Source organism: Notamacropus eugenii, chromosome 1 (genome assembly GCF_028372415.1).
Source record: "Notamacropus eugenii isolate mMacEug1 chromosome 1, mMacEug1.pri_v2, whole genome shotgun sequence".
Classification (NCBI taxonomy): Eukaryota; Metazoa; Chordata; class Mammalia; order Diprotodontia; family Macropodidae; genus Notamacropus; species Notamacropus eugenii.
The window spans coordinates 246,491,680-246,621,428 of record NC_092872.1 but is presented as its reverse complement, the minus strand read 5'-3'; the positions used below and the strand labels follow the sequence as shown (position 1 = coordinate 246,621,428).

The 129,749-nt window shown below is 39.6% G+C and overlaps 3 protein-coding genes across 9 annotated transcripts; 1 reads left to right on the top strand and 2 right to left on the bottom strand.

The window, feature by feature from the left end:
* Window positions 1–12,696: 12,696 nt before the first annotated feature.
* On the bottom strand, window positions 12,697–19,480 carry ZNF22 (zinc finger protein 22). Of its 2 annotated transcripts, none has more exons than XM_072628437.1 (3): window positions 19,373–19,480; window positions 16,971–17,059; window positions 12,697–14,922 (listed from the first exon to the last, which is right to left on the bottom strand). In XM_072628437.1, exon 3 carries the CDS (start codon window positions 14,817–14,819, stop codon window positions 14,142–14,144), a length of 678 nt encoding a protein of 225 aa, XP_072484538.1. In that variant the 5' UTR covers window positions 14,820–14,922; window positions 16,971–17,059; window positions 19,373–19,480; the 3' UTR covers window positions 12,697–14,141. The 2 variants fall into 2 exon arrangements, with proteins under 2 accessions (XP_072484538.1, XP_072484539.1); XM_072628438.1 differs by having other exon boundaries at window positions 19,227–19,387.
* Window positions 19,481–33,298: 13,818 nt separating this feature from the next.
* RASSF4 (Ras association domain family member 4) lies at window positions 33,299–107,047 on the bottom strand. Of its 6 annotated transcripts, none has more exons than XM_072628431.1 (11): window positions 106,920–107,043; window positions 74,896–74,993; window positions 73,589–73,664; window positions 54,442–54,584; window positions 53,699–53,787; window positions 52,331–52,488; window positions 43,529–43,630; window positions 40,920–40,971; window positions 38,514–38,635; window positions 37,451–37,548; window positions 33,299–35,921 (listed from the first exon to the last, which is right to left on the bottom strand). In XM_072628431.1, exons 2-11 carry the CDS (start codon window positions 74,955–74,957, stop codon window positions 35,852–35,854), a joined length of 972 nt encoding a protein of 323 aa, XP_072484532.1. In that variant the 5' UTR covers window positions 74,958–74,993; window positions 106,920–107,043; the 3' UTR covers window positions 33,299–35,851. The 6 variants fall into 6 exon arrangements, with proteins under 6 accessions (XP_072484532.1, XP_072484536.1, XP_072484531.1 ...); XM_072628435.1 differs by lacking the exon at window positions 106,920–107,043 and adding an exon at window positions 85,442–85,574; XM_072628430.1 differs by having other exon boundaries at window positions 35,733–35,921; window positions 52,331–52,491; window positions 106,920–107,044.
* DEPP1 (DEPP autophagy regulator 1) lies at window positions 60,578–62,826 on the top strand. Its single transcript, XM_072628436.1, has 2 exons — window positions 60,578–61,171; window positions 62,106–62,826. Exon 2 carries the CDS (start codon window positions 62,108–62,110, stop codon window positions 62,795–62,797), a length of 690 nt encoding a protein of 229 aa, XP_072484537.1. The 5' UTR covers window positions 60,578–61,171; window positions 62,106–62,107; the 3' UTR covers window positions 62,798–62,826.
* Window positions 107,048–129,749: the final 22,702 nt, after the last annotated feature.

Here is a 129,749-nt window from a genome sequence, read left to right as displayed (position 1 = left end):
GGAGGGGATATGTAGGCAAAAAGTGACTTATTTTCTTAGCAAAGTAGGAAGTGAGAAGCTAAGGGACTTGGGCATGCAAATGATATAAGAAATCTAAAGAGACAAAAGAAAGTTTGGACTAGTCATTGTAAAGAATGTGAAAAGAGTAAATATTGAAAAAGTTAAATGACTGCTTATAATCCTTTCAGTTCAAATTGGATACAAATTTGAAGTGAATCCAGTTGGCACAGGTACTTGGCTTTCTCCAAGAATGCTCAGCCACACAGAAATGGAAATTGAGGAAATAGATAATGGACTTAACCTAGGGTGGGCATTTGGCAAGATATGACTGGTGAAGGACAAGAGGAAAAAAGAATTCAAGGATAACTATGTTTAAACTGATCGATCAGTTCTGTGAAGGATTGGAAGAAAGAACAGAAAAGATTTATTTACTTTATTCTCTTTATCAATTCTCTTCCCTTTTTATTCTTTGATTCATGATCTAGTTATTTATTCCTTTGTTAAAATGTATTTGTATTTCTCATGAAACTGAAGTTTCTAAGGAGAATACCAAGTTTGAGTGCCCTCTTCTTTGTTATTGCCTTACATATTTCCTCTTTTTTCTGTTGGACTTTACTGTTATTAGGGTAAATTCATAAGGAAAGCAATTAGGATCTAACCATTGGCAATGGTAGAAATTTTCATGCGCCCCAAATCACATGATTCAATTTTATTGCCTGTCCTCCCTATGATAATTTTCTCTCCCATTTGCCACATAATACCCTTAATGAGTGCATTTTCTTCTACCCTTTGGATTTTTTTTTCGTCTCTAGGAGCTTGAATTTCTCTTTTCTTGAAGTAGGATGTTGTCCAGGGAGATATAAGACTCAGGAAGAGGGTTCCCCAGGTACCCAATCCCTGCAGATGAGATCATTTGAAAGATCTCCATCTTCCATTAAGTCTATCTATTCAAATATATGCATACACACACAAATACATATATGCACACATGTGCGTATCCACATAGATACATATGTGTACTTGCATAAGTGTAACTAAGTATAGCTCTGTGCTAGGTCTATTCAAACATATGTAAAAAATAAACATATAAACATGCAATATCATATATATGTGTGTGCATGTATAGAAAGAATTCATTTACCCCTGCAATTTCTGCTGGATGCACAATAATCTTGTGTTATTTAAATTTACTTCATATTTTAATGCTTTCTTCCTGGTTGCTTACAGAATTTGATTTTTGTTATTGGTAGGTTAAATGTAACCACTATATGTCTTGGACTTTGAAGTATACCATTTTTTTGCTTTATATTTTGTTCAAATCAGTGTGTTTTGCTGATATCAAAAGTATGTGTTCTTTTAACACTATTACTTTTTGCTTCTCATCTTACAAATTTTATTTCCAATTGGGTATTCTCCTTTTGCTTCTTTGAAGCAACTCATCACCACAAATTTAACTTTTTTCTATTCTTATACCATTATAAGTACTGAAGGGTCCTATATGTACTTGGAACTAATATCAACTCTAGGCCATATATATTGAGTAGCTAATTACTCTAAGTTAAATTTTATATACACTATCCCATATTGTTCAAGTTCCATTCTGAAAACTCTTGTGCCTTCCAAATGGATTGTGACTCCTCTTGGTTTCTGGTATGATTATGAAGTTCCATTCTTGAATAGCATTACTGTCAAATAATATTTTTTGAGTAACTAAGTATAGCTCTGTACTAGCTGCTATTCAAACATATGTAAAAAACACAAGAAACAATCCATATTCTAATTCATCACTTATGTAATTGTTATTCTTTCTTCCTAGTACTTTCCACACTCCACATTTCCCCATCCATGGATTCGGGGAAGGAAGAGGGTGCAGAGTGAATCTAGGATGGCTTTTGAATTTACTGGTTGTTAATTCTGAAAGTCAAATATGGAAAGTAGGCAGAACCAGAATGCACTTGGGATGCTTTTGGAATCTCCTATGCATTGATTTTTCTCTTGGGTACTAATTATTCTTCAAACCTTTCTGGAAGAAAGGCAAAAAGAAATCTTTAGAGTTTAAAATCAGAGAATTAGAATGTAGGAGGTGCAAAGGATCTTTCTGCCCATTGGAACTCATTAACATGAAGGCTTAATTATCAAGCAGGGACTGCTTCCTATGAGTATTTTATGGTAGTCAGCACTATTATTTCTAATGAAGAATTTAAATTATAGACAACTGAGACTAAGTCTTTGGGGATAACTTTTAGCCATATGTGATTGTGAACTTTTAATGGGAGAGATCAGGTTATAGAGATATAGTTCCCAGAGACTTAGAGGCATTAATTTGCAGAAAAGGATATTAACTCACCCTCATATACACCTAGAGGGGAGGGAACACTAGCTTTAGAGTCAAAAGTAGGGAAGAGAGGTAACGAAGGCACTTCACATGATTTATCTTTTGAATAAACAGATTTTGGTTGATGGTGTCAATCTTTTTAAAATGAAAATTATGTAATGATTTATGAGGAATGTATCCAGTTCATGAAATTACTAGGAAATTTCAACTGGATTTCTCAGAAGTCTCTCTTCAGTAGAATTTCATTAAATAAAGAATAAGAAGAAACAAAAACTCCAAATAATGTTTTGACTAAAGTAATCCATCAAAACCAGTGGAAGAAAGAAATCTAGACCGTTGCTGCCAGTTCTTTCAAGGAAAATCCAACAATTTCAACACCTATAACCATGTGTGTTTAATCATTCCACCTTTAAATTGCTTGCTTGGTATATCTCTGGTTGTATTAATTAAAATATCTAATGTGTTACCAATTGGAACCTGGGTCCTGTGTCCCTCAAGAAAGAGATAGATGCATGTGGTTCCTTAGAAAGGCCTAGTCCTCAGGTTAATTTCTGATGCAGAACCTTCTATCTGCCACATTTTATTAAGTGCCCATTAAATGTTCCACACGAGGTCCTGGGGACACAAGATAAGATGATGATGCTTGATCTCTGTCCTCAAGGAGCTTCCATTCTTCTTGGGGTGGATGCAATAGGTTCAGAAATAAGCATCACTCAAGGTAAGGAGTGGTAGGATCAAAAGAAAAAAGACAAAAAAGTGCTCTAAAATTTTGAAGGAGAGAATACTTTTAGAGGGGTGAGAAAGAAAAATGGAGACAAATCAATTTTGTCTAGATAAGTTAATTCCATTGTAATGGATCTTAGGTTTATTTTTATCAACATTATGCTGATTTGCCTGTTTATTTTCTTAAATATTTCTCAATTACATTTTATTATGGTTCCTGAAGGTCTCAGGCCTTGAGCTTGACACCTCTGCTCTAAATGAACATTATTGGTATGAGGGGATAGTATGGAGAGATACAATTGCAGCCTGTTATCCCCTCTTTGAGAGGAGCAGAGTGGTTGTGCTCATGGCCCCAGTCTCTTGGACCCCTCTTTTCAAGAGTCAACATTTCCATTGGAAAAGAGTAGATAGCAGAGACTTTAAATATATGTCTCCTTTCAAACTACATCTAGACAGACACATATGGACACACATAACTTATATGGGCAACACACACATATCACCAATTGTAATGTGTTGCTACCCATTTATACCCACTGTGCATCTCTCTTCTGCTTTTTGAGTAATGTTCCTTTTAATTTTTCAGAGTCTGGCATTCTCTAATTCGTAGCCATACATAATCAATGAGACTTTTCTTTCTTCTCCCCTTCCTTCCTCCCTTTCTTCCCCTGCCCTCTCTCTCATTTTCTGTCTCTTCCTCTCTCTCTCCCTTACCCTTCCCTGCTTTCTTTCTTTCTCTTTATTTCCTCCCTTCTTTCTTCTCTCCTTCCTTCCTGCTTTCTTCCTTTTTGTCCTTCCTTCTTTTTTTATTTCTTTCTTCTGTTCTTCCTCCCTTCCTTTTTTCTTTCTTTCCTTCTTTCTTTCTGTCTTTTTTTCCTTTCCTTCTGGCCTTCTTTCTTTCTTTCCTTCCTTCCTTCCTTCCTTTTTTTTCTTCTTGAATTAGACTTGTGATATCGCTGATGCACAGAATTGGCATTAAATAAACTTCTGCTACCAAAGAAGATTGTTACCTGCTCCACAACTTAAAATCTAAGAGAGAGTTCCCTTGGGCACTAAGAAATTAAAGGATTTACCAAGGGTCACATAGCCAGTATGCATCAGAGAATTCAGGTCTTCCTCACTTGGAGACCAGCTCTCTATCCGCTATACCATGGTTGACTCCTTTATTAGGAACTTACTGTAATTTGAAAGATAAACATTTGTTTCAGTGAGAAACTTGGGATTATTAAAAACACTGTACTATTTCTCAGTGACAATCCTCTCTGCTTTCTTGATCTGGTCCCATTCTATTACCAGTTAATTGTTCATTTATAGGACAATTGGATGCTGCACTTTAATGGCATCATCTTTTAGGTTTTTAAATAGCTCAACTGAAGTTCCTATCCTTACTGTTAGCAATGTTCTGTAAAGCCCACTTAACCTCATTCCCTAGGATGTCTGGCTATAAATTAGTAACCACACCAACTTGGTTATTGGTGATGTTAAGATCTTTCCTGTATAGTTCCTTTGTGTATTCTTGCAACCTCTTCTTAATCTCTTTTCCTTCTGTTAAATCCCTACCATTTTTGTCTTTTATCATGTCCATTTTTGCATGAAACTTTTCTTTGATATCTCAAATTTTCCTGGAGGTATCTCTTGGATTTTTTCCTATTCTATTGTTTCCTTCTGCTTCTTTACATTTCTTATTTAAGAAAGCCTTTTCTCTCCTTGCTATTCTCTGAAATTCTACACTCACTTGGATATAACTTTCCCTTTTCCCCTTACCTTTCACTTTCCTTCTCTCTTCAGATATTTGTCAAGTCTCATCATGCAGTCATTTCACTTTGGAATATTTTGGAATATTTTGTTGTTGTTGCTGATCCATGTACAATATTGTGAACTTCTGTTCATATTTCTTCAGGCACTCTATCTTCCAAATCCAATCCCTTAAATCTATTTATCACAATAAGGATGGTATTTAGGTCATATGCATATAGTGTGATGGTTTTCCCTACTTTTTTCAGTATAAGTCTGAATTTTGCAAAGAGAAGCTCATGATCTGATCCCCAGTCAAGTCCAGGTCTTGTTTTAATTAACTATAATATGTCATCAAATTTGGAAAATACAACAGTAACCACCGGATTGGAAAAGATGAGTTTAGCTCCCAGTCCTAAAGAAGGGCGAAGCCAATGAATGTTGAAGTTACCTAAAAGTTACATTCATTGAGGGCAGAGCCAAGATAGGGGAGTAGAAAGATGCATATACTCTAGTGCTTCCCCTACATCCCACAAAATACCTGTATAAAATGACTCTCAACAAATTCTAGAGCAGCAAGAGCCACAAAACAACAAAGTAAAAGAGATGTCCAATCCAAGACAGCCTAGAAGGCCAACATGAAAGGTCTATCACACCAGGTTCAGAGTGGAGTGCAGCCCAGTCTTGGCTGCACAGCACAGCATGGACAGGACTGGAGCAGGTTCAGGGCACAGAATCATGCGGAGCTACTGGGGTTCCCAGATTTCTCAACCCACAAATGCCAAAGACAGTTTCAAAGGTCAGTAAGAAAGCCCTTTCACCTGGGTGAGAAGGCAGTCAGTTCTCACCCCAGTCTCAGCCCCAGGATGGTAGCAACCACTGTGGCAGCAGTATCCACTTTTGGAGCCCTTGGCCTAAAGATCCTGGGGGAATCAAGCAGCCAATCTGAGTCTCAGTCCTGAGTGGCAGTCCCGTAGTGAGGAAGATCCTTGGTGTGGTGGAGCTGGTGGTGACTGTGGAGAGGGAATCCTGCTTACAGAGCAGAGCATAGGCCAGGAGAGGAATAAACTCCTGTCCCTTGATTGTGCCACCCTGGAGGAACAGATAACTTACAGATCCCTAAAGTATACCCTCCATTTGACAAGGGACTCAAAAGTCAAGTAACTAGTTGGGAAAAATGCCCAAAATGGGGGAAAAAATAAGGCTATAGGTTACTTTCTTGGTGAACAGGTACTTTCTTCCATCCTTTCAGATGAGGAAAAACAAAGCATAGCATCAGAGGAAAACATAAAAGCCAAGGCATTTACATCAAAAACCACCAAAAAAACATGCAATGGTCTCAGCCCATGGGAGAGCTCAAAAGGGATTTTGAAAATCAAGTAAGAGAGGTGAAGGAAAAATTGGGGAAAGAAATGAGAGCCATGCAAAAAGATCATGAAAAGTGAGTCAACAGCTTGCTAAAGGAGATCCAAAAAATGCTGAAGAAAATAACACCTTTAAAAAGAGACTAACTCAAATGACAAAAGAATGCTTTAAAAAGCAGAATGTGCCAGAAGGAAAAGGAGGTTCAAAAGCTCACTGAAAAAAATAGCTCTTTAAAAATTAGATTGGAGCAGATGGAAGCTAATGACTTTATGAGAAACCAAGAAATTATAAAACAAAACCAAAAGAATGAAAAAATAGAAGACAATGTGAAATATCTCGTTAGAAAAACAACTGACTGGAAAAATAGATAATTGAAAAATTATTGGTCTACCTGAAAACCACAATCAAAAAAAGAGTCTAGACATCATCTTCCAAGAAATTATCAAGGAAAACTGACCTGATATTCTAGAATCAGAGGGTAAAATAGAAATGGAAAGAATTCACCAATCACCTCCTGAAAGAGATCCAAAAAAGAAAACTCCTAGGAATATTGTAGCCAAAATCCAGAGTTTCCAGGTCAAGGAGAAAATGTTACAAGCATCCAGAAAGAAATAATTCAAGTATTGTGACAATACAATCAGGATAACACAGGATTAGTAGCTTCTACACTAAGGGATCGAAGGGCTTGGAATGTGATATTCCAGAGGTCAAAGGAGCTAGGATTAAAACCAAGAATCACCTACTCAGCAAAACTGAGTATAAAATACTTCAGGGAAAAAAATCGAATTTCAATGAAATAGAGGAATTCTAACCATTCTTGTTGAAAAGACCAGAGCTGAATAGAAAATTTGACTTTCAAATAACAGAATCAAGAGAAACATGAAAAGGTAAACAGGAAAGAGAAGCTTTAAGGAATTCATTAAAGTTGAACTGTTTACATTCCTACATAGAAAGATGTTATTTGTAACTCATGAGACCTTTTTCAGTATTAGGATAGTTAGAGGGAATATATATATATATAGGTGGGGACGGATATGTATGTATGTGTATATTATATATGTGTAGGTATGTATATGTACAAGAGTATGTGTATGTTTGTGTGTGTGTATGTGTGTGTGTGTGTGTATACACACACACATAGATGGAGGGCACAGAGTGAGCTGAATATGAAGAGAGAATACCTAAAAAAATAAAATTTACTGTTGAACGGAATGTACTAGGAGTAAGAAAAAGGGAAAGGTATGATCTAGCAAATCATCTCACATAAAAAAGGGAAGAAAGTTTTTACAATGGAGGGGAAGAGGGGGGAGATGAAAGGGAATAATTGAGCCTTACTCTTATGGATTTGGTTTAAGGAGAGAATAACACACACTTTATTGGATATAGATATCTATTTTGCCCTGCAGGAAGGTAAGGGGGAAGGGGATAGGAGAGGGTAGATAATATAAGGGACAGCAAATTGGGGAAAGGGATAATCAGAAGTAAACACTATTGTGGGAGGACAGGTCAAAGGAGAAAATAGAATAAATGAAGGTCAGAATAGGACTGAGGGAAATGTTGTTAGTCTTTTACAACATAACTATTATGAAAGTGCTTTGCATTGTTACACATGTATGACTTATATTGAATTGCTTGTTCTCTCAATAAGGGTGGGTGAGGAAGGAGGGAGACAATAGGAATCAAAGCTTTAAGAATGAATGTTAAAAATTGTTTTAGCATGCAAATGGAAATTAAGATATACAGGCAATGAAATATAGAAATCTATTTTGCCCTACAGGAAAATAGAGGGGAAGGGGGATGGAAGAAGGGAAGACAGACTGGAAGAAGGGGTGAATGGGGTGCATGCTGTCCTGGGGTGAGGAGAGATAGGGAGAAAATTTGGAATTCAAATTCTTGTGGAAGTAAATGTTAAGAACTGAAAATAAATTAGTTATGTATTATTCACAAAAAAGAAAAACGAAAAAAATTGTAGGATATGACTAATGGAACATTATGGCTCCATAAGAAACCATAGACTCTCAGAGAAACATGGATAGTACCTAGTGTATAAGTTGTTGAATTGTATTGAACTCATTCGAGTTGATACAGACCAGATAAAGAACCAGAAGAATAAAATGTCTAATTACAGTCATGAAATGAAACAGTCCTAGGAGCCAGTCAAACTCAGATTAAAGAAAATGAACATTATTGGTTCCAGATGACTTGTTTTTGTATAACTGATTTCCTTGTTATAATGTAGGGTTCCTTGCAGGGGGAGAGGAAGGGTGTGTACTTGAGAAATTGTATGACAAATATAAATGACTTGTTTCTCTGCTTGTTTTAAGATTTGATAGGTCACGATGAGCAAGAAGTACAGAGTGAATATGCAATTTCACACATGGCCACAGTGTTGATTTATTTTGGAAAATTACATTTTTTTTTTTAACAAGAGAGTGTCTCAACTGGGGGCTCTGTGAGTTAGTAAATAGTAATTGAAATTTAAAAATTGAAATTTAAAAACACATAGGAAAAATTGTGTTCCCTTTTCAGAGAAAGGAACACAAATGGAATAACTACTCTACCTTATTAAATTTGTAAAAAGTTTTACTTAAAAGAAGTCTAGTTGACCCTGTGTTTAGTCCCTCTTACTGCAATATTAGATCTGGAGGGAAAACCATAATGCAAGACTGAACATTTGGGTTTTAGTCCCAGCTCTGTTAACTTGCAGGGTGACTCTGAGTAAGTGACTCCTTTACTTTTTCTTCCACTTCTCAATAAAATGAGGTGATTGGATTAAATGATTCGTAAAATTTATTCCAGTACTAATATTGAATTGTTTGTAACATTAAAGCAAAGATGCCCTAAAACAAACTTTCATAATATCCAAATAGTTCTTAGTCACTAGTGATTCCAGTGAACTACAGGTTCCTTTTTTTGGACCTATAGAATTGTCATTTTCACACTCAAGCCTCTAACTGAATACATGGGAGATTTCCTGGGGTTAAAGAATAATGGTAAGCAAATGTCTCCATTTCTATTTGCCTTTTTCGCCATCTACTGGACATTATTATGAAAAACAACCTTAAAATGTATAAAAGATATATGCTCTTTCTGCACGTTTGTTGAACACCTGATAAATTTTCTACATTTAAACTATACTTCATAGGCCTCAAAATGTTTCAAATAAAATCTAGGGACTTAAAACTTTGGTATATACCAGTCACAGAACCGCTTATAATCAAAATTATTGATCCAATGTTTAACTGATAAAGACATCTTTCTTGGATATCATATTTCAATACTTCAAAATTTGTGATTTTAACAGTGTGAGTACTCCCTCTATTCCTGTAGATTTCTGTCCCTATGCTTGATGAGTTGCTGGTGCCAAAAAAAATCAGTATTTGATGATGTTGGGAGTAGAATCCGTTATCAACAATCTTCTGCTAATAAACTTCTCCAAACTTAGTTGTGTTAGTTCTCCAAAAAACAAACAAAAATAACCAGACCTATCTATTCAGTCCTATACTCAAACTCTTGCCCAGTTTGACAGGGCCTATCCAAGCCTATGCTCAACTAGCATAGCCTAAGAGTTCAAGAACTGTAGGATTGAAAAAAGAGAAAAATTTTCTAATTTGTAAGGAGAGAGTGAGAAGATAGAACTGACATACTATAGTCAATGTAATTGACTTCAATTCCTGGCAAAACTCAAAGAAGCTTAAAGAAATTATACAGAACCAGCATCACTTTATCAGAAACAGGTCATGCCAGACTAATCTCATCAGGGAAACATAATAAGCATAGTTAATACCTGGGGTTTTCACAAGGACATTTGATAAGGTCTATTATATTTGTTGACTAAACAATAATAACTCATATTCTCATAGTATGTAAGATTTGCAAACTATTTTCCTAAATAATCCTATAAGCTCAGTTGTGTATTAGAATTGCTATTCTATGTATGCATAAGCTAATGCTCTGAGTCTAGTGATTTGCGCATGACCATACATACTGCCAATGCCTCAGACAAGATTCAAAGTCAGGACTCCTGACTAGCTTCAATAGTCTGTACAAGACATCACACTGTCTTTTTTAGATGTGAATATTCATATTCCTGAATATATCTTCGAGGTATACTTTTCCAAGACACAAGCTGTCACCAGAGGAAACTCTCTATCACCCCCATTTCCCTGGTACAGTGCAACTCAAGGCATAGGGCCATTGAGGCCTAGAATCCACATGTGCTTTTTGTCTTATAAATATTCATTCCTCCAGTTGCTATTGGATACCTACTTACTCCATTCAAGGTTTAACGCTAGGCACTTTGGAAGAATACAAGGATAAAGACTGCTTTCAACGTAGGAGTGGAAAAGGCAAATATGGAATATGATAGCCCAGGTAAAGTCAGACACCCTAATGTTTACCTCCTTGTGCATTCTAGGGCAAGAACTTAGTCTCCTAGGTGCTTCAGAATAAAAATGTACCTGAAATAATTCATTGGAGAAATTTTGTGTGGAATTCCATTTCTGGTTACTTCAAGTGCTACAGCGAGTTTATTGGTGAAATTGTCTGGGGCTTTTATATGTGGCCGAAAACTTTTTACACATGACAGTTTGGTTTCACCACTGAAGGTAAAAGGTTGACTCCTAATTCATCCCAGATTTCTAGCTCCTATTGAGTAGGGTCCCACACACCTTAAAATTCATCTGGCACTAGACTTCCCCTCTGAGAAAACCGTTGTTTCTTCATTTGCTTGTTTGCTGGCTTATTTACAGCTTTAATTTTTCTGGGGAGGGAGATGGCAGTGGATGTACTCTCCAAGCCCACTAGCTATGGAAAAGTTGGACTGACAAAATGCTTTAACTTGGGATTGTCTAACAATTATGCAGGCTTTATGGTTATAAGCTAGCTGGTTAACCAGTAATTGTTTCCAAGACGGATGTTGACCGAGACTCAAAGGAGACCAAGTTTTGCCAGAAGTTGGCAAACAGAAGTTTTGCCTTTTCCTCTCTCTGACCACCATGTTTAGCCTTTTGTACTCCTTCCCTTGGATTCCAGAGGGTAAAAAGTAGGATGAAGAAGGTAGTGGAAAGGGTTGTTCCCTTTATCAACCCCTCCTCCCAATAACTCCCCACTTCCCCCAGTACATGCTAAGTCTGGGAAAAAAGCTTCTAGACTTCGATTGAATCAGCTCCACTTTTTGTTTTCTCTGTGTGCACATGTGTGCAAGCATGTATATGTGCACACAGAAATCTCCTAAAGTGTCTTTGCTTTGGGTGAGTGAAGAATTCTAATGAGATGTATTTGAATGCTTTGTTCACGAGTGCCTGTGAATTCTTTATGTCATGTTGTTGTGTTGCAAGATAAAAAAGTTTGTCCCATACTCAATTCCTATACTGTACCCTCAGTACCTCTGTAGGAGTTAGGGACCCTGGTGTTCACTTTCAGGAAAATTTAAACACAAGGCATACCTAAATCATTTTTTTTCAGATGTCCATGGAGTATTCAGGGTAGGAGATAGAAAATTGACCTTCAATGGAGACCTTCCAGAGCCCTCTTACCTCTTTCTTGTGAACCCAAAGACCTAGGGACTCCATAGCCTGTAAGCTCCTTTAAGATAGGGAGTGGTTTTGGTTTTATTTGTTTTTCTCTTTGCATCTCCCTAGATTGATTTTAAGTTCTATTAACTGACAGAGGGCATTGAACTGGATGGTCTTTGAAGTCCCTTCTAGTTCTAGACCTATTTACAAAAAAAATTTAATTTGGAATATTAATTATAGGAATTTTGTTCCCATGAAGACAGGAAGTCATTTACACTCTTTTTAACACTGATCATGTGTATCCCTTTATGAACAAGTCAGTCATCAAGTTGTTGACAGACTAAGGAGAAAAGGCAAAAAATGTTCATTATTACAAGATTTGCATTTAGAACTCTCATCTAACATAAAAAACAAATTGAATTATAGAATTATGTGGAAGGTGAGCAGAACTTTTCCATCACAGATTATCAACAAGTGTTATATCCTAGGCTTTTGTACTTTTACAGAATGTACAAATGGAAGAGACCTTGGAAATCTATTTTCATATCCCACCCAATGCAAAAATTACCTAACATGACTGATGAAAAGATTCAGTCATCTAGCTTAACACCTCTACATCAGATACTCATTATATTACATGGCAGAACATTTTTTTTTTTTTACCAGTCATTTCCCTTCGAAGAGCAGGACATCATAGAGATATGGGCCACTGAAATAATTACACAAGTAATTTTAATTGTACAAGTAATTGTATAAGGGATTGTAATTATAATGGCTGATATGGTCAGTGTGATATCCCTCAGAATTCTCTGAAGGAACATATATGGCACTTTGATACTGACTAGGCAAAAGGAAACAAACTAGAACATAAAGGCATTTAACCTCATTTTTGGATGGAATCATAAAGACTCAAAAAGCTGAGGGTTGGGTGAGTAGGAGGGACCAAAGACCCCTGGACAGTTAATTAGACAGTAGAAAAGGACAAAACCAGAAACTGAAAAATGAGCATTTAAAAAACAAAGGTTGGCATTGTATAAAATATTGTTTTATTTCACAGAGAACTGTCATTAGCACAGTAGAATCAGAAATGATTACAAAAGATAGAGAAAATTATGAGAATCTCGGCATCCAATAGGAACCAAAACCCTGAGCTTAAGTTTGGCCAGGATGTCTGAAACATGACACTGTTCCCTCAGAAGTTCAGAAACAGGTTTTCCTGGACTTCTAAAATGTTAACTGTGATCTAGAAAGCAATGGACTTATCTCAAAGAAGGAGCTAAATTGTACCCAAACTAGAAGTTAATGGCTTTTGCAACTGTTGAGAAAACTTGCTTTAAAAGATCAAGGTTTCTAAAGTTCTTAAAGTTGAAGTCAGGGAGACTCGTTGCAAATCATGTTTTTAATTAGCAAGCACACAAGCAAATAGTTAACAGATTAGATAAGAGCATCAGATATTTTGTTATGCTATAACTTTCTTTTTACTACAAGGAGCTCATGAGTTCAAATGGTTAGCTGAAAGCACAGTGTTACTGATGCCAAAGTCATGTGTGCCGGTAGATCTTCATTCTGTTCAGCGGATATAGACTACTTCATAACCCTGGTCTTAATAATTCATGCCCATGGACACAAGAGAGGTAATCCAGGGAACTGAGTATGGATGAACAGAATAAATGCAGCACCATTCCCGAAAAAAATTCAAGTGACTGACTTAGTAATTTGTAGGTTAATAGCATTATCTCTGAATAAAAGGGAAAGCATGATTACTGTTAGTACAATCATTTAAATGCCTAAGTCCTATGAACACTAGCTCTCACTTCAGCTATTATGTCTTCTGCTGAGGAGAGTTCAGGAAGCGATGAAAATTAGAGGTTCTATTACAGTCTTGTACTAATAAATGATAAAGCATAATAACGGGAACAGAAAACCTTTAATCCAACATTGATTAAATTGCTCTCCACTGATTAAAAATGAGCTTGAATCTATGTTTGTATGCATCTTCAGTTTTTATAATAAATCTACATGTTAAGCACTTGAAAATATATCAAATACAACAAGGACAAAACCCAGGTGTTCCAAACACCCAAAAGCTAATCCATCAATTCTTTGAATGGAATTAACTTCCCTTCCCTTCTACTTTATACAATGTCTGACCAATCCTAAAACTCAATGACTGACATATTCATGTACCTTCTCATTGCATCAAACTTTAAAAGCACCACAGGAAAATTTGTAGGTGAAAAACCATCAAACCAAAGGATGATGATAGCAAGTCCTTCACCTTAAATATCAACAAACTCACAATAAATCCCAATTAAAGTTAAATCATTTTCTGTTGGGTGAGGGTAGGAAGGGGTAGAGGAACAGAGATTCGGGAAAGGAAGGGGGTGGCAAGGAGGGTAGTGGTGGGGACAAGAGTGGTAGGTTTTTTTTTCATTTTTATTAAAGCAGGCCTGAGTGGTGTCTCTGGTTTAGCACAGCAAAGATACTGACTTCCTTCCTGTATGGATTCTCCAACTTGATACCAAACGATTTTTCATCCTGGTATTTTTGCCACGGATTTTGAGAGGTCTCTCTTCTCTGTGCAGTTTCATATGTTGACTAAGGTGAGAGCTCTGGCTAAAGCACCTACCACATTCAATGCACTGATAGGGCTTCTCTCCCGTGTGGGTTCTCTGATGCTGGATAAGATGGGAACTCTGGCTGAAACATCTGCCACATTCATCACACTGATAGGGCTTTTCTCCAGTGTGAATTCTCTGATGTTGAATGAGATTTGAGCTCTGTTTAAATCCTTCTCCACACTCAGTACATTTATAGGGCTTTTCTCCAGTATGGACTCGTCGGTGCTGAATGAGATTGGAGCTCTGAAAGAAGCTTTTTCCACAATCAGCACATTTATAGGATTTCTCTCCAGTGTGGATTTTTAAGTGCTGAAAAAGAGTTGAACTCTGACTGAAACTTTTCTCACACTGAGTACATTTATATGGTTTCTCCTCTAGGCTGTTTCTAAATCTACTGAAACCTGTATCATAGCAGGAAGACATTCCCCATCTTTTCCGCTGCCGTGCTATCTTACACGGATTCTCAAAGGTTTTTCCTTGGCTTGGGCTTCGGGAAATATTTCCTTTGGATCTTCCTAACTGCATCCTGGAGAGTTTAAAAATAGTCCTGCTGAGTACTTTCTATTGTTTTCCTCTTTGATCCAATGTTGTTTCACTTTCTTTGTAAGAAAATAAAACACATAATTTTCTAAAAGAAAAAAATATGCAGCTATTAGTTAATTTCTCTGCTAGAAAGAAATAAAGAAGAAAACTATCCAGCAGTAATTTTTCTTTGAGAATGCCACAGTGTAAGCCAATCCTACTTCATTGCCCAATGAGAACATCAAAATTTGTCTACAATAACAGAAAAATACATTAGACATCAACAAGTGCAAAGACAAATATGTGAAAAACATCTGTGAATTCTATACTCCCTGCTACTAGACAAAGTCCTAGGAACTGAAATCCTGAAGACGATCACCACATCAAAATCCTAACTGCATTTGTAGTTGTCTTTTTTCTATTCTGACAACATGGGCACTTGCAAATGGAAAAAGGTGGAGAGGAAAGTAAATCTGTAATGGAGCTTTGAACTGCTCTAAATATTCCAGGAAACAATTTGGAACTGTACTCAAAAAGTCATTAAGCTGTACATAATCTTTACATAGAAATACCACTTAACCAGGCCTAGACCACAAAAGAAGTCAAAGCCAGAGCAAAATGAATATAAAAATATTTGTAGCAGCACTTTTTCTTCATTTGAGCAAAGGATTGGAAACGAGTGCCCCCTAATTGGAAACTAGCTAAAGAAACTGTGATATATTAATATAATGGAATATTATTGTGTCTTAAGAAATGCCCAGTATAAAGAATTCATAGACACTTGGGGTGACTTATATAGACTGATATAGAGTGAACAGAACCAGGGCAATTTACATGATGACAAAAATAATATAAAGATAATTTTGAAAAACATCTGAATGCACATCAGTGTAGTGACCAATGATGACATCCAAACACCAATAATAAGACAAGCACTCATTTCTTAATTATAGGTGGTGGCCTAGAGGTACACAATGAGACAGAGGTTTTTTAGCTAGGTGTAGATAGTTTTATTGTGTTTAACTATACCCATCATTTATTTTTAGAGGGGCTGTAGAATGGCTTCTTTCGGGGAAAGAGAAATTACTTAATAGAAAGAGGTATAGATTTTAGATTTTTTAAAAGTATGAGTACAGTTTTAAGAGTACAAAGGGAATTCAGAAGGGGACAAAAGCACATGCTGCAGACCATCAAAAAAATTAAAAAGAAATAATACATAAATATTGTTTCATATACAATCCTCTTTTTTATTCTTCTTTATTTAATGTTTGCATTAATTACCAAGTTCATAATAAAAAAAAACTTTACTAAAGGAAACAAGGAATAAAATCTAAATTAAATTATGCCAAATAAAAGGAATAGTAAAGAGAAACACCTCTAATTTTGTAATGGGGAATAGACTCTAAAATTTACTCTAAAAAGAAAATTAAATTGAAGATACAAACAAAAAAGTGTATTTGAAATTTGCCAGTACTCATACATGTAGTAATAAATAGGTGCCTAATATTTATTTATCCCTGAGTGATTCTGACCTAGAGTTTAGGCTTTTTCTTCACCTAGGGGAATAAATGCAACAATATATTAGATTAAAAGAGATTCATAATGTTTTCTCTTTGTACACCTCAACAATCCCAACCTTAAAGATATAAATTATTAATTACATTAGAGTACTTAACAATACAAATTTTGCTCTATAAGTAAGTGTTCTATATCCTGAAAACATTTGATAATCATCAGAAGTGTTGTTTTTTTTCTGGGTAAGAAAAGATCACAAAGAAAAGAAATACCTCTCAAAAAGAAATATTGTAGTACAATAGCTTTCCAGAGGGAAGTAATTATTCAAAGAATTCTTTGCTCTTCAATGAAGTAGTGAATAGTAAACAGACAATGGGAATAAATAACAAAAAAGACTGACGAGTTTAATAGGAGGGAGGTGGTGGTGATGATGATATATGGTCACATGAAATTTAAAGGTTAAAATCAGATCATGGTTTTAAAATATCCAGAGCCTCAAGACATCAAGTTTTAAAATCTCTCAAAATAAAAAGTTTAAAATTTTTATTTTACATTTTTCAAAAAACTCCCAAATCTGTTCAAAATAGTAACTTTCATAACCATTACCAAGGGTGAGATTACATTAAAGTTATTACTTACTTCATGCGGAATAAAATTATTGGTTCTCTTCCTGTTGTGTAGCATAACCTTCATATAGCGTCTAGACTATGAGTCCAAACAAAAGTACACTGAGAGGAAAAAATGAAATCATACATTACTCACTTCAGTCTCCAGATGCAAAAGTCCAATGACAATTTACTCTACTCATTATCACTATCTTTTAAAACATCTGAGCGGCCTAGGTGTACACTATCTTCCCTCATGAATACTGCCCTTGAGAATCCCTTGACTCCCTTCAAAGCTCTCCTCAGTTACTACTTCTTGCTAGTTTTTCCTAGTCTCCCCAGTTGTGAGTACATCTCTGTTCCCAAATAATCACTAGTAATATGTACTTATTTTTTATTGGAATAGAGTGAAAGCTTCTCAAGGACAGGTTCTTATGCTGTCACTGTTCTTATGCTATCAATGCAATTCATCATGCATTTAAAGCACCTATGTGCTAGGTACTGGGAATATAAAGAAGGAAAATGACAGATACTAACTTAAAAGGCTTACCATCTCCTCAGAGAGAAAGGAACTGATGGAATGTGACAATGGAGAAATGCAGGAAAAAAGAAGGTCGAGGAGGCAAGAGATCTCTTTCCTCTGTGCAATATCAAGGAAGGCTTCATGGAAGAGGTGTCTAGAGTAAATTCTAGGCAATAGGAATAGCCTAGTAGAAGTGAGGAACCTGTGGCCTCAAGGCCACATGTGGCCCTGTAGGGTCTCAAGTCTAGTCTTTTGACTGAATCCAAACTTCATAGAACAAATTCCCTTAATAAAAAGATTTGTTCTATAAAACTTGGACTCAGTCAAAAGGCCACATCCAAAGATCTAGAAGACCACATGTGGCCTTGAGGCCACAGGTTCCTCATCCCTAACCTACAGAAATGCATGAGGGTGGGGATGGGGAGGCAGGACAAAAGAGCTAGACTATCTAGCGTCCAGTGTTGTTGCAAGTGAAGTGTGCAGACTAGTGTGAAATAAACCTGGAAACAACTTGTAGCTCCAAGGGCAGGCTGAAGAATGAGTAGTTATTAAGATGCCATCATTCCTTCTTTTTCACATACTCATCACATTATTTCCTTTGGACCCCTTAGACATGAGTCTTCAATGTACACAGCTCCTACTGATGCTCTATCAAGCAGCCCCTGATCCACAATTTCAAGTCTAAGAACTACCTGGGGCACTGAGAGGTTAACGGACTTCAGGGTCATCCAGTCAGGCTGGGAGAGGCAGGGCTTGAACCAAGGTTTGCCTGACTTTGAGGCCATCTCTCTGTTCATCACATCGTAGTTCTTCACTAACAATGATCAAATAATCTCTACCCTGAAAGGGCAGAGAAAGCCCAGGACTAGGGACTGAAGTCTAAGAAGGCCCAGGTTCAAATGCAGTCTCAAGGCATTTACAGGCTGCATGGCTCCTGGGAAAGTCACTTCACCTCTCTCTGCTTCAGGTCTCTCACCAATAAAAGGGGGACAATAATGTCCACCTTCCAGGACTGTGAGGATCAAATGCAATGACATTTGCAAAGTGCTTGACAAACCGCAAAGTCCTGTATAAACGGTAGCTATCAGTTATTTATTATTATTACTATTGTCACTCTCATCATCACTGTTACTACCGTTGTTACTAATATTAGCACTGTTACTGTAAATGCTGCTATTACTATAATATATATTATATTATACTATAATGATATATTATCATAATTAGATTGTAAATACCGCTATTATGGTTGCTGTTATTACCATTGTTGTACTCCGCCGCTTTTACTTTTTAACTTATTACTGCTATTAGCGTTATTAGCATTTTCCTGTTATTATCGTTATTATTACGGTGAATATTTTCAGCGTTAATACGGTTGTTACTGTTATCTGTTATTAGTCACAATGGTTACTGTATCATTATTATTACTAGTATTAACACTACTGCCACCACTGTTACTGTTGCTGTTATTCTTAATACTTTGCCCTGAATACAAAGGCAGGCCCTTTTTGCTCTTTTTTGGGGGGTGGGGGGTGAGTGGGTATCCCACCACCCCCAGGCACGGACTGGACTGATGGTTATTTCTGACCCATCGTCCCCACCGCGGAGCCCCCCTCCCTCCCCACTCTTGGCAATAACTTGGGGAAAGGGGGGAACGAGCGGTGGAGGGGGAAGAGGCATGGCGGGGGAGGGGCAAGGACTCAGTTTCCCCAGCTTTCCGACAACAACACCCCGCAGGGCCTGGCTCCAGGCCCCCGTGGGAGGTACCTCGGTCCCCGCCCCCGAACCCGCAGGCCCAGGTCCAGCGCGGCCCAAGGCCGGGGGATAGGGGGTGATCCGGCAGCCCGGAGAAGGCAGCCGCGGGAGTGGAGTGTGACCCACGCAGACCCGGCCGCGAGGACCCACTCACTTACCGCCACAGCTCCCAGGGCCTAGCTCCACGGGCTCAACTCCCGCCCCTTTCGCCGGAAGTCATCAGGACAGGCCTCTCCATGACTTCCGCTGCGGACCCTCTAGGATCCAGGGAAGCTCCACTCAATGGTTTTAACCCGCTGAGGCCCGTGGATCTCCGAGTGCTACCGGTTCTAACCCGGACTCTCCCCTACGTGACTTGTGACTCCGACTCCTAAATCTAAAACTGAGCCCAGCCACCAGTCACTGCTTAAGCCACTGGGTGGTGCAGGGGGTAGGGCGCTGCACCTGGGGTCTGGAAGCCGTTCAAATGCAGCCCTGGACACTGGCTCAGTTTCCCCCCTCTCAGATGGGATGCTTGCTAATAGTAACTCCGACCTCCTAGGGCTATAATGAGGATTAAATGAGACGATATTTGTAAAATAGCTTTAGAGAGCTATTAAGGCTAGCTATCATCAAGTCTGAGTGACTGACCAGGAGAGGGGTGGAATCATACAAGACAGGCAGAGGGGCGAGGCGACTGCCAGGAGGTTTCTCAGAGCCGGGTCTAGAACAAAAGATTCCTGGTGTTTTTCACTGGATTGGACCTTCCCTCTCTATGGGCTACTCCCTAGTTGCACCTAAACAGGCTCAATCTTAGCCATCCTCGCCAGGGGAGGGGCAGGAATCTTGACTTTGACATTGTTATCTCTCCAAGCTAAGGCCCATTGTCGCCTCTGTCTTTTTTTCTTTGTAGAACCTCTAGACCAAAGGTTCTTTACCTGTGGTCCATAAACTTTTTTTTTTAATACTTTGATGACAGAGTTTCAATATGATTGGTTTCTTTTTGATAGGGATGAGATCTGGACCCTCAAAAAGGAAAAGCCCCTGGACTTTTCCAGAAGACCCAGGTTGCTGGCCCCATCCCAGTTAACTAACTGCCATTTCATAGTCTACACCTGGCCCAACCCTAGACTCCTCTCCCTTAATTCCACCTAGACCCCTTCTCTGCTTCCACAGTCTTCTGTATAAAAGATCCATCTTGCCTTCATTAAGGTGCTCAGATTCCTTAAGAGTCCAGCCAAACCTCAGATTTCTTAAGAGTCTGGCCAAAACGGTGGATTTTTAGAGTCGCGCCCACCTCTGTGCGTCTTCTAATAAACCTTGCCAAGAAAGCTTGGGTAGAAATTCGTTTGGGCGGGACCCGGCGTTTGCTGTTTCAGGATCCTAGCACCCCTGAGCCTCAACACTTTGTATGTACTTTATTTCATGAATTTAAATGTTATCTGAAGCAGAAGTCAACAGCCCAAAGACTGCAAAATGGGTCCCTGCCATGACACAAAGAAGGTTAAGCACTTTCCTCTGGTTGGAAGTTTCTGCTCTCACTTCATGCTCTTCCTTTCCACTACTCCCTTTTCAACTGATTCCAGTCTGACTTTTGACCACCCCACTGAAACTGAACAGTCACCCATCAGGCAGACAGTCAGTCAACAAACATTTGCTAACTGCCTACTAAGAGTCAAGTAGTGATTTAAGGCATGGGAATACAAAGAGAGGCAAAAAACAGTTACTGCCCTACAGGAGCTCACAGATTAATGGGGTATGGAGTAGAGGAAGACAACATGCAAACAACTCTATATACAAAGATATGTTCAGTCGTGTCTCACTCGTCATGATCCTACTTGGGGTTTCCTTGGCAAAGATACTGGAATGGTTTGCCATTTTTTCTCCAGCTCATTTTGCAGATGAGGGAACTGAGGCAAAAGGGGTTACACAGGTAATAAGTGTCTGATACAAGATAAAGACAGAATAAATAGGAAATAATCAAAAAGAGGTTACCAATAATCTCTTAACTGCTAAATCCAGTGGCCTTTTCTCAGTTCCCATTCTCCACACGCTGGCACTACCTTATCCTGTTTTTTCCTCCTACCTCTCTATTTCCCTTCTGGGTTCTTTATTTTTTCATCATTCATCTACCACTCTCTAAGCTAAGGTTTCCCTCCAGGTTCAGTCTTAGGTCCTCGTTTCTCACACTGTGTCTCGTTTAGCGACTGAATTAGCTCCTCATTTTTCTCAAAGCTAAGCCTAGATACCACTTCCTTTGTGAAGCCTTCCTCCTTTTTCATCCTGCCAAATGTCAGTACTCTCTCTCTCCTCAAATTATCTCATCTTTATCTATGAAGGAGTTCATAGATCATAGATTTATAACTGGAAGGACCTTAGAGGTCAGCTAATACAGCCCCATCATTTTACAAATGAGAGCCCCATCTAGGGAAGATAAATGACTTGCCCAAATCACACAGCTGGTCATTTTCAAAGCCAGAATTTGAGCCTAAGCCCTGATTCGGAATCTAACACTGTCCTACGCTGTTTTTTCTCCCTTTTCCCTTTCCTCATATCTCCATTGCAAATAGTAGGTGCTTAATAAATGTTCATTGAAGAAGGTGCCCTTTAATTCTTCCAGAAAAGGGAGCAATTGAGAGCATTTTGTCTTTAGTACCAGAAATTAGGGAAGTAGGAGGAGAAATTAAAGATTCATTTAGAAGAATTACTAAGCCAACACTTTGTGCCCATTCAGTTGTGGTAGAGGAGACAGGAGAATACCAGTAAAAGTGGGATTACAAGAAACAGAGAACAGTGACATTAATTGGCAGCTCTTTTAACATATGTAAAAATGTAACCTCAAAATTAAAACTACCTAATCACAAGCACATCACTTCTTCTTGGACCTCAGTTTCCTCAAGTGTTAAACAAAGAGGTTGGATTAGATGTTCTCTAAACTCCTAGTTTTAAAACTCTGTGATACTACAAGTAATTCCTGTATGCCATGGAGTTAAAAGGCAAGGGCAGTAAGGTGTAATGGATAGAATATTAGGCCTAAGGACAAGAGTTTGAATCCTAATATGACCATGGGCAAGTTGCTTAATAGTGTTGTCAATTTATCTCTGAAATAGAAAAAAATATGTATAATACCTGTCTTACTGGGCTATTTTAAGGCTTAAACTGAAAAAAGCATGAAAAGTGCTTAGCAGATGTCAAAGTATTGTATAAATGTATCGGTATGAATGAGGGGTTATAAAGTGGACACAGATGCCCTGAGCTCTGGCCCTGGCCCTGCCACATACCAGCTACATTAGCCATGGGTTCTTAATTTTTCTAGGCCTCAGTTTCTATAAAATGGAACTAAAAATTCTGTTTTAATATCTTGTAAAGCTCAAATGAGTATGGAAATAATTTTGAAAAATATAAGGCTTTGAATATATTTGAAAAATAAAGGTGTGCCTATGCAAGCTATGATTATTATAATGCAAACATGTTTCTAAACTAGGGTAAAGATTCCTGGTGTTCCTGTGCCCCTGATCACCTCCAGTAAAACAGCCAAGAAAATATCCCAAAATATTCCACCAAAATCCAGTGGAAATCAATTTTCCCCATGGGTAGGTAAGCGTTCCATTTTGTCAGTGGCCCAGTGGCTAGGACACCTTTTGGTCACCAGCTCCTAAGTATAGAATGTTTCACGTGGGCTTTGGCAATGATTTGGCCTAGGGTGGCATTATTTCTACCAACAAAGCAAGGAATCATCACCTTCTTAATAAAAATTAATATATTGAATATTATTGAAGAATATATTGAATATTAATATATTGAAACTGATCATAACAGTGAATCATTTTCCATTTTAAAGAAGTATATATCACCTTCTCTCTACCACTACATTGAACTAGTATAGTAACATTGTAAGAGGTAGTCCCATCTCCAATGGCTCTTGCCTCTACTCCATTCTTTACACTGCTTTGATATTATCATTCTTCAGGCAAGGATCTGGTCATATCAGTTACCTCCTCAAAAACCTACAGGGTGTCCCTATGGCTTACTGAATCAATGCCTTCATTGGCCCCACACTCAAGGCCTTCCACAAAATGGCACCACTCTACCTTTCTAACATTCTCTTACTCCCCTTTGAATACTCTGACCAGTTTGGCTATACACTATTCCACGTGCCATGCTTCTCTGTTCTACTGTGATTCCTGTCTTGTTAAACAGCAAACCTAGATCATCCCCATCATTTCTGCCCTCTCCACTCCAACTTGAATCTTGGTGAATAGTTATATTCTAATAGAAGAGACAACATACAGACATATTGATATGTACAGTAAAAATATAAAGTGAATAAATACAAAAAATATATACAACGTAATTAAAATCAAAGTATTGAAGAGATAGAGCACTAGCAATTGAGTGATCAGTAAACAGTTCAAGAATATGGTGAATGACCTTCAAAAAAAGGGGACTCCCTCCCTGCCATGAGGAAGAATAAGAAGAGGAGAGGAAAAAGTATATTCCAGAATTGGAGGAGGTGTCAAGATGCTGGGTAGGAGATAGAGTGTCATCTGAACCCTAGATAAATTAAGTGACTTAGTCAAGGTCATATAGGTTATATCAGAGGGAGAATTTACATCATGTCATCTGACTCCAAATTCGTAGTCTTTCCACTATTCAACTATAGGAATTGGCATATTCAGGAGAACTCTGGGTGTTTTGGCTACTTTGGTGCTAACTCTTTGTGGCCAAGGAATTATAAAGCCTTACCATAAGAAAAATAATGTGGTATGTTGGCAGGAGCAAGTCAGGAAATAACAGTACAAATTCTGTATCATTGTCTGCTGATCATGGCCAAATCACTTAACCTCTCTGAATCTCCCTCCCATGAAATGGGAATAATAATGCTTATAGCTCCTAGCTCAGAGGGTAGCTGTGAGAATTAAATGAGTTGATGTATGTATGGGGGCTTTTGAAACCTTATCATGCTATATAAAGCTCAGCTATTACGACCAAAGTGGAGCAGCAAGCACTGGAAATGGAGGCCCAGAGGAAGAGGGCCCTCTTTTCAGGACAATGTAACTTTCTTGTGGTCTATTTATTTCTGTGACTTGGTTTAAAAAAAGAAGAAAAAAAGATAAGAAGCACCTGGAAACGTGAAAAGTCCTGCATAAGCAGCAGGAGCTGGTGTTATTTTGGTCTCGGGGGCTTTGTTTAAGAGGAAATGATTAAGAGATGAAGCTGTGCTTGTGTGACCTCTCACATGTCTCCAGCACAAACCTCTGACCCTTGTGCAATAAGAGGTTTTTTATTGTGTGAATCAAGCCTCCCAGGACACACAATGTGTTCTGTTCACCGAAGGCCCCAGGCCTTACTTTCTGTTTCCTTTGGCTTCTCTGGGAAAGGAAGCCCTTAACATTCCCAGCCCTGGATTTGCTGTGGCCCTGCCTTAAAACTCTGCCCACTAGCAATGTCACTTGTTAATAACAATAGCTCCTACTCACATAGAAATTGTTATGTGACACTGTGCATGGATTATTGTCCCCATGAAGACAATATCATGATTATTGTCCCCATGAAGACAGTATCACTCAATAATAATTTTTAAAAGACATTGGTTAGCCAGCATATCAAGGTTTTAAAAGAACGTGGTAATCATTGGCTCACGTGATGAGTAAATTGAGGTTAGATTTGCTCAAGGTCACAAAATGAGATGATCAAGTATTAGAATCAAAATTCAAACCTGGATGTTATGAGGACATGTCCTTTTCTCTTTCTTTCACATCATACTGAAATGTTATTAGGACTTATTTAGAAAGAGCCTGGATAGAATGCGGAAGGAACGGGGATCATATTAGCATCCTAGAATCACAGATTTAGAGCTGAAGAGACATGATAGGTCCCTGAGTTTAACCTTTTCATTGTACAGATGGTGAAACTGAGGCACAGAGAACTTAAGTGATTTGCCTATGCTCACATTGTTACTCAGTGTCTGAGGAAAGATTTGGACTTTCCCAGTGACCCAAAACAGGTGTTCAAATCTGACTGTTTATATGGTTTTAGTACTTTTCGGACAAGGCAAAACATCCTGTCTAATAAAAGCTGAAAAGCATCAGGAAAGGTGGGGGTTGAACTACTATGCATCTGACAAGGTTGCATAATGCTTCTTGCTGTAGCTGCCTGGACATTTTCACATTGAGTACGTGTGTAATATTTTCACCACGTGAAGTGTGGGGGCTGGGGTGTGGGGCATATGCGTAAGTGTGCTAGAGGACCTAAGGGGGCAGTCCAGGGATAGCTTTCTGGTATTGTTATGGATTGAACACAGGAATGGGAGTCAGGAAACATGGGTTCGAGTCTCAGCTCTGTGCTTTAAGTGATTTGAATCATTTAACTGATTTTTAGCAAATCACTTAACCTCTCAGCCTCAGTTTCCTTAACTGTAAAGAAAGGGTGAAAATATTTGTCCCAGTCAATATTCCATAGTCATTTTAAGGAAACTGTTTTGTAAAAATTAACACATCATATAAAAGTGAATAATAATTATCCCTTTTGAATTCCATTGCATTTGACTTGCCACCATTGAATTTCACAGTGACTTTAGACTGATTGTTCTGTAATCAGTTTGGCTCTCGTTGTAGGGCTGTTTGCCCCTTGGCTGTTAATGACAGTGACACAGTAGTTCCTCTGGTGATAAAGCAAGGATCTGTTGGGGTGTGGGGAAGGGACAAACATTTATTAAGCACCTATTATGTACTCAGCACTATGCTAAGCTAGGTGGCGCAGTGGATTGGACACTGAGCCGGACTCAGGAAGATCTGAGTTCATATCCAGTCAGCCTCAGACAGTACATGTGTCCTTTTGGGCAAGTCACTTAACCTCAGTTTGCCTCAGCTTCCTCATCTGTAAAATGGGGGATGGGGAAAAATAATAGCACCTATCTCACAGAATTGTTGTAAGGATCAAATGAGAAAATAATTGTGAAGTGCTTTACACAATGCCCTGCACAGAGCAGCAGCAGCGGCATCTCAGGCTGTTCAATTAAAAGTTCACTTTTAACATATTTAGTAATTACATACTAAATCATTTCCCTTGAAATTTGAGCAAATCTATGCTTCAAATGGCTGCTTTGCCATTTGGCCAAATGGCTATATATTGAAGACCAGTATCCACTAGCAGATACATTCCCTTTGTTTGTCTGCAGGCAGCCCCTCCTACTTCTATGGAAAGATTTAATAAGCTCTAGCTGGGGCTGCTGCCAAGGCCCCAAAGGGCTGCCACAAAAGAGAAGGGTGTGGAGAGGAGAAAAGAGGGGGATAAAGAGAAAGAAAGAGGGAGTAGAGAGAGGAAGTAAGCACTGTATAGTACCTACTACATGCCAGTAAATGTGCTAAGCACTTTACAAATATAATATTACATTTGGTCTTTACAACATCCCTGTGAAACGATGGGTGTTATGGAAACTGAGGCAAAGAAGTTAATTGACTTGCCTAGCATTATACAGCTAGTTAGTGTCTGAGTCCAGATTTGATTGGAGATCTTCCTAACTCTCGGCTAACTGTTACCTAACTGTCCTATCCATTGCACCAGCTAGCTGCTTGTGATAGACAGGAGAGAGAGAGAAACAGAGAGAGAGAGAGAGAGAGAGAGAGAGAGAGAGAGAGAGAGAGAGAGAGAGAGAGAGAGAGAGAGCATTTATTAAGCATTTACCTGTGCCAGACCTTAGCTTGTACTGGGAATACAAGCACAAGTGAGCAAGGACAATCCTTGTCCTAGAGGAGTTTACATTCTAAGACAAAGCAGAAAGGAAACTGATGAGAGTTACACACTACAGCATGGTGTGGAGGTGGCTGGGCAGTGCTGGTGGACTACTGGGCCCTAGCAAAACATCAAAGCCAAAGGATATGGGGTAGAGTCCAGGTTACCAATCAGGAGAAAGTGGAAATGATGGTCCAAGTAGAAAAGGAGAAAAGGTATGGAGTAGTATGAGGATGCCAGTGTACCAAAACAGAGACAGTGTGCCCTTCAGAGCTGGGAATGAGATGGTAACACATAGTTTCACTCTCCTTCCCTTTTATCCTTCCTGCTCTCTCAAGGGAGATATGAATCTGTTTTTTTCCAATTCTTATTCTTTAAGAATTTGTTTGCTTTCTCACTTGGGATTTATTTTGAAAGAAATTGTTTTTCTTAAGACCAGGGGGTGGGGTGAGGTAGTAAATGTAGCCAAGAAAAAGGCTATAGTCAGTGACATATCCAGGGAGAAAGACTGGTAGATTCTATTACTGCTGAGAGGCATTGTTTGATATAAAATTGATATTTCCAAACAACAAAAGATTATATATATATACATATATATAATATTTATGTATGTAAAAGTGCATATATACATACACATATATATGCATACATACATACACACACACATATCTTTCCTACAGTACAGAGAACACATGAATTTAAACCAGGGGTAGGAATCTGCAGCCTTGAGGCCACATGTGACCTTCTAAGAAAATGCTTGGGTGCAGCCTTTTGACTAAGTCTAAGTTTTACAGAACAAATCCTTTTATTAGGGGATTTGTTCTGTGAAGTTTGGATTCAGTCAAAGGGTTGCCCTTGAGGACCTAAAGGGCCACATGAGGCCACAAGTTCTCCACCCCTGATTTAGACTAATACCTAGATCAAATGAACCTGAAGTGTTTGATGAGGGAAAGATTTGAAAAGGTTACCTGTGCAACTGCTGAGGAAAATTTATATCCAATTCCCCTATTTTTCTTCCCACAGCATGTTTGAAAGATAAACTCTTACCATGAGGGACAAAGCTAAAGACATTGATCAGAAAGTCATGCCTAAAGTGAGGAACTAGGAAAGCATACCCCAACTACTGTTAATGTAGATATTCATACTTTGAAATATTATGTTTGTATTTTGAAGGGAGTGACTGAGAAAGCCTGTCTTGCTCCTAAAAAGGGGTGTGATCCAGGTATATACTGCCTCCTTAAATAATTTTTCAGTTATTGAAAGTTGGTTGGTTGGTTGTTGTCCTTTGTTTTCAAAGAGGACCAAAATGACATCATTATGATAAAATCAAGCTTCAGTGTGTCTGACTGTGGCTGATCAGACCAATATGAACTCGGAATGCTCTATCACAGATTGGGCGTGGGTAGTCCATGTGAACATTTAGGGTGGATATTCTAAATTTGTGCATCCTACGTTTCCTTTCAGCTGTTTCAATTTTGCTTTGCTCATAGAGCTCAGCACCTTCTTTCATGTGGGCATGCCATGCTGAGCAGTCCTGTGCCATTGTCTCCCATGTCACACAATCAATTCCAAAGTTCCCAAGAGAGACCTTGAGAGTGTACTTGTATCACTCGTCTGACCACCATGTGATCACCTGCCACATGCAAGTTCTCTGTTATTGAAAGTATACATCTCCAGACACCATCAGTTACTGAATTAGAGATTCTAATTTCACACACAGAACCAGCAGTCTGGTAAGGGCTCTGCTGTTTATTTTAGAGGTATTACTTAATAGGGCTTTACTGCTTCTACTTGAGGGATTTCTCAAATGACATGTGGAATTTTGGTACATCAAGTTCATGAAAAAGCACTTCTAAACTGAACCAGATCAGGCTTTTATATAATGGGTCAACAAGCTAAAGTCTAAGTTATCCAGTAAGACTGAATCATTCTTAATCTTGTAAATTTAGGGAGCATCTTCTAAGATCAGTGATATCCATAAAATGCACTGGGAGCTAGCTTTTTTTTTTTCATCACTCAAACACAGTAAATAAATGCTCCAAAATATCTGGATCAGTTTATGACTTCTTCAGGCTAAAGAGGATCAATAGTTTAGAGATGAAACTAGGGATGTACTGGAGCCAATTCTAGCTCTTGAGAGTTATTGGTCAATAAATGAATCGATAAACAAACAAACAAATAAATAAAGATTGCTAAATTTTCAGGGTAATCATTTATACCCAGGAAACTGACACATGCTTGATCATCAGTTGTTTTGCTAATTATCTAGATTTAAGACAATGATAAAGAAAACGTCACTAATGCAAGCTATACTTAAGTGTGCCCTGAATACATTTTTTTTCTTTCTGAAGAGCTGGCTGTTAAACATTCGATACCCCTGATTGTATGTTCATGTGTGTTCGTCCTTCATTGCCGAAGAAGACCGTACCGTCGGAGAAATAATGACATGACTTGCACTTGACTTTGTTTTGGGTGAGAGAGGGGTGTGCAGGTCACCAGCCTCACTTCTCCCCCAGAGCCATCTGAATCCAGTAACCAGATATTCATCAGGATGACTGGAGATGACCCAGGATGAGGCATTTGGGGTTAAGTGACTTGCCCAAGGTCACATAGCTAGTGAGTGTCAAGTGTCTGATGTGAGATTTGAACTCAGGCCATCCTGACTCCTGCACTGGTGCTCTATCCACTGCACCACCTAGGTGCCCATCCCTGATTGAAAGAGACCTTAGTTCATCCAGTTCATTGGTTATTTTTTAGTCTTAGGACTCATCTAAACTCTTAAAAATGATCAGGGATCTCTGATGAAGAGTTTTTGTTTATGTGGGTTATATCTGTTGATATTTACTATATTAGAAATTAAAACATCTTAGCACTATTATGAAAATAGTTTTGATCTCACAAGCCCACTTTGAAACCTCCAGTGGTCCCTGGATCACTCTTTGAGGACCACTGATCTAGTTCATCCCTTTGTTTCATAGATGAGCAACCATGGCTTTCCCAAGGTCAAACACTCTCAAACTAAGGGCCAGGATTCAAACCTGGATCCCTTTGATTCTCAGGACTCTTTCCATTTTGCCATTCTGGGTCCAAGGATCCCACTGACAGATGAAATAATGAAGAGTGTTGATTGTGCATGAAGCAGATATGCTTTGAGAAAAGATGCTCTTCAAAATCCACCAAAGTAAAACCCAGGACCATTGAAATCATCTGACACAAACATTGATCTTGACTATTCACATAACAAGAAAGTTCTGAAATTATTGCATGTTCAGCTACTTAAGAGCAGGTAGCCTTAGAATACTGCAGTTCGCCAGAGTTCCCATGGGTGGCTGTGGTTGTAAGGTGGGGGGTAACTCTGGTTGTGGAGTATCAATACCCAATAGGACGCCTTCCACAAAGCCCCTTTATTGAGGCCATCGTTTACCTTTCAGAATTTCAGATTTTTTCGGATCAATTTCTGAACAATTTCAGAATTGTTTCTCTTTCGGAATTATTGTTCAGAATTTCAAAGTCTGGCCTCCTGCTGGGAACCAACTGACTCACACCTTCCTTTAGAGGGCTGCAAGCTCAAAACAAACTAATGTGCTTTTAGTCTGTGTTCATAAAAACATTTTGTCCAGAACAGTGGAGGTGACAGACAACAAGCTTTCGCCAACAGTCAGTAAAATACAGGAAATGTACTGTATTCTATTGTACACTGGACTCTCTGTACTCTGCCCTCATCAGGCCATATCAGGAATATCGTATTCCCCATATTTTAAGAATCTCAGAATTGGAAGTGTCTCAGAGAGCAGCTGGTCTAGCCAATATCTAAACAGGAATCTCTTCTGAAACAAAGCTGTCATATAGTCATTACAGCCTTACTGTATGAAGAAATCTGCTACCTCTTGCATCGGTATATACAACTTTTGGGTAACGTTGATTGTAAGGAAGTTATTTCCTTAACTCAAAGCTAAATCTGCCTCTTTGTAACTTCTGGTCATTTCTTCTACTTGTGGATGCCACATTTAGGAAGCACATGGATAATAACCCCCAATATGGTGAGGTGACCTAAATCTATGCAAGAATCCCAAAAGCAACTAGGGATACTTACCTGGGAGAATTTGCAGTATAGATTTAGAGTTAGACTTTCTAGATCCTTGAGTCCAAAGGCGGGGAATCTGTGGCTTTGAGGCCACATGTGGCTCTTTAGTTCCGCAAGTGCAGCTCTTTGACTAACTCCAAACCTCTCAGAACAAATTCTTCTATTAAGGGTTTGTTAAGCAGGTTTCCCATCCCTGCTCTAGTCCAGTCCTCTCATCTTAAAAATAAGGAAACTGGACCAAAGAAGAAAAAGGATTTGATTGCACCTATTACTGTAATTCCTGATGAGGGCACTGTCCTCTTCCTTACTCCTCCTCTTTTACTTTTTCCTTTTGCCCCAGACTATACTAGAAGTCACTCCAGACAACCCTGCAGCAGGAAGGACCCCTTCCCCCCATCCTGGTTACTCTCCCTCCATTGCTTGAGCTGCTTGACTGGTTGGATAAGATGGGAGTCAGTAATTCCATTCCTTCCTATAAGATGGCAAGATGGCGTCCAAGCAAGCTTGACTTCATCTGCGTTGCTAACATCTTCTAATGACTTCTAGGTCTTTACCACCTGCCCTGCAGTCCCCTAGAATCATTATCTATCCTACTTAGATATAGCCTTTGGATCTCTGGGCCTTGCCAAGTTGAACTGTAGGTCTTCCCAGTCTTTCCATCTAAAATATTGCTCAACTTTATGTGCTTCTGCTACGTAAAGTGTGAGTTTCTTGAGAACAGAGACTGTCTCAATTTTTTCCACCTTATTTGTATTCCTAGCACACAGCATTGTGCTTGGCACATAGGAGACACCTTATTTTCACTCATATTGATAACAGAACAAGTTTATGACTTTATACAATGCTTTTGGTAACTGAATATTGCATTAAATTTATTTTCTTTAAAAATAAAGTCTAATTGTGGCAAAGGCTTACTACTGTACTATTTAGAACATTACTTATCTAGGACATTATTCTATTTTGTGGTTATTTGTACATGTAATATCCCTCTTTCAGACTGGAAATTCCACCAAGGCAAAGACTGTCTTGTCCAAACTTTGTATCTCCCTTAGCACCCAGCATTCAACAGATGTTTAATAAATATGTTAAACTGTGGGTATCATATGTATGTAACTGATTTGCCCTTGTGCTCATTTTGCTAGTACCTTGGTTGTGTAGGGCTAGGGTAAGACGCTTTGGTGGTGTCTGTTACCATGGAATGAGTGCTCTGTAACTATTATAACACTGCATAAATGTGGATGAATAATAACATGTATATTCACACAGAGATGTAATTCTCTTCAAGAAACAAGAAGTGTAACATAAAATGCTAGACTTAAGGTCAGAAAGATCTAGACTGGAATCTCTCCTCCAATTCTTACTGCCTGTGGGATTCTTCATAAATCACTGAAGCTCTCTGGGTCTCTGTATTTCTGAGGACAAAAATAACAACTGTCTTACCTATCCCTTTAATAGCTTCAAGAAGCACTAAGACATTTAGGACACTCTGTAAAGTGTCATGTATTATAATTACCTATTGCAGTCTACTAGACTGGGACTCCCTGAGGGCAGGAACATTCACTTATCTAAACCCTGTATTTTACCCAGGGTTTACCAGTTTTGCACTAGTAGGCTTCAGAATTGTGTCTGACACACTGACACATAGGGAGTTTAACATATGCTCACTGATCAATGTTTGTTCAATGCATATGTATTGTATGGTTTGTGTTTAATTAGCATAGAACCCAGGGCCACCTATACTCCAAGATGAGGCACTGTTATAGAACTGAACAAATAGAATATGAGATTAACTCTGGCAAATAATGAATGAACTCTGTCTTTGTCAATCAACAATGACCTTGGCTTTCTCTTCTATTCCCAGAAGCTCCTATAGGTTTAATTCCTTCATTAAACATCTGCTATGTGAACACTATTGTGCCAGGAAGTGGTGAAGAGGCAAAGACAAGCAGGGTACGGATGGCCTCAGACATGGATTGAGTGGTGTCAATTCCCACAGTACCAGTTCTCGTTAATGGTCTTTTGCTAGGCAACTAGCAAAGTCAGGTTCCCACTGGGATGTCTGACCTGCCAGTAATGGTCACAGGGAAGAAGGATTCTTCCTGGCACAAGCTTGCGGAGGAATAGGCAGGTTAGGTGTGCTGGGAAATCCCCAGGACTGAGTCCTTTCGCTAACCACTGTTAGCAGGCTCCACAATATCACAGCAACAGCAGTGTTATCCAATATACCTCCACCTGTAAGAAAACCCATTAGCTCACTTAAGTCTGACAAGAATGAGAATAAAATCCGTTTTAGAAAAATATGGAAGCTTTATTTGTATGTGTGTAGTAAACGGCTATATTCAAATACTAAAACTTGTAGAGGCAGAAAGAAGCTCTCTATTTGACTTCTCTTGGCTAATTTTTCTAAAACTTTGAACAAATGGATCGTACACAGCAGGAAAAAAAAGAGAAAAAAAAGAAGAGCAATTAGAGGAAGCCCCCAAACCCAAAGGCTGATCTTTGCAATAGGTTTCCAATGCCTGGAATATCACAGGGCACTTACCCTACAAACTATGGTCAATTCTACATATCTTCTGTCCAATATCTCTCAAATAAAGCCTATAGATTCAGTCCAGCTGATGGAAATGTACATGGGAATTCTAAGAGATTATATTTTGTCTTTAATAGGGAGCAGAAATAGACGTAGCTGCCAAACATTGTTCAACACCCATACTGCGGGGGTAAGACTTGAAGGTCCAAGGAACACGGTTACATGCATAAGCAAACAACAATTTAAGAAAGCATGCTCTTAGCTATTATTCCTCCACATTCACTGAGGGAGAGGCTCCTTGAGTCTCTGTTAATAAAAACTCTTCTAGGATAATGCCTAGATCTCATCCACAGCTTGCATAGAGTGAGAGCAGAACAGGTTTCTGGAAAATCTTGAAATAAATATTCTCAACTTTTACTGGTTCAACATAACCAAAAGTACTATATATCAGGCATAGGGACACAAACACAGAATGGAACTGTTACAAGTGTTCACAGAGAGGTGATCAGACATTATAAATGGTGAGCTGGTCCCAGGGTCAAGAAGACCTGAGCTCAAGTTCTGACACTAACTGTATGGTCTATGGGAGCCTAGAGAAGTCATTTAATGTCTCAGTGACCCAGGCAACTAATCCCCTTAGATTATAATCTTTGAGGCAGGTACTTATCTGCCTTAGAAGAGGGAATTTACTAAAGTGAAGAAATCACAGATATGTTTTTTAAAACAAAGCACACAAAGATTTCTCCTAAATCCCTTGAGTACATGGCCAAGATCAGTGAGTTTCAGCTGATCTTGGCTCATGCTCCCATGGAAGCAACTGTTAAGGTCAAAGAATATAATTATGACCATTAAGTGTTTAATAAATTCTTGTTGACTTTGGAGCTCTCAGAAATCCATTTGTCATCCATTTATTAGGGGAAAGGATCAGAAGATGGCTGGGGAGCCAAGTCATGAGATCTGGTCCCAAAAGCAGAATCTAGACTATAGGTTTGGTTCTGTTTTGACCAAGCATTTCCACTAGCGGTTCCTTGCAACTGCATATTTTTGCAAGGGCCATTTCATTCCTGGAATTTTTCCTTAGAAGAAAAATACAAGATTTCTTCAGCACCATGTCTCCTGGGAACTTAAAGTCCTTTTCTCCCAGTGCAAGCATTCATGGCTTAAATGTCACTTTGAAGAAATTAATAAGCATTATACTCACTGTTTCAGAGGTAGAAATAGTAGTTACATGGCTCTGGGCATCACCTTCTTCAGCCTGGGCCACAGAAAGCACTTTGTTTTGTTCCCCTCTGACACCCTTCTCATTTAGTATTTTGTCTTAAGGTTATCTGAGTACACTGTATAAACTAGTCCTTCCCATGGACCTACACCCATGCTAACAGAATGACAACACCCCTTTCAAGTGGCCAAAACAAGCTGGAAGCATTCCCATCATGAGTTACCCGATACACGTTCCACAAATCTCATTGCTTTCCTAAAGAGCCAGGATTGAAATGAACATTTGCATAACTGACTTTTTTGGGGGGGGGGGGTGGGGGGGGAGAAATTTAAGTGACTTTGACTTCCAGATTTGCACTGAAGAGATTCATGACAGCCTGGTACCTGAGGCCACACCAGTACTGAAACAGGCATTGTTATAAATACCTGTATTTCAAAGTTGCCTCTATCCACCAATAATGAGGTTGGTGTTTTCCAGCATGGCAGCACTCCCACACTGTGTGAGTTATAGTGAATTCATACTCCAGAAGCAACAGGAGAGAGCATAAATTATGTGGTGACAAAAGGACCAGTGGGGAGAGGTTATTCAGAGACATTACCCAAGGCAAAGAACAGAAGGGCTGACTTTACTTACACACCCTCTACTCAGGCACCTACCACCATGAGGCAGCTAGAGGTTCAAATAGATCCTATCATTCCTCTTCACATATACCATGTGGCCTACTCCTACTCCCCACTACTAGGCAATCAGGGGGGTTGTGACAAACTCTGAGGAATTCTCTTGCAAAAGCAAGGTGTCAGCTGTAGGTACCTTATCTGAAAGTTCTCTTTCCCCTAAGGTCTGATCTGGTCCCCACAGTGATGAGGGAACAACTCCAGAGATAGCAGAGATGTGGTTAATAGCAAGAGACAAGGTGTTAGTGCCATACAGATAAATAGTGCATCCATTCCCCATTTGTTCTGGGGAGTTGGTTTAAGTGGCAATTAGAGGATGAATATCAAAGACCACAGATGACTGGCTTCAGGTGGTAGCATCCTGTAGACTTTTCCACATCCAGACATTGCAATTCTGGTCATCCTGGAAACCAGATGCTATGCCAGCTCTTCTGGCTCTGTCAGCTGCTGCAGGCGCTGCAACATCATCAAGCGGAGAGTGCGGAACCTTATGGGAGACACGACGCACAGATCTCACCCAGGGTTTGGCTAGACAGCCTATGCAATAGGGAATGTGGGATCTTTGCCCAGGGAAAACTTAGATGCTTTGTTATCATGACAAGCTGTGTGGCCCATGAGCCTGGTTCCCCAAACACTTGTAACCCTTGTCTTGGCTTAGCCAATGCCCTCAGTTCTCTGAACCTTTCTCTGCCCCAACAGCACCCTTATTTTTCTGGAGACTGCTACACAGAGACAGAAAGGAATCTGTGATGGGTTCTGGAGCCTTGAGCTTTTGCTGTACTTTTTTTTAAGTCTGCACTGTTTTTGTCAAATAAACAATAATGAGAAGATGTCGCATTTCCCCCAGATGGTATGAATCTCAAAACACTCACCTCCAGTAACTGGTGAATTCTCAACTCAGTTTTTTAAACCAGGAGGAAAAAGTTATTTTCTCTCTATTACATGATTTGGGGAGAGGTTTAAGATCAACTCAATAGATTATTTTTTTAGAGTCACTACCATGTGCAAGGCCCTGTGCAGGTTTAAAAAGAGTGAGTACAGTTCTTCACCAAAATTAACAAAAATTCAGAATTTTAGAGTGGGAAGGGATGTTAAAGTTTCTTCAGTACAGCTCATTAAAGGTCATTCAGTCCAAACTGTTTATTTTATCCAAGAGGCCTGGGGAAGTGAAGGTGACTTGCTCAAGAACACAAAACTAGTTAAGGACTCTAGGCTTACTCTATCTGCCTGTACAATAAAAAGCAATGAATGAACATTCCCCATGAGTGGCCCCCATCTACCCTTCCTCCTTTGGGCAAGTAGAGCTGAGATCTATTTCAACGCTCTCCTCTCACTAAACTTCAAACAGGTCTTCTTAATCACATCTGTAATTAAATGGAACCAAATAATTGGAAAGTACTATCTTATACCTGAGAGCAAGCAGCTTAGACCTCGTCACTTTTCTCTCCAAAGATCTAAAAACACCATCTGGTGCAATCCAATTTCATTACTTGACTGGCTCCTTTTAAGAAAACCGTGCTGAAAACACGTAACAGGCTTACACTTTCTGTTGTTTAAAAATATCTCTTCACTGGGCCTAGCCTACACCTCACGAGAATTCTTATCCCATTTTTTTTTTCCTATAAAGCTCTTTGGATATTTGAAGACCACCTTCCACTTTATCACACTGTCAGTTTATAATGGGATTACAGAGAGACATAGGACTTCCTGACTTTCTGACCTTGAGGACACATTTTCAGTAATCTCGGTTTCCCTTTGTACCACGTGGATGAGACATTTCAAGGCTACTTTCTAACTAAAAATAAATGGGATGTCACAGCAGCCACACAAAATGCCAAGGAGCATGAGGATGGAACAGCTGGGAGACTGGGTTTACTGAAATTTACCTAAAGACTCTTTGGCCAAAGAGAGTGAAGAGAAAAGCATCCTTGCCATCCTAATGGAGGATGCCCACTCTGCTATCCATGTGGTGACCCTGATGGATAGCTACTATGTGGAGTCTTTGGAGCTGCTTACTTCAGAGTCAGTTTGATTATTTCTCTTTCCTCCTCTTCTTTTAATTTTTCAACAAAACTGTCCAGCACCGGCATTTCAAATTTAATGTACTGAGCGACCTAGAAGATCCAAGAAGATTTAGTATTTTTTAAAAAATGTTCTTTAAAATTGTTTTTTTTTTGCTTTTCAAGTATGGCTTCACTGGCATTCCAATGCAACAAGACATCCCAGTTCCTTGTAATGTTATCCCCTCCCCCCTCCCTGCCTCTGACAAAATCCCTAGGTATTAAGTAATAGAGACTAAATAGTGAGTGCAGAAAAATAAAAAGGTCTCATTATTATTTTCAGAGAAGCTATTATCCTTTAGAGGAAATGTAAACTGAAGATTAGGAAAAGCATTCAATGGTGAAAATACACTCGCACCAGGTCTCTCAGGGGGAGTGGTTCAGAGTCCCATTCTCATGAACAATGAGAATTGAACTTGAAATAGCCCTCAGAATAGTAATGGAGGAGGTAGGGTGCAGGGGAGACATACAACATTTGAACAATTCTGTCTTGGGAAAAGACTGCGGGATCTGATTGCCTAATCTTTTTCCCACTGGTAATTTTGGAGATTTGCTAATCATTTGGCCAGGAACCAGAATGACTGGGCTCTAATGAGAGTTATCTTGACCTCGAGTTTAAAGTCCCTGGTTAAAATAATTTTTCTGGTTTGTCCAAGAGAATACCAAAAAAAAAAAAAAGTTTAATTTCAAAGAAGTGTTTTATCTCCATGAGCAGAAAAAAAGTGAGGTAAGAGCAATTGTCTGGGGGGAGGGAGGAGTGGGAGGGCGAACACAGCTAAGGAAGATAGCTGGTCCATTTCAAGCAATAGAGGTGGAGTGGCCATAAGTCTGAGTCTCTTCTGGCTAATCTGCCTCTGCAAGGGTGTCCAGCTGGGGTACCAGTCAAAATACGAATGAGATGATATGAGGAAATCTTTTATCTGCTTTGTTCAGCTGTCTCTATCGACAGAGAAACTAAATGTTCTTCCTTTAAAAAACACATATTCTCCCTAGTCCCTATGCCCTTGACTCCCACTTACATCATAAGGAACTTCTTCTCCCAAATCTGTTTCCATCAGAAATATTTTGGCGATTTTCTCACATGGCCCATGTAGGATTCTTGAGATCAGTGGATATTCACAGTCTTTTAATTTTGTCCGTTCTGGAGGAAGAAAGGTATGTAAGATCCAGATGTTTTGTTTTGTTTTGAAAGACACTGTCCTCTTTACACGACAAATATGGATGGCGCTGAAGAAAGACTGGTACATTGATGTGCTGTTGGTGAAACTGAATTGGTTCATCCATTCTAGGAAGCAGTTTGTGCCCAGTTCTACAAGTGACTAAACTGTGAGTCCCCTTTAACTTAGAAATATCAGCTCAAGGGCTATATCCCCAAAGATATATATATATATATATACACACACACATATACATGTACATGACATATATGTACATATGTGTGTATGTATGTATGTATGTATAGTAGCAGCTTTTGTGGTGGCAAACACCTAGAAACTAAAGGAAAGAATACCCATCAATTAACGAATGGTTAAACAAAATATGGTATTTGAACATAACGGAGTACTATTTTGTGTTTTAGGAAATGACAAGAGAGAGGATTTCAGAGTAACCCGGGAAAACTGATATGGACTGATTCACAGGGAAGTGAGCTGAATCAAAAGGACACTTTATAAAACAACAGCATTGTGTATAGGAACAAGTTTAGGAAAGAGGAATGACTTAAGATCTCTGACAAACATGATGACCAATCACAATTCCAGAGGACCAGTGATGAAGAATAATTACCCACTGCCTGGAAGCAAGAAATGTGATGCAGAATGAGACATGCATTTTTGGACATGGACAATGTTTTGCTTAACTGTGACGGATAGTTACAAACATTTCCATAATTAGGAAACAGGACAAGTATACGATCATTTGCTTTAAGTCACAAGATGGTAGCTGGGTCAGAAATAAGTCATGTCTCCATCTTATCTAGCTGCAAACTGACAGTGACTTCACCCTTAGGGGTGGTGGATGTGGAAGTGAGGTTTTCTGTAATATTTATTTGTCAGGTCAAAGGGTACCCTTTCTCATTTTGGTCAATAAGGTTCTAGGATCATAGATCTAAGGCTGGAAGGGACCCCAGGGGCCAGCTAGTCCAACTTGCTCATTTTACAGATGAGAAAACTGAGGCCCAGCAAAGTTAAATGATTTTCCTGAGGTCACAGAGGCAGGATATGAATCCAGATCTTCTGAGTACAGATTCAGGATTTTTTCCATTGTGCTGTACTTCCTCCTACTAAGAAGCCAGGTCTGCTCAGGAAAGGGATCAGGGGGAGCCAGCGTCAACCAGTGTGGCCCAGGAAGCCTCTCCTCCTCCAGCATCCTTCAGGACCACCAGAGAAACAGGATGAGGCCAAGCTGAAATAAGATGGAAAGCCTCAGGAAAGTCTGGAGGTAGAAGAAGTTTGTATCATGACTCTACCACTTCTAGCTAAGTGACTAGTTAGCCTTTCTTAGTCTCATCTCATCATCTATAAAATTGGGATAAGACTTACCTCCTTCCCTACCTCACTGGGCTACTGGAAGGAGTACATGGATAATAAGTGAAGACGGTGAATTCCAATTGTGGAAGCTTCCTCCAATGTGGACATGACTTAGTAATTAAGTCCCAAGCCTCAGGCACGCAGAGGTTAAGTGAATTGCCCAGGGTCACACAGTGGGTAAGTGGCAGGTATTCTAAAATTATTATTATTAATAATATAAATAAATAATGAAAATAACCCTGACTCCACCCATCATCATCATCCTCATCGTCCTCATTGCTAGCATTCATATAGTGCTTTAAAGATTTTAAAGTCCTTTACATTTGTTATCTCATTTGATGCTCAGAACAACCTTGTGAAGTAAGTGCTATTATTATCCCCACTTTACAGATGAGGGAAGTGAGAAATAAGTGACTTGTCCAGGGTCACACATATAGTAAGAGTCTAGAGAAGGATTTGAACTTGGGTCTTCTTGTCTCCAACCCCATCATCCACTACGCTGTGTCTTTTTTTTTTTTTGATGAGTAAAGAGCTTTATAAATATGAGCTCTTAATGTTATTATTATTATTATAACTGTAACTGGCCTCCTCTTTGGCTGAGCTCCAATGATCCATGAGCATGATGGCATGTGTCCCTGGGATTCAGGAGCCTGAGTATCTCGGGCATCTTCTTCCAACTCATCACTGTGCTTCCCATGAACAGTAAAGTGCCTGGCACGTAGTAAATGTGTAATAAATGCTTATTTCCATATTTCCATTTGTGTCAAATAGTTCAATTAAGAAGTATATATTAAGCACCTACTATATGCCAAAACCATCATTTTATCAGAGTCCCCTAGTAAAATGCCCAAACCCAATTGTGGGCGTTACCATTCAGAAGGAATCCTTGAAACTTACCCCCTGATTCATGAACTACATAGAGTGCGAACTCGCTGGGGCCATTTTCAACCTGCAACATTCAAAACAAGATATTAGGGCCAAGACTTAGAGATGTCTCATCATCATAGCACTTAGTATGTCTGAACCCTAACTCATCATCATCTTGACCCTTGGCATACCTGCTTCTCCTTCTGACTCAAGTATTTCTATTTAATAGCACCACTATTCTCTTAGTCACCCAAGCATAAAAGGGGAATACTATATGTATATATATGTATATGTGTATGTATGTATATATGTGTGTGTATATGTGTACATATGCATATACATATATGCGTGCATGCATGTAAATGTGGGTGCATTTATGTATGTGTATGTATGCATGTGTCTTTTTTATACCTAATTATTTACATGATTTCTCCCTCATTAAAATGTGTTCTCCTTGAGGGCAAGGACTGTTTTTGCCTTTCTTTGTATCTCCAGTGCTTAGCACAATGCCAGGAACATAGTAGGCACTTAATAAATTTTTGACTGACAAAATCCAAGCTCCTCATTTTACAGAGGCATAAACAGGTTAAGAAATCTGGTCAGGCAATACCTTGCACCGTATACCAAAATAAAGACAAAAGGGGTACACGATTTAGATATAAAGGCTGATATAATAAGCAAACCGGGAGAGCAAGGAATAGATTCCCTGTCAGGTTTATTGAGACCAAACAAGAGACAGAGAACATTAGGAAGTGCAAAATGGATACATTCAATTGAAAAGTTTTTGTACAAATAAAGTCAATGCGACCAAGTTTAGGAGGGAAGCAGAAAACTGGGAATTTTTACAACTAGTATCTCTGATAAAGGCTTCATATCTAAAATATACAAAGAACTGAGTCAAATTTATAAGAATACAAGTAATTCCCCAATTGATAAGTGGTCAAAGGATATGAACAGGCAGTTTTCAGAGGAAGAAATTAAAGATATCTATAGTCATATGAAAAATGCTCTAAATTACTATTGGTTAGAGAAATACAAATCAAAACAGCTCTTAGGTACCATGTCACACCTGTCAGATTGGCTAACTTGACAAAACAGGAAATGCTGGAGAAGATGTGGGAAAATTGGAACACTAATGCATTGTTGATGGCATGGTGAACTGATCCAAGCATTTTGGAGAACAATCTGGAACTATGCCCAAAGGGCTATAAGAATGTACATACCCTTTGACCCAGCAATGCCATTTCTAGGGCTGCATCCCAAAGAGGCCATATAAATAGGTGAAAGACCCACATGTACAAAAATATTTATAGCAGCTCTTTTTGCGGTAGTCAAGAATTAGAAATTGAGGGGATGCCCATCAATTGGGGAACGACTGATGAAGCTGTGGTATATAAATGTAATGGAATGTATTCGTGCTATAAGAAATGAAGAGCAGGTGGATTTCAGAAAAACCTGGAAAGACTTATATGAACTGATGCTCAGTGAGGGGAGTAGAACTAGGAGAACACTGTACACAGTAACAGCCACATTGTGTCATGACTAACTTTGATAGACTTCTCTTTTCTCAGCAATTCAAGGATCTAAGACAAAAGACTTATGATGGAAAAATGCTATCCACATCCAGAGAAAGAATTAGAGTTTGAATGCAGATTGAAGCATACTATTTGTTCTCTCTCTTCTTTGTTTTATTTTGTTTTTGTTTCTTCTTTCTTGTGATTCATTTCATTGATTACAGTTCTTCTTTACAACAGGACTAATGTAAAAATGTGTTTAATATGAATGTATATGTAAAGCCTACATCAGATTGCACTCCATCGTGGAGAAGGGAGAGAGGAAGGAGGAGGAGAAAATTTAAACCTCAAAATCTTGTGGAACTGAATGTTGTAAATTAAAAATAAATAAGTAACTTTTTTAAAAAAGAAATCTGGTCAAGGTCACATAGCTAGTAAGTGTCTGCTGCAGGAGTATGAAACTAGATCTTTCAGTGTCCCCTCTCCAATGCCAGGCCCAAGGAGGTTAAACCCATGGACATACACGTAGTGAGTTGAATTAAACCAAGATGTCTGACACTAGAGCTAAGTCTATTTCCACTGAAAAATGTTATCTCTTCAAGGGCAGAGACCGTTATCTTATTCATTTCTGTTTTTCTTTCTGTCCTTCATAGTATCAATCATAAGACCTTGGAAATATGTACTTGATAAATGTGACCAAATGAATTTATTCAAAGAGAACAACCTAACAATACGTAAGCTATCTTCTTAGCACTCTTCCCCACAACTTGACTTTTTTCCTTCTCCTAAAACAGAGGTGGGCAAATCATGGCTCAAGAGTCCAATCCAGCCCACCCCTTGTATTTGTACAGTGAGCTAAGAATGACTTTTACATTTTTAAGTAAAGTTTTATTACACTTTAAAATACACAAACATTGTTAGCTTATAGGCAGTAGGATCCAACCCCCAATTGTAGTTTGCTGACCCCTTACCTAAAAGGACACCAAATCACCCCCACCCAGATGGCGCCTAGGTGATAAAACCCTAACAAGTGTTTGTCTCCACAGACCCAGAACTGCCAGAGGGGCCCCCTAGGTTTCTCCTCCTCAGCAGATGTGAACCATGCCATCTCCCAGACTGGCTTACCCTAAACTTGTTCAGAAGCAGGGTCAGTACTTGGACAGTTGTCATGGTGCTGTTGACTCTCACATTGGTCACGGAGCCATAGGCAGGGGTAAATACTGAGGTCTGAGAGAGACAAGAATTGCTGATTAGATAGACTAGGAGCCAGATCCATGCTCTTGTCACGGTGCTAGCTTACCTTGGGCACGAGGCTCTGGCATGGGTATCCCTGGCAGATGGAGGGGAAGCTAGAGAAACTCATTCACTGTTCACATGGAACACCTGTGGCCATCTGCTACTAATCCCCTGGAACAGAAATGGCATGCCAGCCCCCCACCCTCTATTCCTCAGCTATACTCATGTTGTAAGGGTTTTAACTCTGGAATCTATAGTAAATCTTTCATCCTATTAGAGAATCAGTAAAAAGGCAATAGTGACTTAACAGAGAAAGTGCTAGCCCTGGATTCAGGAAGATCTGGGTTCAGGTTCTGCTTCTGACATTTCCTGGCTGCAAATCACCTAACCTCTCACTGCCCCAGGCAACTGCCTAGACTGGAAATTGCACTGATAGAGAAACTTCCTTACCTGAAGCTCCATACACTTTGAGAATCATAGTCCCACCCTAAGAGAGTCTCACTACTAAAGACACTAAAGAAATCTCCTACCAAAGCTGAACCTAACCACAAAAGCCATTGGTTGATTCAGTCAATCCCCTCTACATAGGGAAAACCACTGGAGACTGTCCTCAAGTATCCATAGTCCTAATAAGAATCCTTCAGAATGAATGAAAAATTGAATGAAAAAGCATTTATCAAGTCCTCACTACAGGTCAAACACTATACTAAGCAGTGGGGATGCAAACAAAAAGACAGTACCTAGTCATTTCACCAACCTTAAACTGACTTGATGACCTCAAATTTCTATTGAAAAATCCCCAGAACAAGGCTGTGACAGCCTAAGGACTAAAACAAAAGAGCAGAGGGACCATCATCTTCTCGATGTTAAACAGAAGTCCTACACAGCAGGAGTGGGATGCAAACAATAACAGTCATTATTAAAAATGTCTTACAGCATTTTACGTTTTATTTTTTAAGACATACTTTATCTTTTCACATATATTATCAACTTGGTCCAAATGGAAAAGGTAGTTTTTCCTCAAAATATGGTTGGACCAAACCTGAGTGTGACCTCTATAATGGTTTTTTTACGTTTTTTCCTTGTGTGGGCATGTATCTCATTCTGGACTTTCAGGATTATTACGAAAGATGCTAGAATCATATTTTTTAAATGGACTGAGAAGCCTCAGTTTTGATGCAGAGGCCTCCTATGTGTTCTTTATATTTCTAGAGGTATGGGTATATTTATTCACACAGATACCTATATCTACCTGTGTATGTAAAATACAGGCAGCTGGGTGGCACAGTGGAGAGCACACTGGGCCTGTATTCAGGAAGATCTGAGTTCAGATCTAGCCTCAAACACTTACTAGGTGAGTGACCCTGGGCAAGACTCAATTTTCTCAACTGGGGAAGGAAATGGCAAACCTCTCCAGTATCTCTGCGAAGAAAATTTCAAATGGGGTCACAAAGAGCCATAGACAACTAAAATGACTAAACAACATATTTTGAATATATATATATATATATATATATATATATATATATATATATGTGTGTGTGTGTGTGTGTGTGTGTGTGTGTATACACACACACACACACAAACACACGGCCATATTATATACACATATACACATATATATATAGTATATATATCATTAATATATGTATATGTGTACACACACACACATGTAAATATTTATTTAGGAATTCCAGTGAAGATTGATTGATTGATTTGTCTCTGTCTCTGGTAAGCAATATGCTACAATGGAGAGAGAACTGGTCTTAGAATCAAAAACTACATTCAAGCCCTGCCTCTGATATACATTGCTGTGTGGCTTGATCTTTGACAAGCTTTTCAGCCTCTTTATGCTCTAGGTCAGTGAGGTCAAACTCAGAAAGAAATGGGGGAAGCTAATCTCTACATAAGGACCTCTATAAGCCACATATTGACTTAGCTTCAAAATGTGGCATTATCTATGTTCAATTGTATTTTTATATATTTTGTTCAATATTTCCCAGTTATATCATAATCTGGTTCAGGTGGCACATGGAGTGTTGTGGGCTTTATATGGCTCGCGGACCATGTACCTGACACCTCTGCTCTACTCAACTCTCCAAGATCATAAACTGCAGAGATGTTGTCCATCTGCTTCGGTAAAGGAAGTTACCTATACCACTAAAATCACAGGTCTAGTCCCCGAACCTATATACATATATGTATGTACACACACAAACACACATACTACATACATATATGCATGCACAAATATACTTGCATACATGTAAAGAAATGTATGTGTATATGTATGTCAGTATGACCAACAATACTTCCAACCAAGCCCTCACAGTAACATCTGGAAGTGGGGGTCAACCACTGACCACCAACTTCTGATGTGCTGCCATCCACAAGACAGGTAACTAGAATAGCTGAAGCAGCAAGCCTCATCCCCCTACCCTGGGGGAGAAGCAGGGGGCAGCCTGTGCCAGGCTCTTATCTGCACCTTGACCACTACATCCCCACAGACCCTGATGTCAGGACCCTGAACCCAAGAGTCTTGGGAATAGCCAAGCTTCCAGCCCTCTGCTCTCAGTCATCATCCTATATAGATACAGCATGGTCATGCTCCTGCATGGGCTAACGTCATATGTATCAAAAACTCAGAAAAGAAAGTTCTTGTCCCCAAAGTCTTTGGCTCTGACAAATGGCTCAAATCAGAAAGTAATATGATTTTACCAATGTCAATGACATCAAGAAAGATACATCACCCTCTGCTTTGGGGGTGAATCCTCAGAAACATGGCATCGTTTCACCGGACTTGCAGCTGAAATCTACGATAAGGGTTACTCCCCCGTGACAATGGGAGCTCCCTGAGAGCAAGCACCATCTCAATTTTCTATTTGTACACCCAGCATTTGGCACAGTGCTTTGTACATACAGTAAGTGATTAATCAATGTTGCATCATCCACATAACATGCATAAAGAAAGAGGCAGATACAGAGACACAAGAAAAGGATGCTAGAGAGACAAGGGAATGTGGAAGAAGTGGAGAGAGACCTGGACCTAGAGTCAGATGGACCTGAGTTCAAGTCTTATCTTTGATATGTATTGGCTACTAGTTATTCACTCTCTCAGTACCCTAGATAGCTTTCTAAGACTTTAAATTGTGAGGCAGTTGCTTACTTTCACCTGCAGAGTTTTCACACTGTGAGATCCCCACACAAAGGAAATCACAGATCTCGACTGTCTCTGAATCTCTCAGCTTCGCACTGTCTTTGTTTCCCTCTTCATATCTCTATTTCTCTACGTCTCTCTGTCTTTCTGTCTGTCTCTCTCCCTCTCTCTCTGCTTCTGTCTCTGTCTTTAATATGTCCTGTCTGTTTCTGTATGTATATTTTCCTATCTAATATATATCTCTTTAGGGGTGAGGTCTATATTCAGGGCACCCCAATATTATGCCAATTATAACCATGATCATACTGTCTGACACCAGAATGAATGCCAGGGAGACAACAAAATGATGACCATTACGCTAAAGAATATTCCAGGATCCTGATAGAATTAATGAAGTCTCAAAAGGTTCCTAATTTAGTCTCTCATTGAGGCTTAGATTGTGGAGGAATTGGGTTTTAAAATTTAAAATCCCTCTGGAATTTCAAGATTATTATTACAAATATTCATAACATATAAAAGAATGGACTGAATCCCAATTTGGATACAGAGGTTCTATGATCAGTAATATTCTTCTGTCTTCTAGAAGATGCCCATCTCCAACGTTTCACAAAACTTCTTCATCAGGAATATCTAGCAACCTCACCAAGGTTTCCTCAACTACTTCTTTTTTTTTTCTTTTAGTGAGGCAGCAAGGTGGAGCAGTGACCGGAGCATTAAGCCTGGAGTCAGAAAGTCCTCAGTTCAAATCTAGCCTTAGACAATGACTAGCTAGGGGCTCCTGGACACGTCATTTAATCTTTGGTTGCTTCAGTTTCCTCAGTTGCAAAGAGGGGGTAATAGTATTTTCCTCATAGTGTTCTCATGAGGATTAAATCATATAATGTTTTTTAAAAGTACTTAACACTCTGCCTGGCCTATAATAAGTTCTATATAAATGCCTATTCCTTTCCCTTCCTTTTCCCCATTCACTGGGTACCAATGGTACCTTTCTCAGATGGAAGTAAGCTTCAGCAATAGAAATAAATACTGTGGGCCAGATTTTGCATTTTATTAAAAGTCTTAGTTATACAAAGACATTTTTTAGGGGACTGGTCTAATTTCTCTCCAGCATTCAGTGAGGGGACCTGTTTATCCGCATATCAGGAAGAAGCAATTTTCTTGAGCTCAAGAAGTATCAAAGGTTAAACTGCATCTGGACCTTGCTCTTCCGGGTGTGAGGCCAAAACTCTAATCCACTATCGTACGTGAATAGCTCTTGTATGGTGAATAAGATGAGGCCTAAACAGCTTCACTTCCTATTGTTTTTCAGTTCTCTCCATCAGCCCTTAAGAGGAGAAAAGGGAAAAAGATCCAAAGCTGTATATCAGAAGTCCTAGAGTTCAAGCTGTCAACTCTACAAGCATTTATACAGCACCTACTATGTACCAGAAACTGTGCTAAGCATTTCCTTCTCATCTTTGCTCCTGTCCAAGGCTAGAAATCCACTTTTGAGTGTAAGAAATTTATTTTTAGGTCTAGGTTGAAATAGAAAGCTATTGAGGTCATTTTTTTCAAGATCTAGAATTCTAGGATTCTCTGACAAGGTCATTTTGCCTTTGTCAGTTTAGATTCTCATCAAACAGAACTCACTTGTTGAGCAGCTACTCTGTGTGCTGTGATGCTAAGCTCTGGGGGAGATACATTTACACAAATGAGTCAATGGAGAGCATTTGAGAAAGGTAACAGCACTTATAACCAGAGGTATCAGGAAAGGCATCTCACATGAGAAAGGAAGTGTACCAGCGTTGAGATGTGAAAGGGGGTGAGGATTCAAAGAGGGAGTATATTCCAGGTGGGAGAGAGAGCTTCTATAAGGCAGAGAAAGCCAAGATGAAATGCTAGGGTATTGTTAGGTTAGCACTAACTGTGAATGCACAAAGGACAAGAAGTCTGGAGAGGTAGGTTGGAGCTCCAGCTTAAATGCCAAGCATTTAGACGCAGGTTTACTGTGACCATGAGCAATGGCTTACTAGCCCCTTGAATGTGTAGGATAAGTCAGAGGAATTGGAGAAGGCTAAGGAGAATTTTTTTTAAACAAAGTTGCTGTGGGAAAAAATTGAAAATGGAAGGACTGCTCTTCAACAGAGGAATGACTGAATGCATTATGGTAGAAGAATATGATGGAATATTATTATGTGCCAAGAAGCAATGAAAGGAATGGTATCAGAGAAACCTAGGAAGACTTGTGTGAACTGACGTAGAATGAAACAGGCAGAACAAACCAATTTATACAAAAAACTTAGAAAGACTTTAGAACTGTAATCAATGCAATGGCAAACCACCATTCCAAACAATTTGTGATGAAATGGGCTACCCATATCCCGACAGAGAGGTGATAGACTTAGAGAGATATATTTATTTTTTGAACACAGTCAATGAGGGAATGTGTTTTGCTTGACTATACATATTTGCAACAAAGGTTTTGATTGTCTTTCTTAAGAAAAGGGTAGCGGAATAAGAAGCAAAGAAATGAATTTTTATTGATTGAAAAAATGGAATTTAATTAAAAAATAGAAACCAATAAAAATAGAAAAACAAAAGTTACTGTAACACAGAAGAACAAAACACTGAAAATGAGACACCCATTTCCAAGCAGTGAAGTTGTAGGACTGTTCTGCTTTGTAAGAAGAAAGGTCTTTGACATCAAATATGTTGCCAATACTGTTGTTTTCATGTTGATCTTCTCCCATCTAGCTTTAAGACAGACAGTGATATGAGCACTACCAAAACTGATGAGGCAGATTTCCCAGCCCAGGCTATGAAGTGTTTCATTCTAAGAGGTACACAGCTGAATCTAGCAGGCAAGGTCAAGGCAGTAGGCTAGGGCATGAACTACTGCCTGTTCCGGAAATTAAATCACCTTTCCTGTGATAAAAATAGTGTTTGGATATATCTCTGCGTGAGCAAAAGCGCGTCCTAAAACTATTCTGAGAAAAATCACTGAAAAAAGATGACTAAAATGTACTATATCTTCCCAGAATGTTAACTCAAAGGCAGTGTGGTCCCCTAGTGTGGAAACCTGACAAAACCCACAGTATTGTTAAGCCCTAGATGAGAAAGAGGCTTTTGTTAGGTATACACAATTCTCTTTCAGAAACTAGCACTCATTCTATGGAGGTGGCTTAACTCCAAAGCTCTAGTTCAATATCCTGGAAAAGTTTATTTGCCAAAAGGTAACCTGGAAAAAATGATCTCCATCCCATAGGTGAACCTGTAATGCACAGTAATTTATTTTCTGTAAAATTAGGGTCCACTGGAACTATCTTTCCATTCAAATGAATTAGTGATCACATCAATGTGAGAGTTACCCCTCAAATGATATAGACTGTCACCCATCCTGTGCAGTAGTTTTCCATGGCCACAGAGTCACACAATTATCCTTCCCTTCTTGCTTTCATTTGACCAAGATACCAAGGGTTGTCCATCAACTCTCTCTTCCCTTTAACCACATGACCAGCCCTTCCTCTTCTTGGGTCATACATTTCTCTGGTGATAGCCCTAACACAGTGCCTGGCACATAGTAAGTGCTTAATTAATGTCTGCTGCCATTTCTTATTCTGGTTTTACTTTGTGGTTCCTTATTTGTATGTTATACAGCCTGTTCAAGCCATAATGCACCTCTCCATCGCCTGCTGGGTCCTATTTCTTTTCAACTCCTTGGACACTTTGGTGCTCCATGTTTCACAATGAGAGGACATACTTATCTGGCTAGCTCCACAGGATGAACCAATTTGGCAGATGGCAAGCTGAACACTGAATTGCTAAAGAGACGTTTACTTGTCATTATGCTCAAGATTAGATAAATCAGCAACCATTACAACTTGTTCAGTTCATCATGCAGAACTGATGATCGTCATAAGAATATAAGAAATGGATCCATGGTCCATATAGTCCAATAATGTGCCTCTCACAATAGTAGACAAGGGAAATGTTGAGGAAGGACACAGTTGTCCTCTGTCATCAATGTTAGGGGTTAAGAATCTACAACAAAAATAAGGACCAAGGCTAAAGCTGAGACTGAGGCACAGGGATTATTCAGTTGTTCTCAGAGGGAAAAATCGTGACTGATGATAGACTGGTACTATGTGCCAGTTTTTAATAGAGAGACCCAGGGCTTCCCAGAGCCAAACCAGGCTGGATTAATTCATCACAATCCTGAAAGACGATGGTCCTAGAAAGGGTATTTAGTTCTGTTAGGACAGAATTTTGTCTCTCAGTCCAAGAGTCTTGAACCTCATTTTCTATTTGGGGAGACTGTGCTACGTTCTTGGAGCTATGGTCTCAGGAATTCTGCTGGGGCTGAGATAGATGGACACAGGATCCCCAGAGTCCCTGAGGTAAATCAGTATCTAATTTTTCCAAGTCTCAAGCAACTGGACATTGCCTAGGTGCCTAAAAATCATAGTCCTTACCTCTTGACTATTCAAAAGTTAATCTCCTCCCATATTAGGGTGATATAAAAAAGACAGTTTTAAATGAACCCAAAAATGACTGGCTTCCTAAACTATTGCTTTTCCCAGGGCCCAGAATATCCAATAACTACATACTAGTTAAATGAATCTTCTAATAACAGCTGGCATTTATATAGTGGCAACTAGGTGGTGCAGTGGATTAGAGGGCTGGATCTAGAGTCAGAAAGAAAGCTTTCTGAGTTCACATCTGGCCTCAGATACTAGCTGTGTGAACCAGAGTGAGGCACCTAACTTTGCCTCAGTTTCCTCATTTGTAAAATGAGCTAGAGAAAGAAATTGCAAATCACTCTAATATCTTTGCCAAAAAAATCCCCAAAGGGGTCATAACAAATCAGAAATGCCTGAAAAACAACTACAGAACAACAAAATTTATAACAATGCTTTAAGGTATGCAAAATCCTTTACAAATTTCATCTCATTTGATCTTCATAACAACCCTGTGAGGTAGATACTATGATTATCCACATTTTACATTTGAGGAAACTGAGGCAAACAGAGATTAAATGACTTGCCCAGGGTCACACTACTAGGAAGTAGACAGAAATTGATCTCAGGTCCCGGTTCAAGACTCCACTGCACCCCTTAGCTGCCAGATGTAAGCTCCTCAGTTAAACCATTTGGCCCCTTAAAATAGAAGGGAGAGCTGTTTAAGTTGGAAACATCTTCAGTGAGCTCTTTTTGCCACAAAATTTGAAAGAGCCTTCACCTATGCTCCTATCTCCAATTACCTCATTCTTTTTATAGTCACAGTTGCTTCCCTTTTATAGTTCTGTTGACCAAATGATTCAATCTGCTGAGGTCAGTGCAACATGTCTCAAGCTAATCTATTTAATTTACAGAATGGGGAATGATGGATGACTAGAATATGGCATTCAAACAAATAATCACTTTGGTTCCTCCAGCAACCTCATATAAAATAATCACTTCAATTATAAATCAATATAGTGTTCATCACAGATATGGGAGGGAGAGTAATAAAATACTTAGAGCTTGGGACTCAAAGTACCTGAAACTTGAGATTACCTTATGGTTATAGAAATGCCCATTGATTGAGAATCTATGCCGCTTTAATTTCTGAGCTTCTCCCAGGGTGCGGCATTTTGATCTTCGTTGAATCATGCAACTTGCATCACTTTTTGTCCTCATGAGCTGTGGTGTCTCCTCTTCACCATTTATAGCATCTGCTGGTATGAAGGTGAACAAAACCAGGAAGGGATTGGTAGGACAATGGATGACAATAATTGTACTAATGAACACAACAGCATAAAGAACTTGTGTGTACGAAATCATTAAATACTTCCCTGGTTTTTATTAATACAATTAAACTTAATAAAATTTTTGTGCAAGAGATGAGGGCACCAGTTCTGTTACTCCTATGTTCAACTAGGTAGAACAAGACAGAGATTAAGAGAAGTAATTTATACAGTATTGTAGTGATCAGTTCCAGAGCCCCCTTATCCACTAGAGATTGTCAGATTTCTGCTTAGTCAGAAAATTACTGATATTTACTGAGTAATCTTTTGTGGGTGCTGGGCAAGAGGTAACCAATCCATTAGAAAACACTGTTTGGGGTGATCATGCAGGTCAAAGAAGAGAAAATGAGACTCCAGGTGGCTTGATTAGACTAAGACAAGCACCATCTTGCCTGGTGACTTAGTTCAGCCCTATAAGTTCTTCTGTTTGGCATTTAATGCACTTCATAATCTGGCTCCAACCTCCCTTTCCAGATTTATTACCATTATTTTCCATCTACTCTTTATGTATCATGAATGCACCTATTTATATACGTGTTGTCTCCCCCATTAGAATGTAAAGCTGCTTGAGGGAAAGGACTGTTTTTGCTTTCCTTTGTATCCTCAGAGCTTGCACAGTGCCTGCCTGGCACATGGAAAGCAGATATTAAATATTTATTGATTGATTATTCTCTTTTATGTATTCTATGATCCAGCCAAACCAACCTATTTGTTATCCCTCATATCCAACTCCAATCTTCATGTGTCCTCCATACTAGAATACCCTTCTCTCCCACCTCCATCTTTCAGAATCCTTAATTTCCTTCAAAGTTTAGCTCCTACATGAGGCCTTTCCTGAGCTCAGTTGTTAGTGTTTCCTACCCCCATGACTTCATGTCTGGTTTGTGGATTTACGAATACGCCTATGTGTTGCTTCCAGCAATAGAACATAAGTCCCCTGAGGGCAGGGACTGTTTTGTTTTCATTTTGTTATCCCAGCACCTCACATAGTGCCCAATGAGTAATTAAAAAATGCCTACTGATTGACTGAAATGAAGTCACACTTTTCTCTGTAATCTATAGGACAATTCTATATGATATTTTGATCTCTCTGTCCTTTCCTGAATTACACTATACACATAGGAGGAGCCCTACTTACTTGAATCAGGGCCAGAGCTTTCTGACTTCCCCACAGCATGAGGGCTTGACTCTTCGATGGTTTCTCTGGCACCCTGGTGAAGTCCCTTTCTGAAAAGACAGTCACCATATTGATATTTTTTGTCGCTGGAAATGGGCCTTTCTTTTTATCCCCAGCTTCTTCTACAATACCTGGCATATGCTTAACCAAGGCTACATTATACACCACCTGTGAGGCAGGTGGTGTATAATTATGCTCATTGTATGGATGGAAAACTGAGGCTTAAAGATAGTAAGAGACTTCTGGCCAAGTCTCAAGAAGGGGCAAAATGGCAGAGCAGAGTTGTACCACTGGATTTGGAGTTGAGGATCTGGATTTGAATCCTGTCCAGGATCTTGCCCATGTAGCCTCTGGGCAAGTCACTTAAAGAGAATGAATACCAATATGGTATGATTATGAATTGCCTGAGGGCAGGGGGCTACTGAATCTCCAGTGCCTAGCACAGTGCTAGGTACATAGGAAGCCCTTGATATATGCTTGCTGAATTGAAATGAGTAGGGGTCTTTTTATGACTTCAGCCAAACCACGCCTTTTTTTGAGTGCTCCCAATATACTCTCTGTTAATTTCCTTTGACTTCTCTGGGTTCTTTCCCCATACCTGGCTTCCACAAAGAAGGCTGGATGAATGTCTAGGTTAGCAAGGGGATGTCATGTGGAGCATCTGGGGGGCCTCAGGAGTGCTCCCTCTCCCTTGGACCACTCACTGGCTTATAGTAGGTAGGTCTTTCTTCCACGGGGCTGTTGAGAGGTGGATTCTCTCATTATCATCCTGCATCTGGAGCCGGATGGGTCGCCTCAGTCCCCAGGATATGTTCAGCAGCCCTTCAATGATGAGCTCGCCTTCTTCCTGAAGTGGGAGGTGGGGGAACAAAACATGGAGACCTTCAAGGCCAGCCTTCCCCAGTTTAAAGACTGGTTTCAGAGCCTATCCATCTCCACGTGCTAAATGACATTTGGTAAATGACAGGACCTAGCAAAAGGAAACAGGAGCCATGCACTTTCAAATCTCATCCCACCCAGACTTGGCCAGAAAAAAGCAGTACTAGCAAATGAATTCGATGAGTCAGAATTAATTCAGGAACACAGCTGAGGCATAGTCAGTCACGTACAGCTTGGGCCTTGAGGAAACAGAAGTCTCAAGGTAGACATGTCCCTACACACATACCCAGAAACTTCCCCTTCCGACCTTATGAGTTCTCTGAGTTACTATTAATGGATTTTAAGCTATCTTCTATTTCCTATGTATGGTCAACTTAATTATCTGCAAGTGAGTTACCCTCTCCTCTATCAGTCAGTCTAAGAGCAAGGCCAAACATGAAAGACTGTCAGGATGGGACCCTAGAGGATGGGTGTAACAACTACTACGTGTGCCTCAATGAATCTCTAACCTACAATCCAAAGGCAAGTTTACTCAAAGCATTCCTGGATTACCTAATATTTTCAAATAGCTGTGCCTCTACTCACAGGGATCAGGGCAAATAATTCAATATCAACATTTATTAAGTATTAAGTATGAGGCCTAAGTACCATTAGAAAAATAGGTCACTAAAGCAATAGGATGAGAACTAATGAATCAACCCACAGGCTCCCAAATTTACCTTATTGTCAGATTCTATAAGGAAATCAAATTCTCTCATTACCTCTCTCTCTCTCTCTCTCTCTCTCTCTCTCTCTCTCTCTCTCTCTCTCTCTCTCTCTCACACTCTCACACACACACACGCACACACACACACACACGTGTTGCAATCTGAACTTTTGATTCTATCACCTCTGTATCAGGAGGTAGGTAGAATATTTCATGCGATGAAATTTCCAAAGGCAAATTATTTTCTGGTTTTAAAGGTGAAACAGATTTTTAAAAACGATTTTGTTCCCTTGACTCAGTTATCTACCACCTCCCTCTCCTCCCTGGACACATACCACTCCTCAAATGGGAAAAAATGTCTCCTAACTATAATGAGTCCTTTTTTTTTAAACTGAATTTTTCTTCATTGACTAACTAGATCTCTTAGAAATCTCTGTTAAAAAGGCAACTGACTTTTCTTATAATTTGGTGTGAGTCAGGCTGGCTGACTCTGGGTGGACTTTATTTCATCTTTCCAAAGACCAAATTTAGGAAATTTGGGGGGCATTTTACAGATGGACAATTATCTTCTAAGGTTCCCAGAACATCAGTTACTCTGTTCAGTCTGTCCCTCCCTTCCTCCCTAAACATTTTGTCCTATTTACTAGTTTCACTTTCTGGGTATCTCAGTATAGGAAATGACCAAATATCAATTAAGAAACTATTGAGTATTGATATTGTACCATTGTTGTGAGGAAGGGAGGTGTGGTAGAAAGAACACTAGGTCTGGAAGCAGAAGATGATGGGTAGAAGTTCATATTGCTATTATAGCTTTGGACCAATAGCTAAGTACTTCATATCATTTTTCAGAGCCTCAGTTTCCTCAATTGTAAAAAAGTAGGGATTGAATTAAATCAAGGGTTCTTAATCTTTTTTGTGTCCTGGACCCTTTTGGCTGTCTGATGAACCCCTTCTCAGAAACATGTTTGGTATCTACACCCATAAGTGAAGGAAATGTTAAATTTCAGTTAAAGATTAGTGAAAATAAATACATAATTTTGCCTCCTTCAAGTTCTGTCCAAGAGTTGGAGGTATCACTTGAGTAGAGTTTTATAGGAAAAAAAGGATTCTTAGAGGTAGACATGATAGATTGGGAGTGCATTATAAAAATGGAGGACCAGTAGTACAAACATGGGCTAGGGAAGTGATAGCACAAATGTACTTTGTTCTCATTAGATCATACATGGTGCATTTTGTCATATTTTCAGAAGGACATTGATGACCTAGAGAGGTATACCAGAATAGTGGAGAATATCATTCTGTACAGGAAGAGGTTGAAAAACCCAGGAATGTTTTGTCTGGAAAAGAGAAGATTTTAGTTGGGGAGTAAAAATGAAAATCAGTTTCAAATATCTGAAAGGCTGTCACATGGAAGAAAGATTAAACTTCTACTTTGTTGCAGAGGAAATGGAGCAATGGGTAGTAGATGCAAAAAATAAAATAAAATAAAAGCTTTACTTAATACTAACAATTAGAGTTATCTAGCCCCTTTCCATTCTGGGCCAATAGTTTTCTCACCCTGTAGATGCCTCTGCCCTGGGGGCTTCTCCACTGATTGATGAGTTCCTACAGAAAACAACATTTCATGAAGAGCCAAGGTTATCTACGCTCATTTCTCTCTCAACTTTTCTCCTAACCTTTCCAACTTCCCTCACTAGAATGCAGGTTCCTTGAGGGTGGGGGACTGACTATATCTTTTCCTCCCCTTGCATTTGTATTCTCAGTGCTTAACACAGTGCTTGGCACAAAACAAGCTTTAATCAATGTGTACTTTATGTATCTATCTATGTATCTATCCATTCATCATCCACCCACCCACCCTTCCATTCATCCATCCATGTAATAAGCTGTCTTGGGAATAAGTTGATTCCTTCCTACTAGGGATTTTCAAGTAAAATGTTGAATAACCATTTGTTGGTGATGGTGTAGAGGAGTATTGTTTTTAGCCATTGTTTGGAATAAACTACTTGAGGCCCCTTCATCAAATAACTGTCAGAGTCCCAATCATCACAAGCAGTAGCCTTAATACCTTCTTTGACTTGGTAGAATGTAAGGTTAATAAGAAGAAGGGACCCTCTTACTTAGGAATATATAATCCTAATGCCTAGCTTAATAAATGATTATTTTCCCCAACATAGCTAAAACAAACAAGCAAGCAACTAAAACCTTGATTGAGTCAATTGGGAAATAGTTCATCTTTTGTGGGCAACTTGACATTTGGCCTAATTAACAAGTTTTCATATTAAGGTTCATCCGGTTCTCTAGTCTGTGAATTGGAGAGTTGAGTCTAGCGCAAACTTGTAGAAAGACACCCTATGCGAATTGATAGATGAGACAAAATATGAACTTTCCATATGCTCACTCCCACAAGTTGCTGACGAGACCATGCTCACTCCTGGATCTTGTCCCAGGTTAAGCAAAAGTACTTCCTAAATACGCTTCTCCTCTTAAGGAGGCTTCTTAGAAAGTGACTAGGCAGCACCCAAGTGTAACCTGTCAGCTAAAGTCCTGCTATTCTCTATCTGAAACAGGAATCCCCTTTATACAGCATCTCTGAAAAAAAGGCCATGGTTTCCTTGAAAATCTCTAGTGACAGAAAATTCACTACCTTATGAGGCAGAAAACCACATTTAAAAAAAACAGCTTGAATTACCAGAAAATATTCTTATATTATGCCTAGATCTGCCTCACTGCTATTTCTAGCTATTGGTCTTAGTTTCATCCTCTAGATCAGAGGTGGGGAACCTGCAGCCTCAAGACCACATGTGGCTTTCCAGGTCCTTGGATGTAGCCTTTTGACTGAGTCCAAGTTTTACAGAACAAATACTTTTATTAAGGGGATTTGTTCTATAAAGTTTGGATTTAGTCAAAGGGCTGTCAGACCTGAGGATCTAGAGGGTCATGTGTGGCCTAGAGGATCACATGCGGCCTCAAGGCCCCAGGTTCCCCACCCCTGCTCTAGGATAAGAAGAACAACCCTTCAGAATCTAGAAGACTGCTACCATCTGTCTCTTTATCAGTCTTCTCCTTCCCTCCTCCTACTAAACTTGTAAGATATTCTTCAGGCTAAGACAACCTCTACTTTCAACCAGACCTCATATGCCATGATCCTCCATTATCCCATCCTCATTATCTCAGTGACCTTCCTGTGGGTCTTCCAATGTCCTTCCCAAAATTGTTTGACCAGAGTCAAACATAACAATGCAGATGTAGTCTGATCAGGGACTACAGAGTCACTCATTTTAGAAAGACATTGCAAAGAGCAGTGTAACAAAGACAGTATCGAGAGTCAATGAAAAACTTGGAGATAATTCAGAATTTCTGTTTCCTCATTCACAGCTTTCTGCTCAAGCCAATTTTTTTTTAAGGAACAAAGGCGTTTTCTGGCTGCTAACATCCTGAACCTTGAACACATGCCTAGTACTGAATATACTTGGAATACAAAGTCAATAGTAAGCTTGATGACAGACTAATGGGAAGCCTTGGGCAAGGGAAATAATGGAATAATACAGCATGAACTACGTGACTGGGATGGCTCTTGAAAGTCACATTTTGCCAAAGGCTCAAAGTCAGGTATCAATATGTACTATAGCTCAGGGTACCACATTAAAAAAATAAAAGGTGAATTTAAGAATAGATCTTCTCACTTTACTTTCTTAAAGAGCTGCAATGTGACCTGAAGGGTCTCTATTCCTTTACCTGGGAACAGAGGAATCACTTAACTTTGTGTGCACATCCATCCATCCATCCATCCACCCATCCATCCATCCATTCATCATCCATCCATCCATTCATCTATTCATGCATCCATGCAATGGGCTGTCTTGGGAATAAGTTGATTCCTTCCTACGAGGGATTTTCAAGTAAAAAGTTGAATAACCATTTGTGGGTGATGTTGTAGAGGAGTGTTCTATTTTTTTTAAATGGAGTTTTCTGCCTCATTAGGTGGTGAGTTTTCTGTCACTAGAGGTTTTCCCTCTTCCTACATTCAGGAGTTCGTTCTCCAGGTTAAATGCGTGGCTGGACAGATATGCCTCTCTGATTCTCTCAAACACAGGGCCCTCTCCCTCATCTCAGTGCCTTTACACATTAGCTGTTTCCAAGTTCTGGAATCTTCTCCTTTCTAACCTCTCCCTGTTATATTCTCTAGCTTCATGTAAGAGTTTGCATAAGCACCACTTCCCATAGGATTCTCCTAAGTTCCCTTAGATGCTGGGACCTAACTGTTCATTCATTCTGTATGTATCCTATATGCACTCATTTGTGTGTATTTTCTTTCCTCCATTAGAATATAAGCTTCATGAGAGCAGGGCCTGATTTTGCTTTTTCTTTGTATCCCTAACACTAAGCACTGGGCTTTGTACATAGTAAGTGCTTAATAAATACTTATTGGTTGACTCAAATACGAATGTCAATAGCAACTACCTCACAGAGTTGTTGTGAAAATAATCTAAAATAACATGCAAAAACCATTTTGCAAACCTTAAAATGCTACCCAAAAATGCTACGTACTGTTTGTCAGAGATGTAGCAAAAGGGCTATTTGGTTGGGTATGAGCTGGAGATCCCTTTGGTAGCTACCTAGTCTTCCTAGAGTCAGGAAGACCTGAGTTCAAATCTGGCCTTAGACCCTTATTAGCTGTGTGAGCCTGGCAATCCAATCTCTGCCTCACTTTTCTGAACTGTGAAATTAACCATAACACCTATCTCTTAGGATTATTGTGAAAATCAAATAAGAAAATCTCTAAAAAATACTTAACACAATGCTTGGTACATAGTAGGTGCTTGATAAATGCTTGTTCCCTTCCCTGTGAAGGACCTAACTCATAAATTCTGGAGAACCTTTAACCTCTGAAACACAAAGTTTGAGGGGAAAGGGCAAGAAGTTCAGAAAGAGAAACAGAGGCAAGAAAAGGTCACTTAAATGATCTTTAAAAATAAGAAAGACCAGAACTGATTCCAGGAAAATGGTCTTTCTTAACACAAACTGGAACCACTGCTTTGTCCTTCTGGTGTCTGATCCTGACATCCATGACAGCATCTAACCTTTGGTGAGCTAAAATCAAGGCCTGTGACCCCACAGCCACCTGGCAGGTGCAGGGTGAAGGCAGGCTTGGCTTGGAAACTGGCCCCAGAATAGTTTTGTTTCTGTGGGAAAGTAGCACAAGGGAACAATGGATATCAGTTTTTAGCCTAGGGCGGAAAAACTTTTATGAGGCCTTTGCTCCGTTAGGGCCCAGGCAGCCTGCACACAAGTCATGCTGCCAAGGACCCAGGAGTACAGCCTTCTCTTACCCACCCACCCCCACCCCCATTACTGTAAGATAAACAATAGCTGAATCATTGGGGAAATGAATCTGGAAGACAAACATTTGCTGAGAGGTTAGTGAAAGGACCAAACCCAGGCCAGTTCCAGCCTGTTTTTCCTCTGAGAGCTTTCCTGAGCGTTGCTAATTTTAGGCCACAGCTGACAGTTATCTATGACCAGGGGATGGTATAAGAGGCTGCTGGGCAGCCCAGATTGGTCAGACAGCTCCTTGGCCAGCAGGCAGAAGGCAGCTCCAGGCGGTCAGTGCTCACCCTCGGCGCTCGGTTCCCCGTAGGGACCTCGGGCCTCTGCTCTCTCTCTCTCTCTCTCTCTCCCTCTCTCTCTCTCTCTCTCTCTCTCTCTCTCTCTCTCTCTCTCTCTCTCTCTCTCTCTCTCTTTCTCTCTCTCTCTCTGCTGTCCTGGTGCCTGACTCAGTTCAGCCGGGGCAGAGGATTCCCTTTCGGTTCTTAGGAAACCTCACAGCCCAGTGTCTGGAACTGCAGGTAAGAGCATATACAGTATACACCTTGAGTTGGGTGTGTGTGTGGGGGTGTGTGTGTGTGTGTGTGTGTGTGAATTTAATTTATTAAAAACTAATTTCAATGGGCTCAAAAGACTAGTTAGAGCAGCTAGTTAAGTTTCAACAACAGGGTAATGAAAGTAGGCACTGAAAGACATGTTTGAAGTTTGTCTTAAACATTCTTGCATTCCGATTTTAGCAGAGAGAAAGAAATCTGGGCAGTCCACAGCCTAGCTATTGTTCCATGGAAAGTGGGGACGACTCTGCCTCTTTGAGCCTCCAAGGTGCCTAGCTTCATAAAAGGGAAACTAGAAAGCTATTGCTATTTTTATTTTCTCATTCCAAATAGGCATGAGCTTAACTCCAGTAAGATCATGAACCGAGAGCTGGAAAGGGAACTTAAAGGCCATGAAATGGGCTTTAAGCTAGTAAGTGTCTGAGGCAGGACTCAAAAATGGGTGAAGTACAGGATAGACTTCTGGGCTCAGAGTTAAAAAGACCTTAATTCAAATCTTGACTCTAATTGTAGGACAATGGGTAAGTCACTTAACATGTCTCAGTTTCCCCATCTGTAAAATGGGGATAACAGTAGCACCTCCCTCACAGTGCTGTTGAATTACATGGTAATATATATGCAATACATTTTTCAAGTCAAAAAGTGCTGTAAATAAATGCTATTATTATTGCCTATTAAAAAAAGGCCATCAATGTCTAGCTAGTGTAAGAAAATCCTACTAAAATCAGCATCCTTGTTGCTCACCCTTCACCTCTCCTAATAGAGTTGTCAGGCTCATTGATTTGCAACTGGGACCTTTTAAATGATAAATGACAGTGAAAATTGTTTGCATGTCAGGCTCCAGGATTCCTCATGAACTGTTTTCAGAACTAATAGGTTGATTTTTTTTTCTTGTATTAAGGTATGAGGTCCAGGCTTCTGATTTCAGAGGCCCTCCTGCCAACCATAAGTGAGACCTCCGAGATGATGATGCTAGGAGGCACCCAGGCTAAAGATGAGCTGCAAAGTGATCTTCTCTCATCACAAAGCCTTGATGACTATGTGAAGTCCATCTGTCAGCTAGCCCAGCCCACTTCTGTGCTTGATGGGGCCCAGCGTCTCCCATACAACAGACCACGAAAGCCGTGTAGGCTCAGAGGAAAGACCTTCAGTGATGTTCCTTCAGCTTCACCCAGTGAGAAGTCAAGCCCAACCTCTTCCCTGCAGGACATCACTGCCCGTTTCAGTGGCCAGCACCCTACCCTGACTTTGAGCAACAACATCGACCCCCTAGACTGGCTTTTTGGGGAATCCCAACCAAAACGACAGAGCTGGAAGGATGCCCTGCGGAGGACTGGTTTATCCACTGACCCTTCCCCTCTGCATAAACAGACTGAAACAGGAAAGTCCAGGGTCACCCGCCGAGTCAGAGCCTGTGAAACAAAGATCCCTGGGGGTCCCCTGACAAAACTGTCCAGTGAGTGGGGGAAGGTTTCGGAGAGAAGAACTCAGCCTTCCATGTTGAACGCTGCCCTGAACTATTCCAGCAGTCCCCACCAGGGCAGGATACCTCGGTCTTTGAACTCAAACCTCCCAGTCATTTATGAACTGTGACCCCCCAAAATAAAGTTTTCTGTAAATAACCTGTTGTATTTTCCTGAACTATCTCTTTTTTATTTTGAAAAGAAGACAATATATTCTGTCTTTGCTCTCCTCCTATTGACTCACAGTTCATGCCATGCTGGAGAGTGCTATTGAAGGGGGGATTTTTTCCATTAAGAGATACATGCTTGTTCTGCTCAAGCACTCGAAGTAGGTAGTATAGACTTTCGAGTCGGATAAATAACAATGGTAACAATACATCTTAAGTATAGCTACCATATTACAAACAGTTACTGGGTCTAATAGATAGGGAAACTGAGGCTTAAAACTTAAGACTCCCAACAGATCAGCCTGTGTTAATTGACACATGCCAGATGAGGAGTCTAAGAGGGAGGGATCAGACCACATTTCTTTGGCTTTATCCAAAGATGTGAATAAAATGCTGGGCTTTACGTAAGTTGTATGATTATGGGTATTAATATAGTCATGGTACCAACAAAAATTCTGACAATAAGATGGGAACTAAAAAGAGAAATGTAGTCAGTGTATAGCTGAAGGCAGAATAAATACATTTCCAATGGGTTTAAATGCTGTGAATTGTTAAAACAAAACAAAACAAAACAAAACTCTTAATGAGGAACTTTAGAAACATATTGAATTAGAGCCCAAACTCTTGGCAATTAATCAATCAGTAAACACTGAGTTACCTCTTACTATGTGACAAGTACTGGGTTAGTCACACAAGATAGAAATATAGAAATGAGATAGTCCCTGCACTAAAGGAGCTAACATTCTACTAGGATGACACAAATTCACTTATCTGCAGATAACTGGTAGGGGTGGGTCCAGCAATAACAGCTGAGGGAATCAGGGAAGGCCTCATGAAGGGGAAGGGGATGGTGCTTGAGCTAAGCCTTGAAAGGAGTTGGGCATGAACCACAAATCTGAGAACTCCAAAACTTAATCATTACTGAATTCTCTCCCTTATACCCTGACCTAGGGATTATTATTTCCTGAAGTTGTCAGACTAGACTCTAGGAATAACTGCACTAACAGTCACAGTCCAGTTTCCCATAGTATGGGAGGATTTTCTTAGCTATAGAAATAGGGACTGGATCTGTGGTTTTAATAGTATAGGAAATTCCTGGATGAACATGTCCTGGGACATCTCCAGACATCCTGATGAATATCTGGTCACTGAATTCAGACAGCTCTGGAGGAGAAGTGAGGCTGGTGACCTGCACAGCCCTCCCTCACTCAAAACAAAGTCAAGTGCAAGTCATGTCATTATTTCTCTGACGGTATGGTCTTCTTTGGCAAAGAAGGACGAACACACATATAGGAAATTCTTGGCTGAACACATCTACTAAGTCTGCTGAGACAGATTGGCACATTCTCTGCACCTTACAGTCTTAGAGAGATGCCTGGAATAAAGGGATCAAACATGCAGCTCAGGCCCCCAACACTTATGAGTTTAGTCTGAACCACATTAAAATGTAATTGGGAAATAGCAAAATAAATAAAAATACAGTAAAACATAGATAATGTTAATTTGCCATTTTCTGAGACCATATACTGGCCACATGGATCCATAGGCTTGGTTCAGTGGCTCCCGTTTATATTTGAGTTTGACACCACTGCCCTAGAGGTGAAGGGACTGGACAGTCAGTCAGTAAACATTTATTAAGGATCTACTATGGGCCAGGTACCATGGTAAATGCTGGGGATTCAAACAGACAAAAGACAGTCCCCATTCCTGCTCTCAAGAAACTCACAGTCAAGAGGTAGGGCCCAAATCCAGGATTTCCAGAGACATACTTCCTCTCATGCCTCTCAATCATTTATTATAGAATTATTCCTTTTCTCATACTAAATGGACCTCTGTTCCTGCAAATCTCTATCCCTTGGTTCCAATTGGTCCTCTGGAGCCACAAAGAATGAATGCGACCCTTTTTCCACTTAACAACCATGCAGATATATGCAGACAATCATCACATGCCCCTTAGTCCTCCTCCCACTGATAATCATGATCATTTCTTCAAGCAATTTTCATGTAACATAGTTTCAAATTCCCTTATCCATCTGACTGGCCATCTTTGAGAACACTGCAGCTTGGCCATGTCCTTCTAAAATGTAGCACCTAGAACTTGGCACAATAACCCAAGTGTGGTCTGACCAGAGCAGAGCAAAATGGGGCTCTCTCACCCCATTTCCTTCCCCAATTCTACTTCCCTTAATTAACTTTTTTTTAGTAGCCATGTCATATTATTGAATCATATTGAGTTTACAATCTTTCATAATCCCTTGAAAAAATATTTCAAGGCTAGATACTGAGTGTGATAATTAGCACTGTTGGTAATGCACCGTGATGATTAACCACTGAAATGCAGTAGTCACGTGGCCTGATAGTGGGGTGAGACATCAGTGGGGCACACTCTGGCCTCAGAGATGTCAGTTTTCTGCTCCTGCCTTTCCTGAGACAAGCTAAACAAAAGCAGTGTCTTCCCCACCCCCATCTCTCACTCACAAGAAGGGGAGAAATACGATCTCTAACCTCCCTTCCTGGCCTAAATTTCAATTAGTCATTGATTTTACCTGCATGAATTGCTTTCTGTTGCCTGAGGAATGGTGCTAAAGAATTACTATAGTGTACACGTCACATGTCAAAGGTCTATGGAATCTTCAGGATGCAGAGTATCTCCCTACAATGGCTATCAAAAATTCATCCAGCATATATACCGGGGTGCTTAACTGGGGCAGGGAAGGGGGGAGGAGGTCTATGGATGCCCCCAAGGAGTCCATGGATAGATTTGAAAGGGCCCATGAACTTGGATGGGAAAAAAATTACATTTATTTTCTCTAATTCTTAGTTTCCTTTGTAATTCCATATATTCAATTTTATTCATCTGAAATATCATTCTGAGAAAGGATTCTTGGTACAGTGCCAGACAGGACAATAGGGATGCATTTTAACCTCTTCCTCCATGTTTTTTCATGTCTTCTGCTAGGTCCCTTATTTCCAAAGTCTTTTATTCCACGTGGTTTGCAGATGATAAGTTTTGGCATGGTGACACTATTTAAAATATCCTTAAGTTTTTATGAATCAATGTTCTGTGTAGATGGTCATGGACAACAGTTTGATACATAATGGTCTGGTTGCATTATGGTTTACTGGCTGAATTCTCCAGGCTATTATGAGGTCTGTATTTGTTACGTTTAGATTTGTCCACTGTTGGTTTAGGAAAGAAGGCAAGCTTTTGATATATAATTCTAGTCAAAGGACATACCTGGTGGTTACATTACTATTATTGTTAACAATATCATATTTTATATTATTATTGTTGTTGTTATAAGAAGCACATAGCAAAAAGGAAAGGGAGTAGCTAATATACTGAAGTTAATTTCTGTCGCTCCCTTCCAACACAATCTGAGGCCAGCAGGTGGCAGGCTAAGGAAGGAGAAGGTCCTTCCCAGACCAGGAGACTCAGGTCTTCCTGACTCCAAGTAAGTCCTTTGCTCTGTTTCTTCTCCTTTTAATTCCCCACCCCTAAATTAATTAATTAATTAAGTAAATAAAATTAATCATTGATAAGTATAAATTAAGGGAGCAGCTAGATGGTGCCATGGATAGAGTGCCAGGATCTGGATTTAAGAAGACTCACCTTCCTGAGTTCAAATCTGGCCTCGGACACTAACCAACTGTATGACCCTGGGCAAGTCACAATGTTGTTTGCCTCGGTTTTCTCATCTGTAAAAACGAGGTGGAGAAGGAAATGGCCAACCACTAAGGTATCTTTGCCAAGACAACCGCAAATGGGAAGAATCAGACATGACTGAACAACAAATAAATTAAGACAGGGAAGATAGTACATAGTGGATAGGTAGTCTTAAGAGTCAGAACGATAGTATGTCCAAATTAACACAGATTAGCTGTGTGACCCTAGACAAACTACTTAACCTCCCAGTACCCACACAGGGGAATTCTTTGTGAGATTCTCAATTGCACATAAATGTCAGATATGCAGCAGCAGGAGAAGTTTCCACGCTGGGAGTAGTCTACACTGAAGAAATAATAGGTCTGAATAAAAAAAAGTAAAAGAGCTAAGGCATTAGTTTATGGAGAACTGTCTCTCCAGCGCCCCCCATTTCCCAACCCAAGGAGTCTCCCCATCTCTCTACTATAGATCTGGGCCAAGGGTATGCTCATATATGTTGAACAATTGCCTCCCCAAAGGATGCATGCATGTACGTCAGAGTACTCATGGTACAATTTTAAATTTTACTCTGCATTATAACATTTTCTCCATAACTTTCTTAAATCTAGACAATCACCAAAACAATAAATCATGATAAATAGCAAAGTTTGCTGATTTCCAAGGTGTAAATGCTCCCACCCCAAATTTAACAATCCCTCTTGTAAATTGGCAGCAGCTGTATCCAGTACTTTGGGGGACAAGTAAATCCCTCATCTTCTGTGAGTGAGGTTGCTATAAAATGAGGGGGTTACAGGATACTTTCCAGGTCTCACAGTCTTTGTTTTAATTCTGTGGCATAAAACCAGATATTGTGGTTTTCCCAGAGAAAGAAACAAAAGATCAGAAAAGAAACTGAGAGGGAAAGAGGAAAAGGGGGAGAGAGAGGGAGGGAGGGGGACAGAAAGAAGGAAGGGGAGAGAGGGAGAGAGGGAGAGAGAGAGAGAGAGAGAGAGAGAGAGAGAGAGAGAGAGAGAGAGAGAGAGAGAGAGAGAGAGAGAGAGAGAGAGAGAGAGAGAATGTGTTAGTGGACAGATTCAGGGAGTTTAACAGCTAAAGCAGTACAGGAAACAGCCTAGAGGCCTTGTCAGGATGATTCCGGACCAGCAGGCACATAACAATAGAGCCATCAAATCAGGGAACCTCAGAGAAGCTCAGGCCAAGCCTCCTAATTCACCCCTTGTTACATAAAGGAATTCCGTGGTTCACATGACTTGCATTCCCCAGGGGACAGCATTCACTGCCACTCATTTCTAAGTATTATGATTCAGACAACGAGCCTAAACACATATTTTAATGGAAGAGAACATTTTATGTTTGAGGAAAGCTAGGATTCTGGAAATGGCCTCAGAAACTTGCTGATAAGTAGGCACAACTACTTGACTCTAAAAAGAAGGCTGGGTAGGAGAGTTCATAGAGGAATGTTGCTCTTGAGGGCTTCAGTATATAAATAAATTAGATGTTTCTCAGTCATTTTGTTGTTCAGTCATTTCATTTGCGTCCAACGCTTTGGGACCCTATTTGGGGTTTTCTTGGCAAAGATACTAGAGCGGTTTGCTATTTCCTTTTCCAGCTTATTTTACAGATGAGGAAACTAAGGCAAGCAGGGTTAAGTGACTTGCCTAGGGTGACATAACTAGTAATTGTCTGAGGCCAGATTTGAACTCAGGAAGATGAGTATTCCTAACAGACCCTAGCACTCTATCCACTGTATCATCTGGTTGCCCTAATTAGTAACAAACAGTTATTAAGTGGGCCTATGGGGTCCTTCCCAGCTTTAGAGCTTTGATCATGTGGGCATGTTGGGTAAGGTGGATTCAAAGACAAAAACTAAACTATCAGTGACCTCAAGGAGCTTACTTTTGGGAGACCTCCCATCTTTTCCCCATATCTTGCCCAGAATACTCACTCTCTACCCCAGATCACCTTGTCACCTAGGCAGGTGTTACTTATTAGGTAAGTTGAAAGGTAGTGACCAATGAACAAGAGCCTTGCTTCCTTCTCTGCTCTCCTTTTGGGTAGTACAGAGTGAGTCACCTAGGATGAGCAGGCATGATGGAATTGTGATGGGCTTCAGAGATCTTCTGACATATCTATCTCCCCAGCCCACTCCTCAGTCATTGCTTCTTTTGACTTTCCCTGTTTCTGTCAAGGGCTTTATCACCAGCCTTTCAATTAGTTAGGTGTTACCCCGAATTCCTCAATTTCACTCACCCTACATATTCAAACAGTTGCTAAGCCTGGTCATTTCCAAGTCTACAACATCCTTTGTATCTTCTCCCCATTCAGAGTCAGCACTCTAGCTCACTGTCGTCACCCTTCACCTTTCCCAGCACTTAGCTCAGTGCCTCAACAGGCTAGGCACTTAAATGTTTACTGACTCATGGACTACTCTCTTTGACATTTAAAGGCCTTCATAACCCTTCATCATACCACATTACACAGCTTTATTATAGATTACTCCCCTTTCTGCACAATTCATTCTAGTCAAACTAGCTTTCTTCCTGTCTTTCACATGAATACAAAACCACAATTAAGATATTCAACCATGAAAGGGAAATTCAGGCAAGTCTATTCAGTTAGCAAAACCACATTAAAAAAAAAAGAATACATTTATACTGAAAATTTTTGTTTGAGATGAAATCAGAGATATACCACTTTTGCTGTTTTTTACATCATATGAGGAACATCTACACTCAGAAAAGCATTATGTTTGCTGAAAAGCTGCTGTTTGGTAACCATTATCATGTTGCATGCTGTATCTTTCACTGAAGGTGTCTTTAGATATTCACCTACATGACTAGTTGCTTTGATCCAGTTAACTAACTAACTGATTACTAACAAGAAATTATTATTTTCCAGTCTACATTATACTCTGGACATCCTCGGGAATCTTGAAAATGATGACTACTTAATAACATTGCTTTCAAACAACAACAACAACAAGTCTATATGTTTTGTTTTTTTTTCAGTAGTAATGTATGAGAGCTGGACTATCAGAACAGCTGAGCACCGTAGAACTAACACTTTTGAACTGCGGTGCTGCAGAAGGCCTTTGGAAGTCCCTTGGTCAGCAAGGTCAAATTAGTCAATACTTGAAATCAATTCAGGTTATGTATTGGAATGTCAAACACTGAAGCTGAAGCTTAAATACTTTGGCCACATCATGGGACTTATTGGAAAAGACCCTGATGTTGGGAAAGACTGAAGGCAAAAGGAAAAGAGGACAGGAGAGGATGAGATGGATAGATAGTGTCATGGAAGCAATGAGCTTGGACAGTCTTGGGGAGATAGTAGAGGACAGAAGGGTCCAGAGTGCAGAGAGTTGGACATGACTGAACAACTAGTTGAACAACAACCATATTTTATTGAAAATAAAAATTTTTGTACCACTAATGAATAAAACAAAATACTTTAAAAACATTTATTTCATCTTTATCTCATTCTTTCTGGATTTCTTAATTTTGTACATGCTTATGATACGTATCTATTAGTAAGGAAGTATGTATGTGTGTATGTATACATATAAATGCACAAATATAAGGGATGTATGCTCAAATTTTTTTATTGATAGGCATACGGGGTCAAAAAAGTTAAGTGACCATAACTCCCTCATTTTACAGATGAGTAAATTGAGGCCCAGAGAATATGAGTAACTTGCCTAAGGTCACACAAGTGACTCCTTTCCTTCACAAATAATCCCCTAAAGGATGGGGGTTGGGAACTTCACTCTCGTGATCTGTATTATGTGACAGACAAGGGTAAGAAGAAAACAGAGACAATGACGGTAGATCAATCGTTCAAATACAAAATTCTGACAAAGTGGTCACCCAGACTCTGCTTGAATACCTCCAGTGAAGGCCAAATCACTATCTCATGAGGCAGTCTATTTTATTATTTTTAGATCTGATGATTAGGACCTTTGAAGTTCTATCTTAGAGTGCACCTAAATCTGTCTCTGTAACGTGTACATATTGAAAGTTCCTGGAGTACTACGTCCAGTCACACAACCCATTTGACCCTTCTTGGGAGCCTATTGTATGCAATGTACTATACTAGGTACATATGGAGAGATTCAAAGATAACTAAGACAGTCTTTGGGCAAGTTATTTAGCTCTCTAGACCTACATTTCTATTTCTGTAATGAAGATCATGTATTCTTGTATCCTCCAGTGTTATGCAAACAGTAAATAGATAGTGATGGATGAATAAATGTCCAACTAAGCATCTGTGGGTTCCATCGGAAGCCTGTGCTAGAAATAGAATAAACTTTATTCCAGAACATTGTGTCCTTGCTGCTTTAAAAAAAATCATCATATTCAGAGAAGGGGACCAGCTCTTTAGCCACCAAGAGGGAAGGGTTAAGTCAGGTTAACCTGAAGTTAATGTTAAGACAAGAAGTCAGGTTAGTTAACAGATGAAGTGTGCAGCTATAGGTAAAAAGACTCACAAAAGCCTGGGAAATCAGAGTTGTCAGAGACTTCTCCATAAGTATCTTTAGTATCATGATTGGAAATTGGATCCTGGGTTAGAAAGTCATTCATATTTCAGAAATCCTGAGGGATAAGTCAGATGCTAATGCCAGATGGACGGAAGCGTCATGTACGGGAACAGTCATTGACCTTCAGAGTGAGAGTCAAATTTGGGCTTGAGGTCTTGCTCTGTAGCTAGCTGGAGTGATCTGGGGAACTTAAAGTCTCTCAACATCTCTCATCTATGAGATGGGAATAATAATACTTATACCAACAGATATCCAGAAATATTGTGAGGAAAGGCCTTTGTCAAATGTAAAACACTATGTAAATGTTAATTAATAACAACAATAATAAATAATATTAGCATGAACATTCTTATTATATGCACCAAATTTAATATAGTACAATGGATAACTTGGTCTTGGAATGAGGAAGATCTGTATTCAAGTCCTGCCTCAGCCATAAACTGACCCTTTGCAAGTTACTTAACCAATTCATTGGGTAAATCCCTTAAGACTATAAATTACAGGTGCTGACCTTCACTGATAGAGTTTTCCCATCTGGTAGTTCCCTACACCAATGACATCACTGGTACAGATGAGGAATTCTTAACCTGAGATCTACATATCATTAAGGACTCTGGATAGATTTCAGGGGGTCCATGAACTTGGCCAGGGGAAATACATATTTATTTTCACTAATCTCAAACAGATATGGAACATTTCTTTTTATTTAAATAAAATCAACAAAGCATGAATCTAAGAAAGGACCCATAAGTTTTACCAGACTACCAAAGAAGTCCATGAAACAAAAAAGGTGAAGATCCCTTTGTCTAGACCTTCTCTCCAATTCCATACATGTATCTCTGTTAACTCCTTTTCCATATTGCAAACTCCCTGATGGAAGCGACCTTGTTCTTTTAATCACAATAATATCATATATATAGTAGGCACCCAATAAAATTTTTTTAATTCTAACTGTTGACCCCAGATGCCCCATTTTGAGAAAGGAGGGGAACTGTAATTATTCTTGGAATAGGGTAGCTATTGGAATGACTCAGGAGAGCAGTCAGGAGTGTAGAAGCAGGTGGTAAGATGAATCACTGTAGCTACTTCTCCCCCCCTCCCTTCCTTTCCAACATCCTCCTCAAGATGCAGGTTTCCTTCTTGGGATATCTCTTCCCCTCCAAGGATACTCTCTCGGAGAAAATTACAATTGCTTTTAAAGCTTTACAAACTAGTGTTGTAACTCTGGTCACATTTTCTTGGGGATAGCCTTTGAAATTTTGATGGCTTAGTTTCCTTATCTATAAAATGATAGGGTAAGATTGGATAAGGATCCTTAACAGCTATTTTATTTTGTGGACCCCATTAATAGTCGAGTGAGGCTTCTAGATCTCCTCTCAGAATCATGTTTTTAAAGGCACAAAAGAAATTATGTAAGGTTACATAGGAAACCAATTTTAGTTAAAGAGTTATCGTTATCTATAAGTGTGTATGTATATGTATACATATATGTGTGTGTATATGTATATGTGTATGTATTATATATATATATGCATATTTGCAAATCACAGACCCCATTTTAAGAATCACTGTTATGGATATTTTCTAAGGTTTATTCTAGTCTTATTATGTTATCAGCCCATTTTACCTAAATTTTTATTAAGATTAATTATTGTTAATAATTAGTAATAAATTAATAAAATTAATATAGATATAATAAATATTAATTAAAATTAAGAAAATTTACCTAAAAAACATTATGGGGGAAGCTAGTTGGCGCAGTGAATTGAGAACTGGCTCCAGTTCAGATCTGACCTCGGTGGCTTGACACTCCTTTCTTGTCCTGTTCTGTCTTTTCCTTTTCCAAAACCTTAAACCTACAGCACTCTGAAGCTAGGACACCAATGGGCCCCTGCCCAAGGGCTCTTCTGGACCCTCCTGGCTTTAGAGTGATTATCAATAGTAACTGTTACTGCTTCCCTTCCAGCCTGATGTCTTTCTTTTTCTTGGCCTCATTAAAGGGGCCATACCCTGGCTACTTCTTAAACAGTCCTCTTTAATGAATGGGTGTTACCTCTCCCTAAATGAGTACCTGCCAAGACCTTCGCCTAAAGGGCCCAGGGTCTCCCAGTGCATCCTGGGTCATCTGCAGTCATCCTGTTGAATATCTGGTCACTAGATTCAGATGGTTCTGGAGGAGAAGTGACGCTGGTGACCTGCACAACCCTCCTTCACTCAAAACGAAGTCAAGTGCAAGTCATGTCATCATTTCTCTGATGGCATGGTCTTCCTCAGCAACAAAGGACAAACACAAACTAGCTATGTGACCTTTGGCAAGTCACTTAACCCCAACTGCCTTGCCTTTCCCCCTCCAAAAAAAAAACCCCAAAAAAACCCAGTTATGATAGTGGTGATATTGTGGTGAATAAGGAGCATACAATGTGATTGAGCACAGGCCCTGATCTCCAGTCATGGTAACTCTCTCCCATAGCACATTTAGAATGTCTGGGTTTTCTCAAAACTTTGCTTACTCAGCCCAAATCCTTTTCCTATATTAAACCAAAATCTTACCTCTCGATGTCTCAGCTGGAAGCTTCTTCCTTCATGATAACAATTGTATGTTTTCAGCAGAGATAAGAGCTCTGATCTGCAGGGATCAAAACACAAATTTAGGCTTGTGACATGAAGATGACCAACATTGGATTAGGAGTCAGGAGAATGGTAATGAAAAATTTGCTATGTGACATTAGAGAATTTAACACTGTTTGTGCCATATAGGACGTGTCAAATGAGGCCACCAAGACTTGTGCTGCTGCTTCATAGGTTCAAATAGGATAACAGAGCTAAAGAATTGGAGAAAGTACTAAACATTATATAAGCACAAAGCATTTCTACACTAAACCATCTCTAGGTCTGGGAACAAATCCCATCCTCACACTACCTAGCTCACCCACTCACATTATTAACTTCTATATTTTTCCCAAGAAAGAGGACTCTGTGGCCATGTTCATGTATACATACACTATATTTATGAGTAAGAAAGAGTTAAGAATGGTGAGATGGAATGGTAGGGTTGGGCACAGTAAAATGTTGAGAAGAGAAGAGGTCACTGAAAGTAATGAGAGCATCCTTGCCACTTCTCTGTTTCTTACTTACCTAAGCCCAACCCCAGACTGGTTCCCCTCAATCCCTCCCTCCCTTCAGAGTCCCTCCAAGGACATGTCAGGACAGTTGGCCATCATATCCTGCCTTGCAAAGAGAAAGCCAGAGGATCACAGGGTAATATATATATAACACTTGAAGGAAACTTAGAGGTCATCTAGTCAAACACCCTCATTTTACAGATGAGGAAACTGAGACCCAGAGTGGTAAATGAAGCAAATTATTCATCACATGATTTCTCAGTTCTGTGGAGGCAATCACATGAAAGATTTTTCCTGAGAAAACTGGCAGAGTTGGTATAATGTTTGTATTATTTTACTTTATAAAAATCATAATACCTATGAGAATATTATAATTATGAGAATCATAAACTGCCAGGATTAGAAGGGAACTTCAGGGAGTTCTAGTCACCCCCTTCCTCATTTTATGGATGAGGAAACTGAACATCAAGGAGGTTAAGTGACTGGGTGGCCCTAGGTCACAACATTAGTTACCAGCAGAGATGAGATTTGAACCCAAGCCTTTTTGCCTACTATCTAACTCTCCCTCACTTTATACATAACTCCTAAGATTAGCCAATGACAGAAGACACAAAGCAGCACCTCAAATTTGAATCAACCTCTGCCCAACAAGTGGAGTAAAGCAATTAGGGCAAAGGAAAACCAATGAGCCTGCCATTCCATGACCCTTTCCCAGTGGAAGAAGGAAGCACCTACTTCAGAATTGATTTACTGTCACTGATGAGCACATGTGAATTGGGCAGGCAGTCTTCTTCCATCCTGACCAGCAGCTCTGTGGGGGCCTCTGAGATAATCTGCCAAGAAACCAAAAAGGGTTTATGAACAAAGTCACAAGGCTATGTTGTTCAGGGGAGCCAATGGCCGACAGTCACAATCATCAGAAAATGCCATTGCCTTCCATCCCAGTGTATACTGTGTATGAATAACTGTTTGCATGCTGGTTACTCCATTAAAAGGAGAAGCTACTTGAGGGCAGGGGCAGGCACTATGTTTTTGCATTTCTTTATATTCCAAGTACTCAGCACAGTGCTTGGCCTATAGTAAGCACTTAATAAATGTTTGCTGAATGTCTGCAAGAGTCAGAATTTCTTAGTGAGAAAAAGCTTAGGAAGTTATCTAAACTGGCCTGGTGGGGGAAGTGATGATGGGCACCAGTGACAGCATCTGGGAATAGACCAGGGTGATGGAGGCCCACAGTCCACCAGAAACTGATAAACACTTTTCTGAAATCAAAATACTCCATGCCTATACTATTCCCCTAATCTGTCAGTCTAACAACAATCCTGTCAAAAGAAAGATAGTGGGTTAGCCTGGCATAAGAAATTACCCTTGATGAAGCCATGTTGGTCTTTTGTAATCACCACTTGATTCTCTTTGTAAATGCTTACAAACCTGCCCTTTAATATTGAAATGGATGGACCGAGAAAAAGCACAGGCAAGAGTCAATTGGGAATTGTGAGAGCGTATTTTTTAGCGGGCCGGCAGCTGTCTCACGCATAAACCCAGAGGAGGCAGCACTGAACAAGGTGTGTGTGTACCTTTTAAGCATTTCAGCACTTCCCGGTACAGCCTTGACAGCGAACATATCTCACAGAACAGTTTTGACAGGGGTTCAAGTTGCTGCTAGGCAAGGGGGCACAACAGAGAGGGGGGCTCCTAGGGGCTGCTAGGCAAGGGGGCACAACTGAAAGTGGCTGCTTGGCAAAGGAGGGGCGGCCCAACCCTGCCTAGAAACTCAATAGACATTTCTCAACCCAGGGGCTTTGGGGGGGGGGGGGGCGGGGAATAACATCCACTTCAATATGAGTTCTAGACTTTGGCCTGTATTCAAAACCCACCAGCCTAAAGTTTGAAGACATCATCTCTCTTCACCCACCACCTCCCACTTTTTTGGGGGAAAACTGGAACATTATCTTTTTTAAAGATCATGAACTGCCCCTCTGGGGACCTGAAACTATGAGAATGAAAGTTGGAAGAGTGGACCCACAAGGGGAATTTTAGCAAAATTCCAGAATTATAGATTTTTGAGCTGTAAAGTACCTTAGAAATTACCCAGTCCAACCCTGCCCCCGTGACTTTATAAAGGAGGAAATGGTATTCCAGAGCTTAAGCAGTTCTACGGGAAAGCTAAGTATTGGAACAACCACAACTCATGCCTTGACATTTAGCCTAATGTTCTTTCCATAGCACCATGCTCAGGGGCTGATATACCTCATTGCTGACCCACTAAGTCTGCAGTCCACCCTAATATGAACAAGTCTGTTTGTTTTGCTTTTCCAGACAAACTGTTATCTAATGATGTTTCTTCCAGCCTTGCATATGTGTTACAAGTTGGACCTGAGCACTTACTAACTTTTTCAAACCCCAGTATATGACTTTACATTTATCCTTACTTAATTTCTTCTTATTAATAATAGCAGTAATGAAGGTTCAAATTTATATAGTGAGTTATGATTAGCAATATAGATCATCACATTTGATCCTCTCAATAGCCTTGTGAGGTAGGTACTATTATAATTCATCTTTTACACATGGGGAAACTGAGACAGAGACATTGTAACTTATCCAAGACCACACAACTAAGTGTCAGAGGAAGCATTCAAGTTCAGGTCTTTATAATAGTCTCATATGTCAAGATTTTTTTGAATCCCATCAACCAGTGCTAGCTCTATGCCTCTTACCCTGTTGCTATCTTGACATAAGTGAACAATCTACTGTAATGATGTCAAACTCAAGTGGAAAAAGATCACTGCTAGCTACATAATGACTTAGAAAACCACAAATTCACATTATCTATACTGTATTAATACATTTTTACTTATTTTCTTAAATACTTCCCAATGACATTTTAATATAATTTGGCTGTCTTTGGGGGACTTAAGTTTGACTCCTCTGATCTCCAGCAATCTCCTGACCTACTGCTTTGCAGTCAAAAAACCAATAAGCATTTATTAAGCATCTATTACAGGGCAGGCACTCTGCTAAGGAAACAAAAGCTGAGGAAAAAAGTAAATGAAATTAGTCTGGTAAGACTATTCCCTTCAAAATGAATGCTGAACAGATCACCTGGGTTCAGATCTCAGCTTGGCTACTCACTAGCTGAATAAATGACTGAGTCTCAGCTTCCTCATCTGCAAAATGGGAATAACCATCTCAACTGATGACTACCAAATTGTGATACATGAATATAATAGATTATTGTTGCACTATAAGAGAGAGAATCATGAACGATGACTCATAGAAACTGATGTGACTTGAATTGAGTAGAATTTCAGAAAAGCATAAACATAATGACTACAAGTCATAGCTGAAAACTATGTAATTCAAAAGATACTACGAGGAGGTAAGGAAAACTGCTTCATTCTTTCCATTGGAGAATAGGGGGGAGGGGAAATGAGGAGGGAAAGTGGGGGCTGAGGATGGAATACTGCATCAAATGCCAGGCCCCAGGGATTTCTTAGCTAGTTTTGATTAGCCCTTCCCAAGCATGTTGCAAGGGAATGTGCACTGAGTGAGGCAAGGGAAGGAAAGGAAGAAAGTGTATATTTGAAAATTATTGTGATTTTTTTTAAGCACCAATAAAATTTTTAGGACAAAAAAAAAAACCAAATTAAAAAATGCCTCTACTGACCACCTCATCAAGTTGTTGTGAGAATCAAATATAAAACATGTGACATCATTTCTTAAACTGTAAAATACTCTATATAAATTCACATAATTATTGCTACTGCCTTCATATCAATAGAGGAATCACATTACAACCCTTAGAGTAAAGAAAATTAACCCAGAAACAGTGTAAAAGACAGATGAGCCTAGAAAGTCATTTGGAAGCCACCAAAGCATCTTTTCTAAAGCACAAATCTGACTCTGTCATCCCATTATTCAGTAAGTTTTCAAGGCTCCCTATAGCCTTCAGAATCAAATACAAAATGCTCAGTTTGGCATTCAAAGCCTTTCATAATCAATACTTTCCCAGTCTTCTTTTACTTCACTCCCCTCTACATCTTCAGGCCAGTGACCCTGGCCTCCTGGCTCTTCCTGGAACAAGATCCTCCATCTCTTGGCTCCAAGTATTTTCTCTGGCTGTCCTCCATGCCTATAGTGCCCTCCATCCTTATTTCTGCCTATAGTTTCCCTGACTTCTTTTAAGTCCCAACTAAAATCCCTTACTTTATTGGAAGCTTCCCCAACCACTCTTAATTCTAGTGCCTTGCCTCTGTTAGTTTTTCCTATTGATCCTGTATATCATTTGTATGTATTTATTTGCATGTCATCTCCCCCATAAGAGTGGGAGCTCCTTGCAGGCAGGGACTATCTTTTGCTTCTTTTTGTACCCCCAGGGCTTAGCACAGTTTCTGACCCATAACAGGTGTTTAATAGATGTTCATTGACTAAATGGAAGACTAGAAGCTCAGAGAGTGGTTAGGTTAAATAATAGGTAAGATTTAAATCACCCTTTAAGGTTTACAAAGCACATATAACTATGATATTTGTCCTGGGAAACTGGGGTTTAGAGAAGAGAAGTGACTTGACCAAGGTCTTATAATTAGTAAACACAAGAGGCAGGATTTGAATCCTTGTCTCAATACATCTAGTCCTCTTTCCACTATAGGTGATTGCAGCTGAGGCTACCTACCTACCTATCTATCTATCTATCTATCTATCTATCTATCTATCTATCTATCTATCTATCTATGTATCTCCTCCACTGCAATAACCTGTACTGGAATACACCCACACCCACACACATAGATATACATATACCCACATATCTATGTATGTTTGTACATATGCACCACATATACATATACATACACACATATATACATACAAACATATATAGCTATGTGGGTATATACATATCTATATGTGTGTGTGTGTGTGTATGCGTGTGTAGAGAGAGAGATACAGAAAGATGGACAGACAGACAAATCTGTACAGGTGCATAAAATGAGGGTACAGACTATAGCGATAACAGACAGAATAGATCTAAGAGATGTCACAGTTGCAAAAACACGAGCAGTTGGGTATTAATTAGACCTAAGAAAAGAAGAAAGAGGAAAGACTTTTAGACATCAGAGGTGACTGATGTCTAAAGTGCAGGCAACTGGCTAAACACTGACATCACTGATAGAAAGTGGGAAGTCAAAGGAGGAATAGGCTTCAGGGGAAGCTTGGCAGTCTGCTTTGGAGGTGTTCACTTTAAGGTGTTGATAAGGAAGTGAAGACACCCTATTGGCTAGTAGAAATGTGGGTTCAGAACTCAGGAAAGTAGTTGGGGCTGGAAATAACAGTCTGAGAATCATCTGCATAGAAGTGAACTTTGAGGACTGCCAAAGATCAGAATGTAAAGAAAGAAGGGAAAGCGGCCAAGGACAGAACTCTGGGGAACACCTAGGTTTAAAAGGAAAGAGGCACATAACAGGAGCTAATAAAGAAGAGGAGCAGTCAGTGAAGAGGGAGGAGAGCCAAGAGAGAGCAGAGAAGAAAGCTAAGAGAGGAGAGAACAGTGAGAGGAGAAATTTAGTAAGCACCAAAAACTAGACTAGTCAAGGAGAAGGAGGACTGAGAAATGGTCTTTGGATCTAAGGATTAGGAAGTCAACAGTGACCTTGGAGAGCAGTTCAGTGGAGTAAAAGAGATTACAGCAAATTGAAGGGAATGACAAAAGCAGGTCTGGGGAGAGGGAGACTGGGTCTACTAGGAACAAACACACTTGGACAAACAACTCAGTTTCAGGGCTTCACTTCCCCAAGGCAGGACCCTACAGGAAGGGGACTCGTTGGCATTCAAAAATTCAAACAATCTTTACTTTCCAGTCATAATGATTTTGAAATAGAGTTTCAGTTCCTATAGTTACTTATTTAGGTCCCTTTCAGATTCAATTTTTGTTTGGGGTAAAAAAAAATAAAGCTTGCTAGATGATTCTCCCTCTACTTCTAAATGTTTCCTTGGCACCTTTGGATCTTTTAAGATTGATTTAAGTCCAGTATGGGAGAGAGAAGATAATTATAGTGAAAGGCAGATCACTCAGAGAGGGTGAGTTCCCTAGTCAATTTCCCAGGGGTTCACAGCTAGCTACCATGCTTTAAGGCTCAAATACAAATGACTGCATTTCCACAACTTAGCTGGCCTATCAAATTTAACATGAATCTCATTGTCTTTCCCTCACCTCTAGCCCCAAATTCCCCTTTCTCCAAACTTTCCAGTTTCTGAAGAAGGCACCGCCATCCTTCCAGTTAACATCTCAAAGTCAAGTTCACTCTTCCCCAGCTCAGACATTTAATCAGGTAGAAAATACTGATTCTATTAACCCTTCATATACCCTCCCCTCATTTACCATCACTGCCTCAGTGTAGATCCTCAACACCTCTTGAATAAATTAGTTATTAAATGGTTTCCCTGAATCCAATCTATCCTTTTTTCCACTCCAAACTTCACACAGTGACCACATTTACAAACCTACAGAACATGTGTGATCATGTGTTAAGGCAGCTAGGTGGTTCCATGGATACTAGGATCAGAAAGACCTGAGTTCAAATCTATCCTCAGATACTATCTCATTCCAGTCTCTCTTGTCATTCTCATTAAACATCATTCCCTCCCATGCCTCTCATGTGCCAAACTGGCTGTCTTAATTTAGTTTATGTGAGATTCAGGGTTCCAAGGTACAGGGAGAGGAAAGGGGGCAATCTCCCTTTAATGCCACTTAGGATGCCTGGAGAAAAATTCCAAAGGGTACATGTTTGGGGCTGGTTCTAGAAGAAGAGGTCCTGATGTTGGGACATTAGTTCCCAGTCTAGTTCTTGTATTCTACTTTCACTAATTTGTGGCTGGGGAAGTAGGGGTGTAGGAATGGCCACCCAACCTTGGTTAATGGTCTAGCCCTGAAATGCAAAAGTTGATGTGGTTGAGATGTGATGCAATACAAGAGAGAGAAAAGCAAATGAAGTAGTTAATGCAGTGAAAGTGAAACAATCCAGTTTTACGGAGAGGAAATGTAATAAGAAGGGATGGTCAAGGAATGGGAGTAAGTCAGGTCCACCAGAGCCCTGGACAGAAAGGTGCCCAAAGCCAGGTGGGCTTTTATAGAGTTCTTACCTGGGTCAAACAGAACCACGCATTGGGCGTGTGAGATGGGAATCTAGACCAAATTCCTGACTAATTGATCCTCAAATTCCCCACTTGAAAAGGAGCTTTGGTCTTGACCGCAGCATTTACTGGGTGTGACTCATGGGAGTGACTCAAGGGATGTGAGCCTCCTGGGTGGCTTCTGAGCAGGGCAGGGAGGCCATTTGCTCTTCCTGATTTTTTACATTCTCTCTGTCTTTGACTTTTGGAGCTCTAACTACCTTTAAAGCTCAGCAACTATATGTATTCTTTACATTTATTCTATATAACATCACATATAATTTTATATGTAATTTTATTGTATTTATTATAAATTTATTATATATACATATACAATTATTAATGTATAACACATCATATAATGATATATATCATAATGTATAACATATATCATATCATATTATATATAATGTATGTGCTATATATTGTGTGTAATACATAGAAATACATAATTCTATGTAATATATAGAATTCTATGTAATATATAGAATTATAAGTACATTATATATATGCTTGTCTTCCCATTAAAATTTGAGTTGTTTGTGAGGAGAAATTACTTCATTCTTTGTATTTGTATACTCAGCTTCAACTAGGAAATCTTGTACTTAGTAGGTAGTGAACAAGTGCTTGTTGATTGAAAACTACAAGTAGGGGGGGAGGAGCCAAGATGGCAGAGTAGAAAGCTACACATATGCTAGCTCCGAACCCACAGCCCATAAAATACCTGTAAAGAAGAACTCCCAACAAATTCTGGAGCAGCAGAAGCCACAGAACAATGGAGTGGAGGAGATCTCTGTTCCAGAGAGACCTGAAAAACTGACACGAAAAGTCCGTCGCACACTGGACCTGGAGCAGAGCCCAGCCCTGCCTTGGCCACAAGGCACCAAGAGCAGCAGATCCGAGCAGGCTTCAGGGACAGAATTTCCAGCAGCCATGCAGGTCCCTCCACCCATAGGCACCAAAGGTCAGTGAGAGGTTATTTTTGGCTGGCCAAGAAGGGGGTGGGGTGTCCCCATAACTCAGGCCCCCTTGGGAGGCAGCAGCGGAGGCAACAGCAGACATGGGCTCCCAAAGCAGGCAGGAGCTCAGATCCATTGTTGAAGGTCTCCACGTAAACCCCCTGAGGGAACTGAGCCCCATGTGGTGGCCCTGCCCCCACCTGAGCACCTAAACTTAATCTCACACTGAATAGCAGCCCTAAGGCTGGGAAGCAGCATTTGAATCTCAGACCCCAAGCATTAGCTGGGCAGATCTGGAGGCGAGGTGGGTGTGGAGAGGAAACTCAGAAGTCAAGTAACTGGCTGGGAAAATGCCCAGAAAAGGGGGAAAAAAAAATAAGACCATAGAAGGTTACTTTCTTGGTGAACAGATATCTCCCTCCATCCTTTCTGATGAGGAAGAACAATGCTTGCCATCAGGGAAAGACATAAAAGTCAAGGCTTCTGTATCCCAAACACCCAAAATAAATATTCAATGGGCTCAGGCTACGGAAGAGCTCAAAAAGGATTTTGAAAAATCAAGTCAGAGAGGTGGAGGAAAAACTGGGAAGAGAAATGAGAGAGATGCAAGAACAGCATGAAAAGCAGGTCAACACCCTGCTAAAGGAGACCCAAAAAAATGCTGAAGAAAATAACACCTTGAAAAATAGGCTAACTCAATTGGCAAAAGAGATTCAAAAAGCCAATGAGGAGAAGAATGCTTTCTAAAGCAGAATTAGCCAAATGGAAAAGGAGATTCAAAAGCTCACTGAAGAAAATAGTTCTTTCAAAATTAGAATGGAACAGATGGAGGCTAATGACTTTATGAGAAACCAAGAAATCACAAAACAAAACCAAAAGAATGAAAAAATGGAAGATAATGTGAAATATCTCATTGGAAAAACAATTGACCTGGAAAATAGATCCAGGAGAGACAATTTAAAAATTATGGGACTACCTGAAAGCCATGATCAAAAAAAGAGCCTAGACATCATCTTTCATGAAATTATCAAGGAAAACTGCCCTGAGATTCTAGAACCAGAGGGCAAAGTAAGTATTCAAGGAATCCACCAATCACCTCCTGAAAGAGATCCAAAAAGAGAAACTCCTAGGAACATTGTGGCCAAATTCCAGAATTCCCAGGTCAAGGAGAAAATATTTCAAGCAGCTAGAAAGAAACAATTCAAGTATTGTGGAAATACAATCAGGATAACACAAGATCTAACAGCTTCTATGTTAAGGGATAGAAGGGTGTGGAATGATATTCCAGAAGTCAAAGGAACTAGGACTAAAACCAAAAATCACCTACCCAGCAAAACTGAGTATAATACTTAAGGGGAAAAAATGGTCTTTCAATGAAATAGAGGACTTTCAAGCATTCTTGATGAAAAGACCAGGGCTGAAAAGAAAATTTGACTTTCAAACACAAGAATGAAGAGAAGCATGAAAAGGTAAACAGCAAAGAGAAGTCATAAGGGACTTACTAAAGTTGAACTGTTTACATTCCTACATGGAAAGACAATATTTGTAACTCTTGAAACTTTTCAGTATCTGGGTAGTTGGTAGGATTACACACACACACACACACACACGCACACACACACAGAGACAGAGAGCACAGAGTGAATTAAATAGGATGGGATCATATCTTAAAAAAATGAAATTAAGCAATGAGAGAGAAATATATTGGGAGGAGAAAGGGAGAAATGGAATGGGGCAAATTATCTCTCATAAAAGAGGCAAGCAAAAGACATTTTAGTGGAGGGAAAAAGAGGGGAAGTGAGAGAAAAACATGAGGTTTACTCTCATCACATTCCACTAAAGGAAGGAATAAAATGCACACTCATTTTGGTATGAAAACCTGTCTTACAGTACAGGAAAGTGGGGGAGAAAGGGATAAGCAGGGTCGGGGGGATGATGGAAGGGAGGGCAATGGGAGGAGGGAGCAATTTGAAGTCAACACTCTTGGGGAGGGACAGTATCAAAAGAGAGAACAGAAGCAATGGGGGGCAGGATAGGATAGAGGCAATGCGGGCAGGATAGTTAATCTTACACAACATGACTATTATGGAAGTCATTTGCAAAACTACACAGATATGGCCTATATTGAATTGCTTGCCTTCCCAAAGGGAATGGTTGGGGAGGGAGGGATTAAGAGAAGTTGGAACTCAAAGTTTTAGGAACAACTGTCAAGTACTGTTCTTGCTACTAGGAAATAAGAAATACAGGTAATGGGATATAGAAAGTTATCTGGCCCTACAGGACAAAAGAGAAGATGGGAACAAGGGAAGGGAGGGAGGATAGAAGAGAGGGCAGATTGGTGATAGAGGCAATTAGAATGCTTGGTGTTTTGGGGTAGGGTGAGGGGACAAATGAGGAGAAAAATTTGGAACCCAAAATTTTGTGAAAATGAATGTTAAAAGTTAAATAAATTAATTAAAAAAGAAAACAGAAAACAGAAAACTACAAGTAAGACAGCTAGAACAGGTGAGTGGCAGAACTGAGATTAAACCCTGGTCCCAAATCCCAACTATTCCTGCTATACCCTCCTGTTCACTAAGTTTCATGTATTCCCCCAGGGGTAGGGAACCTGAAGCTTCGAGGTCACAGGCGGCCCTCTAGGTCCTCAGGTGCAGCCCTTTGACTCAATCCAAACTTCACAGAACAAATCCCCTTAATAAAAAGATTTGTTTCATAAAACTTGGACTCAGTCAAAGGTATCAGCCAGGGACCTAGAAGGACTATATGAAAAGCCTTTCAGACACATTATTTTGCACTTAGCAGTGTCTGGCATACAATGAGTGCTTAATATGAGCTTATTGACTTGATTTGACACTAATATTTTCAAATTGGAGGAAACTGCTTTTTTGAGGAAGAACCAAGAGAGAAATGAGGGCTTTTGATCTCCACAATGAGGAGGTGGGGGATGAAGAATCATCCCAGTATGGAATTTCAGAGCACAAGATCATAGGATTTAGAATTAGGGATTATCTAGATTCTAGGCTAACCCTCTAATTTTACAGGTATAAGGGTGGGATTGATTCATTAGACAGTCCCCTAGGATTAAAGGAAGCTAATTTTATATTAGAGACTTACATAAACAGGGAGACAGAAAAGTTAAGTGACTTACTTACCCAAAGTCAAACAGGAAGAAGTAATAGAACTGGAATTGGGAGCCAGGAGACTAGATTCGATTTCTGGTTTTGTAGTGGTTTAGTTGGATGACTTGAGGCTTATAACTTCACTTCTAGACCTCAGTTCCTTCACCTAAATAAGAAGAGTATGGAGACCATGACACTAGGGGTCTCTGCAAGACCCAGAATCCTGCCACCTCTATGATTCACGCCCATCACATTGGCTCAGATTTCCCAACTTCTCCACAGGTTCTGCTTTCTATTTCAGGCCTGCTGATCAGCCTTTCCTCTCAGTCTAACAGGCAACAGGGCAGTAAGAACAAGGTCTGAATGTTGAGCACTACCCAGCTGGTCCTCCCTGACCCTCTTCCATCCCTGACCTTTGTTCTGGGGAAATGCAGAGGAAGAAACAGTGAGGAGAAACCTGAATTTGAATCATCCCTTTAAGGCTTATGAGCTATGTGGCCACAAGTAGATCTAATGTTTCCTATTCTTAGCTTCCCCCTCTGTTACGGGGAGATATTACTACACAGTATCTCTTTCCACGGACTGTTGTGAGGATCAAATCAGATAGTCAATAAACTTTGATTAAGTCCCTACTATACGCCAGACACTGTACTAAACTTTGGGGATATAAATATGGAAAAGAAAAGTCCTTGACTTCAAGGAACTTACAATCTAATCTAATTCAAAAGGAAGGTGAAAAGGAGGCGGGGGGGAAAAGATACCCCCCAGCACCTCTCCCTTCCCCTCCAGGGGAATGATAGAGAAATCCAAAGGAACAAAGACAATGAGGAGATGGTGGCCTGGGCATCCCAGTTAGGTGGAGGTTTGGGGAGGAGTTCTCCAATCAGATGGGCCCCAAGGGAAAAGACAGTGAGTACCAAGATGAATGTAATCATGCAGGATAATGGGGTTCTTGTTGGCATGAAGGAGAAATCCTAAGGAGCACAGCCAAACAGGAAACGATCACGCATGTAAAATGCTAAAAGGGCTACAGAAAGAAATGTCAGCTAGTTTTAATACATCTATAGCTGATCTTTCATGTCAGAGAAGTTTTTTAGGAGCCTTACCTACAAAGGACCTATGCGCATCCAGAGAAAAAATTGATAAACAGAAGTACGAATGGAATGATTTTATTTATATAAACATATTTGTGTCTAATGGTAGCCATCTTTAGCGGTGGGGGGAGGGAAGAAAAAAAGTGAAAAAAGAAATTTACATGATAACTTTATTATATATTCAGGAATAATAGATTTGTAGTTTCGTATACAATCATCTTTTTAAAATTATACTATATTATGGAAATGCTTATTTTATTCCATAAATTACAAATAAATATTTTTTTTTAAAAAAAGAAAGAAAGTTGAGAGCCAAGTGTGAAATGCATTAAATGTCAAAGAAAAATCCTTTCCTCACAGGCTCATCATTAGGAATGGATTTGTATAAGTAAAGGTATCTCTAAATATCTTCTCTTAAACTGCAAAAGCTGCTGAGACCTGGGAATATATATTATTTCATATTAATCAGAAGAACAGATAAATTTCTTCAGATAATCAGTTGTCGCATTAGAAAACAAATAGTAGGGCCCAAGGGAAATGATACAAGATATAAGAAAGAGATATTTTAAGGGAACAGGGAAAAAGAAAGTGTTCTGGCCCAGAGACATCCAGCGGGGCTGTCAGCATGAGAGCCTGGGAAGCCAGGAGGCAACATGGAATTTTACAGTTAGAAAGAACTTCAGAGTTGGTGAATTCCAACTTTACTATGAAAGAGGAGGAAAACAGCAACAATTGACATTGATGGAACATTTTAATGCTTACAAACTGCTTTACATACATCAACTCACTGGAGTCTCTCAACAATCCTGGATTAGGGTACTATTATCTTCACTTTACAGATGATGAAACTGAGGCCAAGAAGTTTAGGAACTTACCTAGGGTCATATCATACATCATAAAAAAGAGGGTGAGGGGGGTACACAGCTAGCTGGTACTGTGGATAAAGCACCTCAAGAATGTGAGTTCAGATCCAGCCTCAGACACTTAACTGTGTGACCCTGAGCAAGTCATTTACCCCAACTGCCTTAAAAAAAAAAAAATAGAGCAGGAATATGAACCCAAGTTTTCTATAATCAGTCTTTTTCTCACTACACCAAAGTATGACCTTGAGCAAGCCACTTCTCTGGGTCTATTACTTGCCCCCAAAAATGATGATCTTGAAGTTTCCTTCCCAGTTCAGGCTCTGGGTATTTATTTTTTCCCCCTTTTTTAAGTTAAAAAAAATTTTAAGTATGGATGAGTTAAATAAATGCATTCCAAACAGTGTTTCCATGACAGCTACAGTATGGATAGCTCATCCTTGTGTCCGCTCTCAGAAGAAATGGCTTTTGGCTCCTGCAAATTTGCCAACTTTCTGCCCAACACATTTGTTTAACCCAACAGATGTTACAGCTAACCATTCCAACAGGACTGCAATGCAATCGTTATTCCAGAGTTCAATCCAATGGGATTTCACCCATTTCTGCACCTTCCAAATGACTGGCCAGAAAGTGCACTAAAACCAGCATTTGGCCCGAGGCAGGAGCTTTCATACAATTAGTAACCTGCCAGCTCAAAGGAAGGGCACAGAGCAAAACAAGAAAGGAACGAGCCTCTTGAGAGGCTCGACAGGTCAGTGCTGCTGAAATGAGAGTTTGGCTTCAATTCAAACTACTGTTCAGTAAATCTCTCCCTCCTTCTGCCAAAGGGCCATTTGCTTCAGTCTTTCTCTAAAGGGCATCTAAAAAGCAGAGAACCTCATTCAGCAGCTGAAACAGCAGCCACCTCCTTGTAGAAAGATACATTAATGAGCTTGAACATGGTAAAGCTCAGTTCAAATCCCACCCCTGACACTTATTAGCTGGACCAGAAAAAAAGCTGAGGTACAGGAGGTAGCCTTACCTCTTTCTTTCTTGTATAGTATATTTGTCCATGTTGGCTAGATGTTTCAGAGGAATTCTGGATAGACAAACAGTCATAGGAGGATGGAAAGGGCTGAGGATCCTCAGAGTCAAGGACAAGCTGAATGAACAGATTTTGAGCCTGATTCACTTAGCAAGATATAATAATAGCTAGTGTGATAAAGGATGGATCTGAACTCTGATCTTCCTGACTCCCTCCAGTCTTCTTCCTCACTGTTCCATCTATCTGAATAGGCCTCTTCTTCCTTAAAACCTTCACAGCATTGTTTCATCAGCTTCTCCTACTCCAAAGTGTTCCTTGTAGGGTGTTTTTGGTCTGTTGCTCTTACCTCCCTTACAGATTGTCTTTTAGAAAGGGGAATGTTTTTTAATTCACCTTTGTCTCCTGGGCCAACAAGCCACAGGACCAGGCACATAGTGAATGCCCAGAAAATTCTTGTTGAATTAACCCTTTCTTATCCGGAAGCACAATAAAAGCCTGTTCTGTATTTTATTTTAATTCAATGTATTTTTTAAAATAACAAATACATTAATACTAAGGCAGTAATTTCTCCTCTCAAAAGTTCTTTCCCGACTTATCTCGATTTTATCAATATTTAATCAAAATTTTTAGAGAATAATGCCCTTCGATAAAATCCTTCCTCTCAAGCAAAAACCTCTTTCTTTTAATAAATGTTTATTGAATTAAATTTGAGGAAGATGTATAAAAGGTCAAAAGCAAAAGCCAGGCCCAGAAAATGGAAAAGGGTGAGTGAAACTTAAGGAGCAATACCTCTCATAAAGGGTGTGATCTTGGCCCTCCCCATCCCCACCCTAAGGCAGTACCCTCAATTAAGGAAGTCCCTTTGATTACTTTGGGAGTGGTCAAAGAGGGATGAAGAGTTCTTCTCCAGGGATGTTAAGGAAAGATTAAGTGACTATTGTTCCATTACTAAGCATAATGTGTTTTATCATATGATAACATTTTTCTGGTTTGGTTTTCTTATAAAAGCAACTTCAGAATGTCTCATGTTAAAGATATATCCAAGAGCACGCATGGACTCTACCAGTTTGAATCCTTCTCTCCAAGGAGGACAATGCTTGACTCTAGAATAATGCTCAGTGAATACATTGTTTATGATAAACCTGTGACCAAAACACAAATAGTCATTGTTTTTTCTTCAACACTTGTTAGGACAACCTCTAGCATGTGCAGACACTCATTCTGGAAGTAAGACACTATTTCAAATAGCGTCTTTGGAATGTCCACTTGGGACCAGACGAGCACAAATAGACTGCCTTCTTGTCAATGGCACTGTCTTTTATAGAGGCAGGAAGGGTAGCCCTGAGTGCAAAACAGCCCTTTATGCCCTCACAAATGCTGGTTGCCCTTGAAGAGCCTCGGTTATGGTCATCTCCCCAGCTGTCCACCTCTCTAATCACATCATGCCATTAGCTTTGAACTCTTACAGCAGCTGAACGCAAATGTGCCAAGCTAATTTCATGATGTGAAACCAGCAGTCCTACCCCAAGGTACACAGTCTTCAAACTATTTCTCTTGATAACTGGGGCATAATGGCTCCTAACAAAACATAGCCTAGTGCAGTGGACAGACAGCCTCAAGACTCCGAAGAACCTTGCTCAATCAAAAGTATCTTTTATGTGCTAAATACTTTGTTAAGCACCGAGTAATCCCAGAACACTTACCCTCTCTGGGCCCAGACTGGAAAGGTCTTTAACTTGGTCTTTGGAGTTCAAATCCTGTCTTTATTCCTTACTACTTTAACTTTGGCAGCTAGTAATGCAATGGATAGAATGCCAGGCCTGGAGACAGGAAATCTCCTCTTCCTGAGTTCAAGTCTGACCTCGGATATTTACCAGCTATGTGACCCTGGGCAAGTCACTTAACCCTTAGTTTCCTCATCTGTCAAAAGAATTGGAGAAGGAAATGGCCAACCACTCCAGTATCTTGGCCAAGAAAACCCCAAAAGGGGTCACAGTGAGTCAACTATGACTAAAAAGACTCAACAACAATAACAAATTGAACTCTGAATATTCAACACTTTCCCAACTCCCTCAGCTTCTTCTCTGCTCTGACTGGAGAACTAGAAGGTGGAGCATTAAACTCCCCAAGTTCTGCTTGGTTTGAACTCCAAGGAATAGAATCCCCCCACATGCCAGATACCCCATGGTATCCATTCTCTCCCCACCCCCCACTCCAGCTTCCTTTTGTGCGCAGTCTTCCCCAATTAGAATGTAAACTCCTGGAGGTCAGGGGCTGTTTGCTTTTTCTTATTTCTATCCTAGCACTTAGCATAGTGCCTGTGATGTTGATAGGAACAGTGCCCTAAGAGTTAAAATAATATCGATCGACTTTGTGAAGCCTTTGGTGAAAGTCTCCCCTTACCACAAAACTTCCCCTCATCCTGGACCAGATAATCCCTGTCCCCACCCCTCATCCTGGGGAATGGGATTTCCTTATCTTGTGACATTCATAGTCCTCACCCAGTGCCTTTATCTAGCAAGACTTCTTCATCTTGTAAGACTTACCCTAGACTTGCAAGACTTACCCAAGACTTGCCACAAGGAAACCCTAAAATCATCCTACATAAGTCTGATCCTTTTCCTATACCATTGCCTTTGTTTAGCTCCTTGCTAAATCTCAGGCCCACTGTTCTTGCGTCAATAAAGCTCCCAGTGGCTACAGAGAAGGTCTAAGTGAATTCATTCACATTTTGAACCAGCTCTCCCATCTCTCTCTCTCTCTCTCTTCAACACCTGGAACATAGTAGCTGCTTAATAAATATTTATTGAATTGATTTGTTGTCTTCCCTGCATTGGACCGTGAGTTCACTGAAGGTTAAGGATGATCTGGCTTGCTTGTATTTGTATCACCAGTGCTTAGCGCAGTGTTCAATATATAGTGTTACTGTTGTTTAGTCATTTAGTAGTTCCTGACTCTTAGGGACTCTGTGGACTATGTGTTCTATAGGATTTTCTCGGCAGAGAGAGTGGTGTGGTTTCCATTTCCTTCTCTAGTGCCTCAAAGCAAACAGAGGTTCAATAACTTACCCAAGGTCACACAGATAGTGTCTGAGATTGAATTTCAGCTCAAGTCTAGCTAGCACTCTATCCACTGAGTCACCCAGCTGCTTCCTTCAATACATAATAAATGCTTGACAAATATGTTATCCATCCACCCATCTTCATCTATCTATCCACCATGAAATCCATTCATCCTTTGGTACCTACCTCATAGAATTGCTTTGAGTAAGAAATGAGAGTGTCTCAGAGAAAAGAAGATGTTTAGCAGCATCAAATCTAGACAAAGGGGGGATGAGAATAGAAAGGTCTATCAGATTTAGCAGCTGACAGATTTTTGGTAGCAGTAGAGAAAATAGCTTTGAGTGCTGCAGTCAGGATCTTGGCTGTAAGAGGTGAAGAAGTGAGTGGGTGGAGAGACAGCAGAAGCAGGAGCAGACAAGCTATTTCTGGGAGCCAGGCTTTGAAAGGAAAAAGATATAGGTCAGCTTGCTCAGATCAATTACTCCTGACACAATTATTGCAGGAGAACTATTACTAGTCTAAAAAAAGGTTCAGGCAAAACAGGACACGAGAATAACACTTAACAAAGCAAAAATAGGTAGTTTCAGCTGGTCTCATTAGTATTTCCTTCTAAATCTTAAGCTTCCTTTCTTCCCTTGCTCCTCTTCGTACTTCCCTGAATTTAACAGCCACACTCCTGGTACCACCCTCTGCTTCCTCTAAGGGGATGGAGTAGACAGCTCTCTGCACAGTGATTTGGAAAGTACCACCTTTATGCACTGAAGGATTCAATTCAGTTCTCAATAGTTAGTCAGTCCATAAGGATTTTGTTCATGTCACACTCTCTGTGACCCCATTTGGGGTTATCTTGGCAAAGGTTCTGAAGTGTTTTCCCATTTCCTTTTCCAGCTCATTGACAGATGAGAAAACCAAGGCAAACAGGTGACTTGACCAGGAACACATAGGTAGTAAGTTTATGCAGTCAGACTTGAATTCAGATATTCCTGACTCCAGTATTAAGCACCTACTACATGCTAGGCACTGTGATGCTTTCGAGGACCTCAGTCAATTGGGGAAGACCAGAAGAAAACAACTATTTATAGCCAAGACATAGATGGGAGGAAAGGTATTAGCATTCAAGGGGATTGGGGTGGGATTTTATCTGGGACTTCAAGGAAGCCAGGGATGAGGGAGAGCATTATAGGCATGGGAGACACTCAGAGCAAATGCCCAAAGGTAGAAGATGGAGGGTTTTGTTAGGGGAACAGCAAGGAGGTCAATGGGTGGGGAGCTTTGGGGACAGTGAGAAGTCTGGAAAGCTGAGAGAGGGACAGGTTGAAAAGGGCTCTGAATGCCAAACAGAGGATTTTATGTTTGATTCTAGAAGTGACAGGAAGCCACTGAACTTTACTGAACCAGATTTATACTTTAAGAAGATTAATTTGACAGCTGAGTGAAGGATGCTTGAGTGAGAAGACACCAACTTTGAGGGAGAGAGACAAGTCCCAATCAATGAACAAAGCTGGGGATACATAGTCTCCACCCTCAAGGAACTTATTAGGTAGTTAGTACAATGGAAGGAGTTCAAATCCCATCTCAGACACTTAAAAGCTGACCTTAAACAAGTCATTGAACCGCTGACTGCCTCAGCGTCCTCAACTGTAAAACGGAGATCAAAACAGCATTTTCCTCACATGGTTGTGATGAGGATTAAATGAGATACTTGTAAAGTACTGAGCACAGTGCCTAGAACACAGCAGGTGTTTAATGAATGCTTGTTCCTTTCCCCTTGCCCCCACCTTCCCTTATTATTTCAACTGTCCTTCCCATGACGTAACGTAATAGATTGGTAAGTCTTCCTTTTTCTTCATGGAGCAGGTTTTCCATCCATCCAAGTGGACTGAAGAACAAGTATATTACAGACATCCATCAACCACAAACAAAGTCTCTGAGAGCCATTTCCTGGAAATCTCTTGCATCATAATTGATCACAGGTACAATCTCTTCTAGCAGATTCTGAAATCCTTGAAGGTAAGAAGGCTGGCTAATGTATACCCTTAATAATAAGATCACATGCACTGATTGTGGAGCACTTCACCTTATCTTGGCCACCATGTCACATTTGGAAGACCACTGCGCTCTCTGCGCCATGCTGTCAAGTGGGTCCTGCTGCCCTTTCCCCTTGCCCTGCCTCAGAAAACAGGAATCACATGAACGGAACTAATCTTTTCAAGGTTCTCTCAATCAGCTGTCCTATTTTTTGAATCATCTTTCTCTCTGACTTCCCTCTCCAAAGCACTGCTCCTTTGTCACCAGTTTGCACATATGTTGTCTTTTCCTATTGTAATGCATGCTTCTTGAGGGTGAGGGGCTATTTTTTATCTCCAGTGCACAGTGCCTGGTACACAGCAAGAATTTAATAAATTCATTCATGTATAGGAAGATAGGTACAGAGCTAGAAGATACTTTAGGAGTCATCCAGTCTAAAATTCTCATTTTTTGTGCGAGGAATTACTAGCTCTGAAATTCAAAATATTCAAAACTGAATTTCTCACTTTCCCACCCAAAAACTGTGTCCCAATTTCCCTATTTAGTGTTTAGCTCTTAACAGTCTCTGACTCTTCCTCCAATCCTCATTACCCATATGTATTCAATTGCAAAGTCTTGTCGGTGTCTACTTCCCCAATATCTCTTGTTTCCTCTATTTATTCCCTCTTCTACCACCCTAATTCAAGCATTAATTCAAACTACTTAACAAAGCTTTCAGTCTCCCCCCTCAAAAAAAATATCTGGTCCAAATCTACTTTTCCATAAACCTGGTCCAAATCTACTTTTATATTTATATTTCTGTTTTGGAAAGAAAAACTATTATTTACAACTTAGGGTATGAAGCAACAAAAGACTTTATTTCATCTATTATTGGAAGCTAAGGCAAAGAAAAGTATCATTTGATTCACTGAGAATGGAACTCTCCATGGGGCAAGTGGGCTTCAACCATAGAACAATGGATTGGAGTGAGAAGACCTAGGCTTAAATACAGAATTTGCCACTTACTACCAATATGACCTTTGGACCAGTCTCTTCACCAACATGGGTCTCTGTTACATCCATCTATAAAATAAAGGTGTTGAAATAGATTGCCTTAGAGTTTCTTTCCAGTTCTAGATGATTTTATGATCCTAAATTTCTGTATACTTATAGTATACAGAAAACACAGTCCTATTAGAGTCATAAGTAGATAAAGTCACAGGGCTTGCGGGGCTCGAGTGTGTGTGTGTGTGTGTGTGTGTGTGTGTGTGTGTGTGTGTGTGTGTGTGTGTGTGTGTGTGTGTGTGTGTGTGTGTGTGTGTGCACGTTTCAGGGAACATGTCTTAAAGTGCTAGTGTGTTACTTTTGGGGGTCTGACCCAAGGTAGACTCTGTTGCTCTGTCTTTTGGTGGTTGTTGATCAAGAACTTTGGTAAAAGAAGGCAAACAACAGAGGTTAGATGTGACTGCTCATTTACAATAAAATGGAGACATTCTAAAATCGTATTTGTGTTGAAAAAGGGAAGATGGAATGCCTCCTCACCCCCCAAAAAATGTCCCATTTCTCCCCCCCTTCATATATTGTGTTTCTGACAAACAAGGCTAGTCACTGTTCTGGGTCTTGCTCTCTCCAATCCTGTCTGTGCATTTATAGATATCATCTCTTCCCTGGACTTCCCCACAATTGTGGCTATTAAAATCCTTTTCTTCCTTCAAAATTTGCTACTCTATGAAAACTTCCCCTACTCGATCTCTCACAGTCTTTATGACCTTTCCTCTGTACTTTCATATCCTAACATATTATAGCCTAATGTGTGCATATTTATCAAATGTCATGGGAACAGTGCTAGATTTGAAATTAAAGGACCTGGGTTCACATTCCAGCTTTATGGCTTCCTCCCTGAATGACAATGGTCAAATTATTCCAATTTTCAGAGCCTCAGCTCCTTTTTTTTATAAAATGAATGACTAGACTATGTCTAAGTCCCCTTCCATTTCTGAATCTATGTTTCCATGCTGTATTTCTGTGGTCCTATGTGTGCTTCTAGAATGTGTGCTACTTGAGGGCAGGAATACTATCTTCAATTTCATATTTTTATCTATGATACCTGGCAGAATATCTTGCCTATAATAAATGTTTACTGAATGCTGAATTGAACTAAACTAAGCTGGGGCCCAGGGATCAACAACTCCCATAATCCGGATCAGACTAGATCCATCTCTGAGGGCGAGCAGGGCAGGAAGAGGGGGAAAACCCACAGTGTCACAGGAGAACCAACAAAGGTGTTATAGGTCTAGGCCCTGAGACAGAAGCAGGAGGAGACGGTAACCTATAGTATCATCACTAGGATGGATGTTTTGAGATGGCATGACAGATATGAGCTACCCATAGTCTAACTCAAAAGTGCCTGGTAGGGTTCTCTAAGGCCAAGCTAAGAAGCACCTGAGTAGCATAGCACTCTGCATGTATGAAATGGAACTGGAAACTGGGAGATCTGAATTCTAGTCTCCCCTCTTCTCATTCAAGTCCCTTCTCCAGGTCTCAGTTTCCCCATCAGTAAAATGTTGGATGACATGATCTTTAACATTCCTTCTTGCTTTAAAACACAATAGCTCTAATCTGGAACTATGCCCAAAAGGCTATAAAAATGTGTATACCCTTTGATCCAGCAATATTGCTTCTAGGACTCTATCCCAAAGAGATCATAAAAATGGGATAAAGTCCCACATGTACAAAAATATTTATAGCAGCTCTCTTTGTGGTAGCCAAGAATTGGAAATCAAGGGGATGCCCATTAATTGGGTAATGGCTGAATAAGTTGTGGTATATGAATGTAATATGAACACCACCATGCTATAAGAAATGATGAACAGGAAGACTTCAGAAAGACCTCAAAGGACTTATACGAAATGATGCTAAGTGAAAAGAGCAGGACCAGGAGAGCATTGTATACAGTAACAACCACAGTGTGAGGACTATTTCTGGTAGACCTAGCCCTTCACAGCAATGCAAGGACTTAAAACATTCCTAACAGACCCTTGAGGCAAAATGCCGTCCACATCCAGAGAAAGAACTATGGAACTGGAATGCAAAATGAGGCAGAATATTTTCTCGTGTTATGTTTTGTTTTGGTTTTTCTCATGGTTTCTCTCATTCGTTTTAATTCTTCTATGCAATATGACTAACGTGAAAATGTGTTTAATAAGAATGTATGTGTAGAATCCATATCAGATTACAAGCCTTCTATGGGAGGGAGGGGGTGAGGAGGGGAGAAAATCGACGACTTATGGAAGTGATTATAGAAAACTGAAAACAAATAAATTAATAATTTAAAAAAAAACCACTGCAGCTCTTTGAGCCTATGAAGCATTCTTTCAGAGAAAAGCTGGGGGAGATGCCCAAGGATTTTCTCCAGTTATGTAATAAATGCAATGGAGTGAAAAGAAAATTATTTATTTATTGATAAAGTTAACAACCATGCCTTGATTATGATAATTATTAATATTGATTAATATTAATTAATTAATTGATAATTATGATAATTTTTATTAATCATAATAATCATTATCATAAATTTAAAAGGACAACTGTGAGAATTACAATTTCCTCCAACAAAAGTGGAATTATCTGCTTTCATAAAGTTCATTAAACCCAATCCAAATGGACTTTCCCTCAAGTCCTTATCACTTTCCCCTTACTGTTATCAAAATGAAATCCTCCCTACTTTGAAACTTGCCAGTTCTGTAATCATAGACAGGTAGGTCGCCTTTCTGGGCCTCAGATACTTCTGAGGCTGTGAAGTCTAGGTGGGGCTTCTGACAGATGTCGAGACAAGAACAGAGGAGCTGGCATTACCCCATGATCTCCTGCCAACTCCTAAGAACTCAAATCGTCACAAGGAATGTTGCAGCCTGGGAAAGACTAAATCAGATGGTTCTGGGGTCCTTAAATGTCTTTTAGGGAGAAGCTACATTTTAGTTACCAAATGCAATTCACTAAGAATTTACTAAGTACTGACTATACACTGGGTGTTAGGAATACAAAGAAAACAGTGCCTGCTCTCAAGGAGATTATAGTCTAGTAGGGGAAAAGAAGCCAAGAATACAAATAGAAAACAAAATAAGGAATTCAGGTCAGAAGGATTCTTTAACATTTCTCCACCAAATCATCTTTACAATATTCAGGCAAACAGTGCAAGGAATATCTAGGGATGAGGAACCTAGGTACTTTTGATCTCACAAAGCAGCCTTTTCCATTTCTTTTTTTCAATAGCTCTAATGCTTAGGATATATGGATACATACACACATACATACATATCTGTATGCACGTATATATCTATATCTACATCCACATATCTCTCTCTCTATCTATTGCTAATAGATAAAAATCTGCCTCTCTCTAACCCCCATTTATTGGTCCCAATTCTCCCATCAGGGTCTACACTGGATATGTTTAATCGTTATTCCACCAAAAATTTTTTCAAGTGCTTGAAGATGACTCTCATGATGTTAGCAAATCTCTTCCCTCAGACTAATTACCCCCAGTTCTTTCAGTCACATAGAACTCACTTCCATTCCCCTCTCTTCCCTCAAATAGCCTCCACCATCATACATCACCTCTAGCTGTACTATTCTAATAGCCTGGTCATGATGAATCCAGATGATGAATCTTCCTCCTTCATATTTCAAAATACAAGTACAACCATGTCATTTCCACACTTAAGAAATGTCTGTGAGTCCCTATTGCCTCACAAACTCTTCTATCTAGCACATAAAGCCCTTTTCAATCTGCTTCCAGTACACTTTTCTAGGCTAATTAAATGTTACTTATTACTCTACCTCATGCACTCTATGTTCCAGACGAAATGCTTTCCCCTACTGATGATCTGTTTCTGGCCTCTGCACATTTGTACAAGCTGTCCTGGGTCTGTCTGTTCAAAGAATGAGATTTAATGGAATGGATCTAGGATGGGAACAGAGCCTAGACTCATTCAAAGTTCAGCTCAGGAGTCACCTCCTTTGAAAATCCTCTCTTGATCTTTCCATTGTTACTGCTTCCCTGCCACCAGAAATGTATAAATATATAGTGTGTGTGTATGTGAGTGTATATATGTACATATATGTACATATATACATCAAATATGCATTTAATAAGAGCTAGCATTTATGTAGCATTTGAAACCTTTACAAATATCTCATTTGATCCTCACACTCTGGGAGGTAAGAAAAGCTACTTACTATATTATCCCTGTTTTACAGATAAGGAAAGCTAAGTGGCTTGTCCAGCGGTCAAAGAGCTAGTCAGTATCTGGGGTTGGCTTGGAGTTGGTCTTTGTGACTCCAAGTTAGGCACTCTATCTGCTAAGCTGTCTAGCAGCCTAGGATAACACCCAAGGTCCATTTCAGTTCTAACAATCTGCAATTTTTTCTTCTACAAGATAAATGTCCTCAATTTCTTCATCACTGCTTGGATAATAAGGTTGTCTCAGGGACCCTTGACCATGCTGGATAACACTCCAGATGTATTTCAGTTTGTCAATATAATTCCTACAAATTTGGTACCCAGAAAACACTCCAGATGTGGGCTGAGCAGAGAACAAAGCAATGAAACCATCCCCTTCCTTGTTCTGGATATTATTTGCTCTTAATGTAGCTTAAGATCAAATTCACTTTTTTTACAGCCACACAAGAATTCAGATTCACTGGGCTTCCAATCCTTCTCAGACATAACTTTCCTAATGCACAGAACTGACCATGTCACCTGTCTGAAAAGATTCAATCCCCCCTGTTCCTAGGGTACTGACTCCAAGTGAAATGCTGAGCTAAGCAACTTGGATGCACTTCTTACTGACTCGCTTCCTCCCCCATTCTATACTTAGGAATTAGTTTTTTGGAAATTAAATGCAGTACTTTACATTTATGCTTATTAAATTTGTACATTGTCAGAAGTAGCCCATCCATCATTCCAGACTGTCAGGATTGTTCTAGAGCCTGGTTATATGATCCAACTACCTCTGTGAGGTGGGGATGGGGGGTTATCTGTCATCAATTGGATGACAGAGCCATAAGTATCAGCATTTGCAGATTCTAACCAGTACAGAGGTATGTGTGTGTAAAACTAACTCTTTCTTATACTAAGTGCTATACCTAGAATCACAGATTTATCACATTAGTGACCTTGTCCAATCCTTGCATCTTAAAGAGGAGGAAAGTGCAGATGAAAGAAATAAAACTCTTATCAACAGTCACAGAGTGAATTTCAGAGTCAAAATCTGAATCAAGGTCCTCTGAAAACAAACCCAATTTTTTTTGTTTGTTTTGTTTTGTATTTCCACAGTAGCTTCCTCCCTCCATGTCGTTGTTCATTCATTTGTCATATCTACTTCTTCCCATTTGGGGTATTCTTGGCAGAGATACTGGAGTCTTTTGCCATTTCCTTCTCCAGCTTATTTTACAGATGAGGAAACAGAGGCAAACGGTGCTAAGTGACTTGCTCAGGGTCACACAGTCATATTTGAACTTAGGAAGATGAATCTTTCTAGTTCCAAGCCCAGTGCTCTACCCACTGTGCCACTTGACTGCCCTCCTGTCCTCATATTAGGATTCAGATGATACTCAATCTGACATAAGAATATTTAACATCAATAATACACTAGCTGCTAATTATATAAGGTCAGGGACAGGCCCTATGTTTTCATTGCGCCAGGATAATGGTGTCAAGCTCAAATAGAAAGGGATCCTTGCTGGATCCCTAGTGACTTGGAAAAGTGCCAACTAACATTATCTGTGTTGTATTGTACTTTTATTTATTTATTCTCAATTACACTGTGATCTGGTTTGGGCCTCAAGCTGTTGTGAGTTTGATACCTCTCTAAGCAACAACTATAGGTCAACAGCTGCTCTTCAATATACAGTCTAGAACAGTGAGAAGTTAAATGACTTGTCCAGGGTCACACAGGCAGCATTGTGTCAGAGGCAAGACTGAACCTCACATGTTTCTGACTCTTAGGCCAACTCTCTATTCAATTATTTCTTATTACTTAGAGCTACCATCAGTGAAGTCTGTCTAGAAAAAAAAAGGTAGCATTTGAGCTGGACCTTCAAGTATCAGCAGGAGGAAGAGAGGAGAAGAACGAGGAAGAGGAGAAGGAGGAGGAGAAGCAGGAGGAAAAGAAGAAGGAGAAGAAGGAGAAAGAGAAGAAGAAGAAAAAGACAGAGAGAGATGAGAGAGGAGGGGGGGCGGATTTTCTAAGTAGAAGGAGAAGTACAAGCAAGCCACACAGAGGCAGGAAAACAGAGAACAAATTTGTAGTCACAGACTTAGAACTAGAAGGACCTTAGAAAGCATTGCAGTCCATTACCTCCCATCTCCCCATTTTACAGATTAGGAAAAAAAGCCACAAAATGGAAATGACTTATTACAAGCACTACAAAGTTCCACAAGTACTACAATGGGAACCTAAAATCCCACATTCTCTGACTTCAAATCTGGCCAACCAAACAAATTTGCTTAGAGCAAAAAAATGCATGAAAGAGACTAAGATAAGGTATGATCATAAAGTCAGATTACAGCAGAGCTTTTTATCTTGGGATCTGTGGAACAGATTTCAGGGGATCCCAAATTGGATGAGGAAATTTTACCTGTTTATTTCCACTAACCTCTAACTGAAAGTTAGCACTTTCTTCGATTATGAATTATGGCAAGAAATTATAATTTTGAAGAATCTATAGACTTCAGCACACTGCCAAAGAGGACCATGACAAAAAGGTGAAGAACCCTTGGATTTGATCAAGATTACAGAATTTGCTAAAGCTTTTGACTCTAATGTTTGAGGAAGCATCTTCCTTCTTTCCCTTGCTCCCATCTCTAATCTATCTTCCACATAGCTGCCAAATTAATCTTCCTAAGGTACAAGGCTGACCATGTCAAGCACCTGCTCAAAAACCTTCACTGTCTCCCTACTGTGTCCCAGATACAAAACAAATTCCTTAATAGGACATTTAAGACCCTTCACAGTCAGGGACCAAGCTACCTTTACAGCCTTATTTCATATCACTCCTCATCATACACTTTAGCCAAACAGATCTGCTAACAGCTGTTCCCAAGCTCCATCTCCTCTCTCCCTCCTTGCCTCTGCCTCTTGGAATAGGGGCCTTCCTTTAAGCCGAAGCTGATTTCTTCTGTCAAATTATGTTGTGATGTTCCCTCCCCACCCCACCCCGCCCCATTGTCATGAAGGTTCCTTGAAGTCAGGGACTATTCCTTTGCATCCTCAGTGCCTAGCACTGTACCTTATACAAAGCAGAAGATTTTTTTTAAAATATTTTTTCTCAATCACATATAAAAACAATTTTTAACATTTGTTTTTTAAAAATTTGAGTTCCAAATTCTCCCCTCCTCTCTCTCTCGCTCCCTTCCCTCCTCCTGGAGAAGGCAAGCAATTTGATATAAATTAAATATATGCAATGATGTAAAACTTATTTCCATATTAGCCATGTTACAAAAGAAAACACAACCCCCCCCCCAAAAAAAAAGAAAGAAAAAATAAAAAGTATGCTTTGATCTGCATTAAAACTCCATGAGTGCTTTCTCTGGAGATGAATAGTATTTTTTATCATAATCCCTTCAGTATTGTCTTAGATCACTGTAGTGTTGAGAATAGCTAATTCATTCAGAGTTCATCATCACATAACATCTCTCATATTATGTACAATGTTCTCCTGGTTCTACTCACTTCACTTTGCATCAGTTCAAGTAAATCTTCCCAGGGTTTTCTGAAACCACTCTGTTTCTCATTTTTTATAGTACAATAGTATTCCATCACAATCATATATCACAACTTGTTCAGCCATTGCCCAATGATGAGCATTCCTTCAATTTTCAGTTTTTTACCACTACAAAAAGAGCTACTATGAATGTTTTTGTACATATATATGTCCTTTTCCTTTTTCTTTAACTTCTTTGGGATACAGACCTAGTAGTGGATATTGGTGGGTCAAAGGGCATGCACAGTTTCATAGCCTTTTGGGCACAGTTCCAGATTGCTCTCCAGAAGGGATTGATTAGGTCATAACTCTAGCAACAGGGTATTAGTATTCCCATTTCTTCTACCTCCCCTCCCAAATTTGTTCTTTTTTCTTTTCTGTCATATTAGTGAATCTGGTAGTTACGAGGTAGTTATGAAGTGGTAGCTCAAAGTTGTTTTAATTTGCATTTCTCTAATCAACAGTGATTTTGAGTATTTTTATATGAGCATAGAGAGCTCTGACTGTTTCTTCTGAAATGTGGTTGTTCATATCCTTTGACCATTTATCAACTGGGGAAAGACTTGTAGTCCTATAAATTTGACTCAGTTCTCCATATACTGAAGAAATGAGGCCTTTTTCAGAGAAATCCACTGTTATCCTCCCACCCCCCACCTCAGTTTCCTGCCTTCTTTCTAATCAAAGCAGGAGTTAACAAAAGTTTGTTGAATTTTGTTAAATGGTAAAAGAACCTGAATTTAAGTCAGGTGAACTTGAGTTAGAACACTAAATCTTGACCTTGAAGAAATTATTACTTGAACCTCAGTTTACTTATCTGTAAAACAGGAGCAATACCACTTCCCTTGGCCTAGCTTAGATCTGTTGTCTGGACCAAACGATAGCACATGGATGAAGGCATATTTAAAACTGTAATGTGCTACATATAAATGCAAGTTTTTATTATAGGCAGCACTCAATTCATTTGTTGTGTTAGGAAGACTAATCTCATAACAATGTCTGATGGATGGAATGGGGAAATTCTATTTAAGTATGGAAGACTGAACAATGAAAAAGTTTACAAGAGAGGTAATGAGGGTCTGAGCTAACAAAAGTGGAGGCACTGGGAATGTAGTTCAGAGACACTATAAGGGAAAATTGCTACCATTTGGTAGATCAACTAGAAGAGAGAAGCATGAGGGGGGAAACAGTGAGATGACTCTGAGGTTTTAAGTGTGAGTGCTTGGCAGAATGCTAGCACCATTAATAGATTATGGGGAAGTAAGGAAGAGGAACAAGTTTTGGGGAAAAGATGATTTCAGTTTGAGATATATTGAGTTTGAGTTTCTGGCAGAGATACAGAGTCATCCAGTCATTGCTGGAAATATGGTTCTGTAACTCAGGAGGGATTGGTGAAGGAAATAAAGATTTAGAAGTGATCCAAAGAGGTCATATTTAAATCCATAGCAGTAGATAAGACTGGCAAAGGAGAAAGTTTAGGGACAGGTGGTAGAGAGTAAAAAGAAAGAAGTGGAACTAGGGCAGGACTCTGGAAAGGGAAGAAGATGATGAAGCCATGACGGAGACAGAGAGGAGATGGTTAAGAAAGGCTAGGAAAACCAACCATTTCACAGAGCATAAGAGGTAATGGACAGCTTCATGGAAAATTCAGTTGTCAAGAAAAACCACTGAGAAAAGACCACTGAATTTGGTGATCTAAGAGGGGAGATCAATAGAACAGTGGAGTCAGGAGCCAGAGTACAAGTGTTGGTGGTGACAGAGTTGAAGTTAACAATTGAATCCAACTTTCTTGAAGTTTTGTAGTGAAAGAGTGAAATGACATGAACCATAGCAAGGTTAAGGGAAGGAGTCTTCATAAAGTTAGGGAAATTTTGCAGATACTTCTACACAGAAGAGAAGGAACTGGAGTACAATGATAGAAAAGACAAGAAAAAGAGGGAAAGATTAATGAAGTATGATCCCAAAGGATAAGGCTTTGAAAGGGAAGAACTTTAGGACACAGATGGAAAGAAAGAAGTGAAATCATAGGTTTTGAAAAATGGATTAATAATCATAAGAGCATTTATTATAGCACTTTAAGGTTTGCAAACATTTACAAATATGATTTCCTTTTATCCTAACAATAATCCTAGAAGGTAGGTGCTATTACTATCCTTACTTTAAAGAATAAGAAACTGAGACAGATTGAGGTGAAGGAATCCCCCCCACCAGGAATTACTATCCAGACATGACATGAAGCTGGATATTCAGTCTGTTGAGTTAATCCATCAATGTATGTATGTATGTGTACAGGAATGTGCACACATACACACACAGAGACACATACACACGTGCAACCTCTGGTCCTTGTCATCTGCCTGGAAGCTGAACTTTAATGTGCCATCATCTCCCACCATTAGAGTATGAATTCCTTGAGAGCAGGCATTATTTCATCTTTTCTATTTGTATCACCAGTGCTTGGTACGTAGAGAGCATTTTTCCTCTCTCTCTCTCATTCTCTCTCTCTCTCTCTCTCTCTCTCTGTCTCTCTCTCTCTCTCTCTCTCTCTCCATCTCAATCTCTCCAAGCATTAATAAATGTTTACTATGTGCCAGCCACACTGAGGATACAAATACAAAAACAAACTAGACCCTGACTTTGAGGGGAAATAACGTGTATAAAGATAGTCACTGAGTGGGGGAAGCCCTAGTTACTGGCTTAATACTCTATCTTGGCCACGGGTTGTTCATAGACAATGAGCTGAGTCAAGAATAAAATAAGAGGAGGAAATCAGGCTAGTCAACAATTGGGGAATTGTCAAGCACTTTCAAAGATTCCAATCATTTCCTACTACAATGATCCATCTATTTCTTTTTCAACAACATTCTCCTGATGATGATATAGAACTAGGCATTCTTCTTTGTTTTAAATTTATTTTTATTTTGAGTTCCAAACTCCCTTCCTCCTCCCCACCTACCAAGAAGGCAAGAAATGTCACTCTTTTAAATTACAATCTAACTGCTCCATGATGGTAATTCTTATTATAGAATTATAATTATGGATTATAAACATGTAGAGAGTAAGGACTAGGTCATATGTCTTCATTTCCCCCCAAGACACCTATTCAACACTGTGTACAGAACACATTATACTTGAAAATAACTAGTATTCATGTTATTGGTTACTCAGTGTTCACAAATTTAAGACAATCCACACTAAACCAAATGGTTTATCTATCATTTGCTTTCCTGAGTAAACACAATAACAACATTCTATTCATCATCCAATCTCAACTTTCATTCCTGCCCCCCATCCAAGCTTAGTTTTCTCCATTGTTGAGTTAAAATCATCCTACTGTATTTATCAGTCAATAACATTTCTCTCTCACAACAGACCTTCATTACTCACCTAACAAGCAGGAAACACTGTGCTAGGCTCTGAATACACAAAGATAAAACCAAAGTAGTCCTGTCATCAATGAGTTTATTTATGAGTCCTCCAACACCAGTAAATCATATTACTGTCATTGCTACCATTAAGAGCAAACACAAATTAAAGTGGGTTTAGCATACATTAATAGTTATTTTTATAAGAGACACTAAGGGCCAACCAAGTCCTCAAGCAATCTCTGTCCAACAGTCTACTGTATTCCATAAGTAACTGATTCCAGCCTGAACTCTCTAACCCATAGAATAAATAGTATTCTGGATGTGACAGCAGAGGAGGAGCACGGAGAGTCGGGAGATTTGCTTCTCACGGGAAATTCTGTATTCATGAGCAACAGCTACAATAAACAAGTGTTTCTGTGTGGGCTTTTTTTTTCAACGACTGGTACATAGTTAATAGTTTACTAAAAAGTGAAACAAAGTGGCTTCTACATCTCTAAGTGCTGCTGGAGTTGGAGGTGCTTCCCCTCCACCCTCCCTTCTCCACCACCCAGGTTTGCTCATCTTTGGGGGGGGGGAGGGGGGGAGGGAACCTTGAGAAGATGTTTTCTGTGAATGGGATGAGAATCGATCAGAAGTCCAGAAAACCACCCAGTCCCAGGTTCAAGACACTGATGAAATCCTTTCTCAAAAACCTGGCCCCTCCCTAACAAAAAAGTGGAGTAAGGAGGGGCGTCCCGGGAGGTTACTATTGAGCCAAGGGCAGACTCTCCAGGAGATGATCCACGAGCAATTCCCTGGGGGCGCGAGGGGGTGGGGGTGGGGGTGGGATCAGTCAGTTCCACCTTTTGCTCCGCCCCGGGGCCCCCTGGGCTCCCCTTTCCAGTACCAGCTAAAGGTGCAACCTAGGACACAGGCAGTCCTGGCACCAGGGAGGCACCTGTCTCCCCGGGCAGATGTTTCCTCCACACGACCCCCAAGGAAAGGCACCATCTGCATTCCAGCAATAGGTCATCTAGTCTAAAGGGGCAGTGGAGAAGGTGGGGGGTGGGGTGGATGTCATGGAGGGGAGGAGATTAGGAGCCCGGGGAAAGAGTCCTGATGAGTGTAGGGTACCACGGGGTGTGGAGCAGAAAAGTGGGAAGGGCAGCACCATCCCGGGGAAGAGCAAAGGCGTGGTTTCTCCCGGGATCAATAAGTGTCCCCTATCCCCTGGGCAGGGCACGCTAGCCTAAGAGAAGGCACCTCCTCGCTTCCTGACTTCCCGGGAGCTGAGGGTGCTGGTCCCTCCTTCGGTCCGAATGAAGGGGCAGGGGTGGGAATCTGCATCACTCACCCACTCGCGATTCCCAGGCCAGTACGCGCTCTTCCGCCCCGGGCGCCCTCCTTGCCCCGCGCGTGGCCGGCTCAGCGCCCGGCAGCAGCTTGGCCACTGTCCCTCTCGGCTCCCCTCACATCTCCGCCCCTGCCCAGGCATCTGCCAATCACTGCGGTCCCTGCGCCACCCTGCCCCGCCTCCCCGAACTCCCCATGGCGTGGCGGGCGTGGCCAAAGAGAGGGTGATCGAGAACCCAGGGAAAGGAGGAACCCCAGGTTCTCAGGGTATGGGCATTCGGTGCCCTTTAGCCTCATTCCCCTGAGCTTCTACTGCAGCTATGAGAACAGCAGTTCTAGGCACTGGGCAAAGGTGCTGATCTCCCACGAGGCAGAAGGTAGCCAGGGCATGGCATGGTGGTACCGTGGAAAAGGTGCGTTCAGGGGTTAGAACGCAGCTATTATCTCTTACTACCTGTGTGAACCGATGCAAATCCCATAGCCTCTCTGGACTCAGTTTCTTCATCTGTAAAAATGAAAGGTTTGACCTCAATGGCCTCTCAGCTCTCAATTCTATTATCTTCCAAGTCTCCGTTTTTAATAAAAGGATTCCCGATTAGAAAAAGACATGGCTTGTAGGGTTATTGGACATCTACCGCAAAGGTTTATTGCAAGGATTAAATGAAGTAATATATGTAAAAAGCATTGGACATTTCAGAGGCTGTATCAATATTAGCTGATGTGGTTAATAATATTCATCAAAGTTCAACACCCTCAGTGGGTCATTGCAACAGCAAAAAGAGCTCTAGACCAAGAGTCTAGGCAATTAACTGTGTGGCTTTAGAGGAGTCCCTTTGGCTCTTTGGGCCTTACTTTCCTCATTTGTGGAATGGGAATAATAACAGCACCTACCTCTGAGGGTTGTTGTGAGGATAAAATGAGATAATGTTTTAAAGTTTTTTGCAAATTGTAAAGCACTGTATAAATTCTAGATGTGATGATGACAGTAATGATGATACCATGGCTGTTTACATTTGAGTTAGGAAGCCTAAATTCTTCTGTGAGTCCAGCCTTTTGTTATAGGTGTGACCTTGTGCAAGTCATTTCCATCTTTGGGTATCTCATCTTCCTTAGCTGCAAAATGAACTCGATGACCTTCAAGGTCCCTTCTAAGTCCTAGATTTTTTTTTGACTGTTCATCAGAAAGAGAGCAACAAAGCTGCATTATCTCTTTGAGAGGTTTCCCTCCCATCATCCTCCAGGCAAGGAAATTTGAACCCAAATACATGAAGAGCAGAAACATTTTATTTACCCCCATTGGAAATGGGAACTTTAGAAACTTATATCACTTTTTTCAATAAAAGAAGTCTCACAAAATCTTAACATCAAATGAGATTCGAGAAAAATCATACATTCTTTAATTTCATTGGTATGATTTTAATTCTTAAAGTCAGTACATGTCCTATTTCCCTCCTTGCCCCAATAGAATGTCAGCTCCTTCAAGGGAAGAACTGTGTCATGTTTCATTTTTGTATCCCCAAAATGAATGAATGAATGAATGAATGAGGTTCAAGGTCTTGCATACAGCAAGTGCTTAATAAATGACAGTTGAATAAATGATCAATGACTCTATCCAAAAATACAAAATGAAAATGGATGAGGCTTTTCTGATCTCAGTCATAAAAATACTTTAATGCATTAGATTTTATATCTCTTTTACCAACTTTAATAGCCTGTTTGCTAGACAAGGTCACAGCAAGTTTAACTTGATGTTCCCAGTATGTGTATTTATTGGATCAGAGAATCATCCCAGTTTTCCAGCCCATAGTTTTTGAAGTGAGTTGTGAGAATATGTAGCCTATTCAAATTTGCAAGAGAGATTTTTTTTTTTTAATGCAAGGGTTAGGCTATTTTGGAACTGGATTGGAGACAGAAGATGGGGATTAAGCAGAATCTGAGTGCACATACAAGTTCCTGTCCAAGGACATCTCTGAATTCCCCCTTCCTAACTCCTAAAGACACTGTACCTTTAGGTGGGACGTGAAGGAAAATGACTCATTAATCACCTTGCCTCTTTGCAGGTGGTCTGTATACTGTGAAACCTACAATAAAGGTAAAGTTTTCCAAAATTCTTAGGAAAAGGAGACCACATTTTAAGTCAAGCCTATAAAGGGCCTAGAATGCCCATAGAGTGCAAAATGGAAATGATTGGAATAGGAAATGGTTATGAAATAGAAGAGCTATAAAGATGGAGTTGTTTCATTGGTGAGGTAACATAATGAAACACATGGGTCATATAATATCACATCTACTTCTTGGCTACCTACATCAAGGTCCTGATAAGTTCAAATAATGAATACCATGAAGTGGTCACTATTTGAATTTGTAATTATATAAAATATGGTCATTGGTTCCATACCAAAGGAAAAGTACAGTAAGAATTTGAAATTGGAGTATGGAAAGGCTTGAGGGAGGATCATAAATTAAGATCTAAAAAAGAAAATCAAGGATCATCTCGACCAGTACCATTATTCACTTCAAAGGGATAAATTATTTGGTCCTAATTAGGGTCCTAATTAAAGGATCTATTATTAGGTTCTAATTAGGACTTAATTTTGTGACTATACAATCACAAAAAAAGATATTACATTGACTCCTTACTCCTAGACTAAAGATTTAAAAATGGTTGATTTTTTTTAATGAAGGATTTATTATTATATGTCTCTGAGTTTGAATATGCACTATGTAGAGGTAGAAAACTGTAAAGAAGGTTTTTGGACAATATTTATAGAGGTAGCAGTATGTAGCAGATAGAATGTAGGCCTTGGAACTTGGATCCATTGTGATTGTGTGACCCTGGGCAAGTCCCTTAATCTCTGAGTACTCAGGGCCACTCTCAAGTAGTACCTACCTCCCAGGTTGTTGTGAGGGTCAAGTGAGAACAGAACAGAGAACATAGTAGAACATAGTAGGTGCTTAATAAATATTTGTTTCCCTCCTTCTGTTAGAACAAGGACAATTTATTAGAGTTCACAAGAATTGAACACTTTGAGCAAAGTGGACCCCATCCCTCTTCAAAAAGAGGGAACAAGTGAGAGAGAGGGAGAGGGAGAGGGAGAGGGAGAGGGAGAGGGAGAGGGAGAGGGAGAGAGAGAGAGAGAGAGAGAGAGAGAGAGAGAGAGAGAGAGAGAGAGAGAGAGAGAGAGAGAGATGCTCTTTCCGGTCACAATCTTTTGACATGCCCACTGTATGTTATTAAGCAAAGGCTGTTGGATTTTTAGGTTGCCTTGTCAGTGACCCCAACTGGTTTAAGCTGAACTACTTCTCATGTTCTTGAGTTTTTCTGAAAGCCCCTAACCGTTTTCTGATTGGTCAGGGCCACCTGCAGTTTTTATTCAGTAACCTTAGGGTTAACAAGGACACTTGTGGGCACTTAACCTCTGCTCTCTCTTACAAGTTTCTGACCTTTTTACCTGACCATGCTAGGTCACAACTTTGATTAACTATTACCTGTGGAAACAAAACTCTTTCCTTTGTTTCCTACCCTTCCTTCCTTCCTTCCTTCCTTCCTTCCTTCCTTCCTTCCTTCCTTCCTTCCTTCCTTCCTTGCTTCCTTCCTCTCTAAGATTATAAGTTACAGAGAAAATGTTGACTTCCATTGAAGAAAGAATAATTCTTCACAAGGGATTCCCTGCACCCATGAGGTCATGGGTCTACTCCCTGCCCCTGCTGTGTATATTTAAAGTGAGCATCATTTCATTAAGACGTTTCTAAAAACTGTTAGACTTAAGTTCCTTAAAAGTGGGGGTAGTCCCACATTTATAATGGTATACTCAGAATCTGCCACAGTGCCTGGTAGGAGATGCGTAAGAAAAACGTGTTGATTGATTCATTTTGAAGAATTGTTTTAAGTTTGGTTGCTTACCAATAGCTGTTAATAGATTACTTTGACAGTGCCTAGAAAAATTGTAGTAAGAACTGACACTTATACGTATTGGCCCACTTAGATGCTTTCGACAACCCTGTGAGGTAAGTTTCAGTATTTTTCCCATTTTACAGTCAAAGAAATTGAAATTTAGGACAGCAAAGTAATTTGCCCATGGCTACATTGTTGCTTACATAATTTACATCCTTTTTAGTTCACTGGAAACAGGTGTGATTCCACAAGTATTACTGGGATTCTTTAAATTTGGGAACTGGATTTGGGTTATGAATCAAGAAAGATAACTTTTAAGAAAATGGTTTTATTGGGACATCATTGGATCTATTTGGGCACTTTGCTTAGCAAGATTCCTGGCTAATTCAAAGAGCTACATTGCATGCCTCTGAAGACTTTTAGAGGAATGATATCATGTTATGTCCTCTTAAAATACAGAAGTTGTTCGCATGATTTAACAATAAGATTTTAGGTTATTTATCAAAAATCCTAATATAGTCTACTTTCTTATATGGGCGGTTTTCCATCTGGTCTGTATATTAATGGTCCCTGGGTGGATATATACAGCTCCCAAACCTAGTTCAGAGACAGGTCATAAGTTATCATTTTTCCCCATATGCACATCAATTTCAGTGATCTATAGCAGGTAAGAACCTTCACTTTGCAATATACTCCTTCCCCTCTAGGTTCATGCTTAGGGAGAGAAAGATTTTTTTGTCACTCATCCAGAGGAAGAGGAATTTCCCTTGGCTGTGGGGTTTCCTCGGAGGAAGGCAGCTGGGTTTGCTGGAGGATGTAGCCATGATGTAAGGGAGATGAAAATAATCACAGAAGCTACTGTTTGTGGAAAAGCACTCCATGGAAACATCTCCGCTCAGCCTGGGGAAGCTCCAGGCTCTTCCTTCAGAGCCTCCAGAGTCAGGCGTGTCCAAGTCAAAACAAGATCTATTTGAGAGAGAAAATACAAAGAGTCATTTGGATAGTTGATAGACCTAAAATTGATATCGTGCAGTGATATGTCTTTCTTTGTAAATGACCTGTCAATTTACCCTGTCTCTGTGCCTATCTGTCTCTCTCTCTGTCTCTTACACACACACACACACACACACACACACACACACACACACACACACATACACACACACACACACAAATATTAAGAAGAATGAATATTTCAATTCAGTTGAAAAATATTGAAGGGCTTTAAGCAGAGATAGCCTGCTGCAGTGGGGAAAGGGCTGTATTTGGAATCTCAGGATCACTACTTTAATCCCAGTTCTGCTACCTATTACTATACCTGTGTGGCATTGGACATTTGACTTGACCTCCTCAGACCTCAATTTCCTCATCTGTAAAGTAATGGCATTGGGCTAGATGGTCCCTGAGGTCTCCTTCAGATTTGTATCTATGATCTTTCCTTAAGCCTTTCCAAATTCCAGTCCATCTTTCCCACAGCTACTAAACTGATTCTCCTAAAACACGTCTATCCTCTGCCCAGTGAAATCCAGTGGCAATACTATGGTGGTTGTTATTCAGTCATTTTTCAGTCATGTCTGACTCTTCATGACCCTATTTGGGGTTTTCTTAGCAAAAATGTCGGGGTGGTTTGCCATTTCCTTCTCCAACTCATTTTTACAGATGAGAAAACTGAGGCAAATGGAGCTAGGTGACTTGCTCGGCATCACACAGCCAGTAAGTGTCTGAGACCATATTTGAGTTCAGGAAGATGAATTTTCCTGACTCCAGCCCCAGCACTCTATCCACTAGACCACCTACCTGCCAACTATATTCTGTAGGATCAAATATAAACTCCCTTAACATTTAAAGATCTTTATAATCTAGCTTCAACTTACCTTTCTGGACTTATTGCATATTACTCCTCTTCTTGCATTCTATGATTTTCCCTTCTTGATATTCCTCACATATGAAACTCTGTCTTCTGATTGTGCCTTTGCTGTGGCTCTCCTCCATGCCTGGAATGCATTCCTTTTCATCTCCATGTATTCAGATCCCTGATTTCCTTCAAAACTCAGTCCAAGGACCACCTTCTATATATAACCTTTTCTGATTTCCCCCAGTCTCTATTGCCTCATCTATTATTACCTTTGATTTATTTTGAATATATTTAGCATATTCAAATATAAATATACATACATACATACATTAGTGTATACTTAAATATTTACAGATTTTCTTCCCAAGTAGGATTAAGCTCCTTGATGGCAAGGACTGTTTCATTTTTGACTTTGTATCCCCAGTACCTGTCACAGTGCCTGGCACACACAGTAAATGATTAATACAATGGCATTTTATTTTATCTGGTCCAATTCAGATATTCTGAGTAAGCCTAGTATCATTAGATGTAACACATCTATGACCAGTATTGTCACCAAATGAAACTACATTAAAATGATTACTTATCTCAAGTAATTCATAAACCACTATAGATACCTATTGATTGATTGATTGACGTTATGCATAAAAATTTTTTGTCAGTGGTGTGAAGGATGGGAGGGAGAAAGTGGAGATGGGAAAACCTGAATGAAAGTAACAGACCAGGAAGACTGGTATTAGGGTGCTGGATTTGTATACTGAGTATAGAATATACGATAGAATGTAGGGTAAAGGAAAGGTAAAAAACAATGCCAAATAACCCTGTTTCACATGAATGTTAGAGCCTCTGACAGAAATGGTAAAGTTAGAAGAAGGAAAAGGTTGGAGGGAAAAAAAGTAATATTTTTTATCTTAGGCTATACATTCCTTTTGAAATTTTTTTCGATTATGAAGCATTTAGTTTTTCTTCCCATTACCTCCTCCTAGTGCGTTGATTTTTTTTCTAAGAGGAAAAGTCCTGTTGGAATAAATATACATAGTCAAGCAAAATAAATCCCCATAAATGGGCAACATCCAAAAATGTGTGTCATTCTTTATGTTAGCCTGCCACCCCTTTTCCAGGGGTGTTCAGCAGTCTTCATCATCAATCTTCTGGAATCATGATTGATCATTGGGTTCATCACAATTCTGAAGTCTTCCAAAGTTGTTTATTTTATAGTGTTATTGTTATCGTATAAATTATTCTCCTAATTCTGCTTACTTCCCTCTACCTCAGTCCTCATAGGTTTTCCTATGTTTCTCTGAAACGGTCCCTCTCGTCATATCTTACACCATAATAGTATTTCATTATACTCATATGCCATAGTTTGTTCAGTCATTCACCAATTGATGAGTATACCTTAGTTTTGAATTTTTGCCACCTACAAATATTTATATATAAGTATTTTGCCACCTGTAAATATAAGACAATGTCCTCTTTCTTTGATCTCCCAGAGTTATATAGACTAGAATTCTTAAAAGCAGGACCATCTTCTATGCAGGTCCTAACACATGGCAGGCACTTAGCATGTGAAAGCAATCTTAGATTCAGCTGATACCTCAGATCACTTTCAAAGCCTGAGGGAGTAATAATTCTCTTCACAGTGAGATGGATGGTAGGAAGATATTATCATGCCCCACTTTGCAACTGGAAAAAATAAAGCAACTGCAAGTCAGAAGGCAGCATGTTACGTCACGCAGCATGCTGGATGTAGAATCAGGATGGATAATAGTGATAGGATAGCAATGTTAGCAACAATTGTGTCAGCAACAATTGCTCGACAATGAGGAATTGCCTATTGCCCTAGATGACATATTTTAACCAGTGAATGAATTACACATAAAGATTGTTAGCCATAAAACCACGGATGGACTTTCTCTAGAGCACGGCTTCTTAAACTTTTTCCACTAGTGACCCGTTTTTGCACAAGAAATTTTTACGGGACCCCAGATATACAAATCAGGTATACAAATCAAACATCTACTGATAGTAAATCATAAAGAAATTTATTTTAAAAACAATTCTTTGGTATACATATAATTTTACCATTTATTAAAGATGAAAGCAAATATGCATACGAATGAGATGGATGTGCTTATTTGTTTTTAAATAAAGAATTAAATCTTGGAGAAATATTTGATGCTGCAGTACGTAGATCATCTTCAACATTTTTCAGTTGATTGATATTTTGATTTTATAATCATCAATGCTGAGAATGCTGCTTTGCATAAATGTGTAGCATTTTCTGCTTTATAGAAACCTCATGCTCCAGTCCAGTGGGACACCTATTTCCCTTAAGGAACAGGGTCCATTTGGGCATGTTACCCTGAATAAAATGCCCTTGCTTAGTTTGGAGACAGATTCTAATTTCTTTTGGGAGGATACTGTAACACATGCCATTACCTCAACAATAGAATTTAGAAAGCACTTGAAGATTTGGAAACAGTTTTATAAGCATTATTATCTCATTGGATACTAACAACAACCCTACGGAGTAGTTGCTATTATTACTTCCATTTCACAGAGGGTAAAGCTGAGGCTGACAAATTGAGTTGCCTAGGGTCATACAATAGGTATCTGAGGCAGGACTTGAACTTAGATCTTCCTGACTCCTGATCCAGCTCTCTGGGCCACCTGGTTGCCTATTATAATAATAGTAATTAGTGTTTACATAGTGTATTATGTTTTGCAAAGAACTTTACATGTATTATTTCATTGATCCTCCCAACCCTCTGAGGCAGGAGTTATTATTATTCCCATTTTATAAATGAGGAAACTGAGGCAGGTAGAAGTTGCGACTTGCCCAGAATCACATAACTAGTTAAGAATCTGAGACTGCATTTGAATTCAAATCTACTTGATTCTAAATTCAGTGCTTTATCAACTGGACTACATGGCTAAATGGTTATATTAGGTTAGATTAATTAGATTAGACAAGAACTTAGTCCTTTGGATTATTAACCCTCTGGTCTAACTGCTCAAATGTATTTTACTTCCTTTATATATTTAGAAAGCCTTTTTAACCAAGTGAAAATGGACCGGTTATCCTGCTAACTCCTGTTAGTTCAAGCGATTCTGAAGGTCAAACAAGAGATTTTCCAGGGTCAAATCAGAGATGGACAAAACATCCCCTCAGATTTTGAAATTAGCTTTTGAATGACAATGGAGTGGTAGGGTATGTTCCATGACAACCTTTGGGCTCAACAGTTCTTAAAGGAGCTTATAGTTCTTCAAGACTAAGGAAAAGGGTCAGAAGTAGCCTCTGTTCATGTGGTATTTTCCAATGTAGGGAAGTCGATTGGAGAAAATAGAAAAGATGAAAATCCTGGATTTTTATAGTCTGGAAAATGCAGCATCATTTGTGTGGGTGGCTGAGTGTAGAAGAGCAAAAACCCTGAGTTCAGATTTTCTTCAAATAATTCCTATGTGACCCTGGGCAAGTCAATTAAGCTCAGTCTGCTTTAGTTTCCTCATCTAAGGGGATGATAATAGCACCTACCTCATAGGGTTGTTGAGGGGATTACACAAGATAATATTTCTGGAGTGTTTTGCAAACTTTAAAGCATTATCAATGTTATTATATTATGATTATGACTTGTACTTTAGGCAATTTAGGTTACATTTATACTAACAAAATTAGGTAGAAAAGTGAAACAAGTAAAAGTCTTCTGTGGAAGATCAAGAAATAGTGGCCTATATTATTCAACTTTGCATATCTACACCAAACAGTCAGTCAATTAGCATTTATTTCAAGTGTCTACTATGTGTCAGGAATGGTGCAAAAAGATGGGGATTAAAAGAAAGGGAGAAGACAGTCTCTGCTCTCAAGAAAACTATTGGATCCTGAGAATCTTCTCAGGAGCCTATTTCAAGGAGGCAAAATAAAGCAGGAGGGAAAGGTGTAGGTCAGGGGAAGGTATAGGTTAGTCCCATGCCCCACTTTAGCTTAGATTTATCCACAACACTAAGAGAGTGGATAGTTAAGAGGCTTTAGGGTGCAGTCTAAAGAATGCTGGAGCATCTAGGTGGAGAGTAGAATATAGTGCCAGATCTGAAGTCGGGAAGATCAGACTTCAAATCTGGCCTCAGACACTGGCTGGGTGACCCTGGGTAAGTCCCTTAACCTTGTTTGCCTCAGTTTCCTCATCTGTAAAATGAACTGTAGAAGAAAATGGTAAACCACTGAGGTATCTTTGCCAAGAAAATCCCAAATGACATCACGAAGAGTTGGACATGACTAACAAATGACTTAACAATAGCAACAACTAAAGAATGCTGGACCAGGAGATGAGAAAAGCTTGGTTTGAATCCCACCTGGCCACTTTCTATTGCAGCAGTGTGACCTTGGGCCAGTCATTTAACCACTGAACCCCAGTGTGCTCCCTTAGCTGTAAAATGCATATAGTAACAACTGTGGTGCTTTCTTCATAGGATACTTATGAATCTCAAATGACATAGTTCTTATATTGAAGTTGGAGAAGGCAATGGCAAATTGCTCTAGTATCATCACCAAGGAAACACTAAATGGGGTCATAAAGAGAAGTGGTTTGTTGACCTTAGAGTATGACAAAAATCTTAATTAGTGTAACAAGGATGACCAAGGGGATCCTTGGTTTATGGGTCTGGGGCACCTCCCATGGAGTCTACCTTGCTCTCTGGCTTCCTTGGGAAGTGCTCCAATCCAACAAATGAAGTTACATTTTTATTTTTTATCAATTTCTGGGTCCCTTCACTCACTGAAGTGGGTGAAGTCTGCTGGTTGTAACTTGTTACTTTGCCCTAGTTATGAGACTTGTGAGGGCAGCCATCCTAGGAACCCAACGCTTGGCTAGTTATAAATGCCCAAAACCCTATGCGTTTGGTTTGCTAGCAATCAGTGGGACCTTAATATAGGAGAAAGAATAGGAGAGAGAAATCCTTCTTAGCAACAGGTGTGGTTAGATTAGTGTGCTCACAATGTCCATTCAACAATGCTCTCCAGCTGCTGCTCTCCAGGGACTCAAAAGCCAGTGCTCTGGCTCTTTTCCAGTAGAATATGAATGCAGGCACTGTTTCTACAGACTTACTCTGGGAAGCATGCCCATTGTGAGCTGATTCCTCAGCAGTGATGAGAAGCTAGCTGACTGGGTTGAGTTATTCATTACTTTACTCCATGGTGACCAGGCTTATCTCATAACTGGGGAGAATCTGGGACTTGATCTTTAAATGTGGAACAGCTTTGATTTACTGGAAGCTATCTTCAGGGATAATGATGATGATAGTTTTGTGCTATTGTGGAAAGCATACTAGCTCTCTACACTGTGCTTAGACTGTGTCTGGCACATGGTAGGTGCTTAAAATGTTGTTGACTCATTGATCAGACTCTGTGGTCAGAGGTCCGAGCTTCAAATCTCAGACCTGCTGCTTATTCTGTGCATGAAATTGGGCAACATTTAACATTTCAATTTCCTCATCTATAAAATGAGGGAGCTGGACTGGTTGATTTCTAAGCTCCAAATCCATGATTTTGCAAGTTATAGCTTCTATATAGCACTTGCAAATCACCTTGAGACCTGGAAAAATCATTTAATTTCCTTGAGTCTCAGTTTTCCCCTTTTTAAAATGAGCAAATGGATTGGACTAGATGGTCTGAGGTCTTCTGAAGTCCCTTCTACCCGTAAATTTAAGATTCTAGGACCCTGAGATCTACTTCTGCTAATAATGGTTGAACAAACAGCAGCATGCCAAAGGAGGATATTTCTTAATAATAATGATAACAAAATTATTATTAGTATTACTACTACTATTATTATTAGAATTCTTTTTCTATAGAGCTTTAAGATATGCATACTTAATATATTATCTCACTGCTCATCATGGGGTGATGTAAGTGTATGAGGCAGCTTGGGAGTGTAGTATATAAAGTGCCAGACTTAGAGTTAAGAAGACCTGAGATTGAATCCTGCCTCAGACACTTATTCTCCGTGTGACCCTGGGCAGGTCACTTATTCTTTTTAGTCTTAATTTCCTCATCTGGAAAGTGAAGATAGTAGTTTAAGGTCACAGGGTGATCCACAAGTATCATAACAAGTGCTAGATATGGTTTCTGGGATCACAGATATGGAGTTGGAAGGAAGCCTAGAACTCAAGCAGCCCAACTCTATCATTTTACAGATAAGGAAACTGAGGCTGAGAGAAGTTAAGCTACCTGACTAGGGTTACACAGCAAATAAATGAGGCTGGATTTGAACCCAGATTTTCCTGACCCTACTCACACTCTCTACTAAATAAACCACATTGACTCTCAGAGATAATTTCTCTAGTTTCCACATTCTATTTCAGATTCAACTCTTAAAGTACTCTACTGACCAAATTTCACTTGTTAAACATGCCACAACAATTTACCTCCCATTGTACTGACTTCTCAAACCTGGTCATCCGTTCATGATCTAAATTGAAAGTGACCTGTTGCTACTGTTTTTTTTTTCTCCAATCTTCATCCCCATTCCAACATGCCTAATACCTCCCTAGGGATTCCTCCTGTGAGATTGTTTACTTTGTGGACTACCACCTGGTGTCTGCTAATTGTTAGAAAATCCTTCTTTATCCTAGAACTTTTCAGTCTACTTTCTTTTTTCGTTATTGTTCTGGTGGAAATTTGGATCTTCTGATGATACCACATCCCTTCCAATTCTCTTGACTCGAGGCCACTATTTCTCCTGCTTGTTCCATCTCCCAGGGCTAGGAAGAGGGATAGGAATAGTCCTTTGTTCCTCTCTGCACCTTCCACACTATCTCTTCACAACTGTCCTTCCTGAACAACACATCCTAGTCATCACTGTGGGTGAAGCAGAATTGCAGTAGCTCAAAAGAAACATGAGAGGTGTAAATTTGGAGACATCACTCCAAATGTTCATGTGAACTATTTGTGCCCAACCTTCAGTAGAGTCTTCCAAGCGCATATTGGTCTGATTAGCCACAGTCAGATGCACTGTACTTTGACTTCAAGATATAGTGATGTCATTTTGGTCCTCTTTGAGAACTAAGGATAACAACTAGCCAACTGTCTTATCCAAAAGTATGACTGAATGCTTAAGAAAGTCAAATCCCTCCACTCCCTATTGAAGGTCTTTAAGCAGAGACTTGATCACCACTTACTGGGTATTTTCTTTGTCCCTTAACAGAAGTGATAGGACTTAGAGGGAAAATCACAAAAGAATCTTATAGACCAGTGATGTATAAAGCAACAGACTCTTAATTACTGCAGTTTTAACTCATTCATAGGGAGGTTATAAGTCTAAATCAAAACATCTTGGAGTTTGTGAGGAGGAGGGCAGAGGAATCCTGGAGGAACAGGGACAATGAGGAAAGAGGAATCTTAAGGTAAAAGATGGATATGTCTCTCATTGGATTGCATGGATACAACCTAAGTTAATGGAGGGAGTCAATCATGCATGGTGTCCTTGGGTATGTTGAAATTTATGAGGAAGCAGAAAGAGGAATGGGAGTGATAAATGGTCCCCTGGAGAGAATGTTCTCAGATTTGGCATGCTAAGGCTTCATTGATTTTTTCCTTAGTGGGTTGGCATACTTTCTGACAAAGGCAACCGCTCCTTTATAATGACTGCTGCCGTTTAGAGTATGACATGGAGTTCAGGCCTGGCACATTTGCAAAAAACTCTTCTCATTGGTGGAGGGGATGATTTCTTGAAGCAGCAGTGCGTGCATGAGGGTGGATCTTAGGAAAGAGACCTCTTTGTAGCTTTGAGAAAGGATGGACAGTATTCACTCTTAGGCTCTCATCAGAGAGAGCGCCTTAGACAGAAAGAAAGGACTTTGGGGAGCAGCACAGTCTTGGAAGAGCTGCTGCCCTGACACATTCATTTGGAACTCAAGGGGCCTCAGGCAGCAAATAAGACTGGCAGGAAATGTCTTTGACTTTAGGACATAATTGGCTGTGGTCATTTTTGTCTCAAAGAGTTTGTCTTCCCAGTCAGGAAAACACTTTTTTTTTTTTTTTTTTTTTGCATTTTTCCCTTGTGATAGGGAAGATATTTTTTGGAGACGTATATAATTTTGTTTCTTCCTGGCTGGGTCCTGGAATTGCCTTTTTAAAATGTAATTTTTCTTTTTCTTTTCCTTTAATTTCTTTGGAGCTGAAATGAGCATATTCAAATAAGTTTCCTATCATTCCTAGCTCATGTTAGCATGAAAATATTGTTACAACATTGTTAAGTTTATCGAACTTTTTATTCTGTTTTGCCTTTCACCTTATCCTAAGTTTTTATCCCAGTTCCTGGTACATAGCAGTCACTTAATAGAGTCTTGTTAACGTGGCTTGAAAAATTTGAACTGCTGTAATTGCCATATGTTGATACATGTGGAAGTCACTGGCTCTGTGTTCATGATTTTAAATTACCTGTGGCTGTGCTAAGGTGTTGTTTAAGCACAGTAAATTCATCCAGTGTGGCAGTGTTGTTCTAATACTGTGTATTTATTGTTTGCATTAATATTTATATATTAATACGGGTACACATGAAGAAATTAAAAACATGAAATGAATGAATCATTTATTAAGTGCTTATTATTGGCAAAATACCATGCCATACAAAAAAGTAAGACCATCTTTGCTCTTAAGGAGATCAATTTCTGATGGGGGAGAAAACATATCTCAAAGGTTTCAGCTGCAGATCAAACAATAGGCAGTATTTATACAGAATTTAAAGGTTTGCAAAGTTCTTGACAAATATTATTACATTTTATCTTCAACCCTATGAAGGAGGTGATATTTTTCTCCATTTTGCAGATGAGAAAATTGAGGCTGCTTTGTCCAGGGTCATACAGGTAGTAAGGACCTGAGGCTAGATTTGAACTTGCCTTCTTGTTTCCAGATTCAGTTCTCTGTCCACTGTGTTATCTCGCTACCTAAGTCAGATGGTAAAGTCCAGGGAGCAGCTGCAAAGCAGATGCTAATGCTTTTCTTTAATGTCATTTCCACTGATAAAATCATATCAGTTTCTGATGTTAAAACATTTGATGGGGCCAGGGACCCTGGTGGCAAGAACTTTCCTTTCTTGGGGCATTAGTAGCTGGGGCCATATCACCATGTAAGGGCGGTTGTCAGATTCCATTTCCCCAGGGCTTGTTTCCCAGGATCAAAGCTGAGCATCACTAAGGAATTGAGGGAGTTATAAGTGGTCTTCTCTTGTTTTTGAAGGTGAAAGGTGTGAAGATCTTCTAATAACAGGAACAGAGGACATTTAAAGGGCATTAGACAGAAATATGAAAGAGTTGGTACAGTGTACACTTAAGATCACTAATCTTAAGGCCAAAGAGACAGTTTGATAATATGACAGTCAATCATATCTGAGAGTTTTCATCATGGAGTTATGCCTGAGGAATTAATAATATGGAATTATTCCTGGCAATTTTGTACTAGGCTAGCCTCTGAGAATATATTGGCTAAAGAGTTAAGAGGCAGTCATACAAGGAAATTGAATAGCAATCAAATCCAGAAATGACACTTGGTTTGTGAGTAATTGGGATTTTCTCTGGATATGACCCATATGACTTAAGAAGATAACACTGGGAGATTTGCGTTGGCTAGGCATGACTGGATCTAAGACCTCTGAAGGCCTCTGAGACTGACAGAGTCATAATGACATTGTACTCTACTCCATTTCTCTTAATGAAGCCTAAAATAGCATGAATGTTTTTGGCTATGATATCACACTCATTTGGTATATATGTTGACTCATATGACCTTGAAATCCATCAAAACACACAGCTCTTTTTAGGCAAATTGGTATTTATACAGATCTTTCCCTTCTTGTATTTGTGAAATTTGTTTTTTGAATCTAAGTGCAAGACTTCATTGTGGTAGAGTGAGTCATGGGTTTGGAATCAGAAAATCTGAATTCAGAGCTAAGTTCTCTCTATATTATCTTGGTCAAGTTATTTACAATTTTTTAAGAAAAGAAAATGAAACATATTCTAAACTTAAACACTGAAACTTAAATACAAAATAAGGAAAGAAAAAAAAGCATTGCCATGTGCACAGCAGAATGTAAAAGAAGATTCAAAATTTACAGCAATAAATTTCCATTTCAAGAAAATCTATATTATCAATACTACACATTATGTTGAGAGCTATCTTTTCTTTACTTCCTTGTAAGTTTTCTTTTGTTCTCTGCTGTATGCTTTTTATGTTGTTCTTTTTTCCCCTTCCTCCCCTACCCTGAGAAGGCTACAATTAAAGATATGTGTATACACATACATATATACACACATACATATATACATATATAGTACATGTGTGTATACACATACATATGCCTCACATACACTTACTTATTCATACATATACTTATATATCTACAATCATACTCATATATAGACATATACATTCATATGCATCTATGTAAGATCGTGCTATACTTGTCATCTATTTCTCCAAGGGTGGATAACATTTTCCTTTATAAATCCAAGTCTTTCCATATTTTTTCAAGTCCACCTGCTTGTCATTTCTTTCATCACACCAATATTCCAACCTTATACTGTCTAGGTATTTTAAATAGTCCAAAACAGTGTTGATGAATATGGCTGACACGTAGTATAGTTTCCCTATTTTTCCTCTTTTGGTTAAATCACCTTTCTATAACCTGCCTTAACCTATTCCCTCTTCCCCCTGACGATCCCTCCCTTATCCTCTCCCCACTCCTCACCTCCTTAGCGTTTTATTTCTTTCTGAAATTAGAAGACTTTTACACACTTCTATATGTATATGAGTTGCTTCCTCTTGAATCCATTCCTGAAGAAAGTAGGTTTCTGGAACTACTCAGCCCTCCTCCCCCATCTAATTCCTTTGTGTCATTTCTTCCTCTTGCACCTCATTTGTATAAGATAATTGCTCTTTTTAGCTGTTCCTAAATGGTTTTACTTTTAAAAATCATATCATACTTAGATCTACGCCAATCTTTCTTATAAACTACCCAAATATTAATTTAAAATAATCTTAGATATACCTTTTACATTTCCTTATATAAAAGGTAAACAGTCTGTCCTTACTGAGTACCTTGTAATTCCTCTTTGATATATACCTTATATTTCTCTTGGCTCTTGTATGTCAAATCTTCCGTTAAGTTTTTTTTTTTTTAAACTAAATCCTGAAAATCTGACAATTCATTAAATATTCCTTCTTTTCCCATTCAGGATCGAACTTGAACTTTCTAAACATAATTTTCCTCATCTATAAAATGAGGAAGTTGGTCTAGTTGATATCCCCCAAAGCTTAAAACTGATGATCATCTGGACTTATATTTATCCCTATTATATTTCATATGTTTAGCTTTGGCCCAATATCCTAATCCCTAGAGGTCTTTTTAGACTGATTTTGTCATCCAAAAATGTTAGCTATCTTTGCTAATTTTTCATTATTCACAAGTTTTATAAGCATGTCATCTAGATCTTTATCCAAGCCACTGATAAAAATTCTAAACTGTACAGGAAGGAGCAAAGTTTTCTGGAACATTCCAGTAGAGACAGCCTTCCAAGATGATATCAACTCATTAATGACTACTCTTTGGATGTGGACATTCAACCAAGTTCATTAAACTGTACTGTCTAAATAATTCACATCTCTCCATCTTGTCCATAGCAATAGAATGGGGGACTTGAGATGCTGTCCTGAGATCTGGGTATACAGTTCCTATAATGTTTCCATGATCTACCAGTCCAATAACTTTGTTGAAGAAAGAAAGGAAGGTGGGCTGAAATGACCTGTTCTGGATGAAGTCATGCTGATTTTCTGATCATTGTTTCCTATTCTAGATATTTACATACCATCTCTTTAATGATACATTCTTCAATTTTCCAGGAACCAATCAAAGTTGCTGTCCTATATAGACTATAGACACCATATTCTTTTCTGTTCCTATTTGAAACCTCAGAATCTGTTGTTTTTCTTTTTCTAGTCTTTCTGATGCCTTTTCCACTTCCCATAATCTAATAAAGATAATGGAGCTCATTAGTTACATTCTCCAATCCTTTCTACCAGTCAAGGAAATGGTGGCAAAACAGATATTAATGCTTCTTCTTTCATGCCATTTCCATTGATATTTAATTCACTTGAGCATGGTAATTTGAACTTATTAACTGCATTTGGGTCTTTTATTATTTGGCTCTTTTATTATATCCTTACTTATCTCCTACAACTCTTCTCTCTGTAAAATGGTGGTCTAGATGACTTTTTAACTCTAAATCTATGATTCAATGAAAATGTGTATTCTTTTTTATTTTGGCCCATAATTCAAATCCTTCCTTCTATCCTCAAACTTAATCAGATGATAGCCTCCTACATCACTGAAAAAGTGGCTGTTCACTTTAGGAACTGCTGAGGACTCAGTTCCTGAATGGTTTTATTCTTGGTAATGACAGTAAATTATAAGTAAATTATAACCTCCATAAGTAAAGTAACGTGGAAAAAATAGGAGGTCTTGACAGCCCTGGATCAATAGGGAGGAAGTCCTTAGGGGCCAAATGACTAACCCTCATAATTAGCAGTGGGAAGGAACCTAGGTTTCAGATTAAGTTTTCAATTCCCCTTGTCTGTAAGTTGAATCTTTGCTACCAGATCTGTGACGTCTACGTGGCAAAGTGAATAGAACATTAGGCTTTGAGTCAGGAAAGACCTGAGTTCTAATCCAACATTAGAAACTTATTAGCAGGGGACAAAGTCATTTAACCTCTATGCCTCAGTTTCTTCTACTGTAAAATGGGAATAATACTAGCATCTATCTCCCAGGGTTATTGTGAGGATCAAATGAGAATAATATTTGCAAAGTGCTTAGCACAATGCCTGGCACTTCGCAGGTACTAAGTAAATGCTAGTTCCTTCTTCCCTCCCTTCTCAGCTCTCCTGCTTCCCAAGGCAGGAGCTGAATGCCTAAAGACAGATGCATGACTTGTAAGGAAACAAGATGTAGAGGACAGGCTGTAAACAGAAGGGAATATTCTTGAACAAGAGGATAGCGTTGACCTTGTTCTTTGTCACTACAACTTGGCATTTTCATAGAGAAGAGCTGTTATCATTAGCAAGAATAACTCTTGTGAGGACATGATCATACATGGAAACATGACCATAAAACACATAGCAGCTCATCATCTCCTTACCCCCCCCTTCATGGAAGGAAAGAACTTGACCTGCTTGTACAGACGACTACTTCTTAGATGAAATGGCAACAAACAGCTACATACTTGGGTCCAATACCCCAAGAGCAATGGGAGAAATGGTCTGATGTCACCCCTAGCAACTGAAATGTCATACCTTGAAAAGTTCTGCCAAATTGAAAAGGAAGGACCTTGTTTGGTCCTGAAAATATAAAGGGTTAAAGAACCCAAGTTCTAGAATTCATAAAGGACATATCCATCTGAGAAAGTTTCATTCAAATTCCTTTGCCTGGCTCCCCTCATTTTCCACGTTGCCTCCTTCTCTGTCTCATGAATCCCTTTCTCTCATATCTGATTTTTCCTCCTCCAACTGTACCTCTTATCTTTTTGGAGATGTGGAGGGGGAGAGAGAAAATGGGAAGAGAGAACTAGGAAGGACATGGTGGAAGATTTGTAGTGGAAAGAAGACATGGGGTGGGGGCAGATGAGCCATCTTCACATGTTGGGAAGGGTCACCAGACATTAATAAGCCTAAACTTACTCATTAGCACTCCAGAGGACAATCTGATGGTAGTTCTTATAAAAATCACTATTCCCTTTTTTGAATCCAGGTTCAAGTTTTCAGTATAGTAGGATGGGCCATGAATTTATCAGACTATGTGGATTTTAATGTAGTTTTCAAAAAATCATTATTTCTATTTATTGATTCTAAGTCTGTATAGCCATGGGTTGGGGTAAACCTTTGAGGTCATAGGATTTTGAGCCAGAAGGGACCCTAGAGTCCTATTCCTTCATGTTACAGATGAGGAAGCCCAGAGAGGCTGTGAGTTTTCCAAGGTCACACAGGTAATATGCTTTAGAGGCAGGTTTCAAACCAAGGTTCTGTGACTCCAAATGCAGCACACTCTGCATTCATTGTAGCCTGCTGGCTGCTATTTCTGAACTTCTTAGAATTTTTATTTTTGTTGTTCTATGTGGTTTGCAATGGTACCATCCACATTTCCCAATGTCACCCTTTCCCAGTCTCAACTATACACATTTCTTATGATTGTTCCTTATAGCGACAGAGAGGTGGCTTGGTGTAGTAGAATGATGGTCTCAAAGACTAGAAGACCTGGCTCTATGATTCTGGATAGATCATTTGTCACTCAGTGACCCAGGCAACTCCTTAAGGTTCTGAGAACTGGAAAGGGAGAAAAGATGAGAGAGGGGGAGGGAAGGAAGGGGGTGAAGGGAAGGAGGGAGAAGGTAGGAAAGGAAAGAAGTAAAAGGGAGGGGAAGAGGGAGGGGGAGAGGGAAAGGGAGAAGAAGGGAGAGGACAAGATAATCTTATATCTCTTACAAACAAGAATTCTCATTGAAGTCACATAAAAAAAAACTCGGAAAAAGAAGGATATTATGTTTCTATTTAGAGTCATTATCTGATATTCACTGAGCCAGCTTTGACTTAGCTCAGAGCTTAGCACTGAGGAAAAAGCTTTGAGTTTTGAACCAGAAGACCTATCTATGCTTACATTCTTGGTCTGAGCTTCCTAGCCATATGACTTTGGATAAGTTACATAAAGAAGGCATAGAACAGTTACTGTTCTGGGCATGATGCTACAAGCAAAAAGAAAAGAGTCCCTGCCCTCAAGGAGAGAATATACCTAGGCAGTGAGGTGGTATAGTGTATAGAGCTTTGGGCTTAGAGTTAGAAGACCTGAGTTCAAATTCAGCCTCAGACACTTACTGGCTGTGTGACTGACCATGTCACTTTACTGTTTCCTGCCTCGATTTCTTTATCTGTAAAATGGTACAATCATAGCACCTACCTCGCAGGACTGTTGGGAGGATCCTTTGTAATTTAATAATTTTTGTAAAGCTCTTCACACAGTGATCTGAGTCCATCTCTGAGACGAATTTCACTTCCATAAAATAAAGTGGTTGGATTAGATTATATCTCTTCAGCATTTTTTTAAGTCTCCTTTAGCGAGCTGTTGACTTGCTTTTCATGATTTTCTTGCATCTTATTTGTCTTCCCAATTTTTCCTCCACATCTCTTATTTGATTTTCAATATCCTTTTTGGGTCTCTTTTCCCAGTAATTCCTATAATTCTGTTATTTGTGTTTTTGGACAAGATATACGATTTCATCAGGTTGTGAATTCTTGATGAGGAGACTCCCTTTAATTGGTACCAGATTGTTACCACTGAGAGTCTAAGGAGGTGCCTGGGTCCCTGAGAGAGAGAACAATTGATTTTTCCCAGTGTCATAGAACCAGTATGTACCAGATTTGAACCTATATGGCCCTGACTCTGAGGCCATGCCTCCTCTCGGATTGTGGTCTTTTAATTCACTCATGGAATGCTAGAGCTGAAAAGAGAACTTAGTCACTGGTGTGCCATTACATGTTTTAACAAGCAGCTCTGAAAAAAAATGTATATACAACATACTTTTAAGTTTAATAAGAAATATTAACACTTTCTTTATCATATTCTTAAATCTTGAGATAATTAACAAAATAATACATCAAGCCTGGATCTGTCACATTTGCTGAGATCCAAGGTGTAAATGCTCCTACTGAACATTTAACAATTGGCTCTCCCAGGTAGCTTTCAGAATACCCCTGCCTAGGAATCATCTCCTCCAGTTTCCTTTTTTGACAGATGAGGAAAATGTGACCTCTAGAGGTGAAATGACTTGTTGAAAGCTACATGGCTGAGATTTGGCACACTTAAAGTCTCCACCTCTTTGCTCTCAACATACTGGTCTTTTTGCCACAAAACAGTTTTAATCCTGCTCATTTTGAAAAGCGCTTGGCATAAAATTCAGTCTAACAAAACAATTCATTTAAACACTGCTCTTATTGTTTGATTTTTTTATATGCTTTTAATTTATATTTCCCATCCTTCTGAACAATCAACTGGGAAGATGTCAGAGGCCAGCTGTGAGGGGTCACATGAGCCCTTTATCATTTAGGAAATTCCTGTTTACTTCTCCCAGACGGGGCCCTTCTCCCTTCAAATATTTTGGCATGAAGAGGATAATCATGCAGGCCTTCTGGGTCCCTGTTGATTGAAAGTCTTTTCCAACAGCTGGAGGATCAGGGTGAAGAGTTGAGGGCTGGAGAGTTGTACTAGTTTGGAGGAAGGAAATTGCAATTAAGATTATATTCACAGAAGCTCAGAGGTCTTCAGCTGACTGGGTGTGGTTATGTGTGTCTCTCTGGGTGTAAGTATATATATTTTTTTCCTTTTCACATTTGAATACATAGAGAGAGGGCTTATTTAAGAAATGGGATCATTGGGAAATAATACTGGTGAAAGAATGAATTACACTGTGCATAGTTTAGAAGATTGTGACTGTGGAAAGTCAGGAGATTTCATTTTGAATCCTTGCCTAAACTCCGTGAGCCTCAGTTTCCTCATATGTAAGATGAAGGTGATAATAATGTGTCCTACCTACCTCTTCGAAAGTGCTTTTGATTGTCTTAATGTAGAAATCAGCTCTCAAGTGAGAGAACCTTTATTTTAAGCTTGCCATAGATGCTTACTGCCTGTGTTTCCTTGGGCCAGTCACTGACCTAGCTTTAGCTTCAGTTAGTAGCCCTGTAAAATGACAAGATAGGACTAGATGACCTTTGAAATTCCTCCCCATCCAGGTGGTGATACTCTCTCAAATGGAAAGTTAACTGAAGAGTTTGTGGGGACTGTAACCCTTGAGCAGAGTGGGCAAACACTTTAAAGCCTGGCCAGAGCAGAATCAGCCTTTCCATCACCTGGCTTACAAGATTGAAAGCATGAGATAAATAGCTGCCATTTATATAAAACCCTTTACATTTTACAAAATAGGGCCTCTTCTCCTAAACTCCTTGGAGAGAAAGCACTGGGCTTTGAATTCTGGGAATGCTCATTATC

Bases quoted from the DNA above. Each gene is read 5' to 3' on its own strand.
- DEPP1 (XM_072628436.1), top strand. From the start codon at position 62,108: ATGAGGTCCAGGCTTCTGATTTCAGAGGCCCTCCTGCCAACCATAAGT.
- RASSF4 (XM_072628430.1), bottom strand. From the start codon at position 74,957: ATGGAAGAAGACTGCCTGCCCAATTCACATGTGCTCATCAGTGACAGT. The intron at 54,585-73,588 runs GTAAGATTTTGG...CTCCCACTTCAG, and splicing joins TCCAGCTGAGACATCGAGAG to GAAGAAGGCGAGCTCATCAT. The intron at 40,972-43,528 runs GTAAGCCAGTCT...TGAATGTTGCAG, and splicing joins TGCTTCTGAACAAGTTTAGG to GTTGAAAATGGCCCCAGCGA.
- ZNF22 (XM_072628437.1), bottom strand. From the start codon at position 14,819: ATGCAGTTAGGAAGATCCAAAGGAAATATTTCCCGAAGCCCAAGCCAA.